The following is a 144,179-nucleotide window of genomic DNA, read 5'->3' as shown; positions in this document are numbered from 1 at the left end:
CTCAGAAGAGCCCACTGAGGCAGCCCTTAACCCCAGTGCTCAGAAATTGTCAAAACGTGTTTTTCAGCAGAAATAAACACGTTTTGGCAACTTTGGTCATCACCATGTAACTTATAGGGCAGAAACAGCACAGTTTTCAAAACGTGTTTTTCAGCCCGAAATAAACGCGTTTTCTCAGCCCTTAGAATCGCAGTGTAACTGCCTGGCTCAGAAGAGCACACTGAGTCAGCCCTTAACCCCAGTGCTCAGAAATTGTCAAAACGTGTTTTTCAGCAGAAATAAACACGTTTTGGCAACTTTGGTCATCACCATGTAACTTATAGGGCAGAAACAGCACAGTTTTCAAAACGTGTTTTTCAGCCCGAAATAAACGCGTTTTGTCAGCCCTTGGAATCACAGTGTAACTGCATAGCTCAGAAGAGCACACTGAGGCAGCCCTTAACCCCAGTGCTCAGAAATTGTCAAAACGTGTTTTCCAGCAGAAATAAACACGTTTTGGCAACTTTGGTCATCACCATGTAACTTATAGGGCAGAAACAGCACAGTTTTCAAAACGTGTTTTTCAGCCCGAAATAAACGCGTTTTCTCAGCCCTTAGAATCGCAGTGTAACTGCCTGGCTCAGAAGAGCACACTGAGTCAGCCCTTAACCCCAGTGCTCAGAAATTGTCAAAACGTGTTTTTCAGCAGAAATAAACACGTTTTGGCAACTTTGGTCATCACCATGTAACTTATAGGGCAGAAACAGCACACTTTTCAAAACGTGTTTTTCAGCCCGAAATAAACGCGTTTTGTCAGCCCTTGGAATCACAGTGTAACTGCCTAGCTCAGAAGAGCCCACTGAGGCAGCCCTTAACCCCAGTGCTCAGAAATTGTCAAAACGTGTTTTCCAGCAGAAATAAACACGTTTTGGCAACTTTGGTCACCACCATGTAACTTATAGGGCAGAAACAGCACAGTTTTCAAAACGTGTTTTTCAGCCAGAAATAAACGCGTTTTGTCAGCCCTTGGAATCACAGTGTAACTGCCTAGCTCAGAAGAGCCCACTGAGGCAGCCCTTAACCCCAGTGTGCAGAAATTGTCAAAACGTGTTTTTCAGCAGAAATAAACACGTTTTGGCAACTTTGGTCATCACCATGTAACTTATAGGGCAGAAACAGCACAGTTTTCAAAACGTGTTTTTCAGCCCGAAATAAACGCGTTTTGTCAGCCCTTGGAATCACAGTGTAACTGCCTAGCTGAGAAGAGCCCACTGAGGCAGCCCTTAACCCCAGTGCTCAGAAATTGTCAAAACGTGTTTTTCAGCAGAAATAAACACGTTTTGGCAACTTTGGTCACCACCATGTAACTTATAGGGCAGAAACAGCACAGTTTTCAAAACGTGTTTTTCAGCCGGAAATAAACGCGTTTTGTCAGCCCTTGGAATCACAGTGTAACTGCCTAGCTCAGAAGAGCCCACTGAGTCAGCCCTTAACCCCAGTGTGCAGAAATTGTCAAAACGTGTTTTTCAGCAGAAATAAACACGTTTTGGCAACTTTGGTCATCACCATGTAACTTATAGGCCAGAAACAGCACACTTTTCAAAACGTGTTTTTCAGCCCGAAATAAACGCGGTTTGTCAGCCCTTGGAATCACAGAGTAACTGCCTAGCTCAGAAGAGCCCATTGAGGCAGCCCTTAACCCCAGTGCTCAGAAATTGTCAAAACGTGTTTTTCAGCAGAAATAAACACGTTTTGGCAACTTTGGTCACCACCATGTAACTTATAGGGCAGAAACAGCACAGTTTTCAAAACGTGTTTTTCAGCCGGAAATAAACGCGTTTTGTCAGCCCTTGGAATCACAGTGTAACTGCCTAGCTCAGAAGAGCCCACTGAGGCAGCCCTTAACCCCAGTGTGCAGAAATTGTCAAAACGTGTTTTTCAGCAGAAATAAACACGTTTTGGCAACTTTGGTCATCACCATGTAACTTATAGGGCAGAAACAGCACACTTTTCAAAACGTGTTTTTCAGCCCGAAATAAACGCGTTTTGTCAGCCCTTGGAATCACAGAGTAACTGCCTAGCTCAGAAGAGCCCATTGAGGCAGCCCTTAACCCCAGTGCTCAGAAATTGTCAAAACGTGTTTTTCAGCAGAAATAAACACGTTTTGGCAACTTTGGTCATCACCATGTAACTTATAGGGCAGAAACAGCACAGTTTTCAAAACGTGTTTTTCAGCCCGAAATAAACGCGTTTTCTCAGCCCTTAGAATCGCAGTGTAACTGCCTGGCTCAGAAGAGCACACTGAGTCAGCCCTTAACCCCAGTGCTCAGAAATTGTCAAAACGTGTTTTTCAGCAGAAATAAACACGTTTTGGCAACTTTGGTCATCACCATGTAACTTATAGGGCAGAAACAGCACAGTTTTCAAAACGTGTTTTTCAGCCCGAAATAAACGCGTTTTGTCAGCCCTTGGAATCACAGTGTAACTGCCTAGCTCAGAAGAGCACACTGAGGCAGCCCTTAACCCCAGTGCTCAGAAATTGTCAAAACGTGTTTTCCAGCAGAAATAAACACGTTTTGGCAACTTTGGTCACCACCATGTAACTTATAGGGCAGAAACAGCACAGTTTTCAAAACGTGTTTTTCAGCCCGAAATAAACGCGTTTTCTCAGCCCTTAGAATCGCAGTGTAACTGCCTGTCTCAGAAGAGCACACTGAGTCAGCCCTTAACCCCAGTGCTCAGAAATTGTCAAAACGTGTTTTTCAGCAGAAATAAACACGTTTTGGCAACTTTGGTCATCACCATGTAACTTATAGGGCAGAAACAGCACACTTTTCAAAACGTGTTTTTCAGCACGAAATAAACGCGTTTTGTCAGCCCTTGGAATCACAATGTAACTGCCTAGCTCAGAAGAGCCCACTGAGGCAGCCCTTAACCCCAGTGTGCAGAAATTGTCAAAACGTGTTTTTCAGCAGAAATAAACACGTTTTGGCAACTTTGGTCATCACCATGTAACTTATAGGACAGAAACAGCACACTTTTCAAAACGTGTTTTTCAGCCCGAAATAAACGCGTTTTGTCAGCCCTTGGAATCACAGTGTAACTGCCTAGCTCAGAAGAGCCCACTGAGGCAGCCCTTAACCCCAGTATGCAGAAATTGTCAAAACGTGTTTTTCAGCAGAAATAAACACGTTTTGGCAACTTTGGTCACCACCATGTAACTTATAGGGCAGAAACAGCACAGTTTTCAAAACGTGTTTTTCAGCCCGAAATAAACGCGTTTTCTCAGCCCTTAGAATCGCAGTGTAACTGCCTGGCTCAGAAGAGCACACTGAGTCAGCCCTTAACCCCAGTGCTCAGAAATTGTCAAAAAGTGTTTTTCAGCAGAAATAAACACGTTTTGGCAACTTTGGTCATCACCATGTAACTTATAGGGCAGGAACAGCACACTTTTCAAAACGTGTTTTTCAGCCCGAAATAAACGCGTTTTGTCAGCCCTTGGAATCACAGTGTAACTGCCTAGCTCAGAAGAGCCCACTGAGGCAGCCCTTATCCCCAGTGTGCAGAAATTGTCAAAACGTGTTTTTCAGCAGAAATAAACACGTTTTGGCAACTTTGGTCACCACCATGTAACTTATAGGGCAGAAACAGCACAGTTTTCAAAACGTGTTTTTCAGCCCGAAATAAACGCGTTTTCTCAGCCCTTAGAATCGCAGTGTAACTGCCTGTCTCAGAAGAGCACACTGAGTCAGCCCTTAACCCCAGTGCTCAGAAATTGTCAAAACGTGTTTTTCAGCAGAAATAAACACGTTTTGGCAACTTTGGTCATCACCATGTAACTTATAGGGCAGAAACAGCACACTTTTCAAACCGTGTTTTTCAGCCCGAAATAAACGCGTTTTGTCAGCCCTTGGAATCACAGTGTAATTGCCTAGCTCAGAAGAGCCCACTGAGGCAGCCCTTAACCCCAGTGCTCAGAAATTGTCAAAACGTGTTTTTCAGCAGAAATAAACACGTTTTGGCAACTTTGGTCACCACCATGTAACTTATAGGGCAGAAACAGCAGAGTTTTCAAAACGTGTTTTTCAGCCAGAAATAAACGCGTTTTCTCAGCCCTTAGAATCGCAGTGTAACTGCCTGGCTCAGAAGAGCACACTGAGTCAGCCCTTAACCCCAGTGCTCAGAAATTGTCAAAACGTGTTTTTCAGCAGAAATAAACACGTTTTGGCAACTTTGGTCATCACCATGTAAGTTTTAGGTCAGAAACAGCACACTTTTCAAAACGTGTTTTTCAGCACGAAATAAACGCGTTTTGTCAGCCCTTGGAATCACAGTGTAACTGCCTAGCTCAGAAGAGCCCACTGAGGCAGCCCTTAACCCCAGTGTGCAGAAATTGTCAAAACGTGTTTTTCAGCAGAAATAAACACGTTTTGGCAACTTTGGTCATCACCATGTAACTTATAGGGCAGAAACAGCACACTTTTCAAAACGTGTTTTTCAGCCCGAAATAAACGCGTTTTGTCAGCCCTTGGAATCACAGTGTAACTGCCTAGCTCAGAAGAGCCCACTAAGGCAGCCCTTAACCCCAGTGCTCAGAAATTGTCAAAACGTGTTTTCCAGCAGAAATAAACACGTTTTGGCAACTTTGGTCACCACCATATAACTTATAGGGCAGAAACAGCACACTTTTCAAAACGTGTTTTTCAGCCGGAAATAAACGCGTTTTGTCAGCCCTTGGAATCACAGTGTAACTGCCTAGCTCAGAAGAGCCCACTGAGGCAGCCCTTAACCCCAGTGTGCAGAAATTGTCAAAACGTGTTTTTCAGCAGAAATAAACACGTTTTGGCAACTTTGGTCATCACCATGTAACTTATAGGGCAGAAACAGCACACTTTTCAAAACGTGTTTTTCAGCCCGAAATAAACGCGTTTTGTCAGCCCTTGGAATCACAGAGTAACTGCCTAGCTCAGAAGAGCCCACTGAGGCAGCCCTTAACCCCAGTGCTCAGAAATTGTCAAAACGTGTTTTTCAGCAGAAATAAACACGTTTTGGCAACTTTGGTCATCACCATGTAACTTATAGGGCAGAAACAGCACAGTTTTCAAAACGTGTTTTTCAGCCCGAAATAAACGCGTTTTCTCAGCCCTTAGAATCGCAGTGTAACTGCCTGGCTCAGAAGAGCACACTGAGTCAGCCCTTAACCCCAGTGCTCAGAAATTGTCAAAACGTGTTTTTCAGCAGAAATAAACACGTTTTGGCAACTTTGGTCATCACCATGTAACTTATAGGGCAGAAACAGCACAGTTTTCAAAACGTGTTTTTCAGCCCGAAATAAACGCGTTTTGTCAGCCCTTGGAATCACAGTGTAACTGCCTAGCTCAGAAGAGCCCACTGAGGCAGCCCTTAACCCCAGTGCTCAGAAATTGTCAAAACGTGTTTTCCAGCAGAAATAAACACGTTTTGGCAACTTTGGTCACCACCATGTAACTTATAGGGCAGAAACAGCACAGTTTTCAAAACGTGTTTTTCAGCCCGAAATAAACGCGTTTTCTCAGCCCTTAGAATCGCAGTGTAACTGCCTGTCTCAGAAGAGCACACTGAGTCAGCCCTTAACCCCAGTGCTCAGAAATTGTCAAAACGTGTTTTTCAGCAGAAATAAACACGTTTTGGCAACTTTGGTCATCACCATGTAACTTATAGGGCAGAAACAGCACACTTTTCAAAACGTGTTTTTCAGCCCGAAATAAACGCGTTTTGTCAGCCCTTGGAATCACAGTGTAACTGCCTAGCTCAGAAGAGCCCACTGAGGCAGCCCTTAACCCCAGTGTGCAGAAATTGTCAAAACGTGTTTTTCAGCAGAAATAAACACGTTTTGGCAACTTTGGTCACCACCATGTAACTTATAGGGCAGAAACAGCACAGTTTTCAAAACGTGTTTCTCAGCCTGAAATAAACGCGTTTTCTCAGCCCTTAGAATCGCAGTGTAACTGCCTGGCTCAGAAGAGCACACTGAGTCAGCCCTTAACCCCAGTGCTCAGAAATTGTCAAAACGTGTTTTTCAGCAGAAATAAACACGTTTTGGCAACTTTGGTCATCACCATGTAACTTTTAGGGCAGAAACAGCACACTTTTCAAAACGTGTTTTTCAGCACGAAATAAACGCGTTTTGTCAGCCCTTGGAATCACAGTGTAACTGCCTAGCTCAGAAGAGCCCACTGAGGCAGCCCTTAACCCCAGTGTGCAGAAATTGTCAAAACGTGTTTTTCAGCAGAAATAAACACGTTTTGGCAACTTTGGTCATCACCATGTAACTTATAGGGCAGAAACAGCACAGTTTTCAAAACGTGTTTTTCAGCCCGAAATAAACGCGTTTTGTCAGCCCTTGGAATCACAGAGTAACTGCCTAGCTCAGAAGAGCCCACTGAGGCAGCCCTTAACCCCAGTGCTCAGAAATTGTCAAAACGTGTTTTTCAGCAGAAATAAACACGTTTTGGCAACTTTGGTCATCACCATGTAACTTATAGGGCAGAAACAGCACAGTTTTCAAAACGTGTTTTTCAGCCCGAAATAAACGCGTTTTCTCAGCCCTTAGAATCGCAGTGTAACTGCCTGGCTCAGAAGAGCACACTGAGTCAGCCCTTAACCCCAGTGCTCAGAAATTGTCAAAACGTGTTTTTCAGCAGATATAAACACGTTTTGGCAACTTTGGTCATCACCATGTAACTTATAGGGCAGAAACAGCACAGTTTTCAAAACGTGTTTTTCAGCCCGAAATAAACGCGTTTTCTCAGCCCTTAGAATCGCAGTGTAACTGCCTGTCTCAGAAGAGCACACTGAGTCAGCCTTTAACCCCAGTGCTCAGAAATTGTCAAAACGTGTTTTTCAGCAGAAATAAACACGTTTTGGCAACTTTGGTCACCACCATGTAACTTATAGGGCAAAAACAGCACAGTTTTCAAAACGTGTTTTTCAGCCCGAAATAAACGCGTTTTCTCAGCCCTTAGAATCGCAGTGTAACTGCCTGGCTCAGAAGAGCACACTGAGTCAGCCCTTAACCCCAGTGCTCAGAAATTGTCAAAACGTGTTTTTCAGCAGAAATAAACACGTTTTGGCAACTTTGGTCATCACCATGTAACTTATAGGGCAGAAACAGCACACTTTTCAAAACGTGTTTTTCAGCCCGAAATAAACGCGTTTTGTCAGCCCTTGGAATCACAGTGTAACTGCCTAGCTCAGAAGAGCCCACTGAGGCAGCCCTTAACCCCAGTGCTCAGAAATTGTCAAAACGTGTTTTTCAGCAGAAATAAACACGTTTTGGCAACTTTGGTCACCACCATGTAACTTATAGGGCAGAAACAGCACAGTTTTCAAAACGTGTTTTTCAGCCCGAAATAAACGCGTTTTCTCAGCCCTTAGAATCGCAGTGTAACTGCCTGGCTCAGAAGAGCACACTGAGTCAGCCCTTAACCCCAGTGCTCAGAAATTGTCAAAACGTGTTTTTCAGCAGAAATAAACACGTTTTGGCAACTTTGGTCATCACCATGTAACTTTTAGGTCAGAAACAGCACACTTTTCAAAACGTGTTTTTCAGCACGAAATAAACGCGTTTTGTCAGCCCTTGGAATCACAGTGTAACTGCCTAGCTCAGAAGAGCCCACTGAGGCAGCCCTTAACCCCAGTGTGCAGAAATTGTCAAAACGTGTTTTTCAGCAGAAATAAACACGTTTTGGCAACTTTGGTCACCACCATGTAACTTATAGGGCAGAAACAGCACAGTTTTCAAAACGTGTTTTTCAGCCCGAAATAAACGCGTTTTCTCAGCCCTTAGAATCGCAGTGTAACTGCCTGTCTCAGAAGAGCACACTGAGTCAGCCCTTAACCCCAGTGCTCAGAAATTGTCAAAACGTGTTTTTCAGCAGAAATAAACACGTTTTGGCAACTTTGGTCATCACCATGTAACTTTTAGGGCAGAAACAGCACACTTTTCAAAACGTGTTTTTCAGCACGAAATAAACGCGTTTTGTCAGCCCTTGGAATCACAGTTTAACTGCCTAGCTCAGAAGAGCCCACTGAGGCAGCCCTTAACCCCAGTGTGCAGAAATTGTCAAAACGTGTTTTTCAGCAGAAATAAACACGTTTTGGCAACTTTGGTCACCACCATGTAACTTATAGGGCAGAAACAGCACAGTTTTCAAAACGTGTTTTTCAGCCCGAAATAAACGCGTTTTCTCAGCCCTTAGAATCGCAGTGTAACTGCCTGGCTCAGAAGAGCACACTGAGTCAGCCCTTAACCCCAGTGCTCAGAAATTGTCAAAACGTGTTTTTCAGCAGAAATAAACACGTTTTGGCAACTTTGGTCATCACCATGTAACTTATAGGGCAGAAACAGCACACTTTTCAAAACGTGTTTTTCAGCGCGAAATAAACGCGTTTTGTCAGCCCTTGGAATCACAGTGTAACTGCCTAGCTCAGAAGAGCCCACTGAGGCAGCCCTTAACCCCAGTGCTCAGAAATTGTCAAAACGTGTTTTTCAGCAGAAATAAACACGTTTTGGCAACTTTGGTCACCACCATGTAACTTATAGGGCAGAAACAGCACAGTTTTCAAAACGTGTTTTTCAGCCCGAAATAAACGCGTTTTCTCAGCCCTTAGAATCGCAGTGTAACTGCCTGGCTCAGAAGAGCACACTGAGTCAGCCCTTAACCCCAGTGCTCAGAAATTGTCAAAACGTGTTTTTCAGCAGAAATAAACACGTTTTGGCAACTTTGGTCATCACCATGTAACTTATAGGGCAGAAACAGCACACTTTTCAAAACGTGTTTTTCAGCCCGAAATAAACGCGTTTTGTCAGCCCTTGGAATCACAGTGTAACTGCCTAGCTCAGAAGAGCCCACTGAGGCAGCCCTTAACCCCAGTGTGCAGAAATTGTCAAAACGTGTTTTTCAGCAGAAATAAACACGTTTTGGCAACTTTGGTCACCACCATGTAACTTATAGGGCAGAAACAGCACAGTTTTCAAAACGTGTTTTTCAGCCCGAAATAAACGCGTTTTCTCAGCCCTTAGAATCGCAGTGTAACTGCCTGTCTCAGAAGAGCACACTGAGTCAGCCCTTAACCCCAGTGCTCATAAATTGTCAAAACGTGTTTTTCAGCAGAAATAAACACGTTTTTTCAACTTTGGTCATCACCATGTAACTTATAGGGCAGAAACAGCACACTTTTCAAAACGTGTTTTTCAGCCCGAAATAAACGCGTTTTGTCAGCCCTTGGAATCACAGTGTAACTGCCTGTCTCAGAAGAGCACACTGAGTCAGCCCTTAACCCCAGTGCTCAGAAATTGTCAAAACGTGTTTTTCAGCAGAAATAAACGCGTTTTTCCAAACTTTGGAATTTCAATGTAACTTCCTGGCTCAGAAGAGCACACTGAGTCAGCTCTTAACCCCAGTGTGCAAGACTTGTCAAAACATGTTTTTCAGCCGAAATAAACGCGTTTTTGCAACTTTGGTCACGCCAATGTAACTTATAAGGCAGGAACAGCACACTTTTCAAAACGTGTTTTTCAGCCGAAATAAACGCGTTTTTTCAAACTTTGGAATCCCAATGTAACTGCTGGGTTCAGAAGAGCCCACTGAGTCAGCTCTTAACCCCAGTGTGCAGTCGTTGTCAAACCGTGTTTTTCAGCTGAAATAAAAGCATTTTTGCAACTTTGGTCACCCCAATGTAACTTATGGGGCAGGAACAGCACACTTTTCAAAACGTGTTTTTTAGCTGAAATAAATGCGTTTTTTCAATCTTTGGAATCCCAATGTAACTGCTTGTCTCAGAAGAGCACAATGATTCAGCCCTTAACCCCAGTGTGCAGAAGATGTCAAAACTTGTTTTTCAGCCGAAATAAATGTGTTTTTTCAGCCTTTGGTATTTCAATGTAACTGCCTGGCTCAGAAGAGCACACTGAGTCAGCTCTTAACCCCAGTGTGCAAGACTTGTCAAAACGTGTATTTCAGCCGAAATAAACACGTTTTTGCAACTTTGGTCACCCCAATGTAACTTATGGGGCAGGAACAGCACACTTTTCAATACGTGTTTTTTAGCTGAAATAAATGCGTTTTTTCAAACTTTGGAATCCCAATGTAACTGCTGGGTTCAGAAAAGCAGATTGATTCAGCCCTTAACCCCAGTGTGCAAGACTTGTCAAAACGTGTTTTTCAGCAGGAATAAACACGTTTTGGCAACTTTGGTCACCCCCATGTAACTTATGGGGCAGGAACAGCACACTTTTCAAAACGTGTTTTTCAGCCCGAATTAAACGCGTTTTCTCAGCCCTTGGAATCGCAATGTAACTGCTGGGTTCAGAATAGCACACTGATTCAGCCCTTAACCCCAGTGTGCAGAAGCTGTCAAAACGTATTTTTCAGCTGAAATAAACGCGTTTTTTCAAACTTTGGTATTTCAATGTAACTGCCTGGCTCAGAAGAGCACACTGAGTCAGCTCTTAACCCCAGTGTGCAAGACTTGTCAAAACGTGTTTTTCAGCCGAAATAAACACGTTTTTGCAACTTTGGTCACCCCAATGTAACTTATGGGGCAGGAACAGCACACTTTTCAAAACGTGTTTTTCAGCCGAAATAAACTCGTTTTGGCAACTTTGGTCACCCCAATGTAACTTATGGGGCAGGCACAGCATTTTTTTCCAAACATGTTTTTTAGCCGAAATAAATGCGTTTTTTCAAACTTTGGAATTCCAATGTAACTGCTGGGCTCAGAAGAGCACACTGAGTCAGCTCTTAACCCCAGTGTGCAGTCGTTGTCAAAACATGTTTTTCATCCAAAATAAATGCATTTTTGCAACTTTGGTCACCCCAATGTAACTTATGGGGCAGGAACAGCACACTTTTCAAAACGTGTTTTTTAGCTGAAATAAATGCGTCTTTTCAATCTTTGGAATCAAAATGTAACTGCTTGTCTCAGAAGAGCACACTGATTCAGCCATTAACCCAAGTGTGCAGAAGATGTCAAAACTTGTTTTTCAGCCGAAAAAAACGCGTTTTTTCAGCCTTTGGAATCCCCGTGTAACTGCCTGGCTCAGAAGAGCCCACTGAGTCAGCCCTTAACCCCAGTGTGCAGACATTGTCAAAACATGTTTTTCAGCTGAAATAAACGCGTTTTTGCAACTTTGGTCACTCCAATGTAACTTATAGGACAGGAACAGCACCCTTTTCAAAACTTGTTTTTCAGCCAAAAAAACGCATTTTTTCAAACTTTGGAATCCCAATGCTACTGCTGGGCTCAGAACAGCACACTGAGTCAGGTCTTATCCCCAGTGTGCAGAAGTTGTCAAAACATGTTTTTCAGCAGAAATAAACACGTTTTTGCAACTTGGGTCACCCAATGTAACATATGGGGCAGGAACAGCACACTTTTCAAAACGTGTTTTTTAGCCGAAATAAATGCGTTTTTTCAAACTTTGGAATCCCAATGTAACTGCTGGGTTCAGAAAAGCAGATTGATTCAGCCCTTAACCCCAGTGTGCAGAAGCTGTCAAAACGTATTTTTCAGCTGAAATAAACGCGTTTTTCCAAACTTTGGTATTTCAATGTAACTGCCTGGCTCAGAAGAGCACACTGAGTCAGCTCTTAACCCCAGTGTGCAAGACTTGTCAAAACGTGTTTTTCAGCCGAAATAAACACGTTTTTGCAACTTTGGTCACCCCAATGTAACTTATGGGGCAGGAACAGCACACTTTTCAAAATGTGTTTTTCAGCGGAAATAAACTCGTTTTTGCAACTTTGGTCACCCCAATGTAACTTATGGGGCAGGCACAGCATTTTTTTCCAAACATGTTTTTTAGCCGAAATAAATGCGTTTTTTCAAACTTTGGAATTCCAATGTAACTGCTGGGCTCAGAAGAGCACACTGAGTCAGCTCTTAACCCCAGTGTGCAGTCGTTGTCAAAACATGTTTTTCATCCAAAATAAATGCATTTTTGCAACTTTGGTCACCCCAATGTAACTTATGGGGCAGGAACAGCACACTTTTCAAAACGTGTTTTTTAGCTGAAATAAATGCGTTTTTTCAATCTTTGGAATCCCAATGTAACTGCTTGTCTCAGAAGAGCACACTGATTCAGCCCTTAACCCCAGTGTGCAGAAGATGTCAAAACTTGTTTTTCAGCCGAAATAAATGTGTTTTTTCAGCCTTTGGTATTTCAATGTAACTGCCTGGCTCAGAAGAGCACACTGAGTCAGCTCTTAACCCCAGTGTGCAAGACTTGTCAAAACGTGTATTTCAGCCGAAATAAACACGTTTTTGCAACTTTGGTCACCCCAATGTAACTTATAGGACAGGAACAGCACCCTTTTCAAAACTTGTTTTTCAGCCAAAAAAACGCATTTTTTCAAACTTTGGAATCCCAATGCTACTGCTGGGCTCAGAACAGCACACTGAGTCAGCTCTTATCCCCAGTGTGCAGAAGTTGTCAAAACTTGTTTTTCAGCAGAAATAAACACGTTTTTGCAACTTGGGTCACCCAATGTAACATATGGGGCAGGAACAGCACACTTTTCAAAACGTGTTTTTTAGCCGAAATAAATGCGTTTTTTCAAACTTTGGAATTCCAATGTAACTGCTGGGTTCAGAAAAACAGATTGATTCAGCCCTTAACCCCAGTGTGCAGAAGCTGTCAAAACGTATTTTTCAGCTGAAATAAACGCGTTTTTCCAAACTTTGGTATTTCAATGTAACTGCCTGGCTCAGAAGAGCACACTGAGTCAGCTCTTAACCCCAGTGTGCAAGACTTGTCAAAACGTGTATTTCAGCCGAAATAAACACGTTTTTGCAACTTTGGTCACCCCAATGTAACTTATGGGGCAGGAACAGCACACTTTTCAATACGTGTTTTTTAGCTGAAATAAATGCGTTTTTTCAAACTTTGGAATCCCAATGTAACTGCTGGGTTCAGAAAAGCAGATTGATTCAGCCCTTATCCCCAGTGTGCAGAAGCTGTCAAAACGTGTTTTTCAGCAGGAATAAAAAAGTTTTGGCAACTTTGGTCACCCCCATGTAACTTATGGGGCAGGAACAGCACACTTTTCAAAACGTGTTGTTCAGCCCCAATTAAACGCGTTTTCTCAGCCCTTGGAATCGCAATGTAACTGCTGGGTTCAGAATAGCACACTGATTCAGCCCTTAACCCCAGTGTGCAGAAGCTGTCAAAACGTATTTTTCAGCTGAAATAAACGCGTTTTTCCAAACTTTGGTATTTCAATGTAACTGCCTGGCTCAGAAGAGCCCACTGAGTCAGCCCTTAACCCCAGTGTGCAGACATTGTCAAAACATGTTTTTCAGCTGAAATAAACGCGTTTTTGCAACTTTGGTCACTCCAATGTAACTTATAGGACAGGAACAGCACCCTTTTCAAAACTTGTTTTTCAGCCAAAAAAACGCATTTTTTCAAACTTTGGAATCCCAATGCTACTGCTGGGCTCAGAACAGCACACTGAGTCAGCTCTTATCCCCAGTGTGCAGAAGTTGTCAAAACATGTTTTTCAGCAGAAATAAACACGTTTTTGCAACTTGGGTCACCCAATGTAACATATGGGGCAGGAACAGCACACTTTTCAAAACGTGTTTTTTAGCCGAAATAAATGCGTTTTTTCAAACTTTGGAATCCCAATGTAACTGCTGGGTTCAGAAAAACAGATTGATTCAGCCCTTAACCCCAGTGTGCAGAAGCTGTCAAAACGTATTTTTCAGCTGAAATAAACGCGTTTTTCCAAACTTTGGTATTTCAATGTAACTGCCTGGCTCAGAAGAGCACACTGAGTCAGCTCTTAACCCCAGTGTGCAAGACTTGTCAAAACGTGTATTTCAGCCGAAATAAACACGTTTTTGCAACTTTGGTCACCCCAATGTAACTTATGGGGCAGGAACAGCACACTTTTCAATACGTGTTTTTTAGCTGAAATAAATGCGTTTTTTCAAACTTTGGAATCCCAATGTAACTGCTGGGTTCAGAAAAGCAGATTGATTCAGCCCTTAACCCCAGTGTGCAGAAGCTGTCAAAACGTGTTTTTCAGCAGGAATAAAAAAGTTTTGGCAACTTTGGTCACCCCCATGTAACTTATGGGGCAGGAACAGCACACTTTTCAAAACGTGTTTTTCAGCCCCAATTAAACGCGTTTTCTCAGCCCTTGGAATCGCAATGTAACTGCTGGGTTCAGAATAGCACACTGATTCAGCCCTTAACCCCAGTGTGCAGAAGCTGTCAAAACGTATTTTTCAGCTGAAATAAACGCGTTTTTCCAAACTTTGGTATTTCAATGTAACTGCCTGGCTCAGAAGAGCCCACTGAGTCAGCCCTTAACCCCAGTGTGCAGACATTGTCAAAACATGTTTTTCAGCTGAAATAAACGCGTTTTTGCAACTTTGGTCACTCCAATGTAACTTATAGGACAGGAACAGCACACTTTTCAAAACTTGTTTTTCAGCCAAAAAAACGCATTTTTTCAAACTTTGGAATCCCAATGCTACTGCTGGGCTCAGAACAGCACACTGAGTCAGCTCTTATCCCCAGTGTGCAGAAGTTGTCAAAACATGTTTTTCAGCAGAAATAAACACGTTTTTGCAACTTGGGTCACCCAATGTAACATATGGGGCAGGAACAGCACACTTTTCAAAACGTGTTTTTTAGCCGAAATAAATGCGTTTTTTCAAACTTTGGAATCCCAATGTAACTGCTGGGTTCAGAAAAGCAGATTGATTCAGCCCTTAACCCCAGTGTGCAGAAGCTGTCAAAACGTATTTTTCAGCTGAAATAAACGCGTTTTTCCAAACTTTGGTATTTCAATGTAACTGCCTGGCTCAGAAGAGCACACTGAGTCAGCTCTTAACCCCTGTGTGCAAGACTTGTCAAAACGTGTATTTCAGCCGAAATAAACACGTTTTTGCAACTTTGGTCACCCCAATGTAACTTATGGGGCAGGAACAGCACACTTTTCAATACGTGTTTTTTAGCTGAAATAAATGCGTTTTTTCAAACTTTGGAATCCCAATGTAACTGCTGGGTTCAGAAAAGCAGATTGATTCAGCCCTTAACCCCAGTGTGCAAGACTTGTCAAAACGTGTTTTTCAGCAGGAATAAACACGTTTTGGCAACTTTGGTCACCCCCATGTAACTTATGGGGCAGGAACAGCACACTTTTCAAAACGTGTTTTTCAGCCCCAATTAAACGCGTTTTCTCAGCCCTTGGAATCGCAATGTAACTGCTGGGTTCAGAATAGCACACTGATTCAGCCCTTAACCCCAGTGTGCAGAAGCTGTCAAAACGTATTTTTCAGCTGAAATAAACGCGTTTTTTCAAACTTTGGTATTTCAATGTAACTGCCTGGCTCAGAAGAGCACACTGAGTCAGCTCTTAACCCCAGTGTGCAAGACTTGTCAAAACGTGTTTTTCAGCCGAAATAAACACGTTTTTGCAACTTTGGTCACCCCAATGTAACTTATGGGGCAGGAACAGCACACTTTTCAAAACGTGTTTTTCAGCCGAAATAAACTCGTTTTGGCAACTTTGGTCACCCCAATGTAACTTATGGGGCAGGCACAGCATTTTTTTCCAAACATGTTTTTTAGCCGAAATAAATGCGTTTTTTCAAACTTTGGAATTCCAATGTAACTGCTGGGCTCAGAAGAGCACACTGAGTCAGCTCTTAACCCCAGTGTGCAGTCGTTGTCAAAACATGTTTTTCATCCAAAATAAATGCATTTTTGCAACTTTGGTCACCCCAATGTAACTTATGGGGCAGGAACAGCACACTTTTCAAAACGTGTTTTTTAGCTGAAATAAATGCGTCTTTTCAATCTTTGGAATCAAAATGTAACTGCTTGTCTCAGAAGAGCACACTGATTCAGCCATTAACCCAAGTGTGCAGAAGATGTCAAAACTTGTTTTTCAGCCGAAAAAAACGCGTTTTTTCAGCCTTTGGAATCCCCGTGTAACTGCCTGGCTCAGAAGAGCCCACTGAGTCAGCCCTTAACCCCATTGTGCAGACATTGTCAAAACATGTTTTTCAGCTGAAATAAACGCGTTTTTGCAACTTTGGTCACTCCAATGTAACTTATAGGACAGGAACAGCACCCTTTTCAAAACTTGTTTTTCAGCCAAAAAAACGCATTTTTTCAAACTTTGGAATCCCAATGCTACTGCTGGGCTCAGAACAGCACACTGAGTCAGCTCTTATCCCCAGTGTGCAGAAGTTGTCAAAACATGTTTTTCAGCAGAAATAAACACGTTTTTGCAACTTGGGTCACCCAATGTAACATATGGGGCAGGAACAGCACACTTTTCAAAACGTGTTTTTTAGCCGAAATAAATGCGTTTTTTCAGACTTTGGAATCCCAATGTAACTGCTGGGTTCAGAAAAACAGATTGATTCAGCCCTTAACCCCAGTGTGCAGAAGCTGTCAAAACGTATTTTTCAGCTGAAATAAACGCGTTTTTCCAAACTTTGGTATTTCAATGTAACTGCCTGGCTCAGAAGAGCACACTGAGTCAGCTCTTAACCCCAGTGTGCAAGACTTGTCAAAACGTGTATTTCAGCCGAAATAAACACGTTTTTGCAACTTTGGTCACCCCAATGTAACTTATGGGGCAGGAACAGCACACTTTTCAATACGTGTTTTTTAGCTGAAATAAATGCGTTTTTTCAAACTTTGGAATCCCAATGTAACTGCTGGGTTCAGAAAAGCAGATTGATTCAGCCCTTAACCCCAGTGTGCAGAAGCTGTCAAAACGTGTTTTTCAGCAGGAATAAAAAAGTTTTGGCAACTTTGGTCACCCCCATGTAACTTATGGGGCAGGAACAGCACACTTTTCAAAACGTGTTTTTCAGCCCCAATTAAACGCGTTTTCTCAGCCCTTGGAATCGCAATGTAACTGCTGGGTTCAGAATAGCACACTGATTCAGCCCTTAACCCCAGTGTGCAGAAGCTGTCAAAACGTATTTTTCAGCTGAAATAAACGCGTTTTTCCAAACTTTGGTATTTCAATGTAACTGCCTGGCTCAGAAGAGCCCACTGAGTCAGCCCTTAACCCCAGTGTGCAGACATTGTCAAAACATGTTTTTCAGCTGAAATAAACGCGTTTTTGCAACTTTGGTCACTCCAATGTAACTTATAGGACAGGAACAGCACCCTTTTCAAAACTTGTTTTTCAGCCAAAAAAACGCATTTTTTCAAACTTTGGAATCCCAATGCTACTGCTGGGCTCAGAACAGCACACTGAGTCAGCTCTTATCCCCAGTGTGCAGAAGTTGTCAAAACATGTTTTTCAGCAGAAATAAACACGTTTTTGCAACTTTGGTCACCCCCATGTAACTTATGGGGCAGGAACAGCACACTTTTCAAAACGTGTTTTTCAGCCCCAATTAAACGCGTTTTCTCAGCCCTTGGAATCGCAATGTAACTGCTGGGTTCAGAAAAACAGATTGATTCAGCCCTTAACCCCAGTGTGCAGAAGCTGTCAAAACGTATTTTTCAGCTGAAATAAACGCGTTTTTCCAAACTTTGGTATTTCAATGTAACTGCCTGGCTCAGAAGAGCACACTGAGTCAGCTCTTAACCCCAGTGTGCAAGACTTGTCAAAACGTGTATTTCAGCCGAAATAAACACGTTTTTGCAACTTTGGTCACCCCAATGTAACTTATGGGGCAGGAACAGCACACTTTTCAATACGTGTTTTTTAGCTGAAATAAATGCGTTTTTTCAAACTTTGGAATCCCAATGTAACTGCTGGGTTCAGAAAAGCAGATTGATTCAGCCCTTAACCCCAGTGTGCAGAAGCTGTCAAAACGTGTTTTTCAGCAGGAATAAAAAAGTTTTGGCAACTTTGGTCACCCCCATGTAACTTATGGGGCAGGAACAGCACACTTTTCAAAACGTGTTTTTCAGCCCCAATTAAACGCGTTTTCTCAGCCCTTGGAATCGCAATGTAACTGCTGGGTTCAGAATAGCACACTGATTCAGCCCTTAACCCCAGTGTGCAGAAGCTGTCAAAACGTATTTTTCAGCTGAAATAAACGCGTTTTTCCAAACTTTGGTATTTCAATGTAACTGCCTGGCTCAGAAGAGCCCACTGAGTCAGCCCTTAACCCCAGTGTGCAGACATTGTCAAAACATGTTTTTCAGCTGAAATAAACGCGTTTTTGCAACTTTGGTCACTCCAATGTAACTTATAGGACAGGAACAGCACACTTTTCAAAACTTGTTTTTCAGCCAAAAAAACGCATTTTTTCAAACTTTAGAATCCCAATGCTACTGCTGGGCTCAGAAGAGCCCACTGAGTCAGCTCTTATCCCCAGTGTGCAGAAGTTGTCAAAACATGTTTTTCAGCAGAAATAAACACGTTTTTGCAACTTTGGTCACCCAATGTAACATATGGGGCTGTAACAGCACACTTTTCAAAACGTGTTTTTCAGCGGAAATAAAAGCGTTTTTAGAAACTTTGGAATCCCAATGTAACTCCTGGGCTCAGATGAGCACACTGAGTAAGCTATTAACGCCAGTGTGCAGAAGTTGTTAAAACGTGTTTTTCAGCTGAAATAAAAGCGTTTTTGCAACTTTGGTCACCCCTGTGTAACTTATAGGGCAGGAACAGCACACTTTTCAAAACGTATTTTTCAGCCGAAATAAACGCGTTTTCCCAAACTTTGGAATTTCAATGTAACTGCCTGGCTCAGAAGAGCACACTGAGTTAGCTCTTAACCCCAGTGTGCAAGACTTGTCACACCATGTTTCTCAGCCGAAATAAACACGTTTTTGCAACTTTGGTCACCCCAATGTAACTTATGGGGCAGGAACAGCACACTTTTCAAAACGTGTTTTTCAGCAAAAATAAACGCATTTTTACAACTTTGGTCAACCCAATGTAACTTATGGGGCAGGAACAGCACACTTTTCCAAACGTGTTTTTCAGCCCGAAATAAACGCGTTTTCTCAGCCCTTGGAATCACAGTGTACCTGCCTGGCTCAGAAGAGCCCACTGAGTCAGCCCTTAACCCCAGTGTGCAGAAGTTGTCAAAACGTGTTTTTCAGCACAAATAAACACGTTTTGGCAACTTTGGTCACCCCCATGTAACTTATAGGGCAGGAACAGCACACTTTTCAAAACCTGTTTTTCAGCACGAAATAAACGCGTTTTCTCAGATCTTCGAATCCCAGTGTAACTGCCTGGCTCAGAAGAGCCCACTGAGTCATCCCTTAACCCCAGTGTGCAGAAGTTGTCAAAACGTGTTTTTCAGCAGAAATAAACACGTTTTGGCAACTTTGGTCACCCCCATGTAACTTATAGGGCAGAAACAGCACACTTTTCAAAACGTGTTTTTCAGCCCGAAATAAACGCGTTTTCTCAGCCCTTGGAATCGCAGTGTAACTGCCTGGCTCAGAAGAGCCCACTGAGTCAGCCCCTAACCCCAGTGTGCAGAAGTTGTCAAAACGTGTTTTTCAGCAGAAATAAACACATTTTGGCAACTTTGGTCACCCCCATGTCACTTATGGGGCAGGAACAGCACACTTTTCAAAACATATTTTTCAGCTGAAATAAACGCGTTTTTCCAAACTTTGGAATTTCAATGTAACTGCCTGGCTCAGAAGAGCACACTGAGTCAGCTCTTAACCCTAGTGTGCAAGACTTGTCAAAACGTGTTTCTCAGCAGAAATAAACACGTTTTTGCAACTTTGGTCAAACCCATGTAGCTTATGGGGCAGTAACAGCACACTTTTCAAAACGTATTTTTCAGCTGAAATAAACGCGTTTTTCCAAACTTTGGAATTTCAATGTAACTGCCTGGCTCAGAAGAGCACACTGAGTCAGCTCTTAACCCCAGTGTGCAAGACTTGTCAAAACATGTTTTTCAGCCGAAATAAACGCGTTTTTGCAACTTTGGTCACGCCAATGTAACTTATAAGGCAGGAACAGCACACTTTTCAAAACGTGTTTTTCAGCCGAAATAAACGCGTTTTTTCAAACTTTGGAATCCCAATGTAACTGCTGGGTTCAGAAAAGCAGATTGATTCAGCCCTTAACCCCAGTGTGCAGACGTTGTCAAACCGTGTTTTTCAGCTGAAATAAAAGCATTTTTGCAACTTTGGTCACCCCAATGTAACTTATGGGGCAGGAACAGCACACTTTTCAAAACTTGTTTTTCAGCCAAAAAAACGCATTTTTTCAAACTTTGGAATCCCAATGCTACTGCTGGGCTCAGAACAGCACACTGAGTCAGCTCTTATCCCCAGTGTGCAGAAGTTGTCAAAACACGTTTTTCAGCAGAAATAAACACGTTTTTGCAACTTTGGTCACCCAATGTAACATATGGGGCAGGAACAGCACACTTTTCAAAACGTGTTTTTTAGCCGAAATAAATGCGTTTTTTCAAACTTTGGAATCCCAATGTAACTGCTGGGTTCAGAAAAGCAGATTGATTCAGCCCTTAACCCCAGTGTGCAGAAGCTGTCAAAACGTATTTTTCAGCTGAAATAAACGCGTTTTTCCAAACTTTGGTATTTCAATGTAACTGAATGGCTCAGAAGAGCACACTGAGTCAGCTCTTAACCCCAGTGTGCAAGACTTGTCAAAACGTGTATTTCAGCCGAAATAAACACGTTTTTGCAACTTTGGTCACCCCAATGTAACTTATGGGGCAGGAACAGCACACTTTTCAATACGTGTTTTTTAGCTGAAATAAATGCGTTTTTTCAAACTTTGGAATCCCAATGTAACTGCTGGGTTCAGAAAAGCAGATTGATTCAGCCCTTAACCCCAGTGTGCAGAAGCTGTCAAAACGTGTTTTTCAGCAGGAATAAACACGTTTTGGCAACTTTGGTCACCCCCATGTAACTTATGGGGCAGGAACAGCACACTTTTCAAAACGTGTTTTTCAGCCCGAATTAAACGCGTTTTCTCAGCCCTTGGAATCGCAATGTAACTGCTGGGTTCAGAATAGCACACTGATTCAGCCCTTAACCCCAGTGTGCAGAAGCTGTCAAAACGTATTTTTCAGCTGAAATAAACGCGTTTTTTCAAACTTTGGTATTTCAATGTAACTGCCTGGCTCAGAAGAGCACACTGAGTCAGCTCTTAACCCCAGTGTGCAAGACTTGTCAAAACGTGTTTTTCAGCCGAAATAAACACGTTTTTGCAACTTTGGTCACCCCAATGTAACTTATGGGGCAGGAACAGCACACTTTTCAAAACGTGTTTTTCAGCCGAAATAAACTCGTTTTGGCAACTTTGGTCACCCCAATGTAACTTATGGGGCAGGCACAGCATTTTTTTCCAAACATGTTTTTTAGCCGAAATAAATGCGTTTTTTCAAACTTTGGAATTCCAATGTAACTGCTGGGCTCAGAAGAGCACACTGAGTCAGCTCTTAACCCCAGTGTGCAGTCGTTGTCAAAACATGTTTTTCATCCAAAATAAATGCATTTTTGCAACTTTGGTCACCCCAATGTAACTTATGGGGCAGGAACAGCACACTTTTCAAAACGTGTTTTTTAGCTGAAATAAATGCGTCTTTTCAATCTTTGGAATCAAAATGTAACTGCTTGTCTCAGAAGAGCACACTGATTCAGCCATTAACCCAAGTGTGCAGAAGATGTCAAAACTTGTTTTTCAGCCGAAAAAAACGCGTTTTTTCAGCCTTTGGAATCCCCGTATAACTGCCTGGCTCAGAAGAGCCCACTGAGTCAGCCCTTAACCCCAGTGTGCAGACATTGTCAAAACATGTTTTTCAGCTGAAATAAACGCGTTTTTGCAACTTTGGTCACTCCAATGTAACTTATAGGACAGGAACAGCACCCTTTTCAAAACTTGTTTTTCAGCCAAAAAAACGCATTTTTTCAAACTTTGGAATCCCAATGCTACTGCTGGGCTCAGAACAGCACACTGAGTCAGCTCTTATCCCCAGTGTGCAGAAGTTGTCAAAACATGTTTTTCAGCAGAAATAAACACGTTTTTGCAACTTGGGTCACCCAATGTAACATATGGGGCAGGAACAGCACACTTTTCAAAACGTGTTTTTTAGCCGAAATAAATGCGTTTTTTCAAACTTTGGAATCCCAATGTAACTGCTGGGTTCAGAAAAGCAGATTGATTCAGCCCTTAACCCCAGTGTGCAGAAGCTGTCAAAACGTATTTTTCAGCTGAAATAAACGCGTTTTTCCAAACTTTGGTATTTCAATGTAACTGCCTGGCTCAGAAGAGCACACTGAGTCAGCTCTTAACCCCAGTGTGCAAGACTTGTCAAAACGTGTATTTCAGCCGAAATAAACACGTTTTTGCAACTTTGGTCACCCCAATGTAACTTATGGGGCAGGAACAGCACACTTTTCAAAACCTGTTTTTCAGCACGAAATAAACGCGTTTTCTCAGATCTTCGAATCCCAGTGTAACTGCCTGGCTCAGAAGAGCCCACTGAGTCATCCCTTAACCCCAGTGTGCAGAAGTTGTCAAAACGTGTTTTTCAGCAGAAATAAACACGTTTTGGCAACTTTGGTCACCCCCATGTAACTTATAGGGCAGAAACAGCACACTTTTCAAAACGTGTTTTTCAGCCCGAAATAAACGCGTTTTCTCAGCCCTTGGAATCGCAGTGTAACTGCCTGGCTCAGAAGAGCCCACTGAGTCAGCCCCTAACCCCAGTGTGCAGAAGTTGTCAAAACGTGTTTTTCAGCAGAAATAAACACATTTTGGCAACTTTGGTCACCCCCATGTCACTTATGGGGCAGGAACAGCACACTTTTCAAAACATATTTTTCAGCTGAAATAAACGCGTTTTTCCAAACTTTGGAATTTCAATGTAACTGCCTGGCTCAGAAGAGCACACTGAGTCAGCTCTTAACCCTAGTGTGCAAGACTTGTCAAAACGTGTTTCTCAGCAGAAATAAACACGTTTTTGCAACTTTGGTCAAACCCATGTAGCTTATGGGGCAGTAACAGCACACTTTTCAAAACGTATTTTTCAGCTGAAATAAACGCGTTTTTCCAAACTTTGGAATTTCAATGTAACTGCCTGGCTCAGAAGAGCACACTGAGTCAGCTCTTAACCCCAGTGTGCAAGACTTGTCAAAACATGTTTTTCAGCCGAAATAAACGCGTTTTTGCAACTTTGGTCACGCCAATGTAACTTATAAGGCAGGAACAGCACACTTTTCAAAACGTGTTTTTCAGCCGAAATAAACGCGTTTTTTCAAACTTTGGAATCCCAATGTAACTGCTGGGTTCAGAAAAGCAGATTGATTCAGCCCTTAACCCCAGTGTGCAGACGTTGTCAAACCGTGTTTTTCAGCTGAAATAAAAGCATTTTTGCAACTTTGGTCACCCCAATGTAACTTATGGGGCAGGAACAGCACACTTTTCAAAACTTGTTTTTCAGCCAAAAAAACGCATTTTTTCAAACTTTGGAATCCCAATGCTACTGCTGGGCTCAGAACAGCACACTGAGTCAGCTCTTATCCCCAGTGTGCAGAAGTTGTCAAAACACGTTTTTCAGCAGAAATAAACACGTTTTTGCAACTTTGGTCACCCAATGTAACATATGGGGCAGGAACAGCACACTTTTCAAAACGTGTTTTTTAGCCGAAATAAATGCGTTTTTTCAAACTTTGGAATCCCAATGTAACTGCTGGGTTCAGAAAAGCAGATTGATTCAGCCCTTAACCCCAGTGTGCAGAAGCTGTCAAAACGTATTTTTCAGCTGAAATAAACGCGTTTTTCCAAACTTTGGTATTTCAATGTAACTGAATGGCTCAGAAGAGCACACTGAGTCAGCTCTTAACCCCAGTGTGCAAGACTTGTCAAAACGTGTATTTCAGCCGAAATAAACACGTTTTTGCAACTTTGGTCACCCCAATGTAACTTATGGGGCAGGAACAGCACACTTTTCAATACGTGTTTTTTAGCTGAAATAAATGCGTTTTTTCAAACTTTGGAATCCCAATGTAACTGCTGGGTTCAGAAAAGCAGATTGATTCAGCCCTTAACCCCAGTGTGCAGAAGCTGTCAAAACGTGTTTTTCAGCAGGAATAAACACGTTTTGGCAACTTTGGTCACCCCCATGTAACTTATGGGGCAGGAACAGCACACTTTTCAAAACGTGTTTTTCAGCCCGAATTAAACGCGTTTTCTCAGCCCTTGGAATCGCAATGTAACTGCTGGGTTCAGAATAGCACACTGATTCAGCCCTTAACCCCAGTGTGCAGAAGCTGTCAAAACGTATTTTTCAGCTGAAATAAACGCGTTTTTTCAAACTTTGGTATTTCAATGTAACTGCCTGGCTCAGAAGAGCACACTGAGTCAGCTCTTAACCCCAGTGTGCAAGACTTGTCAAAACGTGTTTTTCAGCCGAAATAAACACGTTTTTGCAACTTTGGTCACCCCAATGTAACTTATGGGGCAGGAACAGCACACTTTTCAAAACGTGTTTTTCAGCCGAAATAAACTCGTTTTGGCAACTTTGGTCACCCCAATGTAACTTATGGGGCAGGCACAGCATTTTTTTCCAAACATGTTTTTTAGCCGAAATAAATGCGTTTTTTCAAACTTTGGAATTCCAATGTAACTGCTGGGCTCAGAAGAGCACACTGAGTCAGCTCTTAACCCCAGTGTGCAGTCGTTGTCAAAACATGTTTTTCATCCAAAATAAATGCATTTTTGCAACTTTGGTCACCCCAATGTAACTTATGGGGCAGGAACAGCACACTTTTCAAAACGTGTTTTTTAGCTGAAATAAATGCGTCTTTTCAATCTTTGGAATCAAAATGTAACTGCTTGTCTCAGAAGAGCACACTGATTCAGCCATTAACCCAAGTGTGCAGAAGATGTCAAAACTTGTTTTTCAGCCGAAAAAAACGCGTTTTTTCAGCCTTTGGAATCCCCGTATAACTGCCTGGCTCAGAAGAGCCCACTGAGTCAGCCCTTAACCCCAGTGTGCAGACATTGTCAAAACATGTTTTTCAGCTGAAATAAACGCGTTTTTGCAACTTTGGTCACTCCAATGTAACTTATAGGACAGGAACAGCACCCTTTTCAAAACTTGTTTTTCAGCCAAAAAAACGCATTTTTTCAAACTTTGGAATCCCAATGCTACTGCTGGGCTCAGAACAGCACACTGAGTCAGCTCTTATCCCCAGTGTGCAGAAGTTGTCAAAACATGTTTTTCAGCAGAAATAAACACGTTTTTGCAACTTGGGTCACCCAATGTAACATATGGGGCAGGAACAGCACACTTTTCAAAACGTGTTTTTTAGCCGAAATAAATGCGTTTTTTCAAACTTTGGAATCCCAATGTAACTGCTGGGTTCAGAAAAGCAGATTGATTCAGCCCTTAACCCCAGTGTGCAGAAGCTGTCAAAACGTATTTTTCAGCTGAAATAAACGCGTTTTTCCAAACTTTGGTATTTCAATGTAACTGCCTGGCTCAGAAGAGCACACTGAGTCAGCTCTTAACCCCAGTGTGCAAGACTTGTCAAAACGTGTATTTCAGCCGAAATAAACACGTTTTTGCAACTTTGGTCACCCCAATGTAACTTATGGGGCAGGAACAGCACACTTTTCAATACGTGTTTTTTAGCTGAAATAAATGCGTTTTTTCAAACTTTGGAATCCCAATGTAACTGCTGGGTTCAGAAAAGCAGATTGATTCAGCCCTTAACCCCAGTGTGCAGAAGCTGTCAAAACGTGTTTTTCAGCAGGAATAAAAAAGTTTTGGCAACTTTGGTCACCCCCATGTAACTTATGGGGCAGGAACAGCACACTTTTCAAAACGTGTTTTTCAGCCCGAATTAAACGCGTTTTCTCAGCCCTTGGAATCGCAATGTAACTGCTGGGTTCAGAATAGCACACTGATTCAGCCCTTAACCCCAGTGTGCAGAAGCTGTCAAAACGTATTTTTCAGCTGAAATAAACGCGTTTTTCCAAACTTTGGTATTTCAATGTAACTGCCTGGCTCAGAAGAGCCCACTGAGTCAGCCCTTAACCCCAGTGTGCAGACATTGTCAAAACATGTTTTTCAGCTGAAATAAACGCGTTTTTGCAACTTTGGTCACTCCAATGTAACTTATAGGACAGGAACAGCACCCTTTTCAAAACTTGTTTTTCAGCCAAAAAAACGCATTTTTTCAAACTTTGGAATCCCAATGCTACTGCTGGGCTCAGAACAGCACACTGAGTCAGCTCTTATCCCCAGTGTGCAGAAGTTGTCAAAACATGTTTTTCAGCAGAAATAAACACGTTTTTGCAACTTGGGTCACCCAATGTAACATATGGGGCAGGAACAGCACACTTTTCAAAACGTGTTTTTTAGCCGAAATAAATGCGTTTTTTCAAACTTTGGAATCCCAATGTAACTGCTGGGTTCAGAAAAGCAGACTGATTCAGCCCTTAACCCCAGTGTGCAGAAGCTGTCAAAACGTATTTTTCAGCTGAAATAAACGCGTTTTTCCAAACTTTGGTATTTCAATGTAACTGCCTGGCTCAGAAGAGCACACTGAGTCAGCTCTTAACCCCAGTGTGCAAGACTTGTCAAAACGTGTATTTCAGCCGAAATAAACACGTTTTTGCAACTTTGGTCACCCCAATGTAACTTATGGGGCAGGAACAGCACACTTTTCAATACGTGTTTTTTAGCTGAAATAAATGCGTTTTTTCAAACTTTGGAATCCCAATGTAACTGCTGGGTTCAGAAAACCAGATTGATTCAGCCCTTAACCCCAGTGTGCAAGACTTGTCAAAACGTGTTTTTCAGCAGGAATAAACACGTTTTGGCAACTTTGGTCACCCCCATGTAACTTATGGGGCAGGAACAGCACACTTTTCAAAACGTGTTTTTCAGCCCGAATTAAACGCGTTTTCTCAGCCCTTGGAATCCCAATGTAACTGCTGGGTTCAGAATAGCACACTGATTCAGCCCTTAACCCCAGTGTGCAGAAGCTGTCAAAACGTATTTTTCAGCTGAAATAAACGCGTTTTTCCAAACTTTGGTATTTCAATGTAACTGCCTGGCTCAGAAGAGCACACTGAGTCAGCTCTTAACCCCAGTGTGCAAGACTTGTCAAAACGTGTTTTTCAGCCGAAATAAACACGTTTTTGCAACTTTGGTCACCCCAATGTAACTTATGGGGCAGGAACAGCACACTTTTCAAAATGTGTTTTTCAGCCGAAATAAACTCGTTTTGGCAACTTTGGTCACCCCAATGTAACTTATGGGGCAGGCACAGCATTTTTTTCCAAACATGTTTTTTAGCCGAAATAAATGCGTTTTTTCAAACTTTGGAATTCCAATGTAACTGCTGGGCTCAGAAGAGCACACTGAGTCAGCTCTTAACCCCAGTGTGCAGTCGTTGTCAAAACATGTTTTTCATCCAAAATAAATGCATTTTTGCAACTTTGGTCACCCCAATGTAACTTATGGGGCAGGAACAGCACACTTTTCAAAACGTGTTTTTTAGCTGAAATAAATGCGTCTTTTCAATCTTTGGAATCAAAATGTAACTGCTTGTCTCAGAAGAGCACACTGATTCAGCCATTAACCCAAGTGTGCAGAAGATGTCAAAACTTGTTTTTCAGCCGAAAAAAACGCGTTTTTTCAGCCTTTGGAATCCCCGTGTAACTGCCTGGCTCAGAAGAGCCCACTGAGTCAGCCCTTAACCCCAGTGTGCAGACATTGTCAAAACATGTTTTTCAGCTGAAATAAACGCGTTTTTGCAACTTTGGTCACTCCAATGTAACTTATAGGACAGGAACAGCACCCTTTTCAAAACTTGTTTTTCAGCCAAAAAAACGCATTTTTTCAAACTTTGGAATCCCAATGCTACTGCTGGGCTCAGAACAGCACACTGAGTCAGCTCTTATCCCCAGTGTGCAGAAGTTGTCAAAACATGTTTTTCAGCAGAAATAAACACGTTTTTGCAACTTGGGTCACCCAATGTAACATATGGGGCAGGAACAGCACACTTTTCAAAACGTGTTTTTTAGCCGAAATAAATGCGTTTTTTCAAACTTTGGAATCCCAATGTAACTGCTGGGTTCAGAAAAGCAGATTGATTCAGCCCTTAACCCCAGTGTGCAGAAGCTGTCAAAACGTATTTTTCAGCTGAAATAAACGCGTTTTTCCAAACTTTGGTATTTCAATGTAACTGCCTGGCTCAGAAGAGCACACTGAGTCAGCTCTTAACCCCAGTGTGCAAGACTTGTCAAAACGTGTATTTCAGCCGAAATAAACACGTTTTTGCAACTTTGGTCACCCCAATGTAACTTATGGGGCAGGAACAGCACACTTTTCAATACGTGTTTTTTAGCTGAAATAAATGCGTTTTTTCAAACTTTGGAATCCCAATGTAACTGCTGGGTTCAGAAAAGCAGATTGATTCAGCCCTTAACCCCAGTGTGCAGAAGCTGTCAAAACGTGTTTTTCAGCAGGAATAAAAAAGTTTTGGCAACTTTGGTCACCCCCATGTAACTTATGGGGCAGGAACAGCACACTTTTCAAAACGTGTTTTTCAGCCCGAATTAAACGCGTTTTCTCAGCCCTTGGAATCGCAATGTAACTGCTGGGTTCAGAATAGCACACTGATTCAGCCCTTAACCCCAGTGTGCAGAAGCTGTCAAAACGTATTTTTCAGCTGAAATAAACGCGTTTTTCCAAACTTTGGTATTTCAATGTAACTGCCTGGCTCAGAAGAGCCCACTGAGTCAGCCCTTAACCCCAGTGTGCAGACATTGTCAAAACATGTTTTTCAGCTGAAATAAACGCGTTTTTGCAACTTTGGTCACTCCAATGTAACTTATAGGACAGGAACAGCACCCTTTTCAAAACTTGTTTTTCAGCCAAAAAAACGCATTTTTTCAAACTTTGGAATCCCAATGCTACTGCTGGGCTCAGAACAGCACACTGAGTCAGCTCTTATCCCCAGTGTGCAGAAGTTGTCAAAACATGTTTTTCAGCAGAAATAAACACGTTTTTGCAACTTGGGTCACCCAATGTAACATATGGGGCAGGAACAGCACACTTTTCAAAACGTGTTTTTTAGCCGAAATAAATGCGTTTTTTCAAACTTTGGAATCCCAATGTAACTGCTGGGTTCAGAAAAGCAGATTGATTCAGCCCTTAACCCCAGTGTGCAGAAGCTGTCAAAACGTATTTTTCAGCTGAAATAAACGCGTTTTTCCAAACTTTGGTATTTCAATGTAACTGCCTGGCTCAGAAGAGCACACTGAGTCAGCTCTTAACCCCAGTGTGCAAGACTTGTCAAAACGTGTATTTCAGCCGAAATAAACACGTTTTTGCAACTTTGGTCACCCCAATGTAACTTATGGGGCAGGAACAGCACACTTTTCAATACGTGTTTTTTAGCTGAAATAAATGCGTTTTTTCAAACTTTGGAATCCCAATGTAACTGCTGGGTTCAGAAAAGCAGATTGATTCAGCCCTTAACCCCAATGTGCAGAAGCTGTCAAAACGTGTTTTTCAGCAGGAATAAACACGTTTTGGCAACTTTGGTCACCCCCATGTAACTTATGGGGCAGGAACAGCACACTTTTCAAAACGTGTTTTTCAGCCCGAATTAAACGCGTTTTCTCAGCCCTTGGAATCGCAATGTAACTGCTGGGTTCAGAATAGCACACTGATTCAGCCCTTAACCCCAGTGTGCAGAAGCTGTCAAAACGTATTTTTCAGCTGAAATAAACGCGTTTTTTCAAACTTTGGTATTTCAATGTAACTGCCTGGCTCAGAAGAGCACACTGAGTCAGCTCTTAACCCCAGTGTGCAAGACTTGTCAAAACGTGTTTTTCAGCCGAAATAAACACGTTTTTGCAACTTTGGTCACCCCAATGTAACTTATGGGGCAGGAACAGCACACTTTTCAAAACGTGTTTTTCAGCCGAAATAAACTCGTTTTGGCAACTTTGGTCACCCCAATGTAACTTATGGGGCAGGCACAGCATTTTTTTCCAAACATGTTTTTTAGCCGAAATAAATGCGTTTTTTCAAACTTTGGAATTCCAATGTAACTGCTGGGCTCAGAAGAGCACACTGAGTCAGCTCTTAACCCCAGTGTGCAGTCGTTGTCAAAACATGTTTTTCATCCAAAATAAATGCATTTTTGCAACTTTGGTCACCCCAATGTAACTTATGGGGCAGGAACAGCACACTTTTCAAAACGTGTTTTTCAGCCCGAATTAAACGCGTTTTCTCAGCCCTTGGAATCGCAATGTAACTGCTGGGTTCAGAATAGCACACTGATTCAGCCCTTAACCCCAGTGTGCAGAAGCTGTCAAAACGTATTTTTCAGCTGAAATAAACGCGTTTTTCCAAACTTTGGTATTTCAATGTAACTGCCTGGCTCAGAAGAGCCCACTGAGTCAGCCCTTAACCCCAGTGTGCAGACATTGTCAAAACATGTTTTTCAGCTGAAATAAACGCGTTTTTGCAACTTTGGTCACTCCAATGTAACTTATAGGACAGGAACAGCACCCTTTTCAAAACTTGTTTTTCAGCCAAAAAAACGCATTTTTTCAAACTTTGGAATCCCAATGCTACTGCTGGGCTCAGAACAGCACACTGAGTCAGCTCTTATCCCCAGTGTGCAGAAGTTGTCAAAACATGTTTTTCAGCAGAAATAAACACGTTTTTGCAACTTGGGTCACCCAATGTAACATATGGGGCAGGAACAGCACACTTTTCAAAACGTGTTTTTTAGCCGAAATAAATGCGTTTTTTCAAACTTTGGAATCCCAATGTAACTGCTGGGTTCAGAAAAGCAGATTGATTCAGCCCTTAACCCCAGTGTGCAGAAGCTGTCAAAACGTATTTTTCAGCTGAAATAAACGCGTTTTTCCAAACTTTGGTATTTCAATGTAACTGCCTGGCTCAGAAGAGCACACTGAGTCAGCTCTTAACCCCAGTGTGCAAGACTTGTCAAAACGTGTATTTCAGCCGAAATAAACACGTTTTTGCAACTTTGGTCACCCCAATGTAACTTATGGGGCAGGAACAGCACACTTTTCAATACGTGTTTTTTAGCTGAAATAAATGCGTTTTTTCAAACTTTGGAATCCCAATGTAACTGCTGGGTTCAGAAAAGCAGATTGATTCAGCCCTTAACCCCAGTGTGCAGAAGCTGTCAAAACGTGTTTTTCAGCAGGAATAAAAAAGTTTTGGCAACTTTGGTCACCCCCATGTAACTTATGGGGCAGGAACAGCACACTTTTCAAAACGTGTTTTTCAGCCCGAATTAAACGCGTTTTCTCAGCCCTTGGAATCGCAATGTAACTGCTGGGTTCAGAATAGCACACTGATTCAGCCCTTAACCCCAGTGTGCAGAAGCTGTCAAAACGTATTTTTCAGCTGAAATAAACGCGTTTTTCCAAACTTTGGTATTTCAATGTAACTGCCTGGCTCAGAAGAGCACACTGAGTCAGCTCTTAACCCCAGTGTGCAAGACTTGTCAAAACGTGTTTTTCAGCCGAAATAAACACGTTTTTGCAACTTTGGTCACCCCAATGTAACTTATGGGGCAGGAACAGCACACTTTTCAAAACGTGTTTTTCAGCCGAAATAAACTCGTTTTGGCAACTTTGGTCACCCCAATGTTACTTATGGGGCAGGCACAGCATTTTTTTCCAAACATGTTTTTTAGCCGAAATAAATGCGTTTTTTCAAACTTTGGAATTCCAATATAACTGCTGGGCTCAGAAGAGCACACTGAGTCAGCTCTTAACCCCAGTGTGCAGTCGTTGTCAAAACATGTTTTTCATCCAAAATGAATGCATTTTTGCAACTTTGGTCACCCCAATGTAACTTATGGGGCAGGAACAGCACACTTTTCAAAACGTGTTTTTTAGCTGAAATAAATGCGTTTTTTCAATCTTTGGAATCAAAATGTAACTGCTTGTCTCAGAAGAGCACACTGATTCAGCCATTAACCCCAGTGTGCAGAAGATGTCAAAACTTGTTTTTCAGCCGAAAAAAACGCGTTTTTTCAGCCTTTGGAATCCCCGTGTAACTGCCTGGCTCAGAAGAGCCCACTGAGTCAGCCCTTAACCCCAGTGTGCAGACATTGTCAAAACATGTTTTTCAGCTGAAATAAACGCGTTTTTGCAACTTTGGTCACTCCAATGTAACTTATAGGACAGGAACAGCACACTTTTCAAAACTTGTTTTTCAGCCAAAAAAACACATTTTTTCAAACTTTAGAATCCCAATGCTACTGCTGGGCTCAGAAGAGCCCACTGAGTCAGCTCTTATCCCCAGTGTGCAGAAGTTGTCAAAACATGTTTTTCAGCAGAAATAAACACGTTTTTGCAACTTTGGTCACCCAATGTAACATATGGGGCTGTAACAGCACACTTTTCAAAACGTGTTTTTCAGCGGAAATAAACGCGTTTTTAGAAACTTTGGAATCCCAATGTAACTCCTGGGCTCAGATGAGCACACTGAGTAAGCTATTAACGCCAGTGTGCAGAAGTTGTCAAAACGTGTTTTTCAGCTGAAATAAAAGCGTTTTTGCAACTTTGGTCACCCCTGTGTAACTTATAGGGCAGGAACAGCACACTTTTCAAAACGTATTTTTCAGCCGAAATAAACGCGTTTTCCCAAACTTTGGAATTTCAATGTAACTGCCTGGCTCAGAAGAGCACACTGAGTTAGCTCTTAACCCCAGTGTGCAAGACTTGTCACACCGTGTTTCTCAGCCGAAATAAACACGTTTTTGCAACTTTGGTCACCCCAATGTAACTTATGGGGCAGGAACAGCACACTTTTCAAAACGTGTTTTTCAGCAAAAATAAACGCATTTTTACAACTTTGGTCAACCCAATGTAACTTATGGGGCAGGAACAGCACACTTTTCCAAACGTGTTTTTCAGCCCGAAATAAACGCGTTTTCTCAGCCCTTGGAATCACAGTGTACCTGCCTGGCTCAGAAGAGCCCACTGAGTCAGCCCTTAACCCCAGTGTGCAGAAGTTGTCAAAACGTGTTTTTCAGCACAAATAAACACGTTTTGGCAACTTTGGTCACCCCCATGTAACTTATAGGGCAGGAACAGCACACTTTTCAAAACCTGTTTTTCAGCACGAAATAAACGCGTTTTCTCAGATCTTCGAATCCCAGTGTAACTGCCTGGCTCAGAAGAGCCCACTGAGTCATCCCTTAACCCCAGTGTGCAGAAGTTGTCAAAACGTGTTTTTCAGCAGAAATAAACACGTTTTGGCAACTTTGGTCACCCCCATGTAACTTATAGGGCAGAAACAGCACACTTTTCAAAACGTGTTTTTCAGCCCGAAATAAACGCGTTTTCTCAGCCCTTGGAATCGCAGTGTAACTGCCGTGCTCAGAAGAGCCCACTGAGTCAGCCCTTAACCCCAGTGTGCAGAAGTTGTCAAAACGTGTTTTTCAGCAGAAATAAACACATTTTGGCAACTTTGGTCACCCCCATGTCACTTATGGGGCAGGAACAGCACACTTTTCAAAACATATTTTTCAGCTGAAATAAACGCGTTTTTCCAAACTTTGGAATTTCAATGTAACTGCCTGGCTCAGAAGAGCACACTGAGTCAGCTCTTAACCCTAGTGTGCAAGACTTGTCAAAACGTGTTTCTCAGCAGAAATAAACACGTTTTTGCAACTTTGGTCACACCCATGTAGCTTATGGGGCAGTAACAGCACACTTTTCAAAACGTATTTTTCAGCTGAAATAAACGCGTTTTTCCAAACTTTGGAATTTCAATGTAACTGCCTGGCTCAGAAGAGCACACTGAGTCAGCTCTTAACCCCAGTGTGCAAGACTTGTCAAAACATGTTTTTCAGCCGAAATAAACGCGTTTTTGCAACTTTGGTCACGCCAATGTAACTTATAAGGCAGGAACAGCACACTTTTCAAAACGTGTTTTTCAGCCGAAATAAACGCGTTTTTTCAAACTTTGGAATCCCAATGTAACTGCTGGGTTCAGAAAAGCAGATTGATTCAGCCCTTAACCCCAGTGTGCAGACGTTGTCAAACCGTGTTTTTCAGCTGAAATAAAAGCATTTTTGCAACTTTGGTCACCCCAATGTAACTTATGGGGCAGGAACAGCACACTTTTCAAAACGTGTTTTTTAGCCGAAATAAATGCGTTTTTTCAAACTTTGGAATCCCAATGTAACTGCTGGGTTCAGAAAAGCAGATTGATTCAGCCCTTAACCCCAGTGTGCAGAAGCTGTCAAAACGTATTTTTCAGCTGAAATAAACGCGTTTTTCCAAACTTTGGTATTTCAATGTAACTGCCTGGCTCAGAAGAGCACACTGAGTCAGCTCTTAACCCCAGTGTGCAAGACTTGTCAAAACGTGTATTTCAGCCGAAATAAACACGTTTTTGCAACTTTGGTCACCCCAATGTAACTTATGGGGCAGGAACAGCACACTTTTCAATACGTGTTTTTTAGCTGAAATAAATGCGTTTTTTCAAACTTTGGAATCCCAATGTAACTGCTGGGTTCAGAAAAGCAGATTGATTCAGCCCTTAACCCCAGTGTGCAGAAGCTGTCAAAACGTGTTTTTCAGCAGGAATAAACACGTTTTGGCAACTTTGGTCACCCCCATGTAACTTATGGGGCAGGAACAGCACACTTTTCAAAACGTGTTTTTCAGCCCGAATTAAACGCGTTTTCTCAGCCCTTGGAATCGCAATGTAACTGCTGGGTTCAGAATAGCACACTGATTCAGCCTTTAACCCCAGTGTGCATAGGCTGTCAATACGTATTTTTCAGCTGAAATAAACGCTTTTTTCCAAACTTTGGTATTTCAATGTAACTGCCTTGCTCAGAAGAGCACACTGAGTCAGCTCTTAACCCCAGTGTGCAAGACTTGTCAAAACGTGTTTTTCAGCCGAAATAAACACGTTTTTGCAACTTTGGTCACCCCAATGTAACTTATGGGGCAGGAACAGCACACTTTTCAAAACGTGTTTTTCAGCCGAAATAAACTCGTTTTGGCAACTTTGGTCACCCCAATGTAACTTATGGGGCAGGAACAGCACACTTTTCAAAACGTGTTTTTCAGCCCGAATTAAACGCGTTTTCTCAGCCCTTGGAATCGCAATGTAACTGCTGGGTTCAGAATAGCACACTGATTCAGCCCTTAACCCCAGTGTGCAGAAGCTGTCAAAACGTATTTTTCAGCTGAAATAAACGCGTTTTTCCAAACTTTGGTATTTCAATGTAACTGCCTGGCTCAGAAGAGCACACTGAGTCAGCTCTTAACCCCAGTGTGCAAGACTTGTCAAAACGTGTTTTTCAGCCGAAATAAACACGTTTTTGCAACTTTGGTCACCCCAATGTAACTTATGGGGCAGGAACAGCACACTTTTCAAAATGTGTTTTTCAGCGGAAATAAACTCGTTTTTGCAACTTTGGTCACCCCAATGTAACTTATGGGGCAGGAACAGCACACTTTTCAATACGTGTTTTTTAGCTGAAATAAATGCGTTTTTTCAAACTTTGGAATCCCAATGTAACTGCTGGGTTCAGAAAAGCAGATTGATTCAGCCCTTAACCCCAGTGTGCAGAAGCTGTCAAAACGTGTTTTTCAGCAGGAATAAACACGTTTTGGCAACTTTGGTCACCCCCATGTAACTTATGGGGCAGGAACAGCACACTTTTCAAAACGTGTTTTTCAGCCCGAATTAAACGCGTTTTCTCAGCCCTTGGAATCGCAATGTAACTGCTGGGTTCAGAATAGCACACTGATTCAGCCTTTAACCCCAGTGTGCATAGGCTGTCAATACGTATTTTTCAGCTGAAATAAACGCTTTTTTCCAAACTTTGGTATTTCAATGTAACTGCCTTGCTCAGAAGAGCACACTGAGTCAGCTCTTAACCCCAGTGTGCAAGACTTGTCAAAACGTGTTTTTCAGCCGAAATAAACACGTTTTTGCAACTTTGGTCACCCCAATGTAACTTATGGGGCAGGAACAGCACACTTTTCAAAACGTGTTTTTCAGCCGAAATAAACTCGTTTTGGCAACTTTGGTCACCCCAATGTAACTTATGGGGCAGGAACAGCACACTTTTCAAAACGTGTTTTTCAGCCCGAATTAAACGCGTTTTCTCAGCCCTTGGAATCGCAATGTAACTGCTGGGTTCAGAATAGCACACTGATTCAGCCCTTAACCCCAGTGTGCAGAAGCTGTCAAAACGTATTTTTCAGCTGAAATAAACGCGTTTTTCCAAACTTTGGTATTTCAATGTAACTGCCTGGCTCAGAAGAGCACACTGAGTCAGCTCTTAACCCCAGTGTGCAAGACTTGTCAAAACGTGTTTTTCAGCCGAAATAAACACGTTTTTGCAACTTTGGTCACCCCAATGTAACTTATGGGGCAGGAACAGCACACTTTTCAAAATGTGTTTTTCAGCGGAAATAAACTCGTTTTTGCAACTTTGGTCACCCCAATGTAACTTATGGGGCAGGCACAGCATTTTTTTCCAAACATGTTTTTTAGCCGAAATAAATGCGTTTTTTCAAACTTTGGAATTCCAATGTAACTGCTGGGCTCAGAAGAGCACACTGAGTCAGCTCTTAACCCCAGTGTGCAGTCGTTGTCAAAACATGTTTTTCATCCAAAATAAATGCATTTTTGCAACTTTGGTCACCCCAATGTAACTTATGGGGCAGGAACAGCACACTTTTCAAAACGTGTTTTTTAGCTGAAATAAATGCGTTTTTTCAATCTTTGGAATCCCAATGTAACTGCTTGTCTCAGAAGAGCACACTGATTCAGCCCTTAACCCCAGTGTGCAGAAGATGTCAAAACTTGTTTTTCAGCCGAAATAAACGTGTTTTTTCAGCCTTTGGAATCCCCGTGTAACTGCCTGGCTCAGAAGAGCCCACTGAGTCAGCCCTTAACCCCAGTGTGCAGACATTGTCAAAACATGTTTTTCAGCTGAAATAAACGCGTTTTTGCAACTTTGGTCACTCCAATGTAACTTATAGGACAGGAACAGCACACTTTTCAAAACGTGTTTTTCAGCCGAAAAAGCGCGTTTTTTCAAACTTTGGAATCCCAGTGCTACTGCTGGGGTCAGAATAGCACACTGAGTCAGCTCTTATCCCCAGTGTGCAGAAGTTGTCAAAACATGTTTTTCAGCCGAAATAAACAAGTTTTTGCAACTTTGGTCACCCCAATGTAACTTATGGGGCAAGAACAGCACACTTTTCAAAACGTGTTTTTCAGCCCGAAATAAACGCGTTTTCTCAGCCCTTGGAATCGCAATGTAACTGCTCGGTTCAGAAGAGCACACTGATTCAGCCCTTAACCCCAGTGTGCAGAAGCTGTCAAAACGTATTTTTCAGCTGAAATAAACGCGTTTTTCCAAACTTTGGTATTTTAATGTAACTGCCTGGCTCAGAAGAGCACACTGAGTCTGCTCTTAACCCCAGTGTGCAAGACTTGTCAAAACGTGTATTTCAGCCGAAATAAACACGTTTTTGCAACTTTGGTCACCCCAATGTAACTTATGGGGCAGGTACAGCACACTTTTCCAAACGTGTTTTTCAGCCGAGATAAACCATTTTTGTAGTTTTGTTGGTAAAAAACGATAAAATATGACCCAAGAATCAAAAGTAAATGTTGATTTACACTATGGACGCTAGCAACTACGCCAAGCATGGGCTTCCTTTGATTAAATGAACGTTTTTTTTCTGTTCTGAAAACGGTTTTGTGAAGCTCTGTTATAAGGCAGTATACTGTACTGTGCTTCATATGTGCAGTGTTAAACGATCATTTTAATGGGAATATTTCCAGTAGGTTTGTAGTAAATACTGCACATATTATACTATTTGCCTTGGTACTTAATGGGTTTTGGGCAGTGCTCATTTGACTGAGGAAAATAATGTGAAAATGTTAGTCAGTTAGGTGTTTTTTTTTAATTTTCCCCAAGAATGACGAAACGCTCATGAAAATAATCCATGAATTTGTAGCGCCGTATGAATTAAATGGACCTGTGCACTCATGCACCTGTGCACTGCTAAGATTTCTTTTTTACATTGTAGCTAGTTTAACCATTTTAAATATGAAATGATAGACGAAAAAAGAGTAATTCGTATTTCATCATTTGTGGGTTAGAAGATTATTAGAAGTCTTGGTTAGTGAGTAATGTGTAATAAGTTTAATAATACACGCTGTGTCGCCGCCACCATACAAAAACAGCAAATTCACGACCACCAGATCTTTCAATTGTGATCTTTTGATCAGTTGACCCCAGCCTTTGCAGTTGAGCTGATTTCTGATCTATTACCTGCATCTCTGGCGAAGACATCCTCTTCAAAATCGTACTTTTCTTTACAAACTAGAAATACTGCACTGTAATTATGATGCTACGTTGACGTGCCCACAAATTTATTTAAAAGTGAAGTTATTTAAAAACGTATTTTGTTTTATATCGCGGGGAATACCACAAAACCTAATAAGCTTAATATGTCGTTAACATGATATTTCTACACATGCAAGTGAAACTTGAAAGGATTTGTCACACTTCTGAATTTAAATTATAATGTTTTGTTTCTGTAAGTGTTACAAGGAGAATTGAACCCCAAAAAAACTATGACCATCCACCTTCTTGGGTCCATGGCAGTGATGCAGCACCCAACTCAGATGGTACCCAGCCCGTGCACCATCTGGACATGTGGGGAGGAATCTTTGTGTACTGTACGCTGTAAGTTTTTTACTATTAGCAATCGATAATATTAAAATTAGCACTGTAATAAGTTGCTGCACTTTTCCCTGCATCTTGTAAAAATATATTTTCATTGTTCAAATATACATTAAATCAGAAAATAAGTTAAAAACAAAATTAAAGAGAAAATATAGTAAAATATAATTCAAAATGGTTTGCTAACAATGTTAACTGTTTATAGAAATAAAATGTAATAACTAAGAAATAGGATGGCACAATTGTTAGCATGCTTTTTGTATGTTTTTTTCATAAATACAACAATAGTACCAGATGTCTCAGTGACTTTAAAAATTAAATTATGCATGCAAACCTGTGAACTAGAAAAATAACTAAGCTATCCATCCATTTCTAATGGTGGCGAAATGGTTAGCATTGCTATCGTGCAGCACAGGGGCCCTCGGTTCAATTGCTGCTATCCTGTGTGTGTGGAATTTACATGTTCTCTCTTGGTTCTGTGGGTTTTCTCCATATGTGTGACGTGATTTCCTCTCTAAAACATACTGGTAGGTTAAATTGGCTCCCAAGAAAACTGGCCCTGGTGTGTGTGCGTTTGTGTCTGTTTGTCTGTGCTGTGATGGAGTAGTGTATGTCCAGGTGTATTCTGCCTTGCATCCATTGCTTGCTGGGGTAGGATCAAAATCCTCTGTACTGGACATGTAGTCAGACATGCGGGCATCTCAGTGCTCTCCGTGCTCTCCCTGTAGGTTTGGGGTGACAGGAACTCGGGGTGCCTGCAAAAGTCAGGCAGCCATGTCTTGCTCAGAAGAGGTGAACAAGATGACGGGAAATGTCTACAAGGTGAGATGAGCTCAAGACCCTCAAGGACTCAACAAACACTCTGCTTCTGTTGTGATAATTTACTCCTTTCCCTGCTCTCTCCTCACTTTTCCATGAACATTGTTTTTACTGTCCTGTGACTGGGCTGTGTCAGTGTGTCCACAGGGACTAGAAGAGTCAAGAGCCCTGTGACTGGGCTGTCAGTGTCACTTGTCCAGAAACACATCTGGTCCCCCCTGTGTCTGTTTTCTCGGCCAGGTAATCCTGGAGCATTTCAATCTGAGCCTGAAGAACTTCTTCTCCATGGGGAAGCAGTATGAGAAGGCGCTGACAGCTACCTAACCAAAGCCGTGCCCTGAGCCGACTTGCCACTCTAACTTCACCCCTCTTTCCCACAGGGGTCACCACCAGCGCCGCTGAAGACTACTTCCACACGCTGGTCAAGCTGGGGGAGCTGACAAGCGACAGCCAGGGTTTGAAAGAGCTGGGTAAGAGGGGCAGGGCAGCACAATCATATTTCCGTATACTTATATAGCGCCTTTCTGGACACTTCACTCAAAGAGCTTTACAGGACACAGTATACACACAGCATACAGCACACTATACACATAGCACACAGCACACAGTATATACACAGTATACTGTACACACAGCACACAGCACAGAGTATATACAAAGCACACAGCACCGAGTGCACAGTATATACAAGGTATACACACAGCACACAGTACATACACAGCACACAGTATATACAGAGCATACACATAGCACACAGCACACAGTATACACACAGCACAGAGTATATACAAAGCACACAGTACATACACTGCACACAGTATATACAGAGCATACACACAGCACACAGCACACAGTTTACACACAGCACACAGTATATACACAGCACACAGTATATACACAGCACACACAAAGCACACAGTATACGCAAACCACAAACACACACACCGCACACAGTATACACACAGAACACAGTGTAAACACAGCACAGACAGTACACAGTATACACTCAGTATACAGTGTACACACTGCACACAGTATATACTTAGCACACAGCTTAAACACATTATACACAAAGGACACAGAATGTACACAGTATACACAAAGCAGACAGTATATACACAGTATACACACAGCACACAGTATATACTGTACACACTATACACACATCACACAGTATATAAACAGCACACAGTATATACACAGCACACACAAAGCAAACACAAAGCACACAGTATATACACATTTTACACAGCATACAGTATAAAAACAGTTTATACACAGCACGCTGCACACAAAAAACACCTGTCACCTCACACAGAGAGACACTGGTGTATTCAGACAATCCCCTCTGTATCACACACCGGTCACCTCACACAAGGAGACACTGGTGTATTCAGACAATCCCCTCTGTGCCACACCGGTCACCTCACAGAGACACACTGGTGTATTCGGACAATCCCCTCGGTATCACACAGGTCACCTCACACAGAGATTGACTGGTGTATTCAGACAATCCCCTCTGTACCACACCGGAAACCTCACACAGGGAAACACTGGTATAGTCGGACAATCCCCTCTGTAACACACTGGTCAACTCACAGAGGAACAACTGGTGTATATGGACAATCTCCTCTGTACCACACATCGGTCAACTCACACAGGGAGACAGTGATGTATTTGGAAAATCCCCTCTTACCACACACCGATCACCTCACACAGGGACACAATGGTGTTTTCAGACACTCCCCTCTGTATCACACACCTGTAACCTCACATAGGGAGACACTGGTGTATTCAGACAATCCCCTTTGTACCATACACCGGTCACCTCATACAGGGAAACAATGGTGTATATCGGATAATCCCCTCTGTATCATATGCAGGTCACCTCACACAGGGAGGCACTGGTGTATTCGGACAATCTCCTCTGTAACACACTGGTCAACTCACAGAGGGACAACTGGTGTATATGGACAATTCCCTCTGTACCATACCGGTCACTTCACATGTGTATATTGTGTATATGCTGTGTGCTGTGTGTATACTGTGTGCTGTGTGAATACTGTGTGTGTGCTGTGAGTATACTGTGTACTGCATATACTGTGTGCTGTGTACTGTGTTTATACTGTGTGCTGTGTGTACTGTATAATGTCTCTGCTCTGTGCTGTGTTTATACTGTATAGTGTGTGTATACTGTGTGCTGTGTGTGGAGTATATGCTGTGGTCTTTGTGTACACTGTGTGGTGTGTATAGACTTTGTGCATGGTGTATGCTGTGTGCTGTGTGAGAGCTATGTGTATACTGTGCTGTATACTGTGTGCTGTGTATATACTGTGTGCTTTGTGCTTGCTTTGTGTGTGCTGTCTGTATACTCTATATATACTGTGCGATGTGTATACTGTGTGCTGTGGGTATACTGTATATATACTGTGTGCAGAGTGCTATATGTATACTACTGTATGCTGTATGCTGTGTGAGCCCAAGATCTCATCAAGAACGCAAGATATCGACTCCAGCAACAGGCCTGTGTGTATACTGTGTGCTGCGTGTATACTGTCTCTGTGTGCTGTGTGTGGAGTATATGCTGTGGGCTTTGTGTACACTGTGTGCTGTGTATAGACTGTGTTCATGGTGTATACTGTGTGCTGTGTGTATACTGCGTGCTGAGAGCTATGTGTATACTGTGCTGTATACTGTGTGCTGTGTGTATACTGTGTATATACCATGCGGTGTGTATACTGTGTGCTGTGGGTATACTGTATATATACTGTGTGCAGAGTGCTATGTGTATACTACTGTATGCTGTATGCTGTGTGAGCCCAAGATCTCATCAAGAAGCCAGGATATCGAGTCCAGCAACAGGCCTGGGCAGACTGCTCCATACATTGACTACTCTCGGCGTATATAAGTATAAGGAAATATTATTGTGCTGCTCTGCCCCAGCCCTGCCCCTGTCCTCTGCTCCTGCCCATCTTACTTAGCTCTTTCAAACCCTGGCTGTCGCTGGCCAGCTCCCCCAGCTTGCACAGCATGTCGAAGTAGTCCTTGGCAATGGCGGTGACCCCTGTGGAAGAGAGGGGTGAGGTTAGAGTGGTGAGTCGGCTCTGCGCATGGCGCTGGTGAGGTACCTTCTCATACTGCTTCCGCATGCACACGGAGTTCTTCAGGCTGGGATTGAACTGCTCCAGGATCACCTGGCCGGGAAGAAAGGCACAGGGAGGACCAGGTGTGTTTCTGGACAAGAAACACTGACACAGCCCAGTCACAGGGCTCTAGACTCTTCTAGTCCCTGTGGACACACTGACACAGCCCAGTCACAGGGCTCTAGACTCTTCTAGTGTGAGAGAGAGGTTAATACAGAAACATTGTCTGAACATTACAATACATTACAACTACACTGAAAGAGAGGGGAGTTAATACAGACACACTGACCGGACACTACAGTACATTAATAGTGTACTGAGAGCAGGGAATTTAATACAGCCATACTGACTGAATCCTTCAGTACATTCACACTGCACTGAGAGAGAGTAGTTAAGAATGATCTCTTCATGAGCAAAGGCCTCAGTTTTGTATTAGTCCCCAAGACGTTAGACACCCCACAAACCCAGCGTAAGGGCTGCCAGAGCAACAACTTCAGCACTTAACTCAGAGAATTTAAATATTTACCTTAAAGACTCAGCACGTACCCTAGGCGTCATATTAGACACAGGGCTCTCTTTTAACTCTCATGTTAAAACAGTATCTAAAACATGAAAATACCCTTTTTTTGAAAATGTCAAAATAGGGTAAAATATAATTCAAAATGGTTTGCTAACAATGTTAACTGTTTATAGAAATAAAATGTAATAACTAAGAAATAGGATGGCACAGTTGTTAGCATGCTTTTTGTATGTTTTTTCATAAATACAACAATAGTACCAGATGTCTCAGTGACTTTAAAAATTAAATTATGCATGCAAACCTGTGAACTAGAAAGATAACTAAGCTATCCATCCATTTCTAATGGTGGTGAAATGGTTAGCATTGCTATCGTGCAGCACAGGGGCCCTCGGTTCAATTGCTACTGTCCTGTGTGTGTGGAATTTACATGTTCTCTCTCGGTTCCGTGGGTTTTCTCCATATGTGTGATGTGATTTCCTCTCTAAAACATACTGGTAGGTTAAATTGGCTCCCAAGAAAACTGGCCCTGGTGTGTGTGCGTTTGTGTCTGTTTGTCTGTGCTGTGATGGAGTAGCGCTATGTCCAGGTGTATTCTGCCTTGCATCCATTGCTTGCTGGGGTAGGATCAAAATCCTCTGTACTGGACATGTAGTCGGACATGCGGGTATCTCAGTGCTCTCCGTGCTCTCCCTGTAGGTTTGGGGTGACAGGAACTCGGGGTGCCTGCAAAAGTCAGGCAGCCATGTCTTGCTCAGAAGAGGTGAACAAGATGACGGGAAATGTCTACAACGTGAGAGGAGCTCAAGACCCTCAAGGACTCAACAAACACTCTGCTTCTGTTGTGTTAATTTACTCCTTTTCCTGCTCTCTCATCACTTTTCCATGAATATGGTTCTTACTGTCCTGTGACTGGGCTGTGTCAGTGTGTCCACAGGGACTAGAAGAGTCTAGAGCCCTTTGACTGGGCTGTCAGTGTCTCTTGTCCAGAAACACATCTGGTCCCCCCCGTGTCTGTTTCCTCGGCCAGGTAATCCTGGAGCATTTCAATCCGAGCCTGAAGAACTTCGTCTCCATGGAGAAGCAGTATGAGAAGGCGCTGACAAGTACCTCACCAGCGCCATGCCCAGAGCCGACTCACCACTCTAACCTCACCCCTCTCTTCCACAGGGGTCACCAACATCGCCAAGGACTACTTCGACACGCTGGGCAAGCTGGGGGAGCTGGCCAGCGACAGCCAGGGTTTGAAAGAGCTGGGTAAGAGGGGCAGGAGCAGAGGACAGGGGCAGGGCTGGGGCAGAGCAGCACAATAATATTTCCTTATACTTATATATGCCGAGAGTAGTCAATGTATGGAGCAGTCTGCCCAGGCCTGTTGCTGGACTCGATATCCTGGCTTCTTGATGAGATCTTGGGCTCACACAGCATACAGCATACAGTAGTATACACATAGCACTCTGCACACAGTATATATACAGTATACCCACAGCACACAGTATACACACCGCACGGTATATACACAGTATACACACAGCACACAGTATACAGCACAGTATACACCTAGCTCTCAGCATGCAGTATACACACAGCACACAGTATACACCATGAACACAGTCTATACACAGCACACAGTGTACACAAAGCCCACAGCATATACTCCACACACAGCACACAGAGACAGTATACACGCAGCACACAGTATACACACAGTACAGAGCACAGACATTATATACACAGCACACACATACAGAATTCACACAGCACACATTATACACACAGTACACAGCACACAGTATATGCTGTACACAGTATAGACACGGCACACAGCATATACACAATATACACATGTGAAGTGACCGGTATGGTACAGAGGGGATTGTCCGAATACATCAATGTCTCCCTGTGTGAGGTGACAGGTGTGGTACAGAGGGTACTGTCCAAATACACCAGTGTTTCCTTGTGTGAGGTGACCGGTGTGGCACAGAGGGGATTTTCCGAATACACCAGTGTGTCCCTGTGTGATTTGACCGGTTTGATACAGGGGGATTGTCTGAATACACCAGTGTCTCCTTGTGTGGTTCAGAGGGGATTGCCGAATACACCATTGTTTCCCTGTATGAGGTGACCGGTGTATGGTACAAAGGGGATTGTCTGAATACACCAGTGTCTCCCTGTGTGAGGTGATCGGTGTGTGGTAAGAGGGGATTTTCCAAATACCTCACTGTCTCCCTGTGTGAGTTGACCGGTGTGTGGTATAGAGGAGATTGTCCATATACACCAGTTGTCCCTCTGTGAGTTGACCAGTGTGTTACAGAGGGGATTGTCCGAATACACCAGTCAATCTCTGTGTGAGGTAACCAGTGTGATACCGAGAGGATTGTCCGAATACACCAGTGTGTCGCTCTGTGAGGTGACCGGTGTGGCACAGAGGGGATTATCTAAATACACCAGTGTCTCTCTGTGTGAGGTGACAGGTGTCTTTTGTGTGCAGTGTGCTGTGTATAAACTGTGTTTATACTGTGTGCTGTGTAAAATGTGTATATACTGTATGCTTTGTGTTTGGTTTGTGTGTGCTGTGTATATACTGTGTGCTGTTTATATACTGTGTATATACTGTGTGATGTGTGTATAGTGTGTACAGTATATACTGTGTGCTGTGTGTATACTGTGTATATACTGTGTGCTGTGTGTATACTGTGTGCATACTGTGTGCTTTGTGTATACTGTGAGCATACTGTGTGCTTTGTGTATAATGTGTGTGAGCTGTGTGCTAAGTATGTACTGTGTGCTGTGTGTACACTGTATACTGTGTGCGGTGTGTGTGTTTGTGCTTTGCGTATACTGTGTGCTTTGTGTGTGCTGTGTGTATACTGTGTGCAGTGTGCTATGTATATACTGTGTGTATGCTGTGTGTAAACTGTGTGCTGTCCGTATGCTGTGTGCTGTGTGTATGCTCTGTATATACTGCGTGTAGTGTATGTACTGTGTGCTTTGTATATACTCTGTGCTGTGTGCTGTGTGCTATATGTATGCTCTGTATATACTGTGTGCTGTGTGTATACCTTATATATACTGTGCACTCGGTGCTGTGTGTTTTGTATATACTCCGTGCTGTGTGCTGTGTGTATACTGTGTATATACTGTGTGCTGTGTGCTATGTGTATAGTGTGCTGTATGCTGTGTGTATACTGTGTCCTGTAAAGCTCTTTGAGTGAAGTGTCCAGAAAGGCGCTATATAAGTATACGGAAATATGATCGTGCTGCCCTGAGCCAGGCCTGCCCCTGTCCCTCTTACCCAGCTCTTTCAAACCCTGGCTGTCACTTGTCAGCTCTCCCAGCTTGACCAGTGTGTGGAAGTAGTCTCTGGCAGCGCTGGTGGTGACCCCTGTGGGAGAGAGGGGTGAAGTTAGAGTGGTGAGTCGGCTCAGGGCACGGCTTTGGTGAGGTACCTGTCAGCGCCTTCTCATACTGCTTCCCCATGGAGACGAAGTTCTTCAGGCTCAGATTGCTACAGGATTACCTGGCCGAGAAAACAGACACAGGGGGGACCAGATGTGTTTCTGGACAAGTGACACTGACAGCCCAGTCACAGGGCTCTAGACTCTTCTAGTCCCTGTGGACACATTGACACAGCCCAGTCACAGGACAGTAAGAACCATGTTCATGGAAAAGTGAGGAGAGAGCAGGGAAAGGAGTAAATTATCACAACAGAAGCAAAGTGTTTGTTGAGTCCTTGAGGGTCTTGAGCTCATCTCACCTTGTAGACATTTCCCGTCATCTTGTTCACCTCTTCTGAGCAAGACATGGCTGCCTGACTTTTGCAGGCACCCCGAGTTCCTGTCACCCCAAACCTACAGGGAGAGCACGGAGAGCACCGAGACGCCCGCATGTCTGACTACATGTCCAGTACAGAGGATTTTGATCCTACCCCAGAAAGCAATGGATGCAAGGCAGAATACACCTGGACATAGCGCTACTCCATCACAGCACAGACAAACAGACACAAACGCACACACACCAGGGCCAGTTTTCTTGGGAGCCAATTTAACCTACCAGTATGTTTTAGAGAGGAAATCACATCACACATATGGAGAAAACCCATGGAACCGAGAGAGAACATGCAAATTCCACACACACAGGACAGTAGCAATTGAACCGAGGGCCCCTGTGCTGCACGATAGCAATGCTAACCATTTCACCACCATTAGAAATGGATGGATAGCTTAGTTATCTTTCTAGTTCACAGGTTTGCATGCATAATTTAATTTTTAAAGTCACTGAGACATCTGGTACTATTGTTGTATTTATGAAAAAAACATACAAAAAGCATGCTAACAACTGTGCCATCCTATTTCTTAGTTATTACATTTTATTTCTATAAACAGTTAACATTGTTAGCAAACCATTTTGAATTATATTTTACCCTATTTTTTTATTGTCATGTTTTAGATACCGTTTTAACATGAGAGTTAAAAGAGAGCCCTGTGTCTAATATGACGCCTAGGGTACGTTCTGAGTCTTTAAGGTAAATTTTTAAATTCTCTGAGTTAAGTGCTGAAGTTGTTGCTCTGGCAGCCCTTACGCTGGGTTTGTGGGGTGTCTAACGTCTTGGGGACTAATACAAAACTGAGGCCTTTGCTCATGAAGAGATCATTCTTAACTACTCTCTCTCAGTGCAGCGTGAATGTACTGAAGGATTCAGTCAGTATGGCTGTATTAAATACCCTGCTCTCAGTACACTATTGTACTGTAGTGTCCGGTCAGTGTGTCTGTATTAACTCCCCTCTCTTTCAATGTAGTTGTAATGTATTGTAGTGTTCAGACAATGTTTCTGTATTAACCTCTCTCTCACACTAGAAGAGTCTAGAGCCCTGTGACTGGGCTGTGTCAGTGTTTCTTGTCCAGAAACACACCTGGTCCTCCCTGTGCCTTTCTTCCCGGCCAGGTGATCCTGGAGCATTCAATCCCAGCCTGAAGAACTCCGTGTACATGCGGAAGCAGTATGAGAAGGTACCTCACCAGCGCCATGCCCAGAGCCGACTCACCACTCTAACCTCACCCCTCTCTACCACAGGGGTCACCGCCATCGCCAAGGACTACATCAACACGCTGGGCAAGCTGGGGGAGCTGGCCAGCGACAGACAGAGTTTGAAAGAGCTGGGTAAGAGGGGCAGGAGCAGAGGACAGGGGCAGGGCTGGGGCAGAGCAGCACAATAATATTTCCTTATACTTATATACGCCGAGAGTAGTCAATGTATGGAGCAGTCTGCCCAGGCCTGTTGCTGGAGTCGATATCCTGGCTTCCTGACAAGATCTTAGGCTCGCACAGCATACAGCATACAGTACTATACACATAGCACTCTGCACACAGTATATATACAGTATACCCACAGCACACAGTTTGCAAACCACACGGTATATACAGAGTATACACAAAGCACACACAAAGCAAGCACAAAGCACACAGTATATACACAGTATACACACAGCACACAGTATACAGCACAGTATACACATAGCTCTCAGCACGCAGTATACACACAGCACACAGTATACGCCATGCACACAGTCTATACGCAGCACACAGTGTACATACAGCCCACAGCATATACTCCACACACAGCACACAGAGACAGTATACACGCAGCACACAGTATACACACAGTTTAAACACAGCACAGAGCACAGACATTATTCACACAGCACACAGTATATGTATATACAAACCAGTGTGTCGCTCTGTGAGGTGACCGGTGTGGCACAGAGGGGATTGTCTGAATACACCAGTGTCTCCCTGTGTGAGGTGACCGGTGTCTTTTGTGTGCAGTGTGCTGTGTATAAACTGTGTTTATACTGTGTGCTGTGTAAAATGTGTATATACTGTGTGCTTTGTGTTTGCTTTGTGAAGGGTCAGTACCTGTCTATCTCTCCTGTCCTGTGTGGGTACAGACCAGGCAACTCTGTGTCTGGGTCTGCACCTGTCTGTCTCTCCTGTCCTCTATGTGTACAGACCAAGCCCTGCTCAGGCTAGGTCAGTACCTATTTATCTTTCCTGTCCTGTGTGTGTACAGACCAGGTCCTTCTATGGCTGTGTCAGCGCCTGTCTGTGTCTCCTGTCCTGTGTGTGAAGAGACCAGGCCCTTCTTGTGCTGGGTCAGTGCCTGTCTGTCTCTCTTCTCCTGTGTGTTTACAGACCAGGCCCTGTTCTGGCTGGGTCAGTACTAGTCTGTCTCTCATGTGTTGTGTGTGTACAGACCTGGCCCTGCAACTGCTGGGTCAGTGCCTGTCTCTCTCTCCTGTCCTGTGTGTCTACAGACCAGGCCCTTCTGTAGCTGTATCAGTACTTGTCTGTCTCTCCTGACCTGTGTAAGTACAGACAAGGCTTTGCTGTGTCTGGGTCAAGGCCTGTCTTTCTCTCCTACCCTGTGTGAGTACAGACAAGCCCAGCCCTGGGTGGGTCAGTACCTGTCTGTCTCTCCTGTGTGTGTACAGACCAGGCCGTGCTCTGGCTGGGTCAGCGCATGTCTGTCTCCAATGTCCTGTGTGTGTACAGACCTGACCATGCACTGGCTGGGTCCGTAACTGTCTGTATCTCCTGTCCTGTTTGTGTACAGACTAGGCCCTGCTTTTGCTGGGTCAGTACCTCTCTGTCTCTCCTGTCCTATGTGAGAACAGACAAGGTCCTGCTGTTGCTGGGTCAGGGCCTGTCTGTCTCTCCTGTCCTGTGCGAGTACAGACAAGGCCCTGCTCTGGCTGGGTCAGTACCTGTCTGTCTCTCCTATCCCGTGTCTGTACAGACCAGGCCCTACTGTGGCTGGGACAATGCCTGTCTCTCTCTCTTGTCCTTTGTGTGTTCAGACGAGGCTCTTGTGTTGCTGGGTCAGTACCTGTCTGTCTCCCCTATCCTGTGTGTGTACAGACCAGGCCCTGCTGCAACTGGTCAGTACCTGCCTGTTTCTCCTGTCCTGTGTGAGTACAGACAAGGCCCTGCTCTGGCTGGGTCAGCACCTGTCTATCTCTCCTGTCCTGTGGGTGTACAGACCAGGACCTTCTGTGTCTGGGTCTGCATCTGTCTGTCTCTTCTGTCCTGTGTTTGTACAGACCAGGCCCTGCTCAGGCTGGGACAGTACCTTTCTATCTCTCCTGTCTTGTGTGTGTACAGACCAGGCCCTGCTCCTGCTGGGTCAGTGCCTGTCTCTTCCTCCTGTCCTGTGTGTGTACAGACAAGGCCCTGCTGTTTCTGGGTCAGTATCTTTCTGTCTGTCCTGTCCAGTTTGTGTACACACAAGGCCCTGCTCTGACTGGGTCAGTGTACCTGTCTGTCTCTCCTTTGTTGTGTGTGTACAGACATGTAGTGTCAAACAAATGACAAAGTTCTGGTGTCTGTGAAGCAGAAGTCCCTTTATTCATATGCATATGGAAGTCCGGCTTGCGACCACCAGACTTAAAAAATAAGTAGCTGAAGATGGTCTATACCTTAAAACACAAAGAGTTACTATGACATATTCTAAACAAATGATAAAACAGCAACACCTGCCAATTAATTATATCTAAGTTGCAGACTAGACAACAGTTAGTTCTTTTCATATTCTGGGCACATAGCCAGCTTACCAAATACATGCTCCTTATCTTACTGACCAAGGACAGGCAGCATCTTTATATATAGGAACAAGTAATAGGTTTATTCCATGCTGAAAAAAAGAAGAAAGAGAACACAACGTTTCGGCCGTGGAGCCTTCTTCAGGTGTGAGAGAGACAGGGCAGTAGGCAAAGGTAAAGTAGCGGGAGAACAAAGGTCCTCCCTCCCAACCTTTGTTCTCCCGCTACTTTACCTTTGCCTACTGCCCTGTCTCTCTCACACCTGAAGAAGGCTCCACGGCCGAAACGTTGTGTTCTCTTTCTTCTTTTTTTCAGCATGGAATAAACCTAATACTTGTTCCTTTGCAGCCTACGCATGCTGACGCAGCTCCCCACCTGAACTACTATCTTTATATATATTTGAGCCCAAAGCCTAAGTCAAACCACTAGACTACATAGTTTGCAAAAACATACAAAAAAAAGAAAATGATATTATCTCACTTTCCGGGCGTCTCTCTTATCTTCTTCAGATGAGACCCTGCTCCTGCTCGGTCAGTGCCTGTCTCTTCCTCCTGTCCTGTGTGTGAACAGATCAGGCCCTGCTCTGGCTGGGTAAGTACCTGTCTTGCTCTCCTGTCCAGTTTGTATACACACAAGGCCCTGCTCTTACTGGGTCAGTACCTGTCTGTCTCTCCTGTGTTGTGTGTGTACATACCAGGCCCTGTTCCTGCTGGGACAGTGCCGTTCTCTCTCTCCTGTCCTGTGTGACTACAAACAAGGTCCTGCTGTTGCTGGTTCAGTACCTCTCTGTCTCTCCTGTCCTGTGTGAGTACAGACAAGGTCCTGCTGTGTGGGTCAGGGCCTGTCCGTTTCTCCTGTCCTGTGCGAGTACAGAAAAAGTCCTGCTGTGGCTGGGTCATTACTTGTCTGTCTCTCCTCTCCTGTGTGTGTACAGACCAGGATCTTCTCCTGCTGAGTCAGTGCCTGTCTGTCTCTCTTATCCTGTGTGTGTACAGACCAGGACCTTCTGTGGCTTGGTCAGCACCTTTCTGTGTCTCCTCTCCTGTGTGTGCACAGACCAGGCCCTTCTCCTGCTAGGTCAGTGCCTGTCTGTCTCTCTTATCCTGTGTGTGTACAGACCACGCCCTAATCCTTCTGGGTCAGTGCCTGTCTCTCTCTCCTGTCCTGTGTGTCTACAGACCAGGCCCTTCTGTAGCTGTATCTGTACTTGTCTGTCTCTCCTGTCCTGTGTAAGTACAGACAAGGCCTTGCTGTGTCTGGGTCAGGGCCTGTCTGTCTCTCCTGCCCTGTGTGAGTACAGACAAGGCCCTGCTCCGGCTGGCTCATTACCTGTCTGTCACACCTGTCCTGTGTGAGTACAGAAAAAGCCCTGTTCTGGCTTGGTCAGTACCTGTCTGTGTCTCCTTTCCTGTGTGAGTAAAGACCAGGCCCTGCTCCTCCTGGGTCAGAGCCTGTCTCTCTCTCCTGTCCTGGGTGTCTACAGACAAAGCCCTGTTGTGCTCGGTCAGTGCCTGTCTCTCTCTCCAGTCCTGTATAAGTACAGAGAAGGTCCTTCTGTGGCTGGGTCAGTACCTGTCTGTCTCTCCTATCCTGTGTGTGTACAGACCAGGCCCTCCTCTGGCTGGCTCAGTAGCTGTCTCTCTCTCTCCTGTCCTGTGTGTGTACAGACAAGGTCCTACTGTTGCTGGGTCAGTACCTTTCTGTCTCTCCTGTCTTGTGTGAGTACAGACAAGGCCCTGCTCTGGGTGGGTCAGTACCTGTCTATCTCTCCTGTCCTGTGTGTGAACAGATCAGACCCTGCTCCTGCTGGGTCAGTGCCTATCTGTCTCTCCTGACCTGTGTCAGTACAGACCAGGCCCTGTTGTGTCTTGGTCAGTACCTGTCTGTCTCTTCTGTGTTGTGTGAGAACAGACAAGGCCATGCTCTGAGTGGTTCAGTACCTGTCTATCTCTCCTCTCCTATATTTGTACAGACCAGGCCCTGCTCTTTCTGGGTCAGTACATGTCTATCTCTCCTGTCCTCTGTGTGTACAGAGCAGGACCTTCTGTGTCTGGGTCAGTACCTGTCTTTCTCTCCTGTCCTGTGTGAGTACAGAAAAAGCCCTTTTCTGGCTTGGTCAGTACCCCTCTGTCTCTCCTGCCCTGTGTGAGTACAGACCTGGCCCTGCTCCTGCTGGGTCACAGCCTGTCTCTCTTTCCTGTCCTGGGTGTCTACAGACAAGGCCTTGTTGTGGCTCGGTCAGTGCATGTCTCTCTCTCCTGTCCTGTATGTGTACAGAGAAGGTCCTTCTGTGGCTAGGTCAGTACCTGTCTGTCTCTCCTATCCTGTGTGGGTACAGACCAGGCCCTCCTCTGTCTGGGTCAGCACATGTCTATCTCTCCTGTCCTCTGTGTGTACAGAGCAGGACCTTCTGTGTCTGGGTCAGTACCTCTCTGTCTCTCCTGTCCTGTTTGTGTACAGAGCAGGATCTTCTGTGTCCTGTGTTCTGTGTACCTTATTAAAGTGCAGGAATTAAGTTTTCTGCTCCCTTGCCAGTTCCTCTCTCCTTCATCTCAGTGGTGCTTGATACAGAGAGGCCATTCCATTTGTTTCACATCTAAGGTGTTTTTCTAGCTGATAGAGTGTCCTGATAAGGAACAACTCCCAATGCTGATATTCTCCAGCAACCTCAATAAATGGCACCTCAATAAACTGGCACCTCAAAGTCTAGGAGATTCTAAGGGATAGTCTGATTCAAAGTTTGTTTACAACTCTAAGGTCAGAGGGCATGGTTACTCATCATCAGCCAATCAGGAACTGGTAGGACAGGTTAACCCCACGTGGGTCTCTGATGCCCATGAAACTTTCAACCAATGAACGACCTGCATTTCCTCCAGGTAAAACAGGCAACACAGGGCGCCTGCAGCACAGTTCCCAAGGGCAGGACATTCTCGCAGTGCGCCTGCTGGACATTCAGCCTCGGGGCTCCTCCTGAACATCCTCAGACTCAGCCCGGACCACCACGAATGGCCAGTGTGTCCGAGTGCAGGACTTTCCTTTGTCCTAAGAGTCGAGAGAGGAGGTTGCCAGCGCATAACCAAAGGATCCACCCGAGGTTAGCACCAGCAGCAAGCCTCGTGAACAGGTCGGAACTGTGGACAGCTGAATCAGTATTCAGAACTAGCGCTTCATCAGGAATGAACCAGTCTTCTTCCTGACCTGCTGGGACCTGCAGTCACTTTTCTCCTGTGCACAAACTCTGCTAGTTTCAGCCAACACTAACTAGCCAGTCTTCGGTGAGCATCAGCAGCGCATCAGGGATCTCTCCCACTTCTCTACAGCCGCAACAGCACTGCTTGGCACCGAGCCAGAGAGCACCGATTGGACAGCAACAAGCCTGCCACTTCTTCTTTGTCTGCGGGAGATCTGAATCCACACAGATTGGATGAATATTCAACTTTCTGCATTACCGCTCGAGAATTTAATTGTTACCTCAACCTGAGTTGCTATCAATTTAATTCCTATGAGTGATGTACTTGGTTTTGAGTATCTAGTGTAGCAGTTGTAATCAAGTTCATTTATGAAACGGTCTAAATGAATGATATACTGAACATATGTCCCTCTTGGTATTTGTAACTCTTCATGATTGAATATATACCTTTGTATTCTGCTAATCCTCACGATAAGATCTGTTATGTTTATATGCACATTTTATGTATTAATAAATGTATTTTCGTGTATTAGTACCCGTGTGTGTGCGTTGTTTGAGTTATCCTGCAAGGTTGGATTCTAATACCAACCTTCTTTTCCATATCGAAATGACTACTGTAACACTGTACTCACTGGGGTTTCTAAATCCTCATTGACCAAACTCCAGTATGTCCAAAATTCAGTTGCCATAATCCAGACCAGGTCTACTGCATATTACTCCTATCCTGGAGTCCTTGCACTGGCTTCCTGTCAAGTTCAAAATCCTCACGCTGACCTAAATCAACCGCACCCACCCAACCCAATCTTGTTATGCCCCAACGAGCTCCAGCACTGCTGCATTAACTCCACCAATTACCAATGCGCATTCCGCACATGCTGGAGACTCACTGGGGCCATCCTCAACGAGATCAGGCCGGGCCTATCAGGCCAATTAGGGAACATTGCACAGTATTTAAGCCCTGAGGAATCATTCCTCAGGGCTCAGACATTGAGTAACTAGCCCTGCCATGAGTTTCTCAGTTTCAGGTTTTCTAAAGTATCTCAGTCTTCAGCTTCTCAGACTTCAGTCTCTGCTCTGCCTGATTCAGCTGGGCAGCTACTGCCTGAGCTGTTTTCTCAGTCTCAGCTCTGTTGATCCTCTTCAGTGCTGTCATCGAATAAAGTCTTGATTGCTGCATATCTTGGCTCATTGACTAATTTTCACCGAGCCCGTTTCAACACAGGCCTGGTGTAATGTCTCAGTGGCTTTCAAAATTAAAAAAAAATATATATTTTTGAGCCATCTGGTACTATTGTTGTACTGTATTTATGAGGGTGGGGGGGGAAACATACTAACAACTGTTAACAACCCTATTCATTAGTTAATATATTTTATATTTACAACAGTTGACATTGCTAGCAAAATATTTTTAATTTATTTTACCCTATTTTTTTTCTTTAATTTTGTATTTAACATTGTCTGATAGTCAGATTTAATGTATATTTGAACAATGAAAATATGTGGGGAAAAGTGCAACAAATTGCCATTGCTAAACTTAATATTGATTACTAATAGTAAAAAAAGTACACAAAGATTCTAAGCTGATCACGAGAAGAAAAATAACCACTTTTTATGCGTGCAAAAGGGTGATTAACAATTTAAACCTGTTTTTAAAGTCATACAATGTCTTAGTCAAGCAGGAATACATCATAACTATTTCTTTTTTAAAAAATTTGGATGATAGATGTTTTGTGAGAAATTCTCTAATATTAGATTCTATGTCAATTTTACCTGGTTTGGCATCTATGGGTATTTTTGGAAATCTGAATAGCTTTAGATCCCAGAAGGGTCTTGAAAGTCTTGTGTATTGTTACAGGTAACGCTGTCTGTTTTATTTGTCACTGATTACAAGCTATTCAAAGACTCTTTCAGTGCCTCTTAACTATGCAGTAGAGTTGATCAGTAACTGGTCAGTGGCTCCATGTTTTTCTGAGTTTCATGAGTATTGTCATTCTCAACTGTGAGTACATGGTTTGACCAACATGTCTCTGTCTGATGCCTCCTTTATTTCCAGAAAACAAACAACATTAGTTTAGTCTGTGCTATGTTTTGGCTGTGTTGTGATGTTTTGATCATTTGCTTTAATTCTACATTTCTGTCAATGCATGAAAGTATCGCCCAATAATGTCCACCTCTGCTTATAGACTTTCCCTCATGGCATATTGTTGATTTAATAGTACATTGCACTTTACCAACACCTTCCAATTCCAATTGCAGTTCTTAGTGGAATGTGTTCTGGGAATCTGAATCACAATGGTTTGTGGACAAGAGCTAAATCATTGCTTCCAGACCACTGTTTGCTTACACTTTGAGCAATTCTGTGTGACTATGTTCTCTAGCAAAGACTCTTGAAAAACATAGCTATCTGTGCAACCAAAAAATGACTGACTTTACGTGTTTCGGTATGTAAGAAACTACAGTTCTAGCAAAAGCCTACATGGGAAGTAATAAAGGTACTGTTTACTTGGCCACAAACAACCCAGGACATAAGGGGAATTATTAAATTGGCTGGGTCAATTTCTCTCTTGAAATCTATTGAAGATATCACTTTGTATATCTCATCTAACACCTGCTTTTGAAAAGTAGCTGCTAGGATTGTTGATCGCAGGTTTGACCAAATTCAGTAAACAGCCATGCATAATCTTAAAACTTTTAGAATAGAATTCCATATTTATTTTGGCCTGTATTGCATTCATATTAGCAACACACTACATGATAGAATTAAACCAGCACTTGTTTAGTTGTTTTACCTGTTTTTGAGAATTTAATGATACAGTAAGTGGCTTGTTGTGATCATTTGGATGACCATTAATTTTGCATTTATCATTTAGACTAAAAATGCTTGATTGTCTTGATGGGGGTTTTTTGGAGCTGTTGTGCCTGAGATGTTGTGGAATTTTCTTTTCTTATTCCATTCCTCCTCTTCCACAAGGGCAGGAGACTTACTTATTCTCGACAAATTCAGTCTTATCACAGAATTCCATTTCATGTGCTTTGTAAAGAGTTCCTAACCTTTCCACACATTCACTTAGAACTTAACCTCAGAAATTGATGTAGTCGGTCCATTTTTGTGGTATTGCTGAAATCTGCCCATTAGTATGTCAGTCCATATTGGGATTGATGACAGGAAATTTATTTTTTTTTTCCAAAAAAAGTTTTGAACCAAAATAAGCAAAATAGCCCTTTGTTCTCCTGTCTGTTTATATCTGCCATTGCCTTAATGTAATTTTTTAAATGGTGAAGAAATTGAGAATTCACATTCTCTATGCATCCAAAATCAACATCAGAGTCCTCAGCACCAGTAACAGCGGGGACACTGCTAGTGTTCAGTTGTGACACTTGACTTCTGAGATTGGAAACTGTGTGACAAGTGTGTTACTGTATCTACTACCCATGAAAATGCAAGTGTCATAAATATGAGCAGACAGGTCTTCTAATCCCGTGGAATTAACTATGACACTGAAGATATATACTGATATTACACTGCTGATTGCTTCACATTTGTTCATGAAACTGAACCCAGGTTTGAATGCCGTGGCTTTAACATCACAATTTTCTGAGCAACACAGAAACCCTACAGATTCAGTATCTTTGGCATTCTGTGTAATACCTACACAAACAAAGTTAAACCACTCATTGCAAACATCACGCTCCACCTTTGGTTTTTTGGGCCGTTGGGTGATTTACAGATGCATTACACTTTCAAAACAGTCATCCACTCAATGCCTAAAAACCTTTATTTTATTGTATGGTTACTCCGTGTCACAGCTATGGTTTTGGTCACAATACTATGATCTTCAGTGACAGCATTACTTTGGTTGGGATCACGGTTGTTGTTTACACTTTTCCCTGTCCACCACTGCATGATCCCAGTCTGGGAACAGCAAATGGTCTTATAAACCCCAGCAACTTTAGCAAAGACACTTATATGACAAAACCATGGTTATGTACTATTAGGTGATGGTCTGTAGAATAGATCTGAGGTATTTTTGAAGAGGCACAAATGTTTGTTTGGTCGGGAGGGGAGTGAGACCACTCCCTGTCCATCACTGCACATTCCCAGTCTGGGAACAGCAAGTGGTCTTATAAACCACAGCAACTATAGCAAAGACACTTATATGACAAAAACAAGGTGATTTTCTATTAGCTGTGGGTCTGTAGAGTAGATCTGAGGTATTTTTGGAGACACGATTTTGTTTTTGGTTGGGAGGGGAGTTAGACCACTCCCTGTCCATCACTGCACGGTCTCAGTCTGGGACCAGCAGGTGGTCTTATCAACCCCAGCAAGATTAGCAAAGACACTTATCTGAAAAAAAATAGTTATTCACTATTAGCCGTGGGTCTGTAGAATAGATTTGAGGTATTTTTGGAGAGGCACAAATTTTTGTTTGGTCAGGAGGGGAGTGAGACCACTCCCTGTCCATCACTGCATGGTTCCAGTTTGGGAATAGGAGGTGCTCTATAAAGGACCTTTAAAGCTTGCATCTTAAAACATTTTTCGTTGAACAGAAAAAAACATTTCTATGAAAAAATATAGCAATGACTATTTTTACAGTAGTATAAATGGAAGAAAGGTGCTGTAAAATTCATAAAAACCTCTAATAATCTTAGATTTGTCAAACTTGGAGATTAGTGGAGGCGATTTACAATTAAAAAAGTACCCTCTAAAATTGTGGAAGAATGTTCAAGGAATTACAGTTAACCACAAAGAAATAACAAAGCAGGTGTTTCAGCTGCTTGTCACTTCGCTTAATGTTGCTATACTCCTCATACGCTACTGTAGTAGCTGAAAGACATTTCTTTTGATTGAAATTCAACTATTTACATACACTTCCGGATCATTCGTCTCGCTTAATGTAGCTAGCTTCACGCTACTCTCTGGGAGACTGGATCCTTCAGTATGTTAACACTGTAAGGAGAAAGAGGAATTAATGCAAACAAAACACTTCACAAAGGTCTAATTTTCACATATGAAATCTTAATTACTGTTTTACTAATTGACAAACGGAACCGTTATTCAGGTGCATCGGTGGATAATTAAAGAGCTCATAGACCGAGTAAAGGTCAAGGTTCAAGAATGTGTCTCTGAAAATGGAGGCACGGCAGAAGTAAAAACCGAGATCAAATCCCTGCAAGCATCAGTTTGCCAGTTACATACTGTGGTTATTTTGGAAATGTTTTTACGTGCCCCTTCTGACTATATTAAGTTTATGTATTTCGTTACAAGTTATAATATTTTAACCATTTCTTTGAATACTTACGCTTGTTATGTAAAATAAAATCTACAGACATTTACAACAAACACATATTATAAAATATTGACATATACTGTAGGCGGATGGAGCATTATTGGGAGACAGACTCACTGTTCCTCAGGCTGTGACAGGAGATCACATACTGGGCTGCCAGTTCAACTGAGTTCTCTCCTCCCTCTCCCAGTAGGATTGGGACCCGTTGTGATTCTGGCAGGTGTGGGAACTCTGGGATTAGATTTCTGAATTTCGGGAAGAATGTTTCTCTAATCCCAGAGTATCCGTCACAGTGCAATAGGAAGTGCACCTCTGTCTCTATTTCTCCCCACTGGCAGTGGGAGCACAGCCTGTCCTCTCTGGGCAGCCAGGTCTGCCTGTGTCGCCCAGTTTCTATGGCCACTCTGTGGTCACTGAGCCTGTACTTCCTCAGGGTCTGTTTCTGTTTGTTGTTTCTTATCTTGGTCAAATATTTGGCTAGTGTGTATTGTCTGTTTAGGGTTCTGTAGCATTCCAGTTTATGTTGTGTTTGATCTGTGCTGTGATGTGGCTGAGTCTGAGTTGTGGTGCTCTCGCAGTGCTGTCCTGATGCTGGTTAGTGTCGGTGTGGCTCAGGTCAGTGAGCCTCAGGACCAGCTGGCTCAGGGGGCTCTGTTTTGGACTCAGCTCTTGACTCAGCAGGGCTTTGTGGTGGTAGGAATTTTGGTCGCTGTTTTTTAGGTGTAGCCAATACTTTAATATTCTTTTCTGTATGTTTATCAATAGTGGGTACTGGCCTAATTCGGCCCTTCACCCGTTGTTAGGTGTTTTTCTCTGCACACGGAGGATGTTTCTACAGATCTCCATGTGCAGAGTTTCTGTGGGGTGTTTGTCCCATTAAGTGTAATCCTGGTCTGTGAGGGGACCTCACACTTCACTGCCGTATAGGGCAATGGGTTGGATTACACTTATATTTGGAGCCAGATTCTTGTTGGTGGGTTGATGTTGAAGAGCCTCCTTCTTATTGCGTAGAAAGCCCTGAGTGCCTTCTCCCTCAGTGCCTTCACTGCCAGGTCAAAACTCCCAGAAGAGCTGATGGTTAGACCGAGATATGTGTAGCTGGATGTGTGCTCCAATGTGTTGTTGTTCAGTGTGAATTTGAACCTGTTTCCCTGAGGTCTGGCTTTCTTCTGGAAAACCATAACTCTGGTCTTGTCCAGATTGACTGTCAGCGCCCAGGTCTGAGTACTGCTCCAGCAGTGCCAGGTTCTGCTGCAGCCCCTGTTCTGTGGGCGACAGCAGGACCAGGTCATCTGCATAGAGCAGGAACTTGATTTCTGTGTCGTGTAGTGTGAGACCAGGAGCTGCAGACTGTTCCAACATTCCTGCTAATTCGTTGATATAGATATTGAACAGTGTTGGGCTCAGGCTGCAGCCCTGTCTCACCCCACGGCCTTGGGTGAAGAATTTGGTCCTTTTGTTTCCAATTTTCACTGCACATTTGCTCTCTGAATACATTGATTTAATGATGTCGTACACTTTTCCCCCTATGCCACTTTGGAGTAGTTTGTAAAACAATCTTTCATGCCAAATCGAGTCAAATGCTTTTTTGAAATCGACAAAGCAAGCAAAAATTTTTCCTTTGTGTTTTTGGTGGACGTGTTTGTCTATCAGTGTGTGTAGGGTGTAAATGTGATCAGATGTGTGGTGATCTGGTAAGAAGCCAATCTGACTTTTACTCAGGACATTGTGTTCGGTAAGGAAGGCCAGTATTTGTGTATTTAGGATACTGCAGAATACCTTCCCCAGGTTACTGTTCACACAGATGCCCCGGTAGTTGTTGGGATCGAGTCTGTCTCCATTCTTATAGATGGGCGTGATCAGTCCTTGGTTCCAGGCCTCGAGGAAACATCCAGCTGTCATGATGAGATTGAGGAGTTTGAGCAGGGCTTGTTGCAACTTTGGGCTGCTGTGTCTCAGCATCTCATTTATGACTCCATCATGGCCACACGCTTTGCGTGGTCTGAGGGCCTGGAGTTTGTCCAGTAGCTCCTGCTCAGTGATTGGAGAGTTTAAGGGGTTTTGGTTGTCTTTGATAGCCAATTCCAAAATTTTGAGTTTTTCATAAATGGTGTTTTGGTCTGATTGATTTGTATTTGGGAGCTTTTGATAGAGATTTTCAAAGTATGTTTGCCAGATTGTTCCATTTTGGATGGCCAATTCTTCTGGTTTTAATTTGTTTAAATTGTTCCACTTCTCCCAGAAACAGTTCTGATTTAGTGACTCCTCAATTTCTGCAAGTTGTTTGGTTATGTATGTGTTTCTTTTCTTTTTCAGCGTGTGTTTGTAGTTTTACCATGTCACAGTACCTGAGGCGCAGATCTATGTTGTGTGGTTGTCTGTGTTTTTCATTTGAGACTTTTCGTAGTGCATTTCTGATGTTTTTGCACTCCGTATCAAACCACTTTTCTTTTGCTTTTGTTTTTTGGTAGTTTTTTTATTTAGTTGTTTTTAGTTTAGATTTTGATGCTAGTTTGTGGAATAGGTGATTTAGTTTTTGTGTGGCCAAGTTTATGCCTAATTTGTTGGTTTGATACGGAGTGTTTAAGGAATGTGTCCAACAGTGTCTGAATTTCTTCATCGCCCAGTGCAGTTTGGTATCTGTGTCCCATCTGTACACCTGGTTGAGGTCATACAGCTGGCTGGGCTGTGTCAGTGTGTCTCTGTGCTGGAGTGCTCTCTTCATGTAGAGTGTGATCTGGCTGTGGTCGGAGAGAGGAGTTTGTGGCCTGACAGTGAAGGCACTGATACAGGAGGGGTCCAGCATAGTCATAGTCCACCACACTGCTGCCCAGAGCTGAGCTGTAGGTGAACCTGCCTAGAGAGTCCCCTCTAGTCCTGCCGTTGACAATGTACAGGCCCAGCCCTTGACAGAGCTGGAGCAGCTCGCGCCTGGTGCTGTTGACTGTGGTGTCATGGCTGCACCTGTGTGAGGTGACCGGTGTGTGGTACAGAGGGGATTGTCCGAATACGTGAGTGTTACCCTGTGTGCCGGTGAAGTCTGCTAGTGTGCCTGTTCGTGCATTGAGGTCACCACAGAGCAGCACGTTTCCCTGGCTCTGGAAGTGACTGATCTCCGTGTGGAGTCTGGTGAGAATTCCCTCACTGTAGTAGGGGGATTCTGAGGGCGGGATGTAGACAGCACACAGGAAGACCTCATTTTCTGTACAGATGGTATTTCTTTTGATTTTAAGCCAAACTCGTGACTCTTCTTTCTTTACTAATTGTATGGAGTGACTGAGCTCCGCTCTGTACCACACAATGATCCCCCCAGAGTCTCTGCCCCGGGTGATTTGGGTTTTTTTGACAGAGGGCACCATGATCTCCTTGTAGCCTGGGGGACAGTGGGTAGCCAAGTCTCCCCGACACCATGTCTCCTGTAGGATCATGATGTCTGTCTCTTTTACATCCTTGATAAATTCAGGATCAGTGCTCTTCAGCCCAAATGCTTTCGAGCCCAGACCCTGAATGTTCCACATACTTATCATTAGAGATCTCATTGTTATCCTTTGAATTTTCTTTGCAATTTGTTTTTGTTTTCTGGAACTGTATCAAATTTGTGTCGGACATTTACATCATCAACAAAAACAAGTATTGTGCTGGGTTTTTGTCTGTTGCTGTGGGTGATGGTAGTTCAGCTCATAAGCCAGGTGCAGATGAGGTTCAGGAGCTGCCGGATTTCTCCCAGCTCCAAACCGCTCGGGACCGCTGGTCTGGCCAGGGCTGTGGCGTAGCTGTGCAGGAGGGGCTCGGTCCGGTTCAGCTGCTGGTCTGGGTGAGGGGCGTTGGGTGGGGCGCTGGTTCTGGTCCTGTTCGGTCGTTTGTCTGGGTTGGAGGGCTGTAGGGTGGTGCTGGTTCTGTTCTTTGTGGGTTGAGCTGGTCTGAGTTGGGGGTGTGGGTGCTGGGGCGTTCCTCTGGTTGTCCTCCTGTTTCTCTCTGGGGTGCTGTTTGGGTGTCTGCCCAGTGTGGTGTCTTTCAGAGTCCAATGGTCTGTTTTTTGAGGTGTTTATGGTCGTGTAGATGCTGTGGTCCAAGGGTGGAGTGGTGGGCCAGGTAGACGTTTGGGAGCAGGGCACAGCACCGTGAGATCTCAGCGTTGATTCTCTGGATGGTGTGGTGCTGCTTGTCCTGTCTCGGCAGCAGGGTGGAGATGACAATTCGGGCGCAAGGGAACTCCTGTATGGCCCTCTCTGCCACTCTCCTGATGGACTGGGCCACCTGCTCCCTCTGGGTCCTCAGGTCATTGGTGCCGGTGTGGATGATGATGTGCTGAGGGGCTCCCAGCACCGACCTGGACAGCAGCTGCAGGGCCTTCTCTGTCGTTGGACACCAGAGCTTTGCTGTTTGTAATCCCGGGAAGAGCCTGTGCTCATCGATGGATCTCCCATTGGAGTCGATGAGAAGTTCTACTTCCATGCTTCTGCCTCTGGTGTCCAGTCTGCTGGGCGGGGGGCTGCGTGGGGGGGTGCAGTGTGTGAGGTGGAGGAGTTGGGTGGGGCTGTCTCTGGGGCTGGGTGTGTGTGTGGGTCACCCTGGGTGTTCGGAAAGGTGGATGTGCTTTTGGGCAGTGGTGTTGTGAGGGGATTTGGAGTGCCGGGGGGTGCAGTGGGTGTGGTGTTTGCTACGGTGGGGGTACTGGGTAAGTGGGAGTTGGTGGTGGGGGTTGTAGGGCTGTCAGGTTGTGTGGAGGTGGGTGTGTTTTTGCGGGTTGGGGGTGGGTGTTGTGTGTTGTGTGTTGTGTGCTCTGGGTCTCAGGGCTGTTCTGTTGCAGTCGGGGCTGCAGTGGGGAGTAGTGAGTTTCCTCAGCTGGTCTTTGAGAGTCTTGCTTGTCCTCTCCGCGAGCTGCAGCTCCTCTCTCAGCTCTGCTACTTCCGACTGCAGCTTACTGTTGTCTTGCAGGAGCTCTTCCATCTGTGCCCTGAGCTGTTTGTTGGAGGTTTTGCATTCGTTCCTGTGTTTGTTAACCTCGTCTCTTAGCTGCTCTCGCTCTCTCTCTCTCTCTCTCTCTCTCTCTGGGTTTGTATCTATCTCTGGTCAGGGCGCGGGAGAGCCGGCTGACAGGTGGTGACGGAGAACAAAAATAAAGGCAGCTTTTAACTCCACAAGTCTGAGTTTTTCTGTCCGTCCTATCCGAACCAGAAATTGTTACAATATATTTGTATTCATAGAGCTCAAAGTATCACAGCAGTACGCTTTCTTTTTAAAAGTCTGCATCAGTTTAACTAATTCCAATGTGATTAAGTGTATGCTGCATGCTGGAGGTTGGGGGGTTTGAAGCCAGCTGTCACCAAGAGATTTCTTTTAACAAACATTTCTTTGAAAAACTAAAATGGCAAATATTATGGACAGTATATTGACATTTTATATATTTCTAAATATCACAACATGTTCGAAGCTAAGTGATTTATCAATAACAACGAATAATTTCAAACTGCTACTGTACTGCCACTACAGTATAGCTTGTGAGAAATACATTTATTTGTCCTGAATCAAAGTTTAACTCGTTCAGAGCGCCCTACATTTTGTTTCATTTTGTCTATTGCTACAATATCGACAGCAATGTAACTACAGGTGGGTAGCTGCGTCAGCATGCGTAGGCTGCAAAGGAACAAGTAATAGGTTTATTCCATGCTGAAAAAAAGAAGAAAGAGGTGTAAAATGTTTCCAAAATAACCACAAGTGAACAAATTAAGGGATTTGATAATAATAGAGAAATCTTAACAATGACCCCGTGTTGCTAATCATGCATACCCAACAGTACTGTAATCCACTTTCTTTGCAAACACGTTCCATTTTTGACTCATTCACGCATGGTGAATTGTGAGAGTAATAGAGACAAGATGGAAGTTCTTGTTAAAACTACATTCCCCAGAACGCAGTGGGAAATAATTTCAGTCACCTGACCAGCTGATGCACTGCACCAGAGAGAATGACTGGAGGATTAGCCCATTAAGAGCGAGTTTTTTTAAAACAACCTGCGGGTAAGGAAAAGTGCCTGCGGTCATTTTTTTTAATGACAAATTATACTCGTGGTGAATTGGTTGTTAGTGAAACGATTTAATCATTTAATCTATTTACTGTGCATGTTTGAATCCGCTAAATATTGAATTTTTATATGGAATTTTACAACTAAGGGAAACTTTAGTAGCTGAGCATAAAAGCGCATCTTCAACGAAACGCAACTGGTTTGACATGTACAGTAAATGTGACATGTGGCGCGTTGAGTGCATATTTTACAGCGTGAGCGCATTTGCAAGGCTATTAAAAAAGGTTGATCAATTTAACAGGGAGTAGCGTGAAGCAAGCTACACTAAGCGACACGAATGATCCGGAAGTGTATGTAAATAGTTGAATTTCAATCAAAATAAAAGTACTTCAGTTACCACAGTAGCGTGTGAGGAGTTTTGGCAACATAAAGCGAAGTGACAAGCAGCTGAAACACCTGCTTTGTTATTTCTTCGTGGTTAACTCTAATTCCTTGAACATTCTGCCAACATTTTAGAGGGTCCTTTTTAAATTTTAAATCGTCTCCACTAATCTCCCAAGTTTGACAAATGTAAGATTTTTAGAGGTTTTTATGAATTTTACAGCACCTTTCTTCCATTTATAGTACTAAAAATAGTCATTGCTATTTTTTTCATAGAAATGTTTTTTTTCTGTTCAATGAAAAATGTTTTAAGATGCAAGCTTTTAAAGTAGCTGTATCTGAAATTTGTAATTAAACCAAATCCTTTATTATATTTAAATTAAATCAGTTTTTTAAACTATAACCAGGGACAAAAACATATTTTTTGCATCATCAGAAGTGGTGAAACATACAATGTTAAGACAGTCAGCCAATAGCAAATCACTCTTCTTCATTTAGTTTTAAGCCTTTATTAGTATCGTTGGTCTGGGTGGATAACCTCTAGAAAAACTGCAGTGCAGACTTGGATGGGGAACATTTGTACCTCCCTAAAGGTAGATGGAATCTATTGTACAGACCCTCAGCTAATAGAAAATCACCTTGTTTTTGTCAGATAAGTGTCTCTGTCAAAACTGCTGGGGTTTATAGAGCACCTGCCATTCACAGACTAGGACTGTGCAGTGATGGTGCAGGGAGTGGTCTCACCTCCCTCCCGACCAAACCAAAATTTGTGCCTCTCCAAAAATACCTCAGATCTACTCTACAGACCCTCAGCTAATAGTACATCACCATGGTTTTGCCTGATAAGTGTCTTTGCTAAAGATGCTGGGGTTTATAAAGCACCTCCCATTCCCAGACTGGGACCATGCAGCAATGGACAGGGAGCGGTCTCACCCCCCTCCCAACCAAACAAAATTTGTGCCTCTCCAAAAATACCTCAGATCTACTCTACAGACCCTCAGCTAATAGTACATAACCATGTTTTTGTCATATAAGTGTCTTTGCTAAAGTTGCTGGGGTTTATAAGACAACTTGCTGTTCCCAGACTGGGACACATGTCACCATTGGTGTTCAAACAGCGCTGGATTATCTGCTGCAGAATTTATGTGTCCAAAGGATAATAGGCCAGTTAGCTAAAGCAGCATTTGAATGCTGCCTGAGTAGTTCTACACTCGAAATAATAAAAGCTGATCTGAATTCAGAGAAAATGGCGTCATCTGTAGTGTTTTGATACAGAATACCTGCAACCTACCTATCTTTACTTCCCAGTCTATCGGAACACATGAGGGGAATCAATTATCAACTGGTACTTGGGCAACATGTAAGCCACCGTTTCCACATTACCGGATCAAATCAAAAAGGCTCCATACCATGTCTGTTGCAGAGCCACCTTCCCAGGAAAGACACATCACCATTGAAGGTCTATTTATTATTTTGGCTTTTCAATACACTCTAATAAATGTAATATAGCAGAATACCAAAGTTTGATAATATGTCTTACATTTACACCCCATACAATTATCCCATAGACAGTAAGGAAAAATGTGTGAAATTGGCAATTTATTTCAAACCAGAAAGGATGATCCACTGGTGAAGTGTTAATAATGCCCACATTGCGATAACATGCCCTTCGAGACAAATCTAGTATCGGACGCTAAAAGGCCCCTACAAACCCCAGCAAGATTGGCAAAGGACGCTCATCTGGCAAAACCATGGTTATATACTATTAGTTGGGGGGGTCTGTAGAACTGATCTGAGTCAGTTGTAGTAGGCACAAATTTTGGTTCGGGAGGGGAATGAGTCCATCACTGCATGGTCCCAGTCTGGGAACAGAAAGTGGTCTTATAAACCCCAGCAACTTTAGCAAAGGCACTTATCTGACAAAACCAGATAAAACTCTATTAGCTGAGGGTCTGTAGAGTAGATGTGAGGTATTTTTGGAGAGGCACAAATGTTTGTTTGGTTGGGAGGGGGGTGAGACCGCTCCCTGTCCATTGCTGCACGGTCCCAGTCTGGGAATGGGAGGTGGTCTTATCAACCCCAGCAGTTTTGACAGAGACATTTATCTGAGAAAACCATTGTGATTTTCTATTACCTGTGAGTCTGGTGAATAGATCTGAACTACTTTTGGAGAGGCACATTTTTTGGGGGGTCAGGAATGATACTTTTTCCTGTCTAGCAGTGCACAGCTCTGTGTCAATTTGCAAGGAGGAAGTGATATAAAAACACCAATAAGATTGTAAGAAAGCAAAAAATGAACAAATAACGACAGTTTCCTATTATCTGTGGGTCTACTTATCACATTCCACCTAGTTGTGAGGATGTACAAATTGTTGTTGTGCTATAAATGTGACTTTACATGGTCCAGGATTATTTTTTTCCAAGTAGGTTTCAGGTACTTTTATTTTGAAAGGTGCTGCCAAGCCAGCGTCGCTTAATGTAGCACGCTACTACTCCACAGTAAGTATGCCGTTACCCGGAAGAACACGCGAGAGACCAGTCATGTTGGACCACATGTGTAAATGCTGAATCGTTGGCCGTTCTGTAGGTGCCTTCTGGAGTGTTGCATTTTTAAAAAATTGTTATATTAATTTTTTGGGTGTCTGTATACCGGTAAAACCTCACCAAATCTCGTCGTTAAGAATGAAATTTGCATATAAAGTAAGTTGCTGTTTGAAAGTGGTGATATTGTATTTTTTAATCACTTGCTTCATTGTACAGTTTAACGGGGCTATGCAGAATTCATTGTCTGACCATTGTTTAAGACAGCGAATTGTGGGACTTTTAACATAAGGCTTTTTTTTCATATCAGTACAGGCATCGTTTCATGCGTAAAAGAGAGCTAGTGCAGCTAATCCTTAATTATCAAAATGTTTTTCTGCTCCTGAAAATCACTGATAATTAAATCCTTTAATCAAATGAAGGATATTTCATAGAAAAAAATGCCGATGTTGTTCTAAAATGATGCGGCTTTAATACCGACATTCAACCTACGTATGTATGAAATATGATTTCCCGGTATCGAGGACAGTGTGCTTTCCGCGACAAATAGTATTAAATTGCACTTCACCTATAGCAGAAGTATAGCAGATTGAAATATCCGTTATATGCGTTGCTTTTACCTTATTAACATTTAAGATTATAACCAAAATAGATTTCATCCATCAATGTTCAGTTATTTTGTTTTCTACCTTTCTAGTTTGATTTCTCAAAGCTTCAACACTAGTTTGATTGCAAGTGGAACCTCTGATTTATGGTGCCTTGTAAAAGTATTCAGAACATTCTTATGGTGTCTCATTTTGTGAAATTACAATTTGAGGAAAACTTTAAAGCAAATAAATATAGCCCAACTGTAATACAAGATAAGAAAAGCAGATTAAAGAAATAGTTCTTGATCATAGGAGTATTTTTAGATCAAGAAGACTTTGAAAATATATAAATAAACTGATTAACCTTATGCCCAGATCAGTTACATTTAAAACAAATGCAGGTGTCTTATTAAGTATGTCTGTCTTTAGCAGACATGGTGTTAATACTACTAAACCTAATACTAAAGAGTGTGTTACAGTGGTTTAGGTTTGCACTGTTTCATGCATTGAGCTACAGCCTTTACATAATTACATTTATATATATTTTACATACAGAAAATGGATATAATTTGAATGTTCTTTCAAAATGTATGGTAATTTACAATGAAAACCCTAGCTTGTTCTTTCTTACGTGTTTCAACAAGTTTGATGCTTGCTTTTTTTTTTCCTTTCTAGTTTTCAAATTTACTTGGAACAGTATATCGGCAAGGCAACCTGAATTTTTGTAAAGATGGCAACTCGGTCATTAGTCCAGTGGGAAACAGAATCTCTGTCTTTGACTTCAAAAAGTAAGCATGTGGAAGGACCCCAGATTTTTCTAAAGTGGGGTCTGTTAACTGTGATTTTAAAGAAATGTTATGAGCTTTAGGTAGAGTACAATATATTTTTGTTATTGTCTCTGTACCTGGTACATAAACTAAGAGCAGGCTGATACATTCTTACAACAAATGAACCAATAAATGTGATCCATTAATAATGATAAGATAAGATTCTAATTAATATTTTAACAGAATTTGGTTTATGTAAATTACACTAAGAGAACACATTTAGTGATACACAACAGCATTTTAGGTTATTAATGATCAGTGTGTTCATTATTTTGTTTGGTCTTTTAGCTAAAGGATTAGTTTGCATATATCAGTAACATTTTTACTTATTAGGAGCAAAAATACTATATTAAAATAATTGAATGTGACTTGATTGTATTCCAAAAATATGCCTTCTGAAAGTTTCAAATAATAATAATTAATAACAATTGCTTACACTTATATAGCGCTTTTCTGGACACTCCACCCAAAGTGCTTTACAGGTAATGGGGACTCCCCTCCACCACCACCAATGTGCAGCATCCACCTAGATGATGCAACGGCAGCCATAGTGCGCCAGAATGCTCACCACACATCAGCTATTAGTGGGGAGGAGAACAGAATAATGAAGCCAATTCATAGATAGGGATTATTAGGAGGCCATGATCAGTAAGAGCCAAGGGGAAATTTGGCCAAGACACTGGTGCTATACCCCTACTCTTTTAGAGAAAATTTTTAATGACCACAGAGAGTCAGGACCTCGGTTTTACATCTCATCTGAATGATGGTGCCTTTTTACAGTATAGTGTCCCCGTCACTATACTGGGGCATTAGGACCCACATAGGTTGCAGTGTGAGTGCCCCCTGCTGGCCCTAATAACACCTCTTCCAGCAGCAACCTTAGTTTTTCCCAGGAGGTCTCTCATCCAGGTACTGACCAGGCTCACACCTGCTTAGCTTCAGTGGGTTGCCGGTTGTGAGTTACAGGGTGATATGGCTGCTGGCATAATGTATAATTGTAAATGTTGCAACCTTAAATTTAGAATTGAAAACTACTTTTATCTGTGTGAAAGCATGTCAGCTGTGATATAGAAGATGGCCTTGATGTAAAAGTCCTTTCATTTGTTGAGCAAATAAAGGACAGTCAAGTTTTATAAGTCCATGTTGTTACAGGTACAAATGGGTTGTTGTCTCTGGTTTCTTCTTTAAAAATGTATATTGTTCTAAACAGTTCCATAATTATATTGGTTGCATTTGCAGTAGCATTTTATTCAGCCATAAAATTGTACTAAGATGAGGCAAACATTTCATGTGTTAAGATAACTGATCAGTGATTTATCTGTACAAATACTGGAAATGTCAGATAATAGTTGATATTCTTATTTACAGGACTAGAGGTGGTATTGAAAAATTATGTTGCAATATATTTAATTTCCTCTTTTCTGTTGACGAAAACAGTAACAGGTCAGAGACCTTGCCAGTGGCTACAACAAAGAATATCACTTGTGTGGGACTTTCCCCAGATGGAAACCTTGCCGTTTTGGTAGATGAAGGTAAGTATTATTGATTTGGGATTTTGAAGTTTTTTCAAAAATGGTAGTGAGGGCTGGGAGTCGTGAAGTCAGTAAGTATTTTAAAATAACTGCAGAAATATGAAGCTAGAAAGGAAACTGGCAGTTAATGACTTTTTAGAATATCTAAGCAGATACTGTTGTGTGTGTTTTTTGCTTTTATTTCACTTAATGGTAAGTGTGTTTGAAAAGTCATTCTGGAGGACCCATACTGCAGAACCACATGTAACTCAAAGCAGCACACCTGAAAAGAGCTTAAAGAATAATGCAAGAAGTTTAAGCTTGTACCTTCTATAGCTTTTTCCTTGGTCTCATCACCAGCATATTATTCACCTCTGTAGCAGAGAATTGTCAGTATGTTATGTTTATGGGGTTATCCTTTGCAGATGGAGCAGCATTGCTGGTCAGCCTGGTCACTAGAGAAGTTCTGCACCACTTCCATTTCCACAAGCCTGTTCACTGCGTTTGCTTCTCACCTGATGGCAGGTCTGCAAAATTTTAGCTTCCACCTTTTTGTGTTTGTATAAAGGAATTTGGGGTCAGATACTGGGATCTTTTCTCCTTTAGGTGCTTGCATCAATTTAATCCAAATCCATTAAAGGTTTGTGGTAAATACCTCAGAAATATTTACCTTGGTGTAGGAAGACCGTTGTATCTGTTGCGGGTAATATTTGGGATTGCTTTATTTTTATCTTCTGTTGTAGAGATTATTTTCTTCAGGAAAAGCAGTATCCTGTTCTCAGTAAGTTACAACTTTAAAGAGTAATGCATAAAGGGCATCAGCATTCTTAGAAGCGAAAGTTTCTTTCAGTCGTCAGTTTATCTAACAGCTCCAAACCATAGTTAGCAATATGATAGAATTCTTAGTTTATTATTAAGCTGTTTTATTACTATTGTCAGCTTAAGAAGCCAAGAGAAATTTGTTTCTTTTGATTGGTATCAGATGTTTCCCTTTCAATTATTGTGTCACCTTCTTTTGCCTTGGCGTCACTCTGTGTAAATACGTTAAATGAGAATGCTAACGTGTGTGAGGTCAAACATTTTAGGCCATACATTCCTCTGCTGAATTAAGTGTCCTTTTTAAGAAAAACAAGACAGTAGCCATCAGCAACATGCAAGCACCCCCCACATCTTTAAACACTGCTCTGCATTTTAAATTTCAGATCTTCTGATCCCTGGAAAGACCTCTTGATATCCTATATAACGTTCTAGATAGAATTCTGCTTTACAATTTATATTCATTTTCCTCAGGAAGTTTGTCGTCACAAAAGATAACATGGCACTAATGTACCATGCACCTGGAAAAAGGAGAGAGTTCAATGCCTTTGTCCTTGACAAGAGTTATTATGGACCTTATGATGAGACTACATGCATTGACTGGACAGATGATTCCAAGTGAGTGGCATTGCCTTGTTGTCGAAGGCTGACGAAACTTTTTGTGTGTCAGGTGATTCAAAGTGGGTAATCACGGTCAGACTCAAAATTAAGCTTTGATGTTAACTTACTGTGGTTAAAACTCTCCGTGGTATCTTGGGGTTTTGATGTAAAAATAAGACCTGGGACTATGCGAGAGTGGTTGTGTCCTTGAGAAGCAGACACTCCAACTGGGTTGTTTCCATTTTTTAATAGGACCATAGTATTACCATTGTGCCTTGGAGACTTGTGAGTATTTTACTTAGTTTCTACAAGCTTATCTTGGGTGCAGTTTAGCTGTCTGTGTAAAGTGTCATATGCAGAAAGTAAGCCAAGGGGATATGACAAAATACAGTTATATGAACACTCTGGTCATATGAATGTCAGAGTTTTTTTTTTTCAGTTATCCAAACTGTTCAAGAAGTTACTTAAGTTTTGTTCTTGATTTGTCCCTTTTGAATATTGTTTTGTTGTTGAAACTTGTTTATAAATACTGTTTTCCCCTTTGGTTACAGATGTTTTGTTGTTGGGAGCAAAGACATGTCTACCTGGGTGTTTGGAGCAGAGCGCTGGGAAAACCTGGTGTACTACAGCCTTGGAGGACACAAGGATGTCATAGTAGGATGCTTCTTTGAAGCCTACAGCTTGGATGTAAGCCCCTTTAAGTTGAAGCCCCTAGTGCACGGAAAATAACTTTAATATTTTCCTGCAGTTTTAAGCCTGCTGCTTTAATTCTTGCATTTATTAATTCATCTTACAGATGCAGCCATTCAAAATGCATGGTACAACCCTGTACTGCGCAAAATTATCTATAGTTCGCCGCGTTGTACCGCAGTACGTGATTGGCTGGCCAAAATGACCAACAGGGGCACTCATGGTGCATTTGTTGTTAGTGAAACGATTTTAATATTTAATCTCTTTTCTGTGTATGTTTTAATCTGCTTAATATTGAATATATGGTATTTTATAACTAAAGGGACATTTTAGAAGCTGAGCATAAAAAGAAGAGGAGCATAATGCATCTGAAGGTCATAAACGATATTAATTTAGGAAGATCAACATATTATGTAAACTGTATATGGCTGGTATTGCTAGTTTAAATAAAAAATACACAGCAGTATTCCACTTTCTTCCTAAACATTTTAAACATCAAAGTCTTTCATTCGGTTACATACTGCAGTTATTTTGGAAATGTTTTTTACGTGCTTCTTCTGACTTTATTAAGTTTATGTACTTCAATAAAAGTTATAATGTTTTAACCTTTCCTTTGAATATTTGCGCTCGTTATCACACTAAAAAACGTATACTTTTTAGAATTTGATTAATAGGGAATATAATATGTCTCAAGCTTGAATTATCACAGTAGTACACTTTCTTTGTAAATGCATCAGTTTAACTCATTCACCCGTGATTGCGTGTATGGTGTAATGGCTTAGGCGTGTGCCTTGCATGCTGGAGGTCAGGGGTTTGAACCCAGCTGTCGCTGTGAGTTTTCTTTTAACAAACATTTCTTTGAAAAACTAAAATAGCAAATATTATGGACACTATATTGACTTTTTTGATATTTCTAAATATCACAACATGTTCGAAGCTAAGTGATAATAACGAATAATTTCAAACTGCTACTGTACTGCCACTACAGTATAATATTCTTGTGGGAAATACATATTTGTCCTACATCAAAGTTTAGTTCGTTCAGAGCGCCCTACATTACAAACTTCAAGTGTTTCATTTTGTCTATTGCTACAATATTGACAGCAATGTAGTTAAAAGGAACATGTCAAAATGTTTTCAAAATAACCACAAGTGAACGAGTTGAGGGATTTGATAATAGAGAAATCATAACAATGACCCTGTGTTGCTAACCGTGCATACCCAACTGTACTGTAATCCACTTTCTTTGTAAACGTGTTTTAGTTTTAATTTGACTCATTCACGCATGATTGTGAGAGGGTGATAGATGGAGACAAGATGGAGGTTCTTGTCAAAACTACATTCCCCAGAATGCAGTGGGAAATAATGTCAGTCACCTGACCAGCTGATGCACTGCATCAGAGAGAATGACTGAAGGATTAGCCCATTGAGAGCGACTTTTTTTTAAACAACCTAAGGGGAAGGAAAAGTGCCCGCGGTCATTTTTTTTACTGACACACAAAGTTAACTTATGGAGCATTGGTTGTTAGTGAAATGATTTAATCATTTAATGTTTTTACTGTGCATGCTTTAATTCTCTTTATATTGAATATTTATATGGAATTTTACAACTAAAGGGAAATTTTAGTAGCTGAGCATAAAAAGAAGAGGAGCATAACGTGTCTGAAGGTCATAAATGATATTAGCTTAGGAACATAAACATATTATGTAAAATGTAGTTCAGGTGGGTAGCTGTGTCAGCATGTGTAGGCTGCAAAGGAACAAGTAATAGGTTTATTCCATGCTGAAAGGAGAAGAAAGAAAACATGAAGAAGGCTCCACGGCCGAAACTCTTTTCAGCATGGAATAAAGCTACTACTTGTTCCTTATGTAAACTGTGTATGGCTGGTATTAGTAGTTTAAATAAAAAATACACACCAGTATTCCACTTTCTTCCTAAACATTTTAAGCATTGAAGTCTTTCATTTGGTTACATACGAGTTTTTTTGTGCTCCTGACTATGAAGTTTATAACTTTTTATGAAGTATATAATTTTTTAACCTTTCCTATGAATATTTGCGCTCGTCATCGCAGTAAAAAAACGCATACTTTTTAGAATTTGATTAATAGGGAATATAATTTGGAATCGTGTATCTAAAGAAATTAATAACGATATTAACTTAAGGATCTAAATATATGTATTTATATAGCTCGTAGTATTACTGTAATCCACTTGTAAACACGTTTTATTTTTAATTTGACTCATTCACGCATGATGAAGTATTATGTACACTATATTAACATGTTTTTTTTGTAAATATAATAACATATTCAATGTTAAGTTATATTCATAATGAAATAAAAACGTGAATTGGCAAACATGAATACTGTCAACTGTTCAACCACTTTAATTCAAAACAATTTATTCAGTGGGGCAACAAAATGGTATATATTGTAATTAGAATCGAGAATAACAAAGCTGTATTAAAAATACCACTGAAACTATAATTGCTCACTTCTGCAGCCTTAGAGTGTTTTGGAATCTACATGCTCTCCCCGCATAGTTATTGACAATGAAAATGTCTCTGGAATAGGCATACTGTATAAATGATAAAGCGGAGGCTATGGAGAAAAAAAATCGCAACTGGTTTGACATGTTCAGTAAATGTGACACCTGTGGCACGTTGAGTGCATATTTTACAGTGTGAGCGCATTTGCAAAATTATTCAAAAAGGTTGATTGAGTTAAGTCTGGGTGTGGCGAGTTTAGGCTCTTTCCTGCCAGTCTTGGGCGAAAGGAACCTGTCTTTCATTGGATGGTTCGCCTATTCTACTCGTACATTAGAATATAGGGGGGAAGGAAAAGTGCCCCCGATCATTTTTTTCACTGAAAGACAAAGTTGTTGTTTTAACACAAACTCTGTTTAACAGATTGTAAGAGCAAGGTGACTTTCTGCTATCTAAACCATTTTTTACAGCTTTTAAAGTCACGCAATATTTGAGTTAGGCAGGAACACGTCATTGTATCTTATGGCAATAAAATGTTCTGTTTTTTCTTAACACTCGTTTTTCCATACTGTAGTTTGAGTCTTTGTGTAAGCTGTAAGTTCTTTTTACTTCTTAATTAAACATTTGTAACACTTTAATTTTGTAAATGCAACACGCATTCCGTACAGAAATAAAATAGTGTTTTCTACAGGTGTTAAGCAGATTAGCAGGTTGCTGACAAAATAGCGCACTGTCCACCACTGCTCAGTGATATAACTTTAATATAAACAAGATCTAGTACCTGGTGCAGTTTTTTAAAATTTTGAATTAATCAAATCCCAGGTGTGAGTTCATAAAGCCAGAATTACGTACTGTCCCTACGTCTGCAAAACACCTGATCATCTACTGTAAAGCTTTCAGTGCTTTGTGTATACTCCAATCGCAGTGGGGGCAGGGTGTGTGGGGAAAGGTTTAGGCTGTAATTGAATTAGGGATCTGTATTCTTCACACCTGAAATGTTGTTTTCTCTGAAAGCTTTTTCTTCTAAGATCTTCCCTCTTTAGCTGATCTTATCATACCTACGCATGCTTTCACGGCTCCCTAGGTGAATTCTTGTACTTGACTGAGAAAGCTTTAGAGAACTGTAAATTTTTATTTTCAACAAATTGTAAATATGATGTTAACATTGGCGTTTTTATTACGTTTTCACTTAAGCGTATGGAGGAGTGTCAGCTGTCAAGGAGTGACAGACTGACAGAGTAATTGGGAAGTGTTAACTATCCAGCCATTGCAAGCCACTGCAGCAGCCACAAATAAAAAAAAAACTTTTTTTTCTCCTGATGGTAACTGTAACAAATTGTCACGTTTCACATCCTTGTGAAAGATTCATTATTATTAGAAATCCTTAAAATCCTTAATCACAATATCATCACTTAATTTATCCATATACACAAATTCTCGCCAGATCCAACAACAAGCCATAATAGTGGGCTATTTTTATGTATTCACTATATAAGAAGCAAACCGAAAGTAATACTCTGATCGCACTTTGAACCATTGGGTGCAGTGCTTTGTCCATTACCACTACAAGGACACTATTTTAGCTGCTTAGTTACATGATTCCATATTCATATAACTGTCAAGTGATGTTAAATCACTACAACATTTATCTTTTTACAGTAACAGCAAGTGGTGTTCTTACTATGTTTTCTTAGGAAAGGATAAAACATTATAACTTTTTATGAAGTAAGCTCTATAAGCTTAATAATGTTAGAACAAGCACGTTAAAACCAGAACCCACTAAGTTACCAAGTTAAAGACTTTGATGCGTAAAATATTTATGAATAATTAAATTATTTATGATGAAGGTGGAAGGTTGTGTAGTTTTGTCCAACTGAGCAATCTTGCTTTTATAAAATATACCGACTTTTTAATGTTTAATGATTAACATGCTGTAATACACAGTTTAAAATTATTAAAAGTCTAAAGAGTATACAACTTAAATTCTTAATTGGAAAAAGATTGTCCCTCTGCAGTGACTGGGATTCGAAACGGGCATTTTCTGGCGACAGCTCAAATGCTGTACATGAGACGTTAAGCTTTATTAGCTCCACCTGGCGGTTTTACAAGGTGCTTCCAGATCCTATTATCATAATTAAATTAAATTGCAGTATGATGTGGTTTGATGCGCCACGTCTACCTCCTTTTAACGCAGCATTTTGAATGACTGGATCTGTATATGTAATGATACTTTTTACAAAAGGATTTCTTAATTTTCTTTATTTTACCCACACCTGCTGAATAATCTTAATATTTTATTACTGTTCTTCAAAATGAAGTAGTCAAGAATTGCTTTGGTTGATTGCTATAAATTATTGCCTGTTTTAAAATAATAATGTTAGTGCACTTTTTAATTATGGGAAGTTATTTTTGGTCAGGGATGTGATGGTGTTTGTCGTTGCAGCTGTACACAGTGAGCCAGGATGGGGCACTGTGTGTCTGGGAATGTGACACTGGTCTGGAGGAGCTACTGCCTCGAGCTTCCAAAAAAGCAGTGCAAGTAGACGAGGAGGAGGGGTCTCTGGAGAAGGTGGATGGGGAATTCCAGGGCTCTGCAGAAAGGAAGAAGCCGGAATACAGCAAGTGTGTCAGATACAAGAGGAGAGGGAAGTAAGTAAACATTTTGAGTCAGTCTGACTTGTTACATTATGAGCCATCACATACACTGTCATACTGCCTTTAATGTTTTAAACCATTAGTTTTTATAAAATTATTAGTTTTCCCCCTTTTTTCAAATATAAATGCTTATCAGTGCACTGGTTCTTTTTTTATCTTTCATATACATTTTAAAGTACACGTTTTCTCAGCAGTGTACTTATCAATCTGTACTGCCATCTGTAGATGACCGCAATTTTCAGGTTTTGCCTTATTACATATTATCTATTGGATTCAAGTAGAACATTGACTTTAAAACCACTCAAGGATGTTCACTTTCTTGTTTTTATACCACTCTGGTGTAGGTTTGATTTTGTGTTTTGGGTTATTCTCGAGTTTGGGTCTTTAGCAGATGGAGCCATTTTATTTTCAGTCTTGACGAGGGACAAAGTCACAACTGAAAGAAGCAGCTCTTCTGTAGCGCTGCTTGTGTGCTGACCTGTTAGCTTGCAAATTTTGTTTGATTTTTTTCTTTCCTTCTTGTTATTGTTTATTCCGTGTCCTTACTTTATGCATATGTAATGTTGTCTATTGGTCTTTGAAATTGAATGTTTTAAAAAAAATTTTCATGGAAGCACTGTGTGTCTTTCATTCACTGCACGTTGAACATGGGAATATGCAGTCAGAGCTCACCTACGATGACAGGGAATTCATTTTAAGTCTTCAATACAGTGCAGCGGCATGATTGGATTATAATATACCTAGATTATAATTTGATGTTTATAGAAACTCTCGGACTATAGACACACCTAAGAAATGACTAAAAAGAAACAAAACTGAAACAATCAATAATAAGGAGATCTACAAGTAAATGTCAGTTATCTACAATTATCTACAGAGGGATACACTCTGTAGCTTTTGCAGAGATGTGGTTGAACAACCAGATTTCCAAACAGGGCTTGTTTATGGTTTTGGAACTCCAGTCCACCGTGATATAAAAACAGTACTGGTAAAGAGAGAGGGAATGGGGATCTGTCTCTATCATAGGTGGTGTAAAACTGTAGTAGTTCAAGAGCAGGTCTGTGTTTAAGGATAAAGAGCTCTTGGCTGTGTTTCTCCACCCACGCTATTTACCATGTGAGTTCCCGCAACTTTTTTTTGCGAGGGTATATATCCATTCTTGTGCCAGTGCAGATAAGGCAGCTGAATACATTGTCGGTGTTACTAATTAAGCGGATGCCCCTAAGTTTATTTTAGGTGATTTTAATCATTGCTCCCTGAAAAGTGCTTTACCATAATCGCCAGTGTGTTAACAGTGTTACAGACCATAAACAAATCCTTGACAGATGCTACAGCTCTTTCCCTAGAGCATATAGGTCATTCTCTATGTCTGGTCCTGGTGCTACTTACCATAATACCACCCTCCCTGCTCCTGACTCCAAGTCAGTAGTCAAGCTTGGAGAGAGCTTGGAGAGGCAGTTGTGGAAACAGTCAAATTAATAACATCGGAGTTGAAAGGCTGCCTTGACTGCACCGACTGGAATGCTTATTGCGTGGAAAGAAAATGGAAATACAGCAAGCAAAAAATATTTATAAAAAATAAAGTTGAGGAGAAATTTAACCAAGGCAATCTCCATACCGCTGAGAACATTAAAAGTATGGCTGCAGTCCATCTCAATGAGGGCTTCAAATTCATCCGAGATGATGGAAGTAGAAGACAGGTCCTACGTGATGAGTTAAATATATTTTTTACCCATTTTAAAAAGTATAATTTCTTAACTCAACTCAATGATCTCCAACAGCTACTTACTCCAGGAAAAACAGTGCAAAAATCAACTTGCATGGTCACAAACCATTTAAAAAAGATTCAGGTCAACAAAGCACCTGGTCCCGATGAAATACATAGCAGAACACTAAGTATTGTGCTGAAGAACTCAGTGGAGTTTTTCCAACACCTGTTCTAGCTCTCTTTAGACAATGGCACTGTTCTGGCTGTCTGGAAGCACTCTAGGTTTATTTATCTTAAGAACAACAATAACTGGAAAGTTCTCGGTGACTTCAGGCTAATAGTTTTCACCCATTAGTGATGAAGACTTGAAAAAATAGTCATGTCACACACTTTGGCTGTCATAGTGTGAGATCTTGACCCCCTTCAGTTTGCCTGCCATCCTAGAAGGGGAGGTGATGATGCTAAAATTTTTCTGTTAATGTTCTTCATAAACATTTGGAGCGGAAAATTCTTCAGTTAGACTTCTCTTTGATGCTTTCTCATTATACAACATATTTTGGTTGAAAGATTAAGCACACGTTTCAAATTAGATCATCAGCTTATCATATGGAGCATTCGTTTTCTGACGCAATAGAACACAATGTATCTATTTATGGTTTGGCATCTCACTCAGTTTATAGTTCCACTGGTTCAGCACAAGACTTCTTTCTCTTCTCCTTTTCATCTTATATATTGGTGATTGTCAAAGCAACTATAGAAATCATTATATGAAGTTTGCTGGCGACAGTCTCCCTGGTCTCAGAGCCTGGACAAACACATGGATCCATTATAGATGAATTTGTCAACTGGTTCTTAAGTGAATGTGTAGTGAATAACTACAGGTGAATGTGTCAAAAATAAAAGAAATAACTGTTGAATTAAAAAAAAAACTTATTTCCACAACAATCTATAGTGAGTCTGCTGGTATTGTCCACAGTTATAAATATTTGGGCATTATGTTTGATAAATGATACGATCAATGCCGTGAAAAAGTATTCCTAAATCAAAGGAAAATTCCTAAAGAGATCAGAAAAAGTCGTGGATATCTGTCAGTCTGGAAAGGGTTACAAAGCCATTTCTAAGACTCTGGGACTCTGCTGAACCACAGTGAGAGCCATAAGCCAAATGTAGAGCACTTGGAACAGTAGTGAATCTTCCCAGGACTGGCCGGTCTGCCAAAATGTCTCCAAGGGTGCAGCTTAAAATCATCCAGGAAGTCACAAAGGATCCTAAAAAAACATCCAAAGAACTGCAGGCTTTTCTTGCCTCGGCTGAGGTCAGTGTTCATGACTCCACAATCAGAAAGAGACTGTGTAAAAATGGGCTTCATGGGAGAGTAGAAAGGCGGAACCACTGATAACCAAGAAGAACATAAATGCTTGTCTTTCATTTGCCTAGAAGCAGCTGGATAATCCCCAAGCCTTTTGGGAGAATGTTCTATGGACAGATGAGTCAAAAGTGGAACTTTTTGGACGACATGGGTCCCATTATGTCTGGCATGAAGCAAACACAGCATTCCACAGTAAAGAACATCATACCAATAGTCAAACATGGTGGTGGTAATGTGGTGGTGTGGGGATGCTTTACTGCCTCAGGACCTGGACGACTTGCCATAATTGAAGAAACCATGAATTCTGCTGTGTATCGGAAAATTCTTTAGAAAAATGTCATCCGTCCATAAGCTGAAGCATAGTTGGGTCATGCAGCAAGTCAATGATCCAAAACACAAAAGCAAGTCCACATCAGAATGGCTGAAAAGAAGCAAAATTAAAGTTTTGGAGTGGCCTAGTCAAGGTCCAGACCTAACTCCAATAGAGATGTGGTAACAGGACCTGAAATGAGCAGTTCATGCTTGAAAACCTACTACTGTTTCTGAATTAAAATAGTTCTGTGAGGAGGAGTGTGCTAAAATTCCTCCACAGCGATGTGAAAGACTATTGGAAGATATTGGATTATAAGAAGTGTTTGGTTGCAGTTATTGCAGCTTAAAGCAATTACTTTTTCACATAGAGAATATGGGTGTTGGATAAGTTTTTTTTTATTAAATAAATTAAATAAAAAGGTGTTATTTGTTCACTCAGGTTCCCTTTATCTAATATTAGATTTTGTCTAAAGATCTGAAAACACTTTTTCACGGCACTGTATGTTGCACTGCTTGCTGCTTATATTGTCACCCCGGAGATGAATAAAGAGTTTTGAATTGACACAATGCTGCTACAATTATGCTTTACGATAGGGATGTTTGATTCAGTGATGCACTAAGATGGTTTTGCTCCAGACATAATGTTTTGCATTTAGACAATTTAGTTTTCTTTCCATAAAACCACGTAGCATGTTGGCAGGATCAAATATACTTTGCTTTGTTGCGAACTCCATGCAGGCTTTCACCTTTCAGTAGAACTATGACCCAAGGCCAAGCCAATACTGAAGTGGCTTAAAAATAAGAAAGTGAATATCCTTGAGTGTCCCTATCAATATCCTATTGAGAATCTGTGGAAGGACTTGAAAGTCCATAAGCGATGCTCAAAAAACACGAGAGAGCTTGAGGAAATCTCCCACAAAGAATGGGCAAAAATTGCCAGTCTGCAAAGTTGGCAGAGGCTAACCAAACAGTCTTGTGTATGGAAGTGCTGCCAAAAGTGCTTCCACCAAATATTGAGCTCATGGGCTTGAATACTAGTTCATCATTTCAGTGTTTTCTCTTTAGTTTTTGCTCTACTTTATCTTACCTTTGGAAATAATCAGTTTCAGCATTTAAGTTTCAAATAAAATATAAAGTTTAAAAATGTGTATGGATTGTTTTGTAATTTTGCTAAATGCGACATTATGAGAAGGATCTGGTTACTTTAGCATGCACAGCATATAGAATGTCAAAGCTTGTTTTATCGACTATATGTAAGGTGTGTTGATTGTTCCAAGTTGTTTGTAGATGTTAGCCAAATGAATAACATTCATGCCATACTTCTATTGAAACACTTAATATATTCACATAGGTAAAACAAAAAGCAGCTTTACAGGCTTTACAAATATGCAAACAGTGTGAACAAAGATGGTGATTTGCAATAAGGAAAATTTTATCTGCCAAGAATAAGCCCAACATTAATTTATATATAGGTAAAAAATGAAGCACACATTGTTGCATGTTATAAACATGTATGCTGTATATGTACCATTGCATTGTTTTACAAAAAATTATGGTTGACATTTTGCAATTTAAAAGAAGCCATTAATGTAATCATTATACATGTATGTGTATTTTTAGTGCAGGGCATTTTGGTAGAGCAGTCTTAGTGAAGCACTTTGCATTAATCCTTTATTGAACTTAATTCTATAACCTTGATACTGAATTCAGAGCCCTAAGCACTGCTCCTCACTTCCTAGATCAGGAGTGGGCAAACTTTTTTCGGCCCAAGGGCCACATAAAATTTTGAAACTGTATAGCGGGCTAATTCAGTCGAAAAAAAAGTCAACATCTTTGTAAAATGTAAATAAAATGACTTGGAAAAAGTAAAAATTTAACATTAATATTTTTCTTAAAGGTGGAGAAATACAGTGTTTTTTTTGTTTGTGCCTCTTAATGGGTAGGTGGGCTTGTTTAATAAAGTGTTAACATAGTTCACCAAAAATATTGGGTAGTATTTTTGAAATGGCAACGTGCATCTCCTTTTCAAGACTCAACATTGACTTTGGATTGGATTTGATAACCGCAAGTGCTGAAAACCCAGCTTCACAAAGGCAGGAAATTGCAAAGGGAAGCAGAATTTGCAGGGCTCTGTTGCTTATTCCTTGGTACTCCAATAATATGAGGTGTTTTGCATTGTGCTACTTGGTACAGGACTTTGTATGATGAAAGAAGAACTTTGCTGGGTCTTGTATTTTGGTTAGAAAAAGCAGCTTTTTGTTCTTTCATTTAGCTTGTGCAAAAAATACTCACGAGGCTTACTTATCAAACTACGGTGAACAGTTTCCAAATGACGTTTCAATTTATTGGGGGGCATGCTCTCAGCAGCCAACACTTTAAGGCAGACAACACACAGTGGACATTCTTCAGTGTCCACAATTGTGCATGTGAAACCGAAATTCAAGAAACTGTCATAATACTTTCTGTATTTGCATTTCCATTTCTCTTAAGAACTAAGCTCCATGTCTTTCATGTTTTTTACTTATTTAAAAACCTCTCAATTGCGATCGTGTAACAAAAAACTCACAAAATGACCACTCATAGAAACATAAAGCACCGAAGCCACGGTCAACTGGTAAACTGCTTACAGACTGCCGACTCTCTTGCCTAGCATCATGTGACACAATGTAGCTAGCTAGCCAGCCCAAGGCTCGTACATTCTGTGTGCGTGAACAGTGGGTTTTGCTCGTAATAAACTTTTTCTTTGACTGGCGATACCTGAGACGCCCCTGACCGACAATGGCACCTCCCCAGGGTGGTGCGATGCACAATTTTGAATCACTGTGGTAAAGTGTTCGTGCGCCATCTAACGGCATGAATAATGAAAAGTAAGAAAAAACAGTACCAAAGTGGAATATGGCAAAAATTGACTGATTTATTTTTACCTCAAGGATCTAACAGGGTAAATCCATTGTTTACCCTGTTATTCTTTTCCTGCATAAATGACCTCTTCCAAATAATCACAACTACATAGGTATATGAAATTAAAATAAATTACTCTACAAGTAATGTAATATTTTTAAATTAGGAGACTACACACACACAAATTCTGTTCTACATTGTCAGTCCTGTTTTATTAAATCACAGATACTATTGTTACTTCTATATGTATTACATAATTACACATACTATTAAAGATGAAACTCTAATAGGAATTAAACAACACAAATTGTTGATTCATAGAACAATATTTGTTTCTAATATAGTGAGGGCATTACTTTTTTGCTATAAAAGAGCTCACCCATATGTAATCAGAAATATTCAGAGCTTATTTTGTTTTTGATCTGAACAGGTATTTTTTCAATAAGGAAGGTGATTTCAACAATCTGACTGCTGCCGCTTTCCACAAGAAGACCCATCTTTTAGTGACAGGCTTCACTTCTGGGATCTTCCATCTTCACGAGCTGCCAGAGTTTAACCTCATCCATTCGCTCAGGTGAGCCATGACTGTGGACTAACAGTGAAAAAACATGAGGAGACTCATGTCATGTAATCGAAAGTCACTCCCTATTTTTGTGCAATTAAATAAGATAGCTGGCAGATTATACTTCTCACTACAGAAATAAATTGAGGTTTCAAGATCATACTCATTTAGGAGTATTATGGAAAAAGAATACATAATATTACTTTTTAAGTATATAATATTTAAAGCCAGATAATATTGAAATGTAGCCTTTAAATATATGTAGACTATATGTTTATCTACTGCTGTTTTCTTTTTTCTTCAGTTGTAATAGAAGGGATTTGTAAAAATAATTACTGTTTAGAGGATGTTTGACTTTAGTGTTTGCAAATGTTGAAACTTTCTTTAGATTTCATTTCTGTCATTAAGGGTAGTTGATTACATACATTACAATAGGATATCGATGCAGGTAAGCAAAAAGTACTGTACCACACTCTTACACCATACACAATGTAAGTTCACTTAAATTATGTCCCTTGCACCCAGAAAGCTGTGAATTATTTAAAAAAAAGAAGAGGTTTGTATTGCATGGCAGTTATTTATTGCCATCAAGGTTGGAGATCAATAGTTTAGGTCTGTTATTGGAGCAATGTGCAAATATAGAAACCATCCTAAATGGGGCTTCCAAATGTGAGAGAGACTGTTTTGCTGCATTTCACCCTTTGACAGGTCTGGTTAGCTATAGCCAGAACAAAAGAACATAAGTAAAGTTACTAATGAGAGGACCCCATCTGAGAGTTGATAGTTAATTGTTAATTGAACCAAGCATGCCATCCAGCCATTTTGTGAAAGAAGTTAGAATATCGGTTTCAACTACATTGCTGGAGTGCTTTTTCCATACTCGCACAACCATTTGGGTAAAAAATGGTTTTACTCTCTGTGCTCAGTTTTAAATGCATACATACATAGTTTCCAATTGTGCCCTCTAAACAGTAGAACAATTCTCTGAACAATAAAAGAGATCCTCTGGGTTTAGGATTCCTTTGAGAATTTTTAATATTTGTATCATGACCTCTTGTTCTCTGTTCAGGACTAAAAAGATTCAGTTGCTTTTAAGTTCCTTGTATTTACTTTTTCAAACAAGAACATGGATATTGGATGTCTTTTTTTAATTAAATAAACTTTGGTTATTTGTTTCCTAAAACTTCCTTTATATATCACTAGGACTCACATGAAGCTGTGATAACATTCAGTGGCTAAAATATGTGAAAATTCAGAACAGAAAGGAGACAAATACTGTTTCATGGATCTTTAGTACTCTCATTCTGCTCTGATGAGAAATGAAGTGGCATTTGCTCTGTGGCTAAGGATCTGCACCAGTGGCTGGAAGGTTGCCGGTTCAAATCCTGTGGCCGGCAGAGGAATCCTACTCCATTGGGCCCCTAAGCAAGGCCCTTAACCCCAGCTGCTCCAGGGGTGCCGTGTAAAAGGCTGACCCTGTGATCTGATCCCAAGCTTCTCTCTCCCCGCCTGTGTGTCTCATGGAGAGCAAGCTGGGGTATGTAAAAAGACAAATTCTTAATGCAAGAAATTGTGTATGGCTAATAAAGTGATCTTCTTCTATGTTTGTTTTTTTGTTTGACATTGTTTTTTAATGTCATTTTTTATTAAGTAAAAAGCTGTATAAGTTTTAAAGGACTGCAGGGATCATATAGCTCCTTTTCTTTTCCAGTTCAAGAATTTGAATTTTGAAGTGTTTCTAGAATTTGTTTTTTCAGTGAAAACAGAGTTATATATGGTTTTACAGCTCATTGTATAATTGGCCCTTGACCTCATCAGCTATAACAGGTTTTAGACACTCATACTTTGCTGTGCTGCTGTCACAGTGCTAATGCTGACTTTGTAGACGCCATTGACTATAATGGGCATATGTCAGGAGCAGCAAATGGACATCAGCCACATGTAAAAAATGTCAGAAACTCTGCTACTATACACTGTTCTTAAGAATTAGTTGGATAAATATTACAGTAAAGTGTTTAAAATATTTGGAGCACAAGTGACTTAACTGTCTTTGGATAATGCATTCTCATGCTACTCAAAAGCCCTGGATTAGAAACTATTATTTTAAGGTATTAATTGAAGGTGGAATTTTTGTCATTATTATTGTGAATGTTTGTTTTTCAGTATTTCAGACCAAAGGATTGTATCAGTATCCATCAGTGACATTGGCGACTTGATAGCTTTTGGCTGTGCAGGTGAGTTCAAAATATACAGTTGCTGGGCCGAAGAATTATCTTCAGGTTCTGCTGGGTTTCCAAAGGTCATGGAAATCCTGGAAAAGTTTGGAAAATTATAAAATATCCATTAAGTTTTGGAAAAGTAATGGATTTTTTTTTTAATTGACCCAAAATTATCATTATGTAAATTTGTTTGTAAGTTAGAAAACGTTTAAAAAGAGGCTGTGGCGTTGCCGTTGCTAACAATACACATTATAGTGTCGCGTCAGACCCTCTCATGGGAATTTTATACTGAGCTATAAATAGTAAGCTCGCCTAGCACCCGTGTCAAAATGCGGGTGTTTTCTGTGACCTCTGGTTAGCAGATGAAAAATACAAGCTATGGCTCCAAAAAGATGAAGACCCAGGACGTGTGAGATGTACAGTGCCTTTAGACCCCTCCACTTTTTCCACACTTTGTTGTGTTGTAGACTTATTTCAAAATGGATTGAATTATTTTTTGCCATCAATCGACACCCAATACCCCATTATAACAAAGTGAAAACAAGTTTTTAGATTTTTTTGCAAATTTATTGAAAATAAAAAACTTATCTCCCATTTACAAAAGTATTCCGACCCTTTATTATGACACTCCAAATTGAGCTCAGATACATCCTATTTCTTTTGATCATCTTTGAGATGTCTCTAGAACTTGATGGTAATACACCTGTGGCAAATTCACTTGATTGGACATGATTTAGAAAGGCACACACCTGTCTTAATAAGGTCACACAGTTCACAGTGCATGACAGAGTTAAAACCAAGCCATGAAGTTCACGGAACTTTCTGTAGACCTCCGAGATAAGATTGTGTCAATCTGTCAATCTGAAAAGGGTATAAAAAAATTGGCAACGCATTGAAGGTTCCCAGGAGCACAGTGACCTGTTTTGGAACCACCAAGACTCTTCCTAGATCTGGCCATCTGGCCAAATTGGGTATTTGGGCAAGAAGGGCCTTGGTCAGGGAGGTGACCATGAACCCAATGGTCACTTGACCAGAGCTTCAGAGTTCCAGTTTAAAGATGGGAGAACCTGCCGGAATGACACCCATCTCTGTAGCACTCCATCGATCAGGTCTCTATGGTATGGTGGCTAGACGGAAGCCATGACAGCCTGCCTAGAGTTTGCCAAACGGCACTTAAAGAACTGAGAGCATGAGGAACAAGATTCTCTGGTCTGATGAGACACAAATTGAACTCACTGTCTGGCAAAAACCAGGTACCGCTCATCACCTGGCTAATACCATACATATGGTGAAGCATGGTAGTGGCAGCATCATGATGTGGGAATACTTCTCAGTGGCAGGGATTGGGAAACTGGTCTGGATTGAGGGCAAGATGAACGGAACCAAATACAGAGAGGTCCTTGAAGAAAACCCGCTCCAGAGCACACACAACCCTGGACTAGCATGAAGATTCATCTGTCAGCATGACAACGATCTGAAGCACACAGAAAAGACAACGCTGGAGTGGCTTCAGAACAAGTCTCTGAATGTCCTTGAGTGACCAAGCCAAAGCCAGGACTTGAACCCCATAGAAAGTCTGTGGAGAGACCTGAAGATTGCAGTTCACCAATGCTCCCCATCCAATCTGACAGAGTTTGAGAGAATCTGCAGGGAAGAATGCGAGAAACTGCCCAAATCCAGGTGTGTAAAGCTGCTAGAAGCTCAAGAAGACTCACAGCTGTAATCGCTGCTAAAGGTGGTCCTACAAGTACTGAATAAAAAGTCTGAATACTTATGTAAATGGAAGGTTTCGGTTTTTAATTTTTAATAAATTTGCAAAACTTCCAAAAAATGTGTTTTCACATTTTCATTATGGGGTATTGTGTGTCGATTGATGGTAAAAAAGAATAAATTAATCCATTTTGAAATAAGTCTACAACACGACAAAGTTTGGAAGAAATTGAAGGGTCGGAATGCTTTCTGAAGGCACTGTAAATTATGTGGGAAAACTTTTGACGTAAAGAATATGGGTGAAGCTGTGCTAGCAAGTCACGCGAAGGGTAAAAAATGCATTGACAATGATAAGTCTGCAAGAGAAACAATTGGAGTCTGAACCTTTCTCAACTCATCTGCAGCTATAAACACAGACATCAGTGTCTTAACAGTTGTGTACTTCCTGTTTTGTGGAAGCTGAAAGTAATTGATTTACATTATCCGTGCACCAACATTGGGCAGCTGTTTAAATCAATGTTCTGTGACAGTGAAATCTCAGCTAAATTTTCTTGTGGCGAAACAAAATCTGCATGTGCAACCACTTTTGGAATTGCTCCCTATTTTAAATCACTGCTTGTCAGAGAAGTTGCTGTAAAGCATGAAGTTGTATACTCATGAGACTTAATTTTAAACTGTGTATTACAGCATGTAAATCATTAGACATAAAAAATTTGGTATATTTTATAAAAGCAAGATTGCTCAATTTGACAACCTACCACCTTTATCATAAATATTTTAATCATGCAGAAATATTTTATGCATCAAAGTCTTTACTAAAGATATTACTAATAGTATTAATAATGAATGACCTTGGACAAGCTGTAAGCTCAAAATATTACCCTGGTCCACTTTCTTTGTAAACGAAAATACTTTCATTGACAAAAAGTAACACCACAGCATGTCGTTGATCTGATCACGTATTCGTTTCCAATCATACAAAGTAAGTTTTGAGAATCTCCAATTCACAATGCCTTTCACATGCTCATAAACAATATTAATTTAGGAACATAAACATATTATGTAAACTGTATATGGCTAGTATTGGTATTTTTAAATAAAAATCAAATCAAAGTTTTACATGTGGTTATTTTGAAAATGTTTTTACGTGCTCCTTCTGACCATATCAAGTTTATATACTTTGTGAAAAGTGATAGTTTTAACCTTTTCTGCGAATACGCTTGTTATCGCAGTAAACAAAAGCTTTTAGAATTCGATAAATAGGGAATATAATATGGAATCGCATAACTAAAGAAATGAATAAGGATATAATTATTTTCATATTCTGTAGCTCAAACAGTTGTATAAGACTTTCTGTGGATGTGTGTACGTCTGTTTCACTGCTTTCCACATGGCTGTGTCTGTGGCGTGATGGCTTAAGTGACTGACTTATAAGCCTGGGTCTGGCGTTTGAACCCAGCTATCACCATAAGTTTTCTTTTATCAAACATTTCTTTGAAAAACTAAAATAGCAAATATTATGGACACTATCTTGACATTTTTGTTATGTTTCTAAATATCACAACATGTTCGAAGCTAAGTCATTTATTAATAACAAATAATTTCATACTGCTACTGATAGTATTACTGACAATAAATATTATCGACACTATATTGTCATTACAAACATGTATGCCATATGGCATACGCATTACTGAAGCTAAACGTTTAGCCTTTGTTACTAATGTTTTAATTCCACTTTCTTCCTAAACATTTTATGCATTAAATATATTTAGATCTTGAAATTAATATCGTTATTGATTTCTTTAGCGTCACAACATTGTCCAATAATACTATTCTTGTGTCTAATTTTTAGTTAAGCAGGATTTGAGCTACAGACCATAAAAAAAACAGGATTCACTTTTTTCACATATTAAATATTCACATATTAAACTTAATATGGTCAGAAGGAGCACGTAAAAACGTTTCCAAAATAACCACATGTAAGACTTTGATGCTTAAAATGTTTAGGGAGAAAGTGGAATACTGGTGTGTATTTTTTCTTTAAACTACCAATACTAGTCATATACAGTTTACATAATGTTTATGTTCCTAAATTAATATTGTTTATGACCATCAGATGTGTTATGCTACTCTTCTTTTTATGCTCAGCTACTGAAATGTCCCTTTAGTTGTAAAATTCCATATAAATATTCAATGCTAAGTGGATTAAGACATTCACAGTAAAGAGATTAAATTATATCTTTTCACTAACGACCAATGCACCACGAGTGCCCTTGTCGGTCATTTTGGCCAGCCAATCACGTACCGCTGTATGTCACAGTGGCTTGTTGGTAGTTGTGTGCAGTACAGGTTTGTACCGTGCATTTTGAATGGCTGTATCTGTAGTTCAGGTGGGTAGCTGCGTCAGCATGCGTAGGCTGCAAAGGAACAAGTAATAGGTTTATTCCATGCTGAAAAGATGAAGAAAGATATGTATATTTTCTTTCTTCTCTTTTTAGCATGAAATATACATTTTCCTAGCCTGTGTGGGCTTACTGGAATGTTGTTAATGTTCTAGGAGTAAACATGCTGTTAAGTTAAAAGAAAAGTAATGCCATGGAAGAATGTATTTGAAATAAATGAAAGTTTTGTATCTGAAAATCAAAAGCAACTGTAGACACTTTTATTTATTGTTTTGTTGTTCTTTTTTTACAATTTTCCTAAGAAATAAGTCATAAGCGTGACCTTATACTCAGATATATTTGTCATTGTGTAAGTTGTAGTCCACATTTATGCTTAGTGGTATTGAACTGGCCTATGTATTTTTCCTCTAGACAAGCTCTTCCACACCTGAAAGAACTAATCATCACATCACTAAACCCTTAGTTGAATCAGGTGTGCAAGAGGAAAAATGTGCAGGTCAGGGGCCCAAGGAATGAATTAAATACCACTGCTCTAAATCCCACAAATAGTTGTAGCAGTTGTAAAGCCAACATATTCATGGAAGTGCAGAAATATAGTCATGGAAATTTGGTTTGAAGCTATGGAAAAGTCAAGGAATTTTGTTGGTAAAAATGAGTGGGAACCCTGTGTCTGAATGTGCTTATTTTGTACAAGGTAGAAATTAAATTTTCCATTGCTAGTTTAAAATATTAATATTATTAAAATTAGAGGACAAAAAGTGCACAAATTACTTCTATACCAGTTAATAGTGTAATAATAAATTTGGCTGGTGTGTTTACATTATTTATGATGCAAGATTCTCCACCTAAATTTGTCCAATAAAGGATCTTATATTTATGTAGATGTCATTTTAAGGTCTGTAGCTTTACTTTACATCATCAGTTGATTTACACACAAAAGAAATACTTCAATGTATTACATTTTTTCTGTCTTAACATATTTAGTGTTATCTCTTCCTGACACCAGCCTTACATTTCTACAATATGTAATTACCAGTGTTAAGTAGTTAAAAATATAAATCAGGAAAATCTTGGTGCAGTGCCACTGTGGGGTGTTGTATCCATGCTTTTGGTGCCAGGGGTTATTAAGGATGCCAGATTTTTTTACCAGCTGGAGCCTAACGGAAAGAAGTCTCTATCTCAGGAATCACTGTGCTCCTGAACTCTGTTGCAGGTCTTGGGCAGCTGCTGGTTTGGGAATGGCAGAGTGAGTCTTACGTTCTCAAGCAGCAGGGTCATTTCAATAACTTGGTGTCTCTGGTGTATTCACCAGATGGGCAGTATATTGTCACAGGAGGAGACGACGGAAAGGTATGTGTTAATTTAAGCTTCAACTTCAGCAGTTGAATTTATCACCCATTTTGTTATCAATCAATTTAAGTGGATTGCCAAACTAAATGTAGCATTTACAAGCCTTCTCTTGATGAATTTTATCCCCAGGTCTCCAGTGGTCATATATTTTGTATAAATTATATAGCTATCATATTCATATATTGAGCATTGGAAATTGACATGGGTTTTATTCAAGCAGAAAGTAGTTTTAATTCAGTCAGTACAATAGTTATAATAGTTTATAAACATTTATATAACTGCTTAGGATACATTGAGACCTTCAACCTCTGTCATTGTATCCATTGCAGGCATTATTGTCATTATTATAATTATCCTACTATGACTTGGATTCAAAGAATGGGTGGTGCAGAATAAGAAGCATGCTGCCAGGTTAGGGTGGGTACTTTTCAGCAAAGTTGCAACTCCTGTAGCTTGTTAGTTACCTGTAGACCTGCTGTGACATCAGTTGCTGCTGTGCCACTTGCAGTTTGTCAAATAATGAAAGTGGATGTGCAGTCAGTGGAGGGTCTATGTCAAAAAGGTCATACATTTAATTTAGCATCCAATGTGTTTGACTTTATGTTCATTTTTTATTTTCAAAAGCTGCTGAATAGATTCTCAACCTGCGCCTGCCACACACGAAAGTGTGGCCCGCAATGTCCGACCCCTCTTTAATAAATTACGTTTGTTTGCAGTCAATTCCTTCGATAAAAAATAATTTAAAATAGCTAGACTCGCAGCCCCACTAAGAGTGTGTTCTATTCACGTAAAAAACATTTCTGAATAGATTCGCTGGAGATTAGTCTAATTTTCATTAGTCTTTAATTTCATTAAAGTGCTGCACGTAGCACTTGACTTGCACATAACATGCGTCACTAGAACACACTTTCATATCTCCTTCACTGTCATACCTGTCATACGTCTGAGCGCAAAGAAGAGCCCGGTCACAGCAGGGTTGCCTAGCCTGGTAGCCTGCTAGTTCATATAAAAAAGAAAGATAAATGGATGAGTTTGTTGTAAGAGGTGAAAAACGACATGGGCCAGAGGAAGAAAATGTCAACAAAACAAATACAGAAAACGAAACGTGCAAACAGAAAAAAGAGTCGGAGCATCAGCGATGAGGGTAGGAAAGTACTGGAAGATTGGAGGAGCAAATGTGCCATGACTGAAAGAGATGGGCAGCCTTTCTATTTGCTTCATAGTAAAATTATTGGCGCTTGCAAAGCGTACAATGTAAAAAGACATTTTGATACTACTCACAAGATTTTTGACAAGCAATACCCACCTGATTCAAGTTACAGATCTAAAGATAAGTAATCTAAAACACCTGCTATTGCCAAGCAGAAAATCATGCAAGCTACTAGCGTCCCAGGCGGTGACGTTAGCCACGTTCAAAATTTCATGGCTACTTGCTAAACATGGCAAACCATTCAGTGATGGTGATATATATAGAGAGAGAGAGGTTGGAAAAGTGGTGTAGTACACAAGGTTTCTTGAGAAACAGGACGTTTCGGACAGATGTCCTTCATCAGCTGTGCAACTTCAGAAGCACTTTACTCATACATATACATGGTATTATGTACATGATAATATTAAATATTACTATTCATATTATTATCATATATAATATTATAGGTGGGTAGCTGCATCAGCATGCGTAGGCTGCAAAGGAACAAGTAATAGGTTTATTCCATGCTGAAAAAAAAGAGAACACAACGTTTCGGCCGTGGAGCCTTCTTCAGGTGTGACAGAGACAGGGCAGTAGGCAAAGGTAAAGTAGCGGGAGAACAAAGGTTGGCCTTCCACAGCCGAAACGTTGTGTTCTCTTTCTTCTTTTTTTCAGCATGGAATAAACCTATTACTTGTTTCTATATAATATTATACATTAATATTAATGTTATAATATTATATACATTATAATTAAATATTATAATAGCTATTATGCATGCAGATAAGGTAGGCCTAGTAGTGATTAATATATGCAGCCCGCAAGACTTGCTTTTAGCCACGGTTGTGGCCCGGTTTATAAAAAGGTTGAGAACCATTGGATTAACATATATTAATTCAGCATAGCTGAATCCCACTTTATGCATTACGCCATGTTTTGTGCGCCATTTTAAGAGTTAATTTTTAATTAATGGGGGGAGGACTGTATTAAAGTGTATGACAAATGGGTGTTCAGAAAAAACAGTGGCAAGGTAACCCTTAAAAGCAACATGACATCTTGTTCCAGTGTGGGGTTATACCTTTTTATCTGTTGCAGGTGAAAGTGTGGAATACGAACAGTGGCTTCTGTTTTGTGACGTTCACTGAGCACACTAGCAGTATCACAGAGGTGGCATTTGCTTCTAGTGGCTTTGTGATAGTAAGCGCTTCGCTGGATGGCACTGTCAGAGCATTCGATCTGCACAGGTACAAGTTTCACACTTAAGTAAACAAAGCATCTTTTATTGTGTAATATTATTATCCACAGGAGGATGGTTCCATTGTCCAGTTTTAATATATATCAAGTTTCTTTCTTTCATGTTGTATAGTTTTCATGAGAATTCTCTGAATAGGTAAACTTACTAAATAAGCCCCCTGTATGTTTACCCAAACCTTATATCCTGAAGAGATTTTCATAGAAATTACATAACCCATATTGATACCCCTTAAGCATCTGTGAATCAAAATACTTGGCACACCAGTCAGTTGTGTCCTTTCTATTCTTATATTTAGTCATTTCATTAGAATAAAAATAAGTCTCCTTATTTCAGTGAAACTTCATGGAACATAATAGAAGTAATCAATGTGAGGAGACGATTTGACCTTTGACAATGGTTAACAGTTGCTTAAGGGACTTAAGCACATGGAAACAAATGGCCTACTCTCATTTGTAACCATTCCTATGTTCTTAACGAGCCAATAATTCCATCATTCCTGTCCTGAATGTTTCTAAACCTAATTTTCTCTTCTCTCCTGCGGCTCAAATAATCCATAACATTACCACAGAATGAATGCAAACAAAAGATAAATGACCCTGTAATAACACTCACTTTCACTGATTTAAGATAACTGGTTAAAAAAGGGATAAAATTTTAATACATTAATTTAGAATCTCCTGTTAAAACCAGAGATGAGACTATTTGGCCATTCCTTTTTGTTGGTATTTTCTTATAGATGCAAGAATTACTGAGAAACTAAGGTAAATTTACACCTGTTACTTGACAGATACCGTAATTTCCGTACATTCACTTCGCCTCGGCCTACCCAGTTCTCCTGCTTGGCATTGGACAGCAGTGGGGAGATTGTGAGTTCGGGATCCCAGGATTCCTTTGAAGTGTTTGTGTGGTCAATGCAGACGGGACGGCTACTGGAAGTAAGTAGCGAGAAAAAAACTTGATATAGGATTGCACTTTAATAAATGTACAAAGAGCTTGTGAGATGTGATCAGTAGGTTTGAAAAGGTGTGTGGAATTTAGATCATACGCAATAATAAATAACAATTATATAAAACAATACCAAAATCCACCAATTAAAACACACAAATACAAGAAACAAGACAAATAAAATAAACCTTAACAATAAACACGACAACAAAACAACTATTATAACTTCTTTTCCTACCAAAGACCACTTTCCTCAGTAATATGAAGCTCCAATTCCAAATAGAATGAACAAAAACTTTTGAAAACTTTTTGAACACAAAAATTTGATTATTTTTCTGCCTTTGCTCTCAACTCGAATAAAACAGGGAGGTAACAGTTATGGGACATAAACATCACAAAACGTGTATTGAGAATGACATTTAACAGGGGCAATTTGTGGTGTTTTTATGTGTTATAGGTGGTACAAAATAAGAACCCAATAAAATACTAGGTTTATGTATAGTGTTATGTTAAATATAACAGTTATAAAGTAAAAGGATAACATTTAAATAAAAATACTGTTACTGTCTACTTTATAGGTCATATCAGTTTCATGTAGTTAATCACATTCATGTTCACAATGATAAGTAAACTTTAACAAACATGCTTTGGAATAATAGTTTAACTCTGGAGAAGAGTCCTTTTCTGTGTTGCATCTTCTTCAGTCTTGAAGGGGACACCTGATTGAATAAAAGGTTGCAGTAAAGTCTGCTACATCCATCTGCTTCTCAGCAGCACCTTGCAACTCACAACTACAACCCACTGAAGTTAAGCATATGTGAGCCTGGCCAGTACCTGGATGGGAGACCTCCTGGGAAAGCTAAAAGTTGCTGCTGCTCAGTTTTCACAAAGCTTTAGCTGTCGAACAGATGGCCTCACATTTGTCTCAAGAATAGTTTGGTATAAAGAGGAGTTCATGATAGGCTTGATGAGTGCAATGTGCCCTGGTCCTCTGTCTGCAAAACAAGCCCAAATCATCACCCCCCACCCCCATGCTTGACGGTTGGTATGAGGTGTTTGTGGTGATACGCTGTTTGTTTTTCACCAAACATGGCGTTGTGCATAATGACCAAACATCTCCACTTTGGTCTTGTCTGTCCATAGGACATTATTCTAGAAATCTTGTGGTTTTTTCAGATGCAACTTTGCAAACCTAAGCCGTGCTGCCATGTTCTTTTTGGACAGAAGGGGCTTTCTCCTGGCTACCCTTCCATGAAAAATCCATACTTGTTCAGTCTTTTTCTGATTGTACTGTCATAAACTTTATCATTTTAACTGAGGCCTGTTGATCCCTAGATGTAGCTCTTAGGTTCTTGTCTGAGTATTATACGGTCTGACCTTGGGGTGAATTTGCTGGGACGCCCACTCCTGGGAAGATTGGCAACTGTCTTGAATGTTCCTCAATTTGAAATCCACCATTCTCACTGTAGAATGGATTTCAAATTGTTTGGAAATGGCCTTATAACCCTTCCCAGACTGATGAGCAGCAACAGTTGCTTCTCTGAGTTCATTGCTAATGTCTTTTCTCCTTGGCATGGTGTTAACACACACCTGAATGCCTGAATGCTCCAGACCACCAAACTGCCAAAAGTTCTGCTTTTGTAGAGGTGGTCACACTTCCTGATGATCAACTAATTAAGTGCATGTAATTAGCAGCACCTGGCTGCTAATTACCTTAATTCCTATGGAAGCAGTAAGGGTGTACTTAATTTTCCCCCACATGGTTTCTGCATTTTGGCTTACTTTTTGTAGAATAAATAATGACATAGTGAAATCTGTTTGTGTATGTATTTACCTGAGGCTAGATTTGTCTAATTATACAAGATGGTGAGGACCAGACAATTTTTATTTATGCTCTGATATGTAAAACCATTGAATTGAAAGAGAGTATACTTTCTTTTTCACAAGACTGTAGGTGGTGGGGAGTTCCCTTTACCTGTAAAGGACTTTGAATATCCAGAAAAACACTTTATTCTTCTTCTTATTAATACTAATAATTATTATATAATTATAATAATAATATTGCTGCTACATATCCCATATCATTGAGAACACCCTTAACTATCCTACTAGATACCTGTTGTCCACCATCATTAGACTGCTTAAGCCTAACTGCCCTATTACATAATCTGCCTTTTCCCAACTACAGTTTTTTTTTACTTTCAAGATTGACCACATCTGGAATCACATTCTTTCCACCACATGTTAGTACTATACCTCCTCCCTGCATGCGTAGTTTTACTGTTTCCCTTCTTTCTCAGTTTGCCTCAGTTTACCTTAGTAAATTGGCATCATGTATAAAACCCTGAAGAAGGCTCCTGAAGAAGGTTCCATGGCTGAAAAGTTGTTTTCTTTCTTCTCTTTTCAGCATGGAATAAACCTATTACTTGTTCCTTTGCAGCCTACGCATGCTGATGAAGCTACCCACCTGAACTACATCATGTATAAAATATACCACTTGTTTATTAAATTGCATTCCAGCAATTTTATTTTAGTCCTGTTTTTCTGCCCTTTGCCCTGGTTAAAGTCACTAACAATCTTATGACTTCTGATTCTGGTTCTCTGTCTATCCTTATTCTCCCAGATCACAGTGCTTTTTTGAACATGAAAGACCTATAAGCAGTTTGAGTTTAACCATGTCACCTTGTTTTTTTTTCTCTTACAACCTGTGTTTGGAGTTTCTGGCTAGAGTTTGGAGTTTTCTTTTAAATTATTCAAAAGTCTGTCTCTCTTGAGGTTTTCAGTTTTGGAATTAGGTTCATTGAGTGTCATCAAGTTGGGAGTTCCTCAGGGCTCAATACTGGTCCTCCTACAGCTCCCATGTTCCCACTTAGTTAGCTATTAAAATCACTTTGTCTGATTTATTATTACTATACTAATGATACCCAGGTCTACGTCCATACTAAACCTGACACTGAAGGTAGTGTCTCTGCATTCTCTAATTGCATCTTTAACATAAACACCCAGATGTCTCAGTTTCCACCATTTAATCTATGACAAGACTGAAATATGTTCCTTTATTGTTTTCAATGAAACATTCCCTGTCACCTGCCAGTTATGTAGTCCAGATATCTCCAATTCAAACCTGGCCTCTGCCATTAACTGGACTAGGATTTCTCCATGCTGTTCACACTGAGAAACACCATTCCTCCAGTCAGTACAAATTCACCTGTAAGACTCTATTAAACAGTGACAACAGTGTGTCAAAAGGCAAATACCCAGTTGGGTATGTGAGACAGAACATGAAGTCTTTATCTACCATGTTCTGTATTTGTGCCTGTTGACAATTTCAAATTACATGTAAAATTAGATAATTCCTGGTTCCAAATCTTAAAAAAAACAGAACAAGCTGCAGTGCTGGAGTGGCTTCTGTTCCCTGTTAGTTTTCTAGAAATAGCAATCAGCAGTAATTATTGGGTTGGTTGATATTAAGTTATTAAATGTTACATTTCTCATTGGAAAAACAAATCACCTTTGTTGATAAGGGAGTAGTCAGACATAATTATAAACAATGTCTTTTATTGTTAAATTTCATATTATACAAAATTTTCAGTATGCGTTGCCTTAAGAACTACCAGTATGTAAAATGGTTGTTTTCCAATATTTGTTGTTCACAGGTTCTGGCAGGACATGAAGGACCTATCAGCAGTTTGTGTTTTAACCCTGTACAGTCCATCCTAGCCAGCACCTCCTGGGATAAAACTGTAAAGCTGTGGGACATGTGTGACAGCTGGAAGACTAAAGAAACATTGCAGCTAACCACTGATGGTAAGGTGGATGGACAAAGAGAACTGGCGTTCAAGAGAACTGTTTATTTTATTAAGTTTTTACAGTTGTAAAAGGCTTGTCCTTATATTACCTATGTAGGAGGTTTGGGGTTTTAATTTGCAGTAACAGTCAGACATTTTTAATTGTGAAAGTACAGCTTTTAGGAACCAACCCAACATTATAATTTACAGTCTCACACAGATTCCAAATAAGCAATGTACCAAACATTGATATGACCAAAACATGTATAACAAACAGCATAGTAGATCTGTATCTGTGAAATGATCTGTTGTTTTTTGTTAAGGGATTACAAAGATCAGAATTAATAACTTCAGTTATTATTATAAGTGTGGTGGGTCTGTGGCTAAGCATCTGTGCCTCTGGCTGGAAAGTTGCCGGTTTGTTTCCCGCGGCCAGCAGAGGAATCCTACTCCGTTGGGCCCCTGAACAAGGCCCTTAACCCCACCTGCTCCAGGGGCACTGTATAAATGGCTAACCTTGTGCTCTGATCCCAAGCTTCTCTCCCTGTTTGTGTGTCTCATGGAGAGCAAGTTGGGGTATGCGAAAAGACAAATTCCTAATACAAGAAATTGTATATGGTCAATAAAGTGATCTTATCTTAAATACACATCGACTGTAAACCTACAGTCTAGCTTGTAGGTTTTATGAGTCTCATAGAACTAAATCACATATATCTTCAGACACAAATAAATATACATTTACTATCATGGACAAAACATAAAAAATGCATGTGGAATAATTGTTCACCTTTCGAATTGTGATGTGAATAACAAAATTTACAGCTCAAAGATCTGTTGACCAGACGACCTCGATGGTTTTAAATTTTGCACTTATAAAAAGAGCTGGCTTTCTTTCTGTAGCAGCTTCTTGGTGCTGGGAGGGTCCTGACATGGGAAAGAGAGAAAGCTTTTTCCTTACTTTTCTTAGCTGTTTGCTTTGACCTCAGGCAGGTCTTCTAAAGTCAAGTCTTGCAAACAAGGATGTTTTGATCTAACGTTGATCTAACATTTAGTTTTTGCATATAAATGTAATAATGTGTAAAATATTACACAGGGAGACAGGGAATATTAACGTTCACTGATGCCTATGTCAGATCATAAAGTACAGCAAGTTCCATTAAGTTAATAAGTTAATCTTTTTACAGTGAATTCCTTCTCAAGTGTTCTCAGCCTTTTGTTTTCTTTTTTGTAAAATGTTGGTCTTTTTTGAGTGTGGCCCAGTGATGATTTTCAGGTTAGTAACTTTCAGACTGTTCAAGTTGATATTTGGTTGCATATCCTTGAGGCAATAGCTGCATGAAATCTGTTATCCACACAGCTCACCAAAGTTTGTCTAATAAGCTAGTACAGCCCTTTTGGATTGTTGCCTATTTTGGGGGTGTTCTGACTTTTTATTTTTCTTCAGCATAAACTCATTGTTTGCATTTACCGTATTTTGTGAATCACTGTTATGGTGTATGTTGAAATGCTACCTAATATATACTCAAGCCTCTCCTATATAAGCAAACTATTTTTCTGTAAACATCTCACTAATGCTGAGTTAGCCAGTTCCAGTACATGAAATTACTTCCACAAGGAAAGGAAATGTCGATTCTCCAAAGAACTGTGAAGCATTACTTCAGTGTAATTTACAATTTCTCCGTCTTTCATTTTAAGTGTTGTCCTCTAGTTTTCTTCCTTCAAGCATTTACCCTGTAAATATTCTGTTCCATACTTGTTACTTATAATAACAGTTTTCCAGATGGATCACCACTTCCTTGTTTTTTGTAACGTATAACAGGTGTGCTGTAATAATACATATAACAAAAATATTTAATCAGCAGCCTAAAAATAATTGTATTTAAGTAATTTATTTGCACTTCCCTTTAGTGGGCTGGTGTTCCTTTTCTGCGGGAGTAGTCTTGTGCTTTAGTTCTACCTTGCAACCTGTGTTTCCAGGACAGGGTCTGGCTAGGAAAAGTATCACCATGGATGGATTTTCTATTATTGTTATGCCTCAAGGTCAATGTGTACATGAACTTTGTAGGCTTTTGACATTTATTACAGGAATTTTTACAGGAATGTACATATTTGGTATTTAGTATTTAAATTAGCACTGCATAAGAATAAGATGATCATTTTTGTAACTAGTAACATTGACACTTTCTAGTAAATAAAGTTAGTCAATTAATTGCAGTAGGGGATATTTTGTGTCAGAAATGTTGTCCTGTATAACTGGAGTGGTTCCCATTTGCATGGAGATCTTTGCATCAAATTCTGTTAATGTGAAACATTGTTCAGTAACATTAACTGGATCTAACAATTTTTGAAAATATTTAAAAGTAGCACCCAGCCTAACTCTAGGGACTACTTTTCCTAGGAAGATGGGAGTGCCCAACATATACCGTGAAACACTCTTTGTTAATGTGTTGAATATTTGTCAGACCTTTTATTTACTTGATTGGACAATGGCCAATGCATTCAGGATATGCATAGAGAAAAATTTCAAGACCTTAATCACTGGGGCTATTTCTTATAAATCTTTTGAATTCAAAACAATCGTAAAATGGAAACCTTTCTAAAAGGTTATAATTTCAATTAGTATATTGCTTTTTGCGTTCTCTCCTTTTAAACATTGATATTTGATCAAAGCTGAAAGAGCAGCAATAAGTTTTATCTACCCTTCATCTGTAGACAAAGTTACATATAAGGAACAAGTAATAGGTTTATTCCATGCTGAAAAAAAGAAGAAAGAGAACACAACGTTTCGGCCGTGGAGCCTTCTTCAGGTGTGAGAGAGACAGGGCAGTAGGCAAAGGTAAAGTAGCGGGAGAACAAAGGCTGGGAGGGAGGAGGAGTGAGAGGTGGGAGCAGGGGACAGAAAGAGAGGCCAATCAAGAGGTGTGAAGTCAGAATGGGTGCAAAGAGGTGTGAAATGAAACTTCCAATGAATGGAGAAAATTTAAAAGAACAGTAGTCTGTCGTTAAGGGAAGGGAGAATGTGTGATCCTAGCTGCAGAATAATTTTAGTTTCGGTGGTCTTTCTGATGTATGAGTTCGGAAAACCGTCTTTGAGAACACAGACGGAGAGGTTAGAGTGGTCGTGGCCGTCAGAGGTGAAATGAGAAACAATGGGCTTGGAGAGATCTTTAATCTTCACAGCCCTGACGTGTTCTCTGAAGCGGTCTCCGAGTCTCCTTCCTGTTTCTCCAATGTAGATGGCTGGGCATTTACTGCAAGAGATACAGTAAACAAGGTTGCTGGAGGTACAAGATGCTGTCTGGGTGATCCGGAATTGTCTTGAGGGGCCTTGAATGAGTGTGGTGGTGGCTGTGTACTTGCAGGTGATACAGCGAGTTCTGTTGCAAGGGAAAGTGCCAGGTGTGGATGGTTGTTGAGGGCGGTCAAGGGAGCTGTGAACAAGGAGGTTACGCAGATTAGGTGGTCGGCGATATGAGATGATAAGGCGATCAGAAAAGAGGGCCCCAATGGAGGGATCATCCTGTAGGATGGAAAAGTTGTGGTTAATGGTCCTGGGGATAGGAAGTGTGTTAGGGTGGTAAGGAAGCACCAAAGGAATGCGGTTGTTACGGCGGGAGTTCCTGATCGGGTTGATGGTCCGGGGGGTGTTTTTGGCTCGGGCAAGGGCCCTGTCAGTCACACTGCTGGGGTATCCTCTGTTGATGAAAAATGAGTACATTTCGAGGGCTTGGTTCTCGAAGTCGATTGTCGTCGCTGCATAATCGTCGTAACTATAAAATAAACCATATAGTCTGGTTTATTTTATAGTCTTGGTGGCAACATACCGGGCAGATGGGAAAGAGCTGGCAGTGGCAACACTGGATGGTGAGATCACATTTTGGGACCCTCAGAATGCAGTGCAGACAGGTTCCATCAGTGGGAAACATGACCTTCAGATGGGCAGGAATGAAATGGACAAGATCACTGCCAAGCAGGCAGCCAAGGGCAAGTGAGTGCATTAATTCACTGTATAGTTTCTAATATAGCAGAGTACATAAATGATAATTATGTCACTTGAAAAAGACTTGATAAATAAGCTACATTAAACTGAATAGAATACTGTAAAATTCAAGGATGTTAACCTAGAAAATAACAGTTCATAGGAATTTATGATAAGGCCTTTTTAAAAAGAAACTGATAGCTCTCGAGAGCCGAGTATCGTGCTGTAATTTGTAAGCAGTTTTAAAAGAGTTGTAGATTTGCTTTGCAGTTGTCTTGTCAAAAATGTAAAAATGTCTCCTTCTGCTTGAGGGAGTTGGTAGATGTGGCTGAACTTGTTGTCCGTTTGTTTGCATCCTGGCACTGCAATTTCTGTAGGAGCAGAAGAGCAATGGCACAGTGTGTTTCTTTCTCCAGGTCTTTCACTACTCTGTGCTACTCTGCTGATGGCCTCTCCATCCTGGCTGGTGGCCAGTCCAAGTTTGTCTGCATTTACAACATCAAAGAGCAGATTCTCATGAAGAAATTTGAAATCTCATTGAATCTTTCCTTGGATGCGATGGAGGTGTGACTTTCTAATTACTTGCAAGTGAATTCAGTTTTTCTCCGATTATGTTGCAGGACACTATATATATATACAGTATATCCTTAATGTTTTTTTCTGTTTCGTTCTTCTTTTTCAATATACATTCCTTTATTTATTCCTAATGAATAAGGAAAAGAAAATAATGTTTATTTTTACCTTGAGTAGCACAGCCTTTTATTGTACATTTCATAATAATGAGATGTGATAAGAATTGTGAGTAATGAGATGAGTTTTCCAGTAAATTCTTTAGGTTTCATCATCTGAAAGACTATATCGCACCAATACCAAAGGTTTTGCCCTGAAGGACCTTTTCCTTATTTAATTGGAAGCCGTCTAAAGGACAGCTTTAGACGTACCAATTAGAGTTCCCTGATTCCATAATCAAGCTGAATAACAAAAGTTTTTCTTTTTGTTACACACATTACTATATCATAAATTAAAATGTAAATCACAAACTAAGACTGAACACAGTGCTTGTGAGTTTTGAACACTGAAACAAGCTCAGATTACACACTTGTGTTATTCACTTAAAGTGTGCACTACCTGTGATGTCTAGATGGCGTAAGAGTTTATTTCCCCCAGAGACCAGAGAATATTTCAGTTTTGTTTCCGTGCTTTGATGTGCAGGAGTACTTGGATCGTCGGACAATGACGGAGTTAGGGAGCTTAGCTGTAGTTGATGAAGCTGAGGGGGAGACACCTCTCAGACTCCCTGGACTGAGGAAAGGTAGGAATGTTAAATGTGTTCTGCATGTGGTGAAGCACAGAAATTATGAGTTGGACTAAGTTTCCTGTGCAATTTAAGAGGTTGTCATCTGTGTTCAATATTCAGGAAATTGACAAAGAGGGGCCATACAGCATATCTTGCTCTAATTGTTTGTAGTTGATGATTATTAAAATAATTTAGTCAATTCCTCCAGAAAGTTTCCAGGAAATCTGCTTCAACAACATGGCAGTTTGTTAGGCTGGCATTTGAGTCTGCTTTGGCAGTCAAGATCCTCCTATTTAATTGGTCAAACCTCAAACATGGTGACATGTTTATTTTCTTGTATAAGATGACCTACCATCTGATAAAACTGTCACAGTAACCTTGTTGCTTTTTGTGGAAAAACAGTAAAACAAAAGTACAGTCTATTGAAATATTTTGATTAAATTGAAATTTAAAAAAGAAAGTGATTCCTCTTCTTCCTCTTTCAGGTGAAATGAGCTCTCGACATTTCAAGCCTGAGATTCGTGTCAGCTGCCTTCGCTTCTCTCCCACTGGTAAGTCAGAACACGTTTGAGGTATTTCTTCCTCTTACTATACTACTGTATACTGAACTGTATGTATAAGTAGTATATAGGTCAGAGGAAGTTCTAATAATGGTGCTAACAGACTTTCATGGTTCTAGTTAGTTTTGGTTGTTATACAAGAGAAATGTATGTTGATGGAGTTCCTTTTTATTGAAAAGCAAAATGTGTTACATACAGATGCAACATGTAAATGGTAATGTGTGACTTTTTAAGAAACTTGCTGCTAGCTGTGCCTGTCAGTACAATTTTTGAAGGAAATTGGGAAGGAAATTGCAATGGAACTACAGAAGCAGCTTTAGAGAATAAATAAAACAGATTAAAAGGACAAATCCTGTATGAAGAGAAAAGAGATACTGTTTACAGCCCAAATATTCCATTAGGCATCAAAAGGGAACATGGAACTAAAGGAATAGGAACTTCTAAACCAGAGGGCAGATAGTAATGTGCTATGGCATGAAACTTCTGGAAAGTGGAGAGATGACTGTGTCTAAAGGGCACTGTGAGAAAGGCAAAGACTGTCCACTGCTGCTTTAGTTAAAGGGGAACTGTAACACTATTTTTATATCTCAGTGATGACTGCATTTTAAACCACATTGAAACTACCAAGTGTACAACCTCCACTTAACATCACAGAAGAGTTGAAGATCAATATATGCTAAGTGCCATATTGCAGTCATTGTCTGAGATTCAGAACAAGGCAACAAAACTTCAGGTGATGTAAAAGCGGCCCTATTACATTGTAAACATGCTTTAGGCCAGACTAATTTTGCTACTACAGTATATCAAATTAAAATATTTTCATGAAACTGACATATACATGTTTTAGATACTTTAGCTAAGTATTGCAAAAAAAAAAGGAGCAACTAAACAACTAAAATGTACTTTTTGCAAAAGTGCTCCGTTATTTACATTGGTGACTATTACATTGGTAATTATTTTGTGGTAAATCTCACCTAAAAGAAAAATTCTAGCAGGACTTATATTTTTGGAGGACTTGCTGTGCCGTAGCCTATGCTGTTGTCTGAACAGCTGATTTGAATTAGTACAATCTAATTGAATTCAACATGTCAACTTTGAAATGGTTTTGCTGACACTTACTACTTGTTAACTCAGATCATATTCGAACATTCCAGGGGTGAAATGTCCGCTGCACAACATATACTTATTCAGTTGTACATCTTGCTGAAACTGGTTAAGAAAATTGTCGATGGGACCAACATTAGAGTGCTCCTGTTTATTACCCATCTCCTGGCTAGTTGAATATCCTTTGGAAAAAGAAACAGATTGACTTTGCTAATCCAATTGTCTGTTTTGTGTGCAACCACTATATTCTGAACAGCCAAATGCACAACAGTGATGCAATGTTTAAAAAATAAATGTGAGTTCAAAAAGACAAAAAAAGGATTAACATTGTTAGAAGACCATGTTTCTCATTTGCTTCCAGTGATTAGCGAGCAGGAAGGGCTGCTTTTATGTAACAATTATCGTGAACTGTTGCTCTCGCCTGTGGAGAGACCAGCGGTTTCTTGTCTGCCTGCTACAAGACCATACTGTATGATTACCATACAGTGCTTTCACAAAATTCCAGTTTAGCACTTGACAGTTTAGAACTTGTAGTTTGTAAAACTTTGTGATACAGTCAATAAATGATTTTGTTACTGAGATTTAATCATTAGTTTTAAGAATTTGGGACTGCAGTTCCCCTTTAAGCCTGGAGTCAACTTGCTAATTCTAGAATTGAATGTAGATATGTTCCCAAATCAAGAAAAAGCGAAAGGGCGAGTCTGTTAGTTTCCTGACACAGATGGGAAAAAAAGTGGGAGAGGCTTTAGTTCCCTAACACAGAAGAATAATAACATCACATCACTTTATTAATCCTTTACAATTTCTTGCATTAGGAATTTGTCTTTTCGCATACCCCAGCTTGCTCTCCATGAGACAGACACAGACAGGGAGAGAGCATGGGGTCAGAGTGCAGGGTCAGCCATTGTGCAGCGCCCCTGGAGCAGCTGGGGTTAAGGGCCTTACTCAGGGGCCCAATGGAGTAGGATTCCTCTGCCTGCTGCGGGATTTGAACCAGCAAGCTTCCAGCCACAGGCGCAGATCCTTAGCCACAGAGCCACTGTTTCGACACCTGAGAGACACCTGAAGAAGGCTCCACGGCCGAAACATTGTGTTTTCTTTTCTTCTTTTTTTCAGCATGGAATAAACCTGTTACTTGTTCCTATATTAATTTGGTGCCTGACTAACTCAGTGATGGACAACGTTTGTGAGACCAAAGCCTTTTCAACTCAGTTTGGACAAAAAGAGGTGTCCACTGCTCAAAATAATAATACACTTCAGGGAAAGAAAATCAAAAAGTAAAAAATATAGTTAAGTTACATGATTTGCTTTTAAGTATCCAATGAAGAAAACTTAGTTAAAATGGTTACTGCAATAAAACAAATCTCAAACCAAAAGAAAGCAAACAAATGACAATTGGAAAAAGATCTCTTGAAATCATTTTTAAACTACATTATAAGTGAATTACTGATATTTACAAATGATTAAATGCAAACCAGCAGAACACTCTGAAATTATAAGACATTTTGAAATTAAGTCATATCAGAAATAGTGACTCAAAGTTAAAATGTAGTATAGAACACTACAAGCAAAAACAAATGTAAGGACAGACACCGTTGCCAAAAATGCTAAAACGTTACAAAATTGTGAAAACTGAACTCTGTGGATTAGATGAGATATTGGTTACTTGAACCTCCTATTAAACATGGACATATTCTCGTCTAAATAGTAGACTATATTGTAAGCACTGTCAAACCTATGCAACATGGAGACCTTAGACCAGTGTCTCCAAACCTCCAATACATTTCCTGTTATAAAACAGGGAAAGTATTAAATAGGTCTCAAGATTTAGTGATAATTACCACACCATTCTATACATGATTATTCCTCTGAAAACGTATGCAGGTTGATATGATCATGAACATGTTTAAGAACCCAAACATACGATAGTGTTGAGGGTGATCTGTGTAAATTCAGTTCAATAATTTAATCATCTCTTTTTATTAAAATAGATGATTTTAGTGTGCAGTGAAATTTATAGATTAGTTTCATACAAAGATTAAAAGCTGTATCAGAAAATTAAAAGAGTCTCCATCTCACATTTGCATAATGCTCAAGCTATTTCCTGACCCCAATTTGCTTTAACAATATAAGATTGTGTTTATTTTATGTTGTTTAAATGTGCTAGGAATTTCATTTCTGTTACTAAAGATATGTATGGCTGTTTTCTACACAGGACGCAGCTGGGCAGCGACTTCCACTGAAGGTCTGCTGATCTACTCTCTGGACAGTGCAATGGTGTTTGATCCTTTTGACCTGGACATAGATATCACTCCAAGTAGTGTTCGCCAGCAGCTGAGCTTGCATTCTTACATGACCGCCATTGTATTGGCCTTCCGCCTCAATGAGAGGAAACTCACCCTGGAAGTCCTGGAGGCTGTCCCCCATAACGAGAGTAAAACAATCTTTTTGTAAAGTTATTTAACACAGTGTTCAGAAACAAACTGAGGAAATACAGGCATGCAATACATTACTTCTTGAAATTTGAAATAAAGCAGCAGAATGGATGTTTGGTTCAGTCTCCATTCCATAAGAATCTGGAGAGTCGTGGTTTCTGAAATTGGGTGTGTAGCTGTTGTAGCCCAGAACTGCACTCCAGTAAAAGCCATTGTATAAATAGGGCTCCAGGTTTTTATTGTGAATTCGTTTGTGCTGAACATTGTAAATATGAATAAAAATATTATATTCTTCTATTCTATTTTAATTATTTGCAAGTACAAATGATGTAATAATGAACAGTAGTTTCTCACACTTATTCATGCCAGCAGTTATATCACCCTGTAACTCGGGGGTTGCTCATGGAGTCTGCTAGATCCAGCTACTCGTCAGCAGCACCCTGCAACTCAGGTGTGGCTAGTACCTGGATGGGAGACCTCCTGGGAAAAACTAAGGTCGTTGCTGGAAGGGGCCAGCAGGGGGCACTATGCACTATGGCTGCCATCGCATCATCTGGGTGGTTGCTGCACATTGATGTGGAGGGGAGTCCCATTACCTGTAAAGAACTTTGAGTGGAGTGTTCAGGAAAGTGCTATATAAGTATAAGGAATTATTAATGTACATTGCTTTCCTTATTATACCAAATATTATTGTTGATTATATTTGGATTTAAAATGGTTTGCCAAAATTCCACATCACAAAATGTCTGCAGTGTTTGTATCAGTTTTTAAACTTGATATGTATACAGGTCCATGGAATGCCATATTTAGTCATATATAGCTTTAAACTTTAATTCCAGTCCTCTGTATAGGATTAGTGATTACTCTCTTCTGACTATTCATTGGTACTCTCTCTTTGCTTGCCAGTCAGTGTGTTGTGCAGCTCACTACCCGGTGTATATGTGGAGAAGCTGATGCATTTTGTGGCCACTGCCTTGGAAAACTCACGCCATCTGGAGTTTTTCTTAACCTGGGCTGAGTGTCTGCTCTCTTTCCATGGACAGAACCTGAAGACCAGGTCAGTCAATATATACAATATACTATAATATACAATATACTGGTCCATGAAAAATTGTTCTCCCCCTTTCAGATTTTCTGAATTTTCACACATTTCGACATTGAGTGTTATCAGAGCTTTATGTGGGTCTGGGAGAATAAGTGAAAAAATAACAGTAAAGTTGCTTGTTTCATTTATTTCATTGACAGAGTAATCCTGCATCCATTATCCCTGTGTGAATAAGTCAGTGCCCCAATCAATCAATCCAGTTAAAAGAATAACTAGAGCTAGCTGTGTAAACACTTTATTTGGGCTAATTTGGCCTGCCCTGTTCTCTATATAACTCACAAACTTTGGCTTTGTCTGCTCAAAAGACATTCTTGAAGATATCTGAAAAAAGTAATTGATGCCTGTCAATCTGAAGAAGGTTATAAAACCATTTCTAAAGTTCTGGGGTTTTAGTCGGAATCATAGTCTTGAAGTGGAGACAATAGTGAATCTTCCTGAGAGTGGCTATCCTCTAAAATAACTCCAAGAGTACAGCGCAAAATTATCCGGGGAGTCCCAAAGAAACCCAGAACGACATCCAGGGATGTGCAGGCCTCTCTGAGATTGAGTCATGCAGCAAGACAGTGATCCCAAGCAAGAGAATGGATGAAGAAGAAGAAATTCAGTGTTTTGGAATGGTCAAGTCAAAGTCTAGAGCTAGACCAAAGAAATGGAAATACAGGCATGAGTTGTGACGGTTATGTCCCTTATTTCCGGAAGATCTTTTCTACACCTCATGACATGAATATTTATTGTATCTTGATTGGTACTGAGATATATCATAGTATACAGATGTACTGTTTAGATTAAAGATTAAAACTAGAGCATCTCACTTAGAAAAAGAGAAGCTGTGGAGAAGTAATGCTCGTGGAGTTTCCTAATTGCGGTCTGACATAAATGTAATTTATGTCCATATTTTATTTTCAAAATATTAAAGGGAGTCTGTAAAATGCTTTTTTATGTACTTTAAAAGCTTTGAGGAAAGAATGTTCTTATTATATGTAGTTTATGTGGTTGGGTGTTTAGCTAACTGACAAAATATCATAACGCTATAAGATGTTATAGCACATGCAGGCATTCCATTTTATTTCTTCGTAAGAAGGTGTGTGGAGTGAAACCCCTGTGACACAGCTGAAACATAGGCCTGTCAAACTGTTAGCATGATACGAGCACAACATCATTAATACTTTGACTACTCTTAAGAGTATGGTAGAAATATCATGGTGTCAGAAGGTCTAGTTATTAATAATATTATACCAGCAAATTAAACTATTAAATGTTTTGTCCTGTCTAGTTTTAATAGTTTTAAGTAACTCGTGCATTAAATCCCCAATGGACTATTTCAAATTCGGTATTGGCAGGAGCCTCTACTGAATGCTTTTATAATATTGCTTTGAAACTCTAAAAAATGACCATTTGAAAAAATAACTCTACAGTAGGCATTTAATATAAAAGTACACAATTAACAATGCCAAAATATGAGGACCGATTGAATGTCTGTGTATGAGATTATTTATTACTAACCCATTATTGCACAGTTATTTATTGTATTTTATATTTGACCTTACTGGGGATCAATACACTTTTGCAACAATGCCTTGTACTTTTTGACAGAATCTTATCAGATGTGTTAATTTTGTTTCTTATACATTTTATTATACCTTTATTATACAAATAAATTAAACCGATTGACTAAAATGACTAAAGCTAATTGTTTTAGTCTAATAAAAGTAAGTCTTAACTATAGTCATAATTTAGTTGACTAGACTAACGTTTAAGTGGGTGACTATAACTAAAAGACATTTTAGTTGACATGGCTAAGACTATGACTAAATCAAAAACTGGTGACACTGTACACAGCTATGTGAGGGATGGTCACCTGTTACAGGAAGTGTTTGGTTACAGTGATTGCAGGATGACTTTATGAGATCAATGAAACAAGCACCAGTGTGTTACCCAAAAAGAATTGCTGCCAAAGGGGTTTTCACCAAGTATTAACTCTAAGCCTTTTTCTGCTTATGATATTTTAGTTTTGAATTTTTAATATATATTTTTCTCAAAAAAAGATTTTCCCCTTAAAAGACTAGAACATGGTTTGTAGCTAAGTGAAAAGGTCATCATTTAAATATATGAAACTCTCCCCAAAAAATTTTAAAAAATTTAAGAGGTTGCAGATTTTCTATAGGCACTGTACCTATATGTTTAGATTGCCCTTTTCTGAACTGTTAGAAGATAAAAATACATTAACATTTAAAAATAAACCGTTAAACATTTTAAAGCTTACATTGTTACTCAAGAGTAGAGATAATTTATCTTTCAGTCCTACATCGATGTAAGAACTTGGTTTGTTGATGGAACCAACACACTCTTTTCTGTTGTTAAATTGTTTTTACTCTACTGTTTAATTGCTTTTAAGTTATATTATAACTTCTAACTTACTTCTGCCACTCGACTAGTGCTGGAAAAGGGAGGGATTAGGCAGAAATGGGTATTAGATTACTACAATGTAAGATAAATAATGATCCAAGGCAAGTGCTCTTTCTTAGTTCAAACCAGGGAGATTTTGAATATTGTGAGTTTTGGTGGCCATTTTGACTTGGCCATGTCATGTTAAGTCCATGGCAGTTAATAAGTTAACTTTTTTTACATGCACTTCTTTAAGGGCTGTATGTAAGTCTGCCAAATTTTAAATCAGAAATCTATTATTAATTCAGAAATCTAGAATTATCTAAATAGCTAATCAGTAAATTGAGTATTTAACAAATGCAGTTCTAAATTGGTGCATGCCAATTGCACCGTGGCTTCACATGCCGACTAAATTTAACTGTGATTAAAACATAATTCTAAAATGTTTTAATATATTTTTATATATATATATTACTGAACTTTTACTAAGCATTTTTATTTTAGTCCATGTTATATAAGAATTTTAAAAATAGAAATATTAGAGATTTGAGAGAAAGTAATGAAAAATCTCAAAAGAGGAGTGAATGCATTAACAGATCCTATATTTGGTCATAAATTATGCTGACAATACCAAGGTATTGTTAAGTTTATAATTGTTATATTAGTACCCTTAAGATATGATCGTTTGGACCTTTTGGTATACAAATCATTTAGTAAGTTTTTCTTGCTTTTCTGGTAGAATAACTTGTCAATGAAAAATTTAATCCATTCTCAGATCAGGATCAATATTGCCAGTAATTCAGTCCCTACAGAAGAGTATTCAGATGCACTTTGAGGACCTGTCCAAACTGTGAGTATTTTTAATCATCAAGGTTTGTTTGGGGCAGCACAGTTGTTCAGTAGCTAGCATTACTGCTACGCATCCCTGAGGCAATGGGTTCAATTCAGTACCTGGGGTGCATCTACAGTGGTGCTAGAAAGTTTGTGAACCCTTTAGAATTTTCTGAATTTCTGCATAAATTTGACCTAAAATGTGATGAGATCTTCATCTAAGTCATAAAGTAGAGATCTCAATAACACAAAACACACAAAAGGATATACTTTTTCATTAATTTATTGATCAAAATGATCCAACATTAAATGTCTTTGTTGGAAAAAGTATGTGAACCTCTAGGATTATCAATTCAGTTAAGAGGATATAGAGTCCGGAGTGACTCTCCTCATCTCTCCCCAATGGGATGGGATGACAATCAGGTGTGAGTTTGGGTAGTCCTACCCTATTTAAAAAAAACATAAACCTGTGTCTTCACTACCAAAGTCTGGTCTTCACCACACAGGTTTGCATGCCATGTCTCGATCAAAGGAGATTTCTGAGGATCTCAGAAAAAGAGTTGTTGATGCTCAGCAGACTGGAAAAGGTTACAAAACTATCTGTAAAGGCTTTGGACTTCACCAGTCCACTGTCAGGCAGATAGTGTACAAATGGAGAAAATTTAACACCATTGTTATTCTCTCCAGGAGTAGTCATCCAACAAAAATCACTCAAAGAGCAAGGTGTATAATATTCCGGGAGATCACAAAGAACCAGGGTAAAGCCTAAGGATGTGCAGACCTCTCTTGCACTGGCTAATGTCAGTGTTCATGAGTCCACCATCAGGCAAACACTGAACAAGAATACATGGAAGTGTACATGGAAGGATAGAAAGGAGGAAGCCACTAGTCTCCAAGAAGAACATTGCCTGTTTAAAGTTTGCTAAAGAACACCTGGTTGAGCCAGAAGACTACTGGAAGAATGTTCTGTGGACAGATTAGTTGAAAATAGAACTTTTTGGCTTAAATGAGAAACGTTATGTTTGGCGAAAACCAAACACTGCATTCCAACATAGGAACCTCATCCTAACCGTGGAACATGGTGGTGGCAGTATCATGGTTTGGGGCTGTTTTGCTACCACGGGACCAGGATGGCTTGCCATCATTGGCGGACGTATGAATTCTAGATGGTACCAGCAAATTCTACGGGAGAATGTCAGGGTATCCATCCGTGAACTGAAGCTCAACAGAAGGTGGGTCTTGCAGCAAGAGAACGACCCTAAACACATAAGTCAGACTACCAAAGAATGGTTGAAGCAGAAGAAATTTTGCGTTTTAGAATGGCCGAGTCAAAATCTAGACCTTAATCCAATAGAAATGTTGTGGCAAGACATGAAGCAGGGAGTTCATGCAAGAAAGCCCACCAACATCACTGAGTTGAAGCAATTCTGTAAGGAGGAATGGGCCAAAATTCCTCCAAGCTGATGTGCCAGACTGATCAACAGTTACCGTAAACGTTTGGTTGAAGTCATTGTTGTTCAAGGGGGTCATACCAGTTAGTGAAAGCAAAGTTTCACATACTTATTCCGACAAAGACATTTAATGTTGGATCATTTTGATCAATAAATGAATGAAAAAGTATATCCTTTTGTGTGTTATTTGATTTATTGGGTTCTCTTTATTTTTATGATTTAGATGAAGATCTGATCATATTTTAGGTCAAATTTATGCAGAAATTCAGAAAATACTGAAGTGTTCACAAACTTTCTAGCACCACTGTACATGGAGTTTGTATGTTCTTCCCATGTTCTTGTGGGTTCCTTCCGGGTGTCCAGTTTCCACCTACAGTCCAAAGAAGACTTCATTGTCTTCTGGGAAAATTGTCCTTCATGTGAGCGAGTGAGTTACAGATGCAGCCAATCAAAACACGTGAGGTACATCACTGTACAACAGTGCGTGTTGCATCATAACGTGGTATGACGCAGTGTGACGCGTCATATGACGTCATATCGGAAAGTATCCGGAATCACCTTGTAAAACCGCCAGGAGGAGCCAATAAAGCTTAACCTCTCATGTACAGCATTTGAGCTTTTAAATTTAAACTGTGTATTACAGCATGTTAATCATCAATCATTTAAAAGTTGGTATATTTTATGAAAGCAAGATTGCTCAGTTGGGCAAAAGTACACAACCTACCTTTATCATAAATATTTTAATTATGCAGAAATATTTTATGCATCAAAGCCTTTACCGAAGATATTACTAATAGTATTAATAATGAATGACCTTGGACAAGCTGTAAACTCAAGGTATTACGCTGGTCCACATTATTTGTAACTGTCATTTTAAATGAAAAGACTTTATTTTTTCATCGACAAAAAGTAACACCACAGCATTTCGTTGATCTAACTAACAAGGATGGGACATTAGCTAGCCAATATGATAAAGGAATAACTTACTTTTTTTGTTTATTTCTTTATCACATTTATTTGAACATTTCCATCGATTGTACAAGCACTGAAAAACTGTCCAATCCCTAGTTCGTCGGGCATTTTCTTTTACTATAACAGACATAAAAACTCCCTTTTAACAGAGCATTTCATAATTTCTAACATTGAAAATTATTTAAACTGCGATACTTTTATCATTCAACGAGAGCTCAAAATATCACAAGGATCCTCAAGAGATCAACAAAGACAACAGAAAAAGATATGTGTACATGAGAATCCAAGCTTTTTTATCTATGCTAAGACGTAGTCTTTAAAATTTCTTCATCACACAGTGAAGTCAAACTTCCGGGATGTGCCTATATTAGAAAATATAGGACTTCTTCGAATGTATGTCAGGCAATCAGACTTCAGAACCGGAATTATCCGTTTTATAATGGGGAATATAGTGTAAAATCCTGGGTTCAGTAAAATGTTTCAGGCATTCATGTGAAGGACAACAGAGCTTTCACTGGCCAATTATCATTATTATCATTATTATTAATAATGATATTAATCTAAGGGTCTAAATATCTAAAAATATGTATCTATATAGCAGATAGTATCACTGTATTCCACTTTCTTTGTAAACACGGAAAAACAGATTCACAACGCAACGCTGTGTCACTGTGTAAAAAAAAACAGTTTGAACACCCTGTTTTTAATAAGCTGCTGAGCTAAGAATAGGAATGTTCCTGCTGCCAGAGGGGGTGGAAAGTGCCCGCGGTCATTTAATTAGTATTACAATTCGCACTGATTCCCTTACGAAGATATGGACATAAGAATATTCGTGCGTGGTCAAAAAATGGCATTAAGCACTTAAAATTAATATGGTTAATAATAGTAAACTGTAACATGCTGTAACAAGATCGGCTAAACTGGGAAGAAAATGTTTTCAGAGAAAATGTTTCAGGTGTGAAGAACATAGATCTCCAATGCAATTTCAACCAAACCTGTTCCCACACCCTGCCCCCACTGCCATTAGAATATACACAAAGCACTGAAATCTTTCGAGCTAATGATTAGGTGTTTCCGTCAACACCTTCCAGAAGCACTCCCGTGCCCAGACGAGAGAGAGACACAAGACAAGCCTGCCAGCCCGAGAGAGAGCAAGAGAAACACCAAGGGGTGTGGAACCAGGGAACTATTTACATGGAAAACGGGCGATCTCCCCAGACCTTCCACCCGTTTCACTGTTACCTGGATACCTCTTTATTTAGAACTCACTCTCCCCCCTGCCTGTCTGACTTTTTCTAATCCTTCTGTGCCCGAATTGCAGCGGGTAAGATATTTTCCAAGAAAAAAAGAGAAATTAAAAAAGAAATTTCACCAGAGCCTCTTCTCTTCTTGTGTCTAATTTTTAGTTTAGAAGGATTCAAGCAGGATTTTAGATGAAAGGCAGCGACCTCAATCAAGCCAAAATCATAATTGAACCCATTCAGAGCCTGCATTACATTTTAGCATTTCATTCTGAGCAGAAGACCCTCACACCTGAAGAAGGCTTGCGTTTTCTCTCTTCTCTTTTAAGCATGTGTACAATGCTGTAATACGATTTAAAATAATTAAAAGTCTAAACAGTATCAACTAAACTCCATTAATATAAGTATCGAGTGGTATTAAATAAATACAGCTTTTTAGTATAGATTACACTTTTCTAAAATGTATTTAAAAAATAAAAACGATTACAATCTGATCTTTCCACATTTGATCCCAAAATCCCAAGAAAAATAAATGTAAACGGGGAGAAAGCTATGCTGAAAGTTTATTAAGATACTTAGAAGACACACGTTTGCAATTTAAATCAAAATGGGGGTAACGGGGACTCTCTCTTATTATCAACACTAGTTCAATTGTGGTTCTTCTCAGATACTGTTGTTCGGCATTCAGGTAGATTGAACAGCTCAATACTGTAAATGCTGAAAGACTGTAACTCATTGATGGCAGTCAAAGTACGTGACTTTATAGAACAGTGCACAGCCAAGAAGAAGGCGAAATAAAAACAGGTTTCGATAGTTAATAACCACTTTTTATGTGCGAAACACGGGTGATTTTTCTTCCTCCTGATCAGCTTAGAAATCTGTATACCCTGTAAGGTTTTTAGTTCTTAATTAAATGTTTAAAATATGTGTTTCGAATAGAAAAAATCGTCTTCTGTTGTCTTCCTGGTATGTAGAACAGATCAGCAGGTCTTTTTTTCCCAGTCAGAGGGTGTCAGATGGTGTCAGCCAATCGCCATTCTGAAGCCGTACCGTAATCTCTGGTATAGGGACACCCCAGAATTCTGTCGCATAGTTTTAATCATTTTCATTTTAGGAAATTATGAAATGCTCGGTTAAAAGCAAGGGAGATTGTCCGTTATAGTGGACATAAAAACAAGAGTTTGCTGCGGCGTTATTGGAAACCCAATTTTAACACAAATCGCCGGCATTATATCCTAGAAGACACAGACCGGCGCCAGTGGGAGCATGCCCAGAGCATAAAAGAAAATGCAGACGAACTAGGGATTGGACAGTTTCCAAGTGCTTGTACAATCGATGGAAATGTTCGAATAAATGTGCAAAAGAAATAAAAAAATCATTTATTCCTTTATCATATTGGCTAGCTAATGTCCTCTCTTTGCTAGTTACCTGTGGCTGTGTTTCTGCGTTGCGTAGCAACGAGTGACTTTATTCTCAGGCGGAGGAACGTAAACAGCTTAATTTTCATGTTAAATAATTTTTTTTAATTAAAATTCATTCTATACAGCAATCGCATATTTGGGGACCGTTTCATAAAACTTTGATGCTTAAAATGTTTAGGGAGAAATGGAAGACCAGTGTGTATTTTTTCTTTTAACTACCAAGACCAGCCATATACAGTAAAGTTTACATACAGTAATATGTTTACTGTAATCAGTGATATGTTTACTGTATGTTCCTAAATTAATATCGTTTATGACCTTCAGATGTGTTATGCTCCTCTTCTTTTTATGCTCAGCTACTAAAATTTCCCTTTAGTGGTAAAATGTCACATAAATATTCAATACTAAGCGGATTAAAATGTGCACAGTAAAGAGATTAAATGATTAAATCTTTTCACTAACGACCAATGCACCACGAGTGCCCCTGTCGGTCATTTTGGCCAGCCAATCACATACCGCGGTACGGTGCGGTGGCGCACGCGTAGTTGCCCGCAGTACGGGTTTGTACCGTGCAGTTTGAATGGCTGCATCTGTATATGTGTCTGTGTGTATGCTGAGATGGACTAGCATCGCATGTGGGACAAGGTAATTTAAAAATTACCTATTTTTTTCTCCTGAATTCCTCCAGCATTTATGGTTTTGGCTCTTTTCTTGCTTAGTGCTCAGTCATCCAGTTTATTCTCCTGTGTCTATGGATGCTCCCTAAACCTTCCTTTCCATTGAGCAACATTTCCCTTAAGTTACATTTAAATGCTCAAATTAACAGGTTGTTACAGAGTTATGTTATCATGTCCTGGTCCAATGTATTTTGTTAGTATTACATATTTAATATTTATGGAATATTTAAAAAGTCCTCCTGGTCCAAATTAACTGTATTTCCATTAATGAGTTTGGAAAAAGCATGGGAATCTTAGTATCAAAATAATAATGGCCAAATGAATTTCACTAAACACACATATATTGCTTTTAAACAAAAATACACATGACCTGATCTCCTCTGTCTTTCCAAATTCAGTCTCCTGAATTTTTGATCACCTGTTTGCCTGTCTCTCTGGCCAGCTGCAGCAAGGCAAACATCTCAAGTGATACCTATTGTCTGAAAAGGCCTTAAGAACTGCAGTAAGATGTGAATTGCAAATATTATAGATTTTATAACCTCTCTTGCTATGAAAATATTAAATAATTTAAGATATTCTTTGAAAATGGCAAGTTTTCAATAAGTTTTCTTATTGAATAAGAATCTGAATATTAAAGACATTTTTCACTGGTGCATGTTTGGGTAGGATATTAATATTTTCTTTAATGGTGATGATTTTATGTTTTAATTTAAATTTGATTAAATTTGTCTTCCTCTTGTTTTCCTAAAATTGAAACATTTTCTGCAGTTCTTAATAGTTTGTTAGTTATATATGTCATTATCGCATTACTTCGGCAGAAGTTGCAGACCATGGATCCACCTTGACAAATTCTGCTTACCCTTAAGCAGACTTCACACGTCACAGGTTTTTAAATCCAGGGTCAAATATGGCAAATGTCCCACTCACTTTTTTGCTTTTTTGCCAGAATCAGTTGTGGGCAAAGACTTTATAAAACTTCCACCAGTTAGCCCTAGTCACATGCGACATTCATGTTTTACACAGTCTGGCTGTTTACCATAATGTAAAAAGGTATTTTTTTCTCTAAATCCTCTTTTACTTCTTTTTTCAACTTCACAGCTGTGACTGGAATCAGTATAATATCCAGTATGCCTTGGCTCTATCAAAGCAGCGTGGCATCAAGAGGCTGGCTTCAGAGTCCATCAATGAAGATGATGGGTCAGAGGAATTAGAATCAGTAAGAGACCAATCTTTTGAAGAGGCTGACATAGATATGTAAGAATTGAGTTATTGATTATATATATATACAATACCAATATACCAATTGGCACACATTTTAATCTTTGCTTTTTGGTAAACCGGGATGTACACCATTTTTTGTGTAGAGTGCTTTGTGTATATATGAAGGATGTTTCATACAGAATAGACAGGAGATCTTGGAGCAGAAGGTACCCCCTGTAAAAGATTCACAGAAGAGTTTCAGCTAAAGCACCAGAATTTGTATAACATTGACATTTTGACAGTTCGTCTTATGCTGAAGAATTATGTTGTTTTAGAGAATGTATTAAATGTTTTAATGCTGTTTGAACTGAAATTAAAACAATTATACAAGCCTTACACACTTGTAATCTTTCTCATACTGATATTTTCCGGCTCTAAGCACTTCCACTTCAGTCCAACTGAAGTCTGTGTACTGAAGTCTGGGGTTTAAGTCTTGTGAAGACTCAGTGAATTCAGTCACTCCACCATGATCTTCAATAAAAATTCCAAATATCTCTTATGGTGATATACAGACCAATATACCAATTTGTTGTCAGTGGGTGGGAGGACTTTGTGACTTCAGTGATTTACATCTTCTTGCGTATTTACAGCACACAATATGAGTGTACAGTAAAAACTGAAGGATTTCAAAAGCAAACGTAAAAAAAACATGCAACAAATAATGCTAAAACCATACTTTTTATATCAGACTTTGTATTTTAATTACAAATGTGACTTTCTAAGTAAAATGTTGTTTAAAATCAGTCTTCTTCCACTGTGATCTTATGCACTTGTCTTCCATTAATTTTAATTTACATTATCCTCTGAAGCATAAGTGCTGTATATATTCAGGAAAATATACAGATCCAGATCCAAAATATATACTTCAGTAGTTCACAGTTCAGCAGCTGCACAAGACTACAAGAGACTGCAGCATTTTAGAAATTTTCAGTTATGTGAGAGCGCTACTTTGTAAAACCGCCAGGTGGAGGTGTGAAAGCTGAACGTGGTGTGTGGAGCATTTGGGCTGTCACCAGAAAACGCTAGTTTTTTTTCCAATTATAGAATTTAAATTGTACATGGTTTAGACCTTTATTAATTTTAAACTGTTATTATACTGGAGCTTGTGAACGTGATGTGCCTCTTTCACGTTTAGATCCACATAGAGAAAATCCAAAGGTAAATAACAGTACTGTAATGTAATAAATACATACCTAATGTACACACAGTAGATGGTAGTGAAAGCTACAGATGCAGCCATTCAAAATGCTCGAGGGACTCTATGGTAAATCGCAGTGCACGTACCGAAAGGAACCGCATAATGCTGCATGTTTTTCATAAATAAGGTGAAATACCGTGTAAAACAGGCAGGTGGAGATGGTAAACATCTCATGTGCGGCATTTGGGCTGCCGCCAGAAACCACCTGGCTTTGAATCCCAGTCAATGCTGAGAGAGGATCTTTTTCCAATCACAAAATGTATGTTCTATACTGTTTAATCATTTTGAACTTTGTATTACAACATGTTAAACATTAAACTGATTAAAAAGTAGGTATATTTTATAAAAGCAAGATTGCTCAGTTGTACACAACCTTCTTCATAATTATGATTTAATTTTTTAACTTGGTAACTCACAGTTACCAATTTAAACCAATTGCTTGTTCTAACATTATAAAGCTTATATGCTGTACTTGTAAAAATGCAAGTTGTACTGATTTAATACTACTTAATAGGAATATTTATATGGAATCGTGTAACTAAGCAGCTAAATTATCAGTGTATCAATGTATAATAAGTGGACATTTTGGAAAAATTTTGACATTCGACATTACAAAAAAAAAACTTTTATTGTCCTTATAGTAGTTTTGGGCAATGGACTGTAATGTAGCGTGCTGTACCCAGGCGGTTCAAAGCCCAATCAGAGAATTACTTTCTTTGTTTCTTATATAGACGAATACATAAAAATAGTCCATTATAGCTTGTTGTTGGCTCTGTGTGCATCTGGATGAATTATTATAAGTGATGGTTTCATAATTAATTCTTTAAGTTAAACAAAGGAGGGAAGAAGAGTTATTTTTACAATTGCCAGTAACCAGAGAACAGCTTATCAATATGTTAAAACCATACCATGACAGTGAAGACAGATGTGTTACACCTCGACCCACTGTTTACTACACTGTTTTGATGGTGTTGTGTGGCTCTGTGGGAATTATTCTGTAAACTGAAGATTTATATAGCAGACACGTTGTGTATTGCCTCTTTGTAAAAACATTCCAATTTAAATGCAATACAATAATAATAATAAATGACCATGAACTGTAAACTGAAGAGTTAGAGAGACGCGCTGAGTCTTGTCTTTTCAGCTTGGAATTTAACCTTTAGAGCGATCCTTTTAGCAAATTTTTTTACATAGCTTGATGAGTAAAAATAGATTGGATTAAGAAAAATATTTCACACATACTTTGAAACCATACAGCTTTGGAACAGCGGGAGGCAAAACACTCAGCATTGACTGGGATTCTTCCACATGAAACGTTTCTTTTCAGTCCATTGAGCGAGTGGGCTGCGAGATTGTCTGCTGATATACGCTGTCATTTTAGCGCCATAGAATCTTCTACTTTCCCCATTACATGACAGAGACACTCCCTCAATCTCAAGATGGTTCAAACAGTTTATTGCAGTTTGAAATGCCTTCTTAAATGAAGCAATGCTTAATTAAAGATGCATGGTAAATGTTCTCAAGCTTTGAACTGTATTTCTTGTCAGTGTTTCCTAGTTTAAAGTAAACAGCAGCAAGTTTAAGTTTCCCTTTTCTGGATATTAAGGGATTAGCAATCTCAAATTCATCTACGTAGAAATGTAGGCAGATAATTTTCGAAGAAGAAAGAGGACTGCTTTTGTACTGGTCTCCATCAGTATAGTCATCCATAATGTCATGTTCCTTTTTTGTATGCACCTGGTTCAGCATTGCCCACACATCTTCATTCTGAGCAATCTTCACCAGAAGATCCTAGAGAGGTATTGTCACGATCACAAACCCCTCCTCTTAAGGGCGCTCCAGCCCTTCCTTGTTTGCCTCATTCCCCGCACGTGTTCCTTGTTCCAGCCCCTTTTCAGTTCCCCCTTAAAAGCCAGATGCTGATGCTAATCAGGGATCTGCATTGGTTTCTGCATCATGCGAGCCCGGGACCTGGATGCGCCTGGCTCCGTTATGGTTTTAAGTTTCTGTTCCCGTTCCCCCTGCCGGTCCCGACCCGGTTCTGGTTTTTAATCTTTTGTCTCGGATCGATCGTCTGACCTTGGACTTATGCCCCGTTTTTGGATTTCTCTTTGGACTCGTCCCTGGATCATTTGCCTCGGCCACACCTTCCCCGACCACCAGCACTTCATGGACACACCCCCCCCTGTTTTCATCCCTGCTTCCTGCATGCCTTTTTTCCTGATGTTTTCTCACTCAACCCCATATCGTGTCGTCTGCATAGGGTCCAGAAAGAACTGTCCCTGACAGGTATACAGTGGAAATGTGCACCATCTTTTTCTGATTGTTCCATCTGAATCTGTACTGGTGCAATGAATTCCAGTTCATCTTCACAATAAGGCTCAAGCATCCATTCACTACTTATCTGTCTGAGGCACTCATCAAAAACATTTTGCTGATTAAGAAGCTCACAAAGGTCATCACCATCATCAGTGTCAATTTGATGTATATTTTGGAGATGAAATTTCAATATCTTAGTATGGTGAGTTGTGAAAAATAACGTGCAGATCCTCCACAATACTGGTTTGTACTGTTAAGGTTTTGTAGTAGATCTTCTGTTCTGAATTCTTTGTTGTTAACCTCTTGGCAGCCTGCATCGTCAATGATAGGAAGCTTTTCTTCAAAGTCATTGATGTCCTTCTGTGAACTATGGAGCTCAACATTATAAGCTTCTTCACCCTCACTGAGGAGATCTTCGATGTTTGAGATAAACATGTGACCTGTAGGAGTTGAAGGTCTTGCTAATCTTGCCACAGCCATTAAATCCACATGTGAATTCAATGTTAGGAATACTTTGGTGATAAGGTCCGATGTTGAATTTGTTTAATTAGTGAGAATCTTTATTGCATAGTGGACAGTTGAAGAGAGTGGGTCAAACCTTGAAATATTGTGACAAATTCTTTAAGATTATTTGAGGTCAACCAGTCTGATACTTCTTGGATGGTCCACTGTGACACATCTATGCTCATCACTATTATCTGTATAGAGGGATAAATTTAGAGGAGTTAGTAATGACATGAAACTGGACGTAACCAACAGGGTTACTGATTTAAAATGAAAGATGTATGGAATTATAGTGATATTTACCTCATGCCTGTAGCTCAAATGGACAAAAAATTAAGAGGGAGACACTTCTACAATAACTCTGGTGTATGTGGATCATTACATTTAGTAATTGGTGGCACCTTGAAAAAAAAACATCTACTATAGCTGATTATCATTTCCTGCATCTATTCTGAATAATTTTAGCTCATTCTTCTATACATTACTGCTTTGACATTTAAGGACTTTGAGTTAGGGTCCTGCCCTGGACTGTTCTGCAGTAACACTACTGCAGTGCCAATGTGCTTGTCTCTGATTAAGTCATGTTACTAAGGACCTCCTAGATCTACCTCTCGTTCAACATAATCGTTCCACATAATAAATTGAATAAGAATTAACTATTAGTCTAGTAACAATGACTAACCTAATCCAAACATGAATTTATGACAGATTCATGAAAAATTGAAAAAAAAAGGTCAAGAATGATGCTTTGTTCAGTGTTTTTTTTCCATAGTGGCTTGATCAAAGCTTGACTAAGGTAATAGCAGTATCTAAAGAGGGGCAGGGCAATGGATATGTCAATAGCAGTTATATTCAATTTTGTAGGTTATTTTACACTCAAAACAGAGAGCGTTAGATGTTTTCAAGAATAACTGATATATATGGTTCAGTCATATTTTAACAATAAATCCTTGATTAGATAAAAATCCAGTGTTTTCACTTATGGGTCCCTTATTCAAAAGTCCTTCCTTCCGTGACAGAGTTAAATATCCTGTTACAACATTATATTTTCAAATGAGAGGATAAGCTGTCAGATATATAAAGATATCAGTACTGAATTTCAGAAGTAACACTTTAGCTGTTATTATTTTATCTTTATAAAGTATATTACATACTTGAGTCTGCATTTCTACTCCAAGTAAATGTTACAGTATTTAAATAGTTAAATATTCTGGTAAACGCTGACCTTTACAACTGCACTAACACAAAAAAACTACATTAAATACTATTAATATAATGAGCTGTAATCAACAAATAGCATTCTCACATCCGTTCCAATTTTGTCTAGGTGTGAAAGGGTAGTGTGTAGAGCAGTGGTGAAGGCGTACTCAGTTGATTTGTTCTGTCAGTATGCAGATTGCAGTAGGTTCAAGGTGCCAGGCAGTGAAGAGGTGATTTGTGCTTTGATCAGCCACTCGAAGCATTTCATGATGACTGTGAGTGCAAGAGGGTGGTAATAATTTAGACAGCAGTGTTCGTAAGAGTAGGAGAATTAATACACAATTTATTGCAACATTGTCCTCTAGGATTGTACAATGTGGCATAAAGATAGTAATTTAATCTGTAGCAATTTTTCTCCTGTTCCTGATGTGCTGTTTAATGAGACTTCTAAGGCAGAATTACTGCTGCCTGTCATGTAGATAGATCCTACACTTCAACAATAAATGACTTACAGATGTAGCCATTCAAGTTCAACCGGTTTAATTTAATTCAATTAAAAATTACTGCATCCCAGTAGGGCAATTCAAGACGAGCCATTACAACAAGTCTTAAAACGAAAGAGTATATATTACAATTATAATCAAGAATAACAAAGCAATATTAAAAATACCACTGAAACCAAAATATAATGTATCAGATCACTGTTAAAAATATTAAATTATTAATTTCAAACTGTAATTTGTTCAGGGTCATTTTTAGCTGTTTTCACAACCTTTGCTTTCTTAATAAAACTCCTATTTTTGAGACCGGATGCTTCAGTTGTCAATAACTCAACCAACAAATGACAGAGCCTTCAAACCACAGGCATTTTAAAGATTGCAATTTGTGAAAACTTTCACAGCTTTTATTTAATCAATATCAAGAACCTAGGTGCAGTTTTACAAACCTTAATTTGAATAAAGCGGAGCCCAGGTGTAAAATTATTTAGCATTATTCTACATTTTTATTTATCAGTCAAAGCGTTCTGAAGACTCTCAAACTGGGAAACTGATTCTTTTAATTTTAAAGAAAATCAATAATAAGAAACAACAGCTTGTTAACGCCTAAATTAGACATTGCATAACTTTAACATCCATGAAAAAAATGGGTTTAGATAGTTAACATTTTATGCACAAAAAACAGGTGATTGTTCTTCCTCGTGATCAGCTTATAATCTTTGTGTAAGCTGTAAGTTTTTTTACTTTTTAATTAAATATTTTAAACACTTTGATTTCGTAAACACAACACGCATATCGTACAGATAAAATCACATTAATTCTCCACTCTTCTTGTGGTGTGAAGCAATCAGCAGGTCACCAAGGAAAGAACACACCACCCGCTGAGCTTCGTTAGAGAAAAGGTGGCACTGAGAGGTTTAGTAATACATAAAGACCGTTCTGCAGCTTGGAGTGCTTATGGCACTGGGCGTGTCTGCCTTTAAAATTTAGTAATAGAATGTAAATTAATTCTTTGAAGTTTTTAAATGATCAACACAGCTTTCTCACCAGTTAGTTTTATATTTGATACGTGCTTATTGTAATAATAATGACACTACACGTGGAAAGATTATACTTTTGAATCGTTTTTAATTTTTTATAAATTTTAGAAAACTTCATCTATACAAATAGATATCTTATTTAGATATACATCTAAATAAGAAAGCCGGGTGTTAGCATAACCTATTAATTAACTATTGATTAATTATTAATCAATAATATTAAAATTTGCACTGTAATAAATTGTTGCACTGCTTCAAGATCTTGTAAAAACATTACCATTTACAAGACTTTGTTCAAATATACATTACAGCTGACTATCAGAAAATAAGTAAAATACAAGCTTATAAAGTAAAAAAAAAACATGAAAGTAAAATATAATTTGAAATTAAGGCAGGATTCACTTTTTTCTGTCAGTGTCTCTTCCTACTCAATCTCACCAGCTCCGATTCGGACACAGAGTGATCACCTCTATAACTAAAATGACAAAGACTAAAATGGCTTAAGCAACATACTGAGCTGAAATATTTTGGTGCCGTCTTCTCTGCTTTAAAGGTATCCTCCTCGTGGATCAATTTTACCTTGAACTACGACCAACTAACACACAGACACAAACTGAATAACAATAAAAAATATATTTTCAAGAATTTTCGATTACAAACATTTAAAAAAACATACATGTAAGATCATAGTAATACACTGTTATACAGCATATTAAAATTGGATACAATTTTTTCTTGCCTAGTGAAAGCAAAAAACCCCAGATATTTGTCAACATATTTACTAAAATTATCCATCTCAGTTAATCTCACTGTGAGCCCCCAGTTCTCACTCAATTTTCACACTCCCAGTCAATAAAAAATCAGGTGTGAAATATCTGCTGTAATTCTTAATACAATGATGAATATAGTTAGGATTCTCTCACAATAAAATACTATGCAAACTATATTCACATTTCTGATCATTGTACATATAAAATATTAATATGAATGTGAATAATGTAATAACAAATCAACCTCCAGACCAACTCCAAGATGTTCTGAAAGAACTTGGGAGGGAGGCTTGGTGCCCGCCAGCGCATTATCCTCACACCAGTGGAAAGCAAAAATGCTGGTAGTCTAATTTCACTCCCCATCACTCTGCCCAGCCCCCCCCCCCACTCCTCACCCCACCCTGGACAGACAAAAGAGATTAAAAACTCATTTTAAAGGGTGCGGTGTGTTAAAACAAACTCTGCTTAACAGAGCCGCTTGTAAGTGCAAGGTGCTTTCTGCTCAATTAAATAAAGCTACAGTACAGATTTTAAATTCTTCAACCAAAATAAGCTGTTTGGCAAATGTAGGCATCCTCTCATGAGGCACCAGTAAATGTAGGGGTTTTGTGCTTAACTGGGACATATATTAATTGTAGCAGTAAGTTACAAAATGATTCTTTTAATGGTATTAGAATCAACCTTGCGGGATAACTCAAACAACGCACACACGGGTACTAATACACGAGAATACATTTATTACTACATAAAATGTGCATATAAACATAACAGATCTTATCGTGAGGGTTAGCAGGATACAAAAGGTATATACTCAATCACGAAGAATTACAAATACCAAGAGGGACATACATTCAGTATATCATTCATTTAGACCGTTTCGTAAATGAACTTGGATTACAACTTCTACACTAGATACTCAAAAGCAAGTACATCACTCTTAGGAATTAAATTGATATCAACTTAGGTTGAGGTAACAATTGAATTCTCGAGCTGTAATGCAGAATGTTGAATACTCATCCAATCTGTGGGGATTCAGATCTATCACGGACAAAAAAGCAGCAGCAGGCTTGTTGCTGTGTCCAATCGGCGCTCTCTGGCTCGGTGCCAGGCAGTGCTGTTGCAGCTTGCGACGTGGTGGGAGAGATTTCTGCTGCGATGCGCTGCTTATACTCTCTGAAGACCAGCTAGTTAGTGTTGGCTGAAACTAGCAAAGTTTATGCACAGGAGAAAAGTAACTGCGGGTCCCAGCAGGTCACACTCTTTAGGCAGGAAGGAGACCGGTTTGTTCCTGATGAAGTGCTAGTCCTGAATCCTTAGATTCAGATTGGGTTCATGAGGCTTGCTGCTGGCTAACCTCTGGCGGACCCTTTGGTTACGCGCTAGCTCTTAGAACAAAGGAAAGTCTTGGCACTCGGACACACTGGCTGTTACGTGGTGGTCCGAGCTGAGTCTGAGAATTTCCAGCAGGAGCTGAGTGAGAAATGTCCAGGAGGCGCTCAGTCGAGAGATGTCCAGGAGGCAGGCTGAGGAAGCTCTGAGCTGCCTGTTTTACCCGGAGGAACTATGATCGTTCATTGGTTGAAAGTTTCATGGGCATCAGAGACCCATGTGGGGTTAACCTGCCCTACCAGTTCCTGATTGGCTGATGATGAGTAACCATGCACTCTGACCTTAGAGTTGTAAATGACTTGGGATGAGACTCTCCTAGCCAGAGATGACCATTTGTTATGGTTGCTGGAGAATCTCAGCTTTGGGAGTTGTTCCTTATCAGCACACTCTATCAGCTAGAAAAACACCTTAAATGTGAACCAAATGGAATGGCCTCTCTGTATCAAGCACCACTGAGATGAAGGAGAGAGGGACTGGCAAGGGAGCAGCAAACTTAAATCCTGTACTTTAATAAGCCTTGCCGCTACACAAAATAATCAAAATTTGCAAGCAATGCACGGCTCGTTCTCAAAAACAATTTGTCTCTTCTGCTAACTCAACAAAGGTTTATTTTTTATAATTCCAAAACTTGTACGACTTGCCTCAGGGACTCATTAATAGTACTGTAGCAAATACAGTTCGCGCAGGAAAATCAAAATAACGCCGCCGCCACAGTAAGTTCCCGACTCAAACAAGTGTTGTTAGTGGGTAATGTCCTCCCAATTAAAATGTGCTTATCGTGCAAATTAGACTGCTCAACTAAAAATTAGACACACGAAGAGTATTATTGGACAATGTTGTGAGGCTCTGGCGGAATATCTCTGTAAACTGAAGAGTTATAGAGGAGACAATTTTTCTCATTTTTTCTCATTTTTTTACACTTGTAAAAAAGAACATTCCAATTTTGATGCGACACGGAAGATATTATTAATAATGTTCTGTTTTTTTCTTTGTTTTTGTCAGTGAAAAAAATGACCGCAGGCTCTTTTACTTCCCCCCTGGTGCAAGGTGACAATGTGGATAGTTTTAGTAAATATGTTGACAAATATCTGAATTTTTGCAAGATAAAATTGTATCCAGCTGTGAATCAGCTACGTGACCTTGCCCCTGTGAAATTGAGGAAAAGAGGGCAGCATTCATTTAGTAACTACTAAATAAAGATATAAATATAGAAATCTAAAGATTTTTTATTCAATGCTGGTAGCAGAATGAACAAAGGACTCAGCGTCAGGTTGAGCTCAGTGTAGATTTTGTCACAAAGTTGGTGCAAGATGTTAACAGTGAAAACAGGTATTTATAAATGACCCATTTCAAAAAGGAGATTTTCAGAATAATTACAAATCAAGCAGGATTGGGAAAGCACAGAAAATAGGTAGATTGATCAGATCCAGAGAAGTGGAAAGGCTGACTCCTTAAACCAGCACTATAAAATAATTTATCCTCAGTGAGATCCTGCCATCTAATAGTGGGTTTCTATCACTGTGTATACAGTAGTTACACAGTGCCTTTAGTTCCATCCATTTTCTAATCTCTTTATCCTTTACAGAATAGCTGGAGTCTATCCCAGCAAGAAACAGATGAAAGGCAGGATACACCCTGGACATAGTGTCAGTCCATCACACATTACCAGTGTGTTTTGGACTGCAAGAGAAAATTAGATTACCTGGAGAAGACCCACATGAACCCAGAGAGAACATGAAAACTCCACACGTACAATACCTTAGGAATGGAACCTAGGGCCTCAGTACGGCAAGATAGCAAAGCTAATCACTGCGCCTATATTACTAATGGATGGATGTCTTAGTCATCTTTCTAGTTCAAAGATTGCCATGCATAATTTTATTTCATAAAGCCTCTGAGCCAGCCGGTGCTACTGTTGTATATATGCAAAAACACACAAAAGGCATGCTAACCACTGTGCCATCTGATTCCTAAGTTAATATATTTATTTTTTATAAACAGTTAAGATTGTTATTAATTGTTGGTTGTTAGCAAAATATTTTAAATTATATTTTACCTGATGTTTTCTTTATTAGTTTTGTATTTTACTTATTATCTTATAGTTAGATTTAACATACATTTGAATAATATTTTGTAAATTCCTATTTTTATAAGATGCTGAAAAAGTGCTACAATTTATTAGTGCTAATTTTAATATTTTAACTAATGGTTTACTAATTGAGTACTAATTGATTACTAATTTTAACAACTAAGTGATTAATGCAGACATGGTTGGTGCTGTTCCTCCTCCCTCTCTCGGTGCCACCCTCCCACCTCTGATGGAGCGCAGTGGGCTGTGCACTATTTTCACAGCCTCTGATTGGGAAAAAAAACCTGCTGATCTGTCCTACACAACAGTAAGAGAAGAGAATGTGTTTTTTTCTGTATGAAACGTGTAACAATCACGCCTGCTTGATCACAGAGGCTTTCCCCCCCGTACTTACCCCCAAATGGTGAATGTTTACCCAAATGGTAAATGTTTACACTAAACTCCTGATGACAAAGGAAGGTTCTATTTCCTTCAGTTACATCAAAGACAGGAGGGGGGGGAAATGTGTATATATAAGTTCTGTAGGACCATATCCACTTTGAGCTACGATAGGTACTATAACTATTATGGTGCTTATTGTGGTTCCTTGTATGCATACAATAAAGCTTGGCTGGATGAACGAACACTTTAGGCTCGAATTTCTTGGTTTCTACAATTTGGCGCTGCTTGCAGGGTACTCCAACGACATGAGACTTTCCCACCCAGCACCCGAGACGGCATTCTGTGCACAAAATCAGAGGTAAGGACTCCTCTTTCCAAAAGTCCCGACTCTCTTGTGCTGTGGTGGGGAGGCTCCCTTGTCCAGCGAGTACAGCCTAAGTGTAAGTTTGCCGAGCCAGCAGGAATTTCCCTGGCCCAAGGGAGGCACCGGTGCAGTTTTGGGTAAGTGCTGTAAGGCCCGATTCTGTCCCAGGCAGGCATTTTCTGTTTGGTGCTGTAAGGCCCGATTCTGTCCCAGGCAGGCATTCTCTATCTGGTGCTGTAAGGCCCGATTCTGTCCCGGGCAGGCATTCTCTATCTGGTGCTGTAAGGCCCGATTCTGTCCCGGGCAGGCATTCTCGGTCTAGGTGCTGTAAGGCCCGATTCTGTCCCGGGCAGGCATTTTCTGTTTGGTGCTGTAAGGCCCGATTCTGTCCCGGGCAGACATTCTCTGTCTGGTGCTGTAAGGCCCGATTCTGTCCCAGGCAGGCATTTTCTGTTTGGTGCTGTGAGTTCCGGATCTCTCCCGGTGAGTGTCCATGTTATTTGTTGGGAAGCCCAGGTGCACTTTGGTTTTTTATTGTTTCATTACTTTTTTATTGTTTCATTGTTGTTCCATTGTTGTTTTCAGAATGGATAAAAAGTGGTGTGATGAGACGATAGTACAGCTATCAGATTATGTGAGTAAGAAAAAAAGGTTGAAGGAAACTGAAGAAAAATTGAGGAAAAAGTTAGGTCTGCCAGAGGGTGTGTGGGATGTTGCAGCTTGTGGAAAGGTGTTTGAATACTGGGTGAAAGTACTCAGTGTGTGTGAGGAGAAGCTGAAAAAGAAATATGGATGATCAAATGGTTTGGACTGAGCAGAACTGTCAGAAAGTGCCTGACCAGAGGTGTCAGGATAAACAGACGGATATTGGAATAAGTGATGTTGTGTTTATGAAAAGTTATGCTGTTAAAAGAGATACATGTAAAGGCAAAACAAAATGTAACGCGTTATAATTAAATTATAACTAAAATGTTCACAAAGTATAAAACCTAATCTAAGACCTTAAGGATGTAATACGAAAAACATATTCTTGATCTGTATGTGTGTCTTATGAACTTGTATGCCGGCATATTCATATACAACGTGTGTGTGAAAGACCTCAGTGTGTAACTGTGAAGTTTTGTTATAGTAACTGACGGTGCGAGTGTGTCTAGCCAGCCGGACTGGCTAGAGACTTAATTAAAGAGACTTGACTAAAGGAAATTAAAAAGTTAAGTTAACTTAAGTGACTAGAAAATATAAGAGCATCTAAAACAAATACCAGTACAAATACCAGCACAGTACAGGTGGACCTAAATGGGTTATCTAAACATGTTATTTGTATAAAATTAATTGAAACAAAGTTGAAATATATGGGGAGAGTACAGACCTGCAGTGGTGAGCATGCAGACGGCGCAAGCGGTGCGAGCGCAAACAGAAACGTGGTAAGAGAGCCGGGCTGCAAATAAGACTAAAAGAACAGCGGAACAGACCACCTATACCCAGCCTGTTCCTCACTAACGTACGGTCCCTAGACAACAAACTGGACGAAATAAAACTCAGGCTCACTACTCGCCAGGAAATAAAAGACTGCTGCACTCTTGTGTTTACGGAAACATGGCTTCACAACACCATACCGGACTCCGCCATTCAGCTGGATGATTTTTTAACTCTCCAATCGGACAGAACAGCTGCCTCTGGTAAAAATAAAGGAGGGGGTCTGTGTATTTATGTCAACCAAGCATGGTGCAGAGATACTACAGAAATCGCGATCCACTGCTCACCCGACATAGAATATTTAATGGTAAAATGCCGACCCTTCTACCTACCTAGGGAATTCACGTCGGTCATTATTACCACTGTATACATACCTCCTAATGCTAATGCTAAGGAAGCAGTCAAAACGCTATCCAAAGCTATTAGTAAACAAGAATCAGCACACCCTGATGGTGTTTTTATTATTGCAGGCGATTTTAATCAGGGAAATCTGAAATCAGTTCTGCCTAGCTACAACCAACACGTTGACTGCCCCACCAGGGGAAACAACACACTTGACCTTGTTTATACTAATGTACCTGGTGCTTACAAAGCAGTACCTCACCCCCCTCTTGGACAATCTGACCACATCTCCCTGTTCCTACTCCCAGCCTACAGACAACTTCTCAAACGCACCAAGGCTCCAGTTATAACTGTAAAAACATGGACCAAAGAGGCAGAATCAATGCTTCAGGACTGTTTTGAGTGCACAGACTGGAGTGTGTTCAAAGATGCAGCCTCCCATGGATCCCACACTGATATTGACATGTATGCATCAGCAGTCACTAGCTACATCAACAAATGTGCTGATGATGTGGTGAGCGTTAAAAAGATACGCAAACTCCCGAATCAAAAACCTTGGATGAACACTGAGATCCGCTCCCTGCTCAAAGCCCGTGATGCAGCCTTCAAATCTGGTAATGAGGAAGAACTGAGAGGGGCTAGGAAAAAATTAAGAGGTGGCATAAAATCTGCCAAGAAACAGTACAAATCCCAGATAGAACACCACTACAACACCAACGCTAACCCACAACGCATGTGGCAAGACATAAATACAATCTCAAGCTACAAGAGCAAAACAAGCCCTGTAAGCACTACTGACCCCTCTCTTCCAAACAAGCTTAACACCTTCTACGCACGCTTCGAAGCTCAAAACCCTGAACCAACCACCTGGACTCCCCTGCCACCCCACCCCCCACACTATCCAAGCTAGATGTGTGGAAATCACTAAGTAGAGTGAACACGCATAAAGCTGCTTGACCTGATGGTATCCCTGGCCTGGTACTTAGAACATGTGCCTGGCAGATAGCTGATGTCTGTACCGACATCTTCAACCTGTCCTTGGCCCAGGCCACTGTACCTAGCTGCTTCAAGATGACCACCATCGTGCTAGTACTGAAAAAATCAGCCCCCACATGCCTGAACGACTACCGCCCTATTGCACCCCCATCATAATGAAGTGCTTTGAAAAACTACTTATTCCACACATTAAAGCCAGCATTCCAAAAACACCGGATCCTCTCCAGTTTGCCTATCGCACAAACCGCTCCACAGAGGATGCAATCTCTGTAGCTTTACACACCACACTAACCCACCTGGATAAAATGAACACCTATACAAGAATGCTGTTCATTGACTTTAGCTTAGCATTTAACACCATCATACCCATAAAACTTTCTACCAAACTCAGGGCTCTAGGTTTAGATACCACCCTCTGTAGATGGATTCTAGACTTCCTCACCAGCAGACCCCAGACTGTCAGGATTGGCAACCTCACCTCCAACACACTCACCCTTAACACCGGTGCCCCTCAAGGCTGTGTGCTCAGCCAAATGCTTTACTCCCTGTTCACCCACGACTGTACTGCCAAGTTCAGCACAAACACCATCATCAAGTATGCTGATGATACCACAGTCGTGGGCCTGATCACTGACAATGATGAGACTGCCTACAGGGTGGAGATAAAACAACTTGCAGACTGGTGCCGAACCAACAACCTATGTCTCAACATCAGCAAAACCAAAGAGCTGATTGTTGATTTCAGAAGACAAGGAAAAGTTCACTCCCCCATCTACATAGAAGGGTCTGCGGTGGAGATGGTGAATAACTTCAAATTCATAGGTGTTCACATCTCTAAGGAGCTTACATGGACACTGAACACCTCCAGTCTCATCAAGAAGGCACAACAGCGGCTGTACTTCCTGAGAAGGCTGCAGAAAATACACCTACATCCACAGATCCTCAACAACTTCTACAGATGTAGGGTGGAGAGCATACTGACCAGCTGCATCACAGTCTGGTACGGCAACTGCACTGCATCCGACCGTAAGGCACTACAGCGGGTGGTCAAAACTGCCCAACACATCATCGGCAGTGCCTTACTATCCATCCAGGAAATATACAACACCAGGAGTCTGAAAAAAGCCACCAAAATTATGTCTGACCCCACTCGCCCCAGTCATAACTTGTTTGTTCCCCTACCATCTGGCAGAAGGTTCCAGTCACTCCATTCGCACAAAACTAGACTCCAAAATAGCTTCTTCCCCAGAGTTGTCAAGTTGGTGACGCCCCCACTCCCTCCCACCATATTATGATCTCTCCTAACGTCTTCCTGTACCCACAATGACTGTACTCCTACACCACTACACACACATGTAAGCCGAAATTGTACTGTCCCCTCGATAGCCCAGTAAAACTGTACCGGTCGTAATAATATTTAATATTTATTAATTAACCATACTATTTTTAACCATACTATTTTTGCACTGTTCCAAGAATTACCTTGCACTGTTTTTGTCCTGTTATATTTTCTCTGTTTGTGGAATTTTGCACAGTTTTGATTACTTGATTACATGTTATTTATGTTATGTTATTACATGTTACTGTTATTGCTATTGTGTTACTGTCTATTGTCTTATCTTCTGTCCTATTTATATAATGCACCTGAGTGACTAATGAGAAACACTTTTCATTATACTATGCACCTGTGTAAGTTTAATTACAATAAAGTTGAAAGTTGATTTGCAGGCACCATCCGTGGGATACTATTCGGGACCATTAGATGCTGTAGCCATCCGTGAAGATTTAATACTGTTTACTGATGGGTCCTCTCTGGTGCATGTCGGGAGAATGGAGAGCAGACTGGGCTGTAACGACATAATTTGATGTGTTAACAGCTGGAAAGACGCCCCCCCACTGCCTCAGCACAGCAAGCTGAGTTCAGAGCAATGACTGAAACTTGTAAAAATGCTAAAGGAAAAACGGTAACAATTTAAACCTACTGTATATATGTATTTGGTATATGCCATGATTTTGGATGGCTGTGGAGGAATAGAGATTTCCTCACTAAAGCAGGGACTCCAGTTAAGAATACTGGATTGATCTCTGAACTGTTACAAACTGCAGCTGCTGAATGAAGTAGCTGTGATAAAGTGTAAATTATATAATAAAGAAATATCTCCAGTAACTCGAGGGAACGACTATGAAGATGTGGCTGCCAGGCAAGCAGCCCTGTGAATGCAAGTCTGAGACCACTTGTTGGTGGAAAAAAAAAAAACAGCTATAGAACATTCAGGCTGAGGTCTCTAAAACTGGACATGGACATGGTTAGAAAAGAATGTGGGGCTGCATGATGATGAGGTGTGGTGCTGCCAGCAGAACGAATCCCCTGCATGCCCTCATTGCCTAATGTCTTTTGTCTCTGAAATTGGAGACCCGGTTGTGAGTCAAATGGTGTGCCAGTTTTCCCAGTGGGTGGGGACTGCCCTGCCGCTTGGATTCTAATCAAGGGACACACTTCACTACAAAGGTGTCAGGTGATCGCCTCACCGGGAGTGAGGTGGGATCTACACTGCCCCCATCATTCTCAGTCTTCAGGGAAAGTGGACAGGGTTAATTGAATCCTCAAGAAGAGACTCACCAACTAGTCTGTGTGAGGGGTCTTCTGGATGGACTCCCTCCCCGCGGAGCTGAGTAGTTTGAGAGCTGGGACCAACCGGACCACAGGACTAAATCCTTTTGAAGTTGTCACAGGGAGGGCAATGCGTCTCACTGACACTTTTGTTGCCACCATCATGATCTGAGACAATTAACTAATTCTGTGTTGCAGTATTGTCATTTGCTTTCACAGGCCAATGGCCTCACCACCCACCAAGTGAAGGCAGCCTGGGGAAAGACCATTCCTGGAGGTCACAACCTACAGCCGGGAGAGTGGGTGTGGATTAAAAAGATACCATCCCAGACGCTTCAGGCTAAGTGGGAGGGGCCGTACCAAGTGCTGCTGACAACAGACTCCGCTGTGAAAGTCCAGGGGAAGAACCGGTGGATTCACGCCTCCTTCTGTCAACATGCCCAACCTCCGGTGGAAAAGGAAAAGTTACCTGCAACATGAAGACTATTCCAATTTTGTTTTCTATTATCAAATTGTGTATCTGTATCCAGAATGAACACAAACACTGGTCCCATAAAGGTGAACATGGAGTTAACAACTTTTTGGCCCTGTCTTATCTGACAGCTGAAAAGGCAAACCAGAGCGCCTGTTGGGTATGCACTGCACTACCAAGATATGTGCAAGGGGGGCTCCCCATGGGGGCCGTCCCGTGGCGCCTTGAAGAAGTTATAGGCATGATCATATGGAGAGACCGGATAGGGGATTTTAAAATGACCAAGTATGGTGGCTGTAACGATACTACAGTAAACTGCACCACGCTGCAGTATTGTAGGGAACGGGGGCTAGAACCCACCAGTTTTGCTGGGTCTTATGGCCCACAATATGACCTAAGCCAGAATCCCCCATATATCACCCTAAACGATAAGCAGAGGGGGGGGATTTGTTTTGAGAACCATGAAGGTCACCGTATAATGGGTTGGAGTAAATGCAATCTCACCTCCTATATTAGTCTCTCAAATTCTACTCTTCAGATCCCTGGGTGGGATAGGAGCAGTCCTAAATTTAGTGCAGCTTTTTTGTTTTCTGCTGGATTAGGAGTGCCTAATGGAACGTATTTTGTTTGTGGGAAACGTGCACCGACTAATTGGGGTGGATCATGTTATTTAGGATATGTAGTTCCCCATATCCGGGTTCAACCTCACAGTCCTTTTGGACCCAACCACAGACCTCAAAGGAAAGTGTCAGACTGGGAATATTATCTAGGTATAATGCTGCCCGGAGCCGGTATTAGTTTCTTAAATGGAGAACTAGTACAAAGGGCTTCCAGCCTGGAAGAATTGGCAAATTCTACCTCCTCCAGGCTAAAAGCAATGAATGACGAAGTGGTAGCACTAAGGACAGTAGCAATGCAAAATAGGTTAGCATTGGACTACTTGTTAGCCTCTCAAAGCGGCACTTGTGGAGTAATTGGTGCTGTACGTATATACCTAATAACTCTGAGCATATCTCAGACTTGGCCCAATATAAGTATGTTGAAGGCCAGAAATATAGCTATTATCAAGAAAGTGAACTTACAGCATGGCTGAGGTCTGTGTTTGGGGCCTGGGGTGGAGCTATGGTTCAATATTTGTTTTTAGGAGTACTGTTGTTTGTATGTATCATTGTTATAATCACATGTATTAAAAGTATAATCACTACTATATGTCACCGCATCACCTCCAGTAGTAATGTTAGGATAGTACACAAGTATGAAGTAAAGACAGCAGACTCCGCATTTGTGTAGAAAATGGAAGATGTATGTTTCTATTTTCCACAGAGGGATTGATGGAAGAATCAATCTGAATAATATTCAGATTTTTATTTTGAATATAATTCTGAAGACATCACAATATTTCATTTTAACATTATAACATTACAGGAGGGAGAAAAATCCCATTTAAATATGCTTTAATTTGACTTAGCAACACAGCAGAATAAGAAATAATCAATGGAGGGTGAATACTTTCTGAAGGCATTGTATATAGCTATAAAATGTTGACATCATTAGTTTTTGGACTCCAAATGAACTCAGACCATATACTGTAAGTGCTGCTGTAATTTTTTTCACAAGGGCTTCAGTGTTCTTAGTAAACTTTATTTGTACAATATTTATAATATTTGTAACTGTGAACTACACCAACAGACTCACCATTGATTGTTGTGGGAATGACATTGCTTTGTTTTTAAATCAACAATTATTGATTATGGTCTTAACACATTTAGCTCTAAATAATATCACACCAGTTGAATCAGTCCAGAATGGACTAACGTGTTTGTCTAGTCTCTAGAGAAGAGAGACTAAAAAACTGTAATCAGCAAATCTTGTCAAAATTTGACAAAGCAAAGTATCTAAGACAAAAGGGAGAGGAGAAAGAACACAGCCATGAGGTAAACCAGTCAGATGGGTCAGGGTCAGATGCCAACACATTAATAAGTACAATTTGAGTTATATTTGTTAGAAATTTAATGCTCCATGTGATAAATTGATATTCTAAACTGACATATGTGATACATTTTCTTGCTCTCCAGTCTCAGACCCCCTTTCTGCCCAGGCAATACCAGCAGGCTGTCATCCACCATTCCCTTGCAGCCCCATTTCCCTGTGAGTACAGCCATAGGAAGTCTTCTGAAGCCAATGAGAACAACACCCCAGCAGTCCTTGTTCCCAGATTCCAATCAGTGGATTTCAGTGGACAGTTTCACACAAGACTGGTGCTGTCCTGTGCCATGCTGTTCTATCCACCTGAGGTGCAGTGAGCTCTCCACTTTCCCTGGACGGTTGCACCCTAGCTCTTGGATCCATGACACCTGTGGGGCTACAGCACCTCTTCCTGGGAAGGCAGCGCTGGTCGAAAAAATATTCTAATGAGCTGGATTTGAAGTAGCTAGATTTATTTTTGAAGAAAAGCAGCAAAGTAATTTCATGAACCAGGCATGAAAAAGAAAATGTTTTCATATTGTCAAAAGTGGATAATTTCCATCATATTTATAAATTTAATTGTAATTAGAACTACAGATACAGTTGATTAGTCCTTCATTTATAATGTAGGCCAGTTTTTGACTGACGATGTACGTACTGCAGATGCAGTTATGACGGAGCTATTGTGCAATGCCAAGCCAGTGTCAGGGTTACAGAAACCTTTACCATTGGACGTTTTATGGTTATAATTCAAATAACTAACATTATATACCTATATATATGATATGCCTATATATCTGATATAGGCATTAAACTACAGATGTTTATTTGCTTTTAATGTTACACTTTTCATTACCGGAAACAACATTTTTTAGTTCTCAAAATATCACAAATACAAAGTCTCTTGTTGGCCATTATTGGCTTAACCAGTCAGCATGAAAGAGCTCTGAATAACTGCCAGTTGGCTTGCCCATTATGAGATGTCAATTCAAACAAAAGAGAGAACAGTCAGAAACCCAAAAGTAATCACTTGATTATTTAAATGTGTTTTCCCCAAAACAAAGGAGATAAAGAGGCTATGGGATTAAAGACTATGCTTAGCCACCCCTGTTTTATATTAATGATATGAATATGCTAGGCAGGGCCCACTCCAGAAATAATTAGGGTGGAATATGCAGGCAAGGAGAATACCTGGGTTTAACATGTTCCAGTGTTTGTTTTTTCAGAAGTCAATAATGCTGCTGATCCTGTATATGGAGCTCGTGGTTTATGGAAAAGAACCACAATCACAACAGGTGTTCACTGTTACTGTATCTGTACAGGCCATGAAACAGCTTTTTTAATGTGGGTTTGCTGAAGACTCCCTGATTCTAAGGGCAGGACCACAGAGTTGCTCCATCAGTAAAGATGCTTGCTCACGGCACAGGCTTGGGCCTGTTGAGGGAAATTCAGGACAAATTCAGGGAGGAGCAGGACACAGTTTTCTGCAGATTCAGTTTTATTGAGCTCAATAAATCCAACAACGCGTGCCGGGTCTGCCCCACAGAACAGGCAACTGCAAGGGTTTCCCAGCTCTTATATACAGTCAGAAGAAAGTTTGTTTCACAATCTGAGTGCTTGTCCTGTTCTTTGATATGTAATTACTTCTTGTCATACTCTGTCTTGCTCTAGTTTCTGTCCTTTGATATGCAGCAGACATTGGTCTGCTTTGTCTTGTTTGTGGTTGTCGTTCCTGTCTTGTACTATGTAGCGCTAAACAAGTCAGCTTTATGGCATCTTAGTGTAACTTTTGTTTGAGGCTAAATTAACAGACCCCATCAACACCTCTCACAATGTGCTTAAGTGGTGATACTTTTATGCTGGATAAGCGAGACATATACATGTCCCACTTCAGCCCCTCCAGTTCAAATGTTGATAGTTCGAATTGGGCTAGTTGTGACCAGGATTCTTCATGCAGAGATGCATTACTGGCTGAGCACCACTTGGTCAGAGTGAAACTGAGCTAGCAAGGGTACTGTAGCATATACAGGTTCTTTCAGGACAAAGGACTAGTGAAGACGCAATAAGTGAACCAAGCGACAGCCTTTATTCTTCTGACTTCCCTCACACCAAAACTAAACACAGGATATATACCACATGAGGAGACTGACGGAACACGTACACATTGTTAGGGTGGTCCTTCTTAACAACAGGCTACACAATTATATGGCTACACCGGACACTAAAACTGCTATGACACTATTTACATATGCAGGGTCAGTTGCTGGTCATCGTGCTGACCCTCAGACTCCCCCCGGCTACAACTCCCAGCCTGCTCCGCGGTACTATGAGCGCCTAGGTGCACTTCCTCCTCACCACCGGGCGAGGGCGTTACAGTACACACGAAACAGTGACCTGTGGCAAAGATACCACTGAATGATGAGACACTCCACAAATGGTACTAAATCTCCTGTAAGGCAGTGTGGAGGTCACAATCCTTCATCAAATGATGGTGACAGATGTCGCAGGATCATGTGGGTATGAAATATAAAAGAAAACGACAATGCTTGTGCTTTATCCAAGAAGGACAAGTGCTCTCTTCCTCTCACCTGCCTCCGGAGGCTGTTGTTGGGGTCTTCTGGGGTGAGAGCCGGCGGGTTCAGCCTAATGCCCAGTTTTGTCAGGAATTTCTTGGTGAAGAGGTCACAGTCAGTGATCCTGAAGGTGTACGAATAGAACACGACCTCTTGGCTGATGTTGAGGTGTTGCTCTTCGTAGTGAAACTCGTTGTGTGGCAGAGGGAGGGGAATGCAGTGATGTCTGATGAGAGTCCCTGAGTTGGAAAGGAACAAACACATGAGACCAGCTGGGTTTGAAAGAAACACAGACCCAAGGGTAAATAACTATCTATTTTTTAAGAAAAGGGAAACAGTGAAATGCATCTCTTGCAGCAAATTCAACTTGCATTTTAATTGCTAGAAAACTACACTCCTCTTTGTATATATTCTAAAGTATCATTTCCAGTGCAATTAAGATTGTGTGGACCTTGTCATTAATCAGCTGTGGTCTGATGTCAACTTCAGAACGTCCTCTCACTACAACACTGATCCAGGTTCTAGGCTCCCACTACTTCAGAAAGAGTTGAAGGACGTATGTTTGGTACATATTCTGAAAGCCTGATGTAATACTCACAGAAATCATAATGAAAGTCACAGCAGAAATCATAATGGTTACTTTTCACACCCCAGGTGACACACAAACCACAGTTCGAAAATTATAATCTCAGAGCAACCATTGTGTTAACTGCCTTTTTGGAAACAGTATATATAGTGCATTGGACAGTAATGTTTTATTTACCATGGGGTGTCTGGTAATCTTTAAATTCCTTTGGAAATTGTTACTTTGTGGAATCCCACAGTTTCGTTTCTCGGGCTCCACCACTTGTATAGTTCCTTCCTCCAGGAAAAAAGTAAAACTTGCACTTCCTGACTCAGAGCTGCTCGTCTCTGCTTTCATGAACTGGTTCTTTGAAGTGTGCTTCAAAGCAAAGCACCTACAGATATCCATGGTCAATTAAAAAAAAGTTAATTTCTCTAATTTTAACCGTTCAGATCCGTGGAGTTCAACCAAAAGCTGTTCTAAAAATAGTTTGATTTTCACACCTTAATAACATCAGTTAAAGGCCTAAATATTATTCTAATTTCTTGTTGTGCTCATTCACTATTAAAAACAAACTTTAAAATGGTCAGACAAATGGAAATGGTTAAG

General features: G+C 40.4%; 1 protein-coding gene across 1 annotated transcript; it reads left to right on the top strand.

The window, feature by feature from the left end:
* The first annotated feature begins 68,216 nt into the window (after positions 1 to 68,216).
* Positions 68,217 to 121,152, top strand: pwp2h (PWP2 small subunit processome component). The gene is made up of 21 exons (XM_088913681.1): positions 68,217 to 68,375; positions 69,479 to 69,591; positions 71,068 to 71,162; positions 71,567 to 71,666; positions 72,432 to 72,575; positions 73,109 to 73,244; positions 78,177 to 78,382; positions 85,109 to 85,252; positions 87,404 to 87,474; positions 92,788 to 92,924; positions 95,209 to 95,357; positions 96,156 to 96,303; positions 99,970 to 100,120; positions 103,909 to 104,089; positions 104,497 to 104,644; positions 105,293 to 105,392; positions 105,863 to 105,928; positions 109,257 to 109,475; positions 110,383 to 110,533; positions 113,742 to 113,816; positions 120,658 to 121,152. Exons 1-21 carry the CDS (start codon positions 68,358 to 68,360, stop codon positions 120,815 to 120,817), a joined length of 2,712 nt encoding a protein of 903 aa, XP_088769807.1. The 5' UTR covers positions 68,217 to 68,357; the 3' UTR covers positions 120,818 to 121,152.
* The last annotated feature ends 23,027 nt before the right edge of the window (positions 121,153 to 144,179 follow it).

Source organism: Atractosteus spatula, chromosome 4 (genome assembly GCF_055471065.1).
Source record: "Atractosteus spatula isolate fAtrSpa1 chromosome 4, fAtrSpa1.hap1, whole genome shotgun sequence".
NCBI lineage: Eukaryota > Metazoa > Chordata > Actinopteri > Semionotiformes > Lepisosteidae > Atractosteus > Atractosteus spatula.
This window is presented reverse-complemented; position numbering and strand designations above follow the sequence as displayed.

Coding starts and splice junctions, on each gene's coding strand:
- pwp2h (XM_088913681.1), top strand. Junction 96,304..99,969: donor AGACGGGACGGCTACTGGAA/GTAAGTAGCGAG, acceptor TGTTGTTCACAG/GTTCTGGCAGGACATGAAGG. Junction 105,393..105,862: donor ACTCCCTGGACTGAGGAAAG/GTAGGAATGTTA, acceptor TTCCTCTTTCAG/GTGAAATGAGCTCTCGACAT.